This window comes from Nilaparvata lugens, chromosome 5 (genome assembly GCF_014356525.2).
Source record: "Nilaparvata lugens isolate BPH chromosome 5, ASM1435652v1, whole genome shotgun sequence".
Taxonomy (NCBI): Eukaryota; Metazoa; Arthropoda; class Insecta; order Hemiptera; family Delphacidae; genus Nilaparvata; species Nilaparvata lugens.
This window is the reverse complement of record NC_052508.1, coordinates 40,302,375-40,446,553: the sequence shown is the minus strand read 5'-3', so window position 1 is coordinate 40,446,553 and position 144,179 is coordinate 40,302,375. Positions and strand designations below refer to the sequence as shown.

General features: G+C 34.3%; 4 protein-coding genes across 4 annotated transcripts; 3 read left to right on the top strand and 1 right to left on the bottom strand.

Moving 5' to 3' along the window:
* The first annotated feature begins 2,738 nt into the window (after positions 1-2,738).
* On the top strand, positions 2,739-6,274 carry LOC120351365. The gene is made up of 2 exons (XM_039428360.1): positions 2,739-2,968; positions 3,506-6,274. Exons 1-2 carry the CDS (start codon positions 2,939-2,941, stop codon positions 5,411-5,413), a joined length of 1,938 nt encoding a protein of 645 aa, XP_039284294.1. The 5' UTR covers positions 2,739-2,938; the 3' UTR covers positions 5,414-6,274.
* A 5,883-nt stretch (positions 6,275-12,157) lies between these two features.
* LOC111053733 (putative uncharacterized protein DDB_G0271982) lies at positions 12,158-15,930 on the top strand. The gene is made up of 3 exons (XM_039429486.1): positions 12,158-12,412; positions 12,545-13,051; positions 15,280-15,930. Exons 1-3 carry the CDS (start codon positions 12,158-12,160, stop codon positions 15,928-15,930), a joined length of 1,413 nt encoding a protein of 470 aa, XP_039285420.1.
* A 19,962-nt stretch (positions 15,931-35,892) lies between these two features.
* LOC111053741 (ATP-binding cassette sub-family G member 4) lies at positions 35,893-82,275 on the top strand. The gene is made up of 11 exons (XM_039429485.1): positions 35,893-36,467; positions 62,566-62,705; positions 63,098-63,215; positions 63,834-64,023; positions 65,886-66,032; positions 66,908-66,998; positions 67,477-67,604; positions 71,548-71,716; positions 76,265-76,365; positions 77,577-77,732; positions 81,068-82,275. The coding sequence occupies exons 2-11, from the start codon at positions 62,579-62,581 to the stop codon at positions 81,410-81,412; spliced, it is 1,572 nt and encodes a 523-aa protein (XP_039285419.1). The 5' UTR covers positions 35,893-36,467; positions 62,566-62,578; the 3' UTR covers positions 81,413-82,275.
* Positions 82,276-96,326: 14,051 nt separating this feature from the next.
* On the bottom strand, positions 96,327-136,704 carry LOC111058575. Its single transcript, XM_039429484.1, has 15 exons — positions 136,444-136,704; positions 134,703-134,897; positions 131,418-131,530; positions 130,251-130,338; positions 125,965-126,150; positions 114,574-114,643; positions 114,028-114,067; positions 111,738-111,789; positions 110,726-110,795; positions 109,758-110,244; positions 106,008-106,068; positions 105,338-105,503; positions 104,523-104,714; positions 100,683-101,089; positions 96,327-97,203 (listed from the first exon to the last, which is right to left on the bottom strand). The coding sequence occupies exons 2-15, from the start codon at positions 134,875-134,877 to the stop codon at positions 97,025-97,027; spliced, it is 2,286 nt and encodes a 761-aa protein (XP_039285418.1). The 5' UTR covers positions 134,878-134,897; positions 136,444-136,704; the 3' UTR covers positions 96,327-97,024.
* Between the last annotated feature and the right edge of the window lie 7,475 nt (positions 136,705-144,179).

The following is a 144,179-nucleotide window of genomic DNA, read 5'->3' as shown; positions in this document are numbered from 1 at the left end:
AACGAGAGAAAGGAAATGAAAAGAGAGAAATAAATGAAAAATAGAGACTGAGAGAGAAACGAGGAAAGAATGAGAAAGAGGAAGAAGAAGACGAAGAAGAGGAAGAAGAAAAATGAAAAGGAAAAGAAGATGATGAAGAAAAAGTAGAAAAGAAAGAAGAAGAGGAAGTAGAGATGGAAGAAGATGGAGAAGAAGAATAATAAGTTGATGAAGCAAAGAAGAGAAACAAGATGGAGATGAAGAAGAGAAAGTAGAAAAAAAGAAGAAGAGAAAGGAGAAGAAGAAGAAGAAGAGTTTTGAAACAAAAATAATTATATTCTTCATTGTTTATTCAGAGCGAGAGTAATGGGTGGATAGGATAAAGAGGAAGATTAGATTGGATTCATTTATTTATGTATGTTACAATATTTACTGGCTTATACAGTAACTTACATTAAGTGGCGGTAATGCTAATTATTCAACGAATTTTACAAAGTATAGAAAATTAATCAATGAGAACAAAGATTAAATGCAATATTAGAATAACGATAATATAAAATTGTAAAGTAACTTCATAAATCGGCGGTGTTTCAATGAATAATTGTCGATTCTTGAAGAAGGATATAGAATAATATCCTTCCATCAACACACGACCGGATTGTGATGTAATAGAATAATATAACATGAGAATAATGTGATTTGAATCTTAGAATTATGGGATGACTGAAAAAGATGGATGATATTGAAATGAGTAATAGTGAATTCAACATTACATTAATGATTCAAAATAGATAAATGGAACAAACATAATAAGGTGGGATTTAATTAAGATTTTAGGAATTGATTGAGTAATAATGACAATATACAATACTAAAGAACAGAAAATGTTGAGATGAGATGATGAATATGTCGTACCTTTAGAGTAATAAGGCCATATCTCAAAAAAATTGAAAAATGAGTTATTTACATGACAAGAAAGCTCAGATTCAGTTCCATTCACTGTAATAAAGCCACATCTTGAAAACGGATAGATTGTCGTCAAAAAGCATTTTTCAAAAGACATTTGTTGCAAATAAGTCAGAACCATTGCTGTAATAATGCCATTTTAATGTTGATTTAGCTAGTTGTTTGCTTGGAAATCGGAAACTTGGTTTTGAATAATAGAGACACAACTATAGTTATGGCCATCGTTATCGTTGACATTTAGTCAACATGCATTTGTATGTTATAAGGCCTCATCTATAGTTTATGGCTTTATAAGCTTCGAGCCTCTCAGATGTTACATTGATAGAAGCCACAACTAGACATAGGGCCTTCTTACTTGCAACACTTTTGAACAGATGATATTCGTCGACGCCACATTTTGATATACAACCTTGTAGTTGGTAACAGTGTTGCTGTTTCACAGTTTGTACACAGTCAAATCGTTGGTATCTTGGTTCGTTGCTACGGTGTAACACGAGGACGCGTTTCTATCATTTAAATTATTTTTATTGAATTTTGTTTGGAGTGAAAAATGGAATCCGACAATGAAAAGGAGAATCCCCCAATTATATTCACTAGTAGATCTGGGAAAATAATGAACATGCTGAAACCTCTTATTCCATCAACCAAGGTAAGTCTAACCTATAGCCTACAAATCAATTTCCAGAAAGTGTTTTTATTAGCCAAAGTAGTTGAAAATTATTTCAGTTGTTAATAATTCTTTGTGATTATGTTTTATTTTTTCTAATAAACAGAAATAGTTTTGTCTGTAATAGATATCCATTTGGAATTTAGAGCTCAAAACTAGCCCAAATACTAAGTTATAGGCTACCGTATTTGTTCAAAACATGATCAAATTTGGTTTGGAATCTATTCTATTGGAACCATTATAAAAAAATACTGAATTACATGAGTAACTAAATTCATTGAGAATAGAGTATTTTTACTGTTAAACATATTGTAAAAGCAGGGCCGACGGAACACGTGGGTATAGTAGGTACATAGTACTTACTACCTACACCGAAAATCCGTGAGTAGGTAATTACCCACGCGAAATTTCGAGTGAAAAATCCTCATAAATTGATATTCTGATTTGAAAATTCGATTTTCATAATACCAACAATGTCTACAAGTGCTGAACGTACACAACTAAGCACAACTGAGTTGTCACTTGTCAACATCACTAACTTGATAGAGATAGTGTAGCCTATAGATTCGATTATTTCATTCTCGCTACATGTGATGGGCTATAAAAATATAGATGGGCTATTTAGAAAAAAATGAATTCATCACTTGAAATTCCAATTAAACATCAGTTTACGCACTAAACAATATAATAATTAAGTCGAACGAGACAGGCTTCCAGAACAATTCACGAAAAATGTGATTAAAGGCTAACTGCACAGTAGTGGTTAGAATCAAATTCCACATTGTATGCTGTAATAACAGAATATATTTAACTATTTCTGTTTAGAATTGACCAATATTTTTAAGAAGTGGCGAGTTCGACATTCAAGATTGTTAATGAGTAATAATATTATTAATAGTATAATCCATTGTACCATGTTGTAGGTACTACTATTTCCATCTTGAATAGATTTACTTCAGCTGACTATACCATAGAAGTTGACAAATTGAAATTATTTAGGTGTAGAAAGACCTGTGATCTGATACAAATTTTCCCAATGTATTCGAATTGTATTATTTATTGTTATAATAAACATTCAAATCAATTTTAGAATTATTCTCATCATTATGAAGTGAAAAATATAATAACAAGTATAAGTGTCCCAAATTCCAACTCAACATACAGTACTTTCAATTTGTTATGTCAAAGTTATAAGAAACTAGGTTTTTCTATTCCTTTTTCAATTACACAATAAAAAAACATTTTGTGCAGGTTCATGACAATGGATGCTTGAGCAGTACTGGGGAAATAGAGATTGTTGTCTTTCCAGAACCTGAAGGAGATCAAATGCACGAAATTGCCAACTGCACAGAAATGGTAAGAATCACTGAAATAAAAATCACTAGATTATTTACAAAATGTTATATTTATTGATTAAATTTTCCATTATAGTTAAGTGAAATGTTTGTCTTCTACTGATGCTTTCATGTACAATGTTATGCATGCCTTGAATAGGAAGATTGATTGCTAAAATTTCACATTTTTTGTTATTTATCTGTATGGAGAGGCAAATTCAACATTCAAGAAGAATGATAATGAGTAAGTCAATAATTGACTTACTTATTATTTTATTATCAATGGTATTGTTTCTCTTACCATAATTTATTGTATTGTATACTTTGCCAATTTCTTTAAATGAGATATAATTATTATTTTATTATGTCATGCTGTGATGAGAAAATATTACATCATAATAGTGTGTAAATTTTGGTGATGTAATACTGTATGTTGTAATGTGAAATCATTGGTATAAGATAATAATGTGGAGATTTTTTGTTAGTTTGGAACTTGAATGTTATATAATTACTATTTATTATGGGGTTTCTACTAAGCATATCTTTGTTTCATTTACAGAATGAAGAAGATGCAACCCTCGAAGAGTTTCTAAACTTTCCTTGTATGTCTAGTACACGAATAATCAACTTTGAAGACAATGAGAATTCTTCATCAGATGAGAAAGATTGCATCAAAGACAAGGATTATCTGCCATCAAACTCTGATGATTCTGAAAATGAAGTATCAGAGAATGAATTACATAATATTGGAGAAGAAATCGCCACAAACAATGATACTACGTCAATTCTTCCTGCTACTGGTATTGATAGACAAATAATGGAAGTGAATGTGGATGCAAGTGTAAGTGAAGCCAGCCAAACGGTCTCTGATTTTTCTAATACAACAATAATTGATGGAAGTGAAACCAGCCCACTGCCAACTAGGAAACGGAAGAGGAATGAATTAAAATGGAAGTCAGTCATCAAGAAAATTAAAGTTAACACTGGTCAGTCATACAAAACAAAATCGAACAAATGTGTACCAGCAAGGGCTGTGAAAGGAACCTGTAGTGTGAAGTGTCGCATAAAATGTCCAAGCAAAATTACAGCTGATCAACAAATAGATATCAACAAAGCGTATTGGGAACAAGGTGACCGTGACCGCCAGCATAACTTCATCATGATGTACACTGAAAAATTGGAACAAAAATCAAAGCTACTTAAATCGATCAGAAATCGTTCTAGCAACATCGCTTATTATCTTTCAACTAATAAGGTAAGAGTATGTAAGGATTTTTTTTTGAAAACACTTGATATTTCAGAGAAAGTAATTCGCAATTGCTACAAGAGAGTGGATGAGGCTTCAGGTGTACTGAAAAAATCAAAACAAGGCAAGCATACAAAACATTGCACAGAAGAAGAGCTAAAAGAAATGGTGAGAAAGCACATCAGTAGCTTTCCAAAAATTGAATTTCACTATTTGAGAGAAAAAACGAAGAGAGAATTTTTAGATGGTAGCTTGAATATCAGAGAGATGTATCGTCTATTCATTGAAAGCCTGAAAGAATCTGAAGCCAGCAAGAAAGTCTCGGAATCAATGTACCGGTATATTTTCAACAATGAATTTAATCTTTCTTTCTTCATGCCTAAAAAAGATTTATGTGCATTCTGTGAGAAATTCAAGAATGCAGACAGCGAAGACAAAATAAAGTTGAAAGAGAAATTTGAAGCACATGAGAAAAATAAAATATTAAGTAGGAAAGAAAAGGAAAATGATGTCAACAATTCTGACATTGATACAATTGTGTCATGCTTTGATTTACAGGCGGTACTCCCTGTCCCTTGTGGTGAGGTATCCGTGTTTTATTATAAAAGAAAGCTCAATTGCTACAACTTCACGATTTTCAGCATTGAAGAAAAACAGGGATATTGTAATTTTTGGTCAGAGAATATAGCACGTAGGGGTGTCAACGAAATAGCAATATTCGTTTATTCATATTTGAAAGACTACTGCCACAAAAAAAGAGTTATCTTCTACTCAGACAACTGTGCTGGGCAGAACAAAAACAAATCAATGGTTGCTCTGTATTGTTTTGCTTTAGCACATTTAGAAATTGAGGAGATAACACACAAGTTCCTTATCGTTGGGCATACACAGAATGAGGGTGACACGATGCACTCGGTAATAGAGAAGGAGAAAAAACGTATATTGAAATCTGGACCCATCTACGTTCCAGCTCAGTGGTGTGGGGTGATCAAATCAGCAAAAAAATCGGGGAAACCGTTTATTGTTAATGAACCAGACACTACTGACATTAAAGTCTTCAAAGATCTATCAAAACAATGTGGAAGTAACTGGGGAACAAACGAAGAGGGTGAGAAGGTTTGTTGGAATGAGATTAAAATCATTCATGTTAAAAAAGTGAACCTAACAAATTTTTTTATAAGACCGAATTTGATCAAGAAACTTATAAGGAGGTCAATTTGAGAAGAAGGCAAAGAGGAAGACAAGCATTGACACTTCGTCTGATGAATGCTTATAATGAAGCTCCGAAAATATCAACAGAAAAACATAAAGATCTGCTTGATCTATGCAAAAACATTGCAATAATTCCGTCTGTTCACCACAAATTTTTTGAACAGTGCTGTGCACCAGCTGAAAATACAGACGAGTTAATGAATAATGAAAATGATTATGATTATTAGATTATAAAACTAAATAATAAATGTCATTCTAAATAAACAGTCATTATTATTAATTCACCCCCATTCTCATGTTTTTAATTTTATAATATTCATGACAATCATTCTATGTTACACAGACGTTTTGTTTTTCTCAGTGAATGAAGCTCACAAATTAGTCTGAGACTGACTTATGCGTGATTAGGATGTAGATTGATAAGGTTTCAAGTAATTTCAGATCCACTGGAAATTTATTATAGAGCAGATAACAGGGTTAAAAAGCTGTTAGCCAAACGAAGCAAAAATCTATCACTTTTCAATTTATAGATACACAATTTTTCAAATAATATCTAAAATCCAATATTTATTTCATCAGTACTTATTTCTGCTATAGTTATTCAAAATACTGGTTACAAACTATTGTAGATTCTTGAGTGCTTTTGGAAAAAATTGTGTATCTTTTTTCCATCTATCAGAATAAATAACTGTGTGAGGATTGATACCAATATTTTTTTATAATAATTATTCGACATTCTCTCTTTCTAATTCACTTTGGAAATATGCTTAAACATTGCTAGATATCTATATAAGAGTGTAAAATATCACAATCGATCTAGGATGATGAAAAGTATTTTATAATAAGGATAGAAACTTTCAAATTGCTCTCCTGAAAAAATTAGATTTTCGAGATATGCCCTTATTACTCTCAAGGTAAGATGGATGAATGAATGGAATGAAGAATGGAAAGGAAGAGTAATTATTAGAATATTTGTCATTCAGTGCTCTAGGGTTGGACAGACTCAGTCATTTTCTCTACAAGATATTTTTTCAAGGACAAGATAGAGCCCACTCAGCTCTCAATGCATCTAATAGAGTTGGGAAGTTGTCACGGTCTAGCTCCATGGAGGGGGCACAAAAATGGATAATTATGAACTTGGAGTCATTAAACAAAAAACCAGGATTATAATCCTGAAACATGAGTACTGTTTCTCAGTATTTAATGCCTCACCTTGTCTCGGCATGTGTCACATATTGCTCTGTGGAGGGGCATGAATGTGCACTAAAAGAATAACAATAACTAGAGTAATTGAATTAAAAAACCAAATAAACAGTTGGAAAATTTGAGGTTATGAATCTGTACTTCATAGTTGTAGGTGAGGATGGCTGACCTTCGTTTTGTTGGGGTATGGACGTCACTGAATTCTGAGGGTCCAGGCAGAGTGAACAGTGTATAGATAAAATTGGTTTGAAAAAGCAATTTGCTAAATTGATAGGTTGGCGGTCTATAATTAAGGTAGCCGAAGTAGGGACTGTGAATTTCCAAGTTAGTGCTGTAGGTGGGAATGTAATGGATTAAAATCGAATCTAATTCAGTAATAAAATGCAGTTCAGTTTGAATCTGCCTACTATGATCAATGCTGTCGCTAGGATCAGACAGGGATATAAATTTCTGAGTGAATTCCTTCTCCAAATAATAACCAATATACTTAGGTTCTAGTACCTGTGTTACAGTTGGAAGAGATATTAGACCGCACAAGACAACAGACAAAATAGCAAATCCATGCGAACCGGGCCTCTGATAAATACTATAGGTTATATGATTGCAAAATGCCGAACCAAAATAGTAAATACTTCGAGTACCGAGTTTAATTCTGATGTTGTCTATGCGATCTTCTACCTCTCCTTGTGGCGTTAATTGTTTGTGAATGCTGGATCCAATACACCTCGATGCGGTAGGTTGATGGCAGTTGATTTTTATTTGATTTGGTAGGATATCTTTAATAAAATGTTTTATTATTTGATATGAATATCGACTACCATCTACCACCAGAAGAAATAATGTTCTAGTTATAAGTAGGACACTCAATAATATCTGACTACTGCAAAACAGGTCATGTCCTGCACGATCGATATGTGTCAGTCGAGAAAGAAAGAATTTGGAGGTGTAATGAAATAAATTCAGAGCGGTGAAAAGATAATATAAATATATTCTGGAAAAGATTCTCAGACAGCAAAAGATTGAATAGATAGATGAACAGATTTTACAAAATATAATTTCCAACTGATAAGGAGTGAATATTAAATGATAGCAAATTTGAATCTTCAAATGATATATACTGTATGAAAATTTAATAATTTCTAATTGATTGAAATGAGATGGGTGATAGCCCTTGGAAAGGGTCATAAAACATACAAATTAAAGTAGGCTAATACAAAATTATAATTCAAAAATAGAATAAATAAATAGATAAACATTTTTTCAGGGTGGGGTTTTGCCTCAGGGAATAGACCTTTCGGCTAAGTACAGCATGAATATTAAAATTTACCTATTACAATAAAAATCATTTATGATAACTCAATACCCTTAAATCTAGTCATGACTTTTCCCAAATTGACGAATTTATACTCTGTATAATTTTCGTAGATCAGCGGGGATCCCTTTTTATATTTTCGAATAACTTACATAGACTTTTGTTTCCGTTTTTGTATTTGAAGTATATTTGGCTGTAGAATATATCTATCCAGCTGGATCCTTCACACGTGGCGAAAAACGTCAAACAGACCTCACTATCATAGTTTTAGGGTTCATTTTACATGAAATCGCAAAAATTAATATCACAGATTACTACAGGAACTTTATTACAACTTTTAAAACAGAAAAGAACGAAGATTGAATTACATTAAAACAGGAATTAAAGCTTTTAAACAATTAAGTATGTGGACCAGGTCTGTATCCCACTGGTGATTTCCGAAAAATGGCCTCGAGTCCTTTTCTTCTAATTTTCACCTGAGTTTCTTCTTAGGAATTAATCTCGTCAAATTAACATACTAATTTGGGATTGGTCAGATTCTGTGACGCAACCGATACCCTAAATGAAGTGTATCCAACTTTGAAGCTTTCGAATGAGTAAATAAAATTCCTTATTGTAAGTTGTTCTAAATTATTATTAAGTTCCATAAAAATATAAAAATAAATAATATAAATTCATCTATCACAATATACATTTGTTAAATAACTTCAAGAGTAGCCAATGATTTGTAGAACATAGATGTAATTTCATAACATAAAGTAGAAGTATAAAAGCATATAACAATCAACATGCTTGTAATGATAATAATCATAATAATAAATAAATAGGCTATATCTCTTTTGTTTACATAGTTTTTTATGTGCTAGAATGTCGATCCCCAATAATCATATATAAGCTAACTTGTATTTCGTATCTATGATAAATATAGCTTCATGACAGCTCATAAATGAATATTTCGGCCCATTTGGCATAGAAATTATAGTATAAAAAGTGAAAGAATTAATATTATATAGCTGTTGCAAGCAATTATTAATCAAACTGCCTTCTCAATTGGCTATTTGTTGACAAGTTAGCTTTGGTCTGTTTAGGGTTATGTATTGATCCAATCCTAACCTTCAAATATTGAATTACTGATCAAAACAATAAACATCACAAACACATATGGTTTTTCCAGTTAATAATTTTCTGAAAGACATATAATTACTGATTTATTAGTTTCAGTCTTTAAAGGGTTAGATCACTGTCATTTATCTGCCTTAGATAAGATTGTGGTTCTTTTTCAGTGATGGAATTTATTTTGCTCATATAACAGCCTATAAATAATTCAAGGGCTGTACAATCCTTTGGTACATCACAATCTATACACTGTTCACTCTGCCTGGACCCTCTGAATTCAGTGACTTCCATACCCCAACAAAACAAAGGTCATTCAACCTCTCCTAAAACTAGGAAGTACATATTCATAACCTCGAATTTTCCAACTGTTTATTTGGGTTTTTAATTCAATTACTCTAGTTATTGTTATTCTTCCAGTGCACATTCATGCCCCTCCACGAGGCAATATGTGACACATGCCGACACAAGGTGAGGCATTAAATACTGAGAAAGAGTACTCATGGTTCAGGATTATAATCTTGGTTTTTGTTCAATGACTCCAAGTTCATAATCATCCATTTTTGTGTCCCCTCCATGGAGCTAGACCGTGACACATGGCACTCAACTGTGTTAGCCTCTGATGAGACCCTGAAACCGATCTCCTGGTGACAAATGATTTTGTCGGAGAAGGCTTAGTTGTTGAAATTGTGCTGGGCCCTGAGGTCTGTGGATTTTTTATCTGATCAATAATGTTATCCTAATTCTAGTGGTTTGAGGGTCTTTGAATTAGAAACATAGATATGCGGTTGACTGACTGCTCTTATAATAATGAGAATAATATAGAAAATATTACAAAATACATCTTTACATGGGTAATCTATTAATCAATCTGTCTTTAAGAGACCGAATACACATGTATTTAAGAGACCAAATACATCACGTCTTTAAGAGACCAAATACTCATGTCTTTAAGAGACCAAATACAATATGTCTTTGAGAGACCAAATTCACGGGGCACATCTGATATTGTAGTGGGGGTATCAAGTACTTATCTAAGATCTGTCGTCCTCAAGTCCAGTGTCCAAAGGGTGATCGATGAGGATGAAGGGTGATGGCCTCCAGGCATCAGGCTAGTGGCGTTAGATCAAAGATCGTCTTTCAGCCCTGCATGGCAAGGTCGGATGTCCGATATCACCGGCCATCTCGGTCGGTGAATTTGTAAGCCCTCATTTGACAGCAAGGCATATTTACAGCATGATCCTCGAATGAGTATTCAATAGTACACACACACACACAAGAAAAAACCTGCAACACAAGTCACAACTACTTAGTAATGATAGAATAAATAACATACTAAATATTGCATTCAATGAATGATTCCTCAAGAAATCATCTAATGAATACAATACATACAATTTAAATCAAATATGAAATTAGAGGAATATTATACGTTTTAATCTATTGTAGAATTTGAAATCTATAATGAATGGGATTATGAAAAGAAATTACTAGTTGAAAGAATGATGAACAGTTACAGAGTTACAGTTGATGTACAACCAGTGAGTATTTCAAACTTTACTCATGATTACAAAAGGTTAGAGATATAAATGACTCTACTTATAGAATAAAGAATAGGAAGATACTCCATTTAGTATCACTTCCTTCTACATAAGTATATTGTCATACATCTCCAATGTAAGACTACAAAATTAAGTAAAATATTTGAAAATAATTGAAAAATTAATTGAATAATTGTTAAATCAGGGGTTGTTACCTGATACATCAAAATGAAGACAATACAAAAATACTATAAAATTTTCATTACTCACCCTTAAATGGGTTTTCGACTGTCACTAATCCATAGCCTACAATAATAATAAAGTGCAGCAGTCAACCGCTCTGAATGGAAATTGAATATGCCATCAATAATTTAATAAAAAGACTAGCAATTTCAAAACTGATGGGATGAATGATTCCCAATAATATAATTTTAGTCTCCAGGAGAGAATAAAAAACTGTCTAGGAAAGACATTATTGAATCAGGTCAATAAATAATAATTAAGCTCAGAAAACATGTCTGTACTCTACAGAATATAAAAGCGGTCTGTTGTTCAGGTCTCCAAGTCGACCAAATCAGGATCAAAAATAGGTATCAGGGCTGGCAATGTTATGCATTAAAAAATACCAAATTACAAAGGACGTGGTGGGGACGACAATAATTTCCATTAATAGAACGGGAAAGGAATAAAACTAACAAGGACAGAATACAGGAAAATTCCCTCAGTCAAAGTAGAAGACTCAGCGATATAATGGACGTTCAACTGATTTTTTATGATGATTTTGCATCTACAACAATTCTAAGTACTCTAGGAAAACGTTGGAAAACAATAGAGGAAATATTAGAATTTAATTATGTAATGTGCGGAATGACATCATGAAACTACTCCAATACCATGAGAAAATCACAACGTTAACTCAGCACTCTAATAAAATTTTATCTTTGAAAAGTTATAATTTCGAAAAAAAAATAAATTTCGGCACAACCCCTAGGCTTGTACAGCTACACCATTAGTTTATATGATCATTTTAGTGTCATGAAATTTCTTGAAACTTTGTATCAAAAGCAACTTGTCAAATTTAGTCTGAAAATTCATCATTGCAATCCTAGTCAAGTAAGAGTGACACAGAATCTTTATTATTGATAAGGTGTGCCCTGCATGATCAATGTAGGTAAGAGATTTGTCAGCTAGTGATGAATTTTCAAGGGAGAGAAAGAATGGACTTGAAATTGAACAGATCAATTTTGTATGTGGAATAAACCACATGAAAGCTATAAAACAAGAAGGTTTTGTATCCTTTCTCATAGTGAATCATCATATTTTTTACCTTAGATGTTATTTTCTATTGTTAACGTTTTTATTTGTTTTTTATGTATCTTACCTCAAACAATTGAAGGTCAGCATGCACTGAATCATTATCTAGTCATCTCGTGGCATCAATCACTGTGTTAAATATTTGTTGTTCACTTATCACATCACTCAGGTAATTTTCATATCATTTTGAAACCTATCAGCACCAATACACTCATCTGCCCCCATACTACCAAACTTCTATAATATTATCAGTGGATTTATTGCTTCACCATGGAAGACTCCAACCAAAACTTGGATGTCTCATACCCGGTCGCACTACCCTCAGGACCAAGCGCACAGACAGATGCGGAAACAGTTGACGCCACTCCATCCAGCACTCCCACTCAAGTGGACGATGAGGCAGAGACTCCAAGGAGTTGCGAGCCTGGCAGCATATCCTCCGTGGGCATACCAATAACCTGGGGCAGCATTTGTCCACCCAGATCGAGCTCCGGGATGTACCGACCACCTCACCTCCACACGCCGGTCCTTCAATACCTGCAACTGAAGGAAAGGCGTTACTCGAGGACACTAGCAGACCTATATCGATTGCATTGGCAAATAGCACCCTTGCTACAACTGAGCAGATGATGATTGAGTTCGACGAAACTGTGGAAGAGGGACCGAGAAGAACAGAAGGAGAGGGAGCGCAAGCAGCAGGAAGAGAGGGACAGGAATAGAGAAGAACAGAAGGAGAGGGAGCGCAAGCAGCAGGAAGAGAGGGACAGGGACAGAGAGAAGCAGAGGAAGAACGAGCGCAAGTGGCAAGAAGAGTTCAGGCAAATGATTGCTCATATCGAGAACAACACTACAACCATCATAAGAATCACTGACATGATTGATCAGAAAATGTTGGAACAAACTGAAGCAATTAATGATGTGATCGTGAAATTGGACCAATTCTCTGACAAACTCAACACCAGAATGAAAGAGACATCCCAGATCATGGAGCCAGCAAACAAATACTGTGCAAGCATGGAGGATCAACCTACCCAGGATGTCCATGTTGGAGCCAACCTGGATCTCGCCGAACACCAAGGGGAGCCGGAGGACGCCATCCACCAACTCAAGGGACAGCCCAAACCGCCGACGGCCAGCACCACCAATCCACTGAAGACAGCCCCTGTAACGGACAAAACCAGCAAACATCATAACCTGTCACACAACCACAACAATAGAAGACAAATAAAAAACCACAGAAAATCAAGACAACAATTAAGTAGGAAGGAAATTCAAAAAATAAGAAGACTATTTAGAAAGATTTACCAACACTACAATCAAGCTAATATGAAGTCCATTACCCTCCATCCAATCACCACCCAGAAAAGAAGCAGGAAATCAGTTTAAAGAAACTGCAAACATTCAGGAGATTCTACAGTCATCCATGTTATATCAGATTAAACCAAGCCCAATCTACACCACCATGCAGGAAATAAGAATGATTTCTGAAAAAATCTACCACCATTCCTGTCATATATGATTAAAATCAGGCACATTCCACACCCACATGCAGGATAGGAAAACAGTATCCAGAAAAATCTACAATCTCAGTAAACATGTTAAGTTTGAAAACATCCAACTTTATGTCACCAGTCGGAAAGGAGGAATCATGTTTGGAAGAACCCACAATCACTACCAGCATGTGCAATGGAAGCCCGCTAAATTAACTACAACATTCCAGGGAAAACAGCTTATTACTGGAAGGATTCATCCCCATCACTGACATACCAGATTCAAACAATTAATAAATAACAGGACGGTCAAAAATCAACATAGATTCTCGCTCAAAATTATAGGAAATAATACAGGAATGAGGGACAGCAGACGAGATCTTCAAATTCAAATTCACTAAATAATAGCAAAGCTTCATATTTCAACAATATTATATGCAGTGGGTTTCATCTTAGCACTTGAGATTGTCTCTGATAACAACAACATAGTAACATAACCTAGACACTTCTCATCTTATCATTATTGGAATGTCAATGAAGCCAGCATTTATTCAAAATTTATCATCATCATAATACTACATGAAAGATCTTCAATCAAGACAACTTTAAAAGATATCCAGCTTTACTGAAGAATCTGAATATCGCATAACATCAACAAATAAATCACTGACTGGAACACATCTACTTACCTCTAGGAATCAGCGTCTAAACGTCTGCAACATGTCCAGAAACCATCAGCGAGACAGCACCATCAACAGCAAACAACCTGCAACAACAGAGAAGTAACAATAAAATAACAATAGCCATAAAAAATATCTTCAATTCCCTAGTCATAGTAAAGTGTGTTGTAATCTATTCACCAATAGCCCACATAGCACCTAGCCTAGTTCATGTACTCAGCTCAACCAGTTACAGTTGAGGTTATAAATATATTCAATGAATATTTGAAGTATTACAGACGAATTATAAGTATCATATAAATTCACCAACTAAATGGAATTAAAATGTCGATGGAATATCAACCAGGAAGATCCAGTTTACAGTATTAACCTAGTCAACCTAAATGGAGTGTGTAGCAACAACAAATATAAACAAGGAACAGAGGATAAACAAATGCTAGTGATTAGAAATGTCAACAACGCCAATTCAGCTAGAGATGATAACAAATATAAACAATTTTTTATATCCGTAATACTCACCTAGTTAATATTTAGTAAATTGACCACAATGAGGCGACATAAAGTTTCAACTCAAATCGAGATGGATCCCCATGGACATCTTGTCACAGGCCTGAAAAATGAAATTATTATTAAAAATAAGGCTTGATAAATTTGTCCAATTTAAAATCCATACATGGATTATATAAATAATATTGGATGAAATGTCATGAATATTTGAAAAAAACATGAAATACTTTCGAGAATATAGAAATCGGTAATCAGCTGTGAGCTGGAAACACCAATTATAAGTACCAACCTCACAAGGCCAAAATTATATTTATCAGTGTTCGAGTGTATAATTGTATTTCTAAATGTGAGTTATATATGAAAAACCAGTAAGAGAAAAAAACAAAAATAACTTTATGTTTATTTATAATATCTGTCTTATATTATTGCATGAAAAAAGAATGGGATATCGACCCATTGCAATTTTGATTCACATTTTCATCAGACATATTATTGAATCACACTTTTGTATTTCTTCATTTGAACAAGTTTTCTACACTGTTTCAATTTTTGATCCTCATCCATTAGTAATCATTCACATAACCTATATGGTCATATCACTGCATGGTCGTTTCACTGCACTTGCATCATTATATCATCCCACCATATCATGGAAAAGCCGCACACCATCCTGGAGACCACATCGGTGACATCAAGGATGGAGGAATTCGCGTAGAAGAAACGCCCATGTGCCGCCATCCCAGAAGTTCAGACACCCGCATCTCATGCCACAGAACCACCGCCGCCGACTGGAGAGCATACACCCGAGCATCATGCATCAATACTGTTGTCCTCTGTAGACATCATCCTGGGAGCAATAAGAGAAAATTCTCCAATAATGCAAGAATTCAAGGAAGAAACTGGAAAAGCTTTGGAGAGGCTGGATCAAAAGGTGAAGGGAGCAGCAGAGGATATCAGGATGGTAGCACAGCAAATCGAGGAGAAATGTCATACAATAAAAATCAGTATTGGACCAGTGATTGAGCGTCTGGATGAGCCCACAATTGACACTCACAACCAACTGGACCAGGTATCCCAGGAGGAATGCAAGAGGACGACAAAAATGGAGGATGATGAACATGCCATAGAGGAACCCATACATGCAGAGATGGTCATGCTTGAGGAGGAGGTCATTGAGGTAACAGAAGAACATTTCACAAAGATGAGTGACCAACCTACCCAGGATATCAAGCTTGGAGTCGACCCACACTGCACCAAATGCCAGGAGGAGCCCGAGGACGCCATCCATCATGTGGAGGGACAGCCTGAACCACTGCGTGCAGATCACCAGGAGTCTAAGGACATTGCCCACCAAGTTGAAGAGTAGCCCAGACCATCGAACACCCACACCGCCCATTCACTGAGGACAGCACCTGCAACAGATAAACCCAGTATTCATGAAGATCATCCACAAAACAATAGAAGAAAAACAAAAACCCACAACAAATCAAAATCACAACCAAAAGTAAAAACCTATAAATCAAAACAACAAACAAGCAAGATCACAGTACATCAGAGAAGAAAACCATCCAATAGAGTTTATTTACACCGCCATCATATTAGGCTCAAACTGAACATCAAACTTCTCCCCACCACACAGGAAAGAAGAGTGATTCTCAAAGGGACTTACAACCACTGCAGTCATGTCAAGTTAAAATCAAGCAGACTCTACACCAGCATGCAGAAAAGTGAAACACCATTTGGAAAAATCCACAGACATTACCAGCATGTCAGGTTCAAGAATATCAAACTACATGTCACTGGACGACAAAGAGGAAATACATTTGAAGGAATTGATCTACATCACAGGCACGTTCGTTTTTAAGCCAAAATTAATTAAATGGGCAGCCACAAATTGGAATTTGAATCAGAATTAAACTTCTAATATATTGAAACTCAAATCTAGATGGGAGCTTCTTGAAGAAGAAATCTAACTCAATTGAAAACTACATTCATGGACTACATCAATTATCAAACTTTTCATAATCGCAGCCTACACATTATATCACATCTTTGCGGGCTGGTACTTTCTGCAGCCTAATGGATCAAGACAACCTAACTTCGCCACATATCAGCTAATAAGAAAAAAATCATCAAACCAACATCAACTTGAAGAATTTATTATCAACTTTAAATCAACTAAATAAACTTATCTGAAGACAACTTCAAAATTTACCAACCCGACTTATTCATCTGCCTCAAGCTACAATCACCATGCTTCCAACAGCCTACATCAGCCCAGACACCTGCGAAATAGAAATAAAAATACATTATCAAAGGGAAATATATCAACATATCAGAAGAAATTGAATAATCAAGAATGAATAAACTGGAATGATAGAGGAAGTATGAAAAATAAAAACAAATGTATTCATTAAATTCAATGAAGTAACCTCAAAAATATGAAGTCAAAATGTAAAATTATAAAAGTCATAGCCTCCTTAATAGTTCTTCACCAACTGATGTGTGTGTGATCACAAAATCAATATTGTACAATACGACAATAGTAGGATAAGAATGGGAAGTTGCAATTCAAATCAGCTGTTTTGTCCCCCCCCCACTCCTCCACAGTGTCACAAACTTTTTGGTTTTCTCCTGAATAACAAACAAGAGTGACTGTATTGTATAACAAACAAGAGTGTTAGTAACATATAATAATAATATCAACAAGAACGATTTATATTATAAACATGAACACTATAGAGTGTGTTAGTGACATACAAGTCACAAATTTGATTTGACAAACACATACACTACCTTCAAAAACACTATGATTTTCTTCTGAATAACAAAACAAAGAGTATCAGTGTTGTTAGTAACATACAATAATAACAATAATAAGTGAAAGATTTATATATAAAAACATGAATACACACACTATGAAGTCTTAGTGGTGGCATACAAGCCACAATATAAGGTTGATGATGATGTTGATGATGGTGAGGAGAACCATAGTAGTATTTCACTATTAATAATTATGTACCTTTCAAAAGAAATGACGAGAAGTAAAATGACACACTGTTTGACTTTACAATTGTTTCAACACATGTAAAATCACTTTTTTGTACTGTCAATTCTATTTCAAACTATAGTCTGTTGATATTCATTTTGAATATGAATTTAACACAATAAGTTCCACAATTTTCTTGTTGAACACAAGCTGATACAATTGCAGTATCTGCATGTCTTATTCTCATGCACTGTTGATCAATATTGTAGCTTATTTCGATGGCATTAACATTCAACCTAATAATTTTTGATATCATCTGTAGCACACACATCAAATAAAATTATTGCTACTACAAGTTGTTTTCTCTTAGGGTTAAGGAGAGGAGGATGTGGAGGTAGAGGAAGAAGAAGATGCAACAGGCAAATTCTCATTTGTTAAAAGTGGAATTTTATAGTGTCCTGAAGCTAATGTACTAATTTTATCACTACAGATATACCTTTTTTCATCTTGACAACTAAGCGCCTTTCTATTTTGACAAATTGTCATTACTTCATGGTTTTTTGATCTAATTAAATTCTGTCTTCTGTACACCTCTCTACCTTCAAATAGACAATTTAAATAGTCTTGAAATGAAATGTATTGATTAGACTTTGGATGTTTAGCTGGTAATTTTACGTGACAATATACATTGTTTTACCCCTCTAGCTTTTTTAATTAGTCCTACTTCACGTTCAATCTCTAATCTATCTTCTGTTTCTTTATCAAAATGTTGCTGTTGTTGACCAATAATTTCATTATACAATCTACATGCCCATAGTTTTGACCATAAACCAAGAAACTGATAAGGAGCTTTAGAAGCAAATTCATCTTTCATCTCACCAACAACCATACGGTTATGTGTAGAATAACCTGGGTGATCTACAGGATAATTCAATGTGTCTAGCCAATATTTTAAATCTTCATTTGTGCTTATGTCACAATAGAAATCCCTTGTTTTTATCAGGTAGAATAGACTATCAGTATCCTGATACAAGAGTTTGGCACGGGGACCATATATCTTTTCAATTACATCATAATGGAATGAATACATTACTGTTTTACTCAAATCTAAAATCAAAAAACCAATGTAAATAGGGTTGTTTAGCAAAATATTCTCTCTATGTAGAGTTATACCACATATGTTCTTCCCAAAAATCAATCAATCTTTGAACGAGGGGTGAGCAATATATTTCAATAGCGGTTTCTCATTATTAATCAACTTTAAATCAATTTGTTTCCATAAATTCATACAAGATCGACCAAAAATTACATTGTTTAGTAATTTGTGGAAATCTTTTTGAAATTTATTCTCAGACTGTTGTCTTTGCTGTGTGTTCAAACTTATGTATGGTTCTAGGAATTTGCTTTGTTCAAAAGAAATGCCTCTATGAATGTTTGTCAATTATTTCAATCCGTGTTCTATTGCTTGTTTCAACAGTAGATAGTGGCATACATGATTTGTAAGTGAGGTTATGAGTCGAGTCTGATTGGATGGGTAAACTTTTTGATTTCTTGCCAGAAGAGGGAAATCATTGTGCATGTTGTTTAATTCTACCGGATATTCAATGTCGACTTCCAAAACATAGCCTACTGTTTGGTCCTCACTCCAATTTTTCATGTTGGCAACAGCATTGTCTATTTCAAGTCGACTCATCCAAGCAAAATTTTGTCTCAGCAAATTTTGAGACATTGATACCCCGTATAAATTATTGATGTCTAAAACAGCTAGAAAACTGTTGGGTTTTTCGGTATTGTAAGGTGCTCCAGTATAGTGATTCTTTGCAACTGCATGTCTGTGAACACGTGTAACTATTCTGCCCCTGATAGAGGATTGGAAAAATGCGTACATCGAGTAATCTGTCAAAAGTTCCAACTTAATTTTAGTATATTTAAGCATAGCATCAAAAGAAAAGCCAGGCAGTGTAAAATAGTGAGCTGGGTCAAGTTTGAAAATTTCAAGACTAATGTTGTGAAAAGATTCCATTATGTCAGCTGGGAGTAGGACGTCTGTTTTCAAATATAAGTCACTGTATTGACCAAGTGTGTGACAATTGAAGTGTTTCCAAAACTTCTGTGCATGCTGATAATCACAAAGAGAACTGTAAAATTCTTCTATAGGTGGTAAACTTTCCTCGTTCATTTTAGCCCAAGAATCACAATATTCATATGGGAAAATTCCTTTACATGATACAAGAGGTAAATGTTGATGTTCGAAGTGTTTCGATGTGTGTTCGAGAATACAAGCTATTTGCTCAATAAAAAAATCGGCTGATAGTTGCAGTAATAGTAGTTTTAATTTTTCTGCTCAAAATTTTCAAGTTTATTTCAATATTATTGAAACTTTCGGATTGTTTTGTGTTATTTCTGGCTCTTATCAACCCTTCAAAATTCAAAATTTATCAGTCATATATCGAATACGTATTCTCTGAGTGTTAATCTTTGGTGAAAACAGAAATTTTAAACTTAACCTCATTTTGGACTATTTATGTGCCAGAATCAAGGACGTGAAGAAGTTTTGGGCAATGGCCTGTTTCTCTTTCCAAATATCGTATTTGTGACTGTTCTAATAAATCAATAAATAAATAAATAGTTGGTGTAAGGCCAGCTGGTTGTAGTAGGTTGGAGGTTAATGAATCCAAACTATCAGGTAGAAATTTGAACGAATCAAGAAATCTGAGATGGAGTCGATTGGACAATTATTGTATAGTAAATGATATATACTTTTCACTTGTCTGAGGAATTACTCTTAATTTATGAAAATTATTACTACAAACAGAACCGAGTGCAGAGACAATTAGGTGGGTATCATAAGATGCTGAATTGTGTAGAAATACTGTGATGTATGTTTGACGTCGTCTTTGTAAGTTATATGCATTGCAAAGAGCAGTCCTGTAGTATCCAGTGAGATGACAATGATCATAAACTTTATCGTTTTCAAAAGGCTTTTCACATGCATCGCAAAATTTTGAATCAGAATGCATTTGCTCTTGTTCTCTAGTTAATGGAAACATGCCAATATGATGTTCATCTATCGACTCTATGATCTGGGTAGCATATTCAGTTAAAGTGGTTAGAAAATGTATGACTGCATTTTCACCTCTATAGAGTATAGGATGCAATGGTATTTTCTGTGATAGTGGCGAACTGTCCAGTATTTGTGTTTCATCTCTAACAAAATACAAACAGTAGGACATTACAACATGATTATGTTTAGTGTTTGTTGCTCGATTCCCTCTCTTTAACCTCCTCCCTGCAGTGCTATCGATTTCACCCGGTGCCTCGGCTTCTCCATTATCACCACCATCATCATCATCATCATCATAATCATCGTCATCAGACTCTGAGTTTGGTGGTGGTGGTTGTTTAATGAGAAGACATTCAAAATCAGCATAACAGCTTAGGGGTAGTTTATACTCTCTCAATGGGTTTTTAAATTCTAAAACTGGTGGTGTTCCATCCTCTTGCATTTTAGGCATAGAAATTCTTGTAACTTTTTGTTGAGAACAATATTCTTCGTGTTCTTTCATTTGTCTTTCTCCATCTTGACTATTGGTATAATGAGTGAAACATCGTCGGCAGATTATTATTTTTCCATGATGTTTAGTTAGTTGTTTCCTAATAAGTTTTTCAAAATACACAATTAAACAATAGTGAGTTTTGGTTTCTACTTCACATGTAGCTACATCAACAACATCAGTTGTTCCCTCATCCCCATGACTCCCGCCCTCCTCCTCATCGTTGTCCGCTTTTTCAACAAGCAGTAATAAATCAAAGTGGTCTTGTCTAGTTGTTTTGCTAATTTGACGCAGATAAATTAGATTTTTATCATCAATTCTGTATACATTAACAGAAACTGTCAGGTTATTCTTTTCGAATCTATCTAGTTGACAAATTGGGGTTGGAAAATCAATGTTATTGAAATTATATAGTTGATTGTTCTCGTTTAACAAACGATAATAACAATTATCAACACAATATTTACAACTACCTCCAATGTGTCGCGCTAGTATAGCATACATAAAACATTTAGAATCTGTTTGATTTTGTGGTTTCATGATACAATTTTTTTTAGACATTATACTCTTGGGTAGCTTAATATATGAAGACCCCTCTTGATCTTTCAATGGTCTGTATCTATTAATTCTCAGCATCAATCCGTCAATATTTCGTAATGACCAACCACTGGATTTACCTTGATAATTTGTCTCTTCTATGAGTAAATTAAAGAATGAATCGCGAATCTGTTTTGGTAGATTGTCTAGTGATGTTACAATGAAATTGATTGTTTTAAAAGCCACATCGTCTAACTCAACAATTGCTTTACTGTCTTTATTGATTCTCTGATATATAGATTCCACAACAATATTGAACTTTAAAGCCCCGCTTGCATGAAACTTGTGAGCCAATAGACTGTAAATATAATTCTTTAAACCATTAAACATTGGGTTATAGTCTATAAATGGTTCGTGACCAGATTCACTATGTGCAAAATTATTATAATAATAAGTTTTTAGACAACCTCTAAATTCATTTTCTAATAAACTAAAAGGATTATATCTATCTGTTTTGTCCTTTAATTTCCCCGCTTCACTAACACCTGGCTGCAGCAGTGGACTTTTTTCTTCTTCTGCAGTTTGCGCCAATTGTTTCCTTTTAATAGGAGCCATATTTGTAGTTACTACTACAATTACCCACAGTAGAAAAATAGAAAAACATAATACAGCAACAATATTTACATTCAAAGTAACAATAAAATAAAAAGGTTTTATTTTAATTTTTCCATTGTGATGATGATGTACACTCGCTTTGGTATATTTTAATATTAAATGTTCTACCATATGGTTGAACAGACATCAAATAACCAGTCATGTTGATTTTATTCTTTTTTTTGTCAAATTTGAACATTTTCTCATTGAAGTAGCATTCTGGTGAAACGTATGACTTGTTGAGGCCATCAACTTCAAGTTTCACTAAAATTCTATCACCATGTTGTGTTTTCAAATGTGCAGCACTAATCATAGGATAGTTTTGATCTGGTATCAGTTCTTGTAAGCTTGTAAATTTATAAGAAGCTGTTTCCGCTGAAATTGCTTTGACTAATTCTTCATCTGACATCTGAAAGTCATGGTATTTATTCAGTACAAAATAGTTCATTACACAATGATAATGTTTGATCTTGAACTTGATCTTCCTTTGAACAATAGATTTTTCCTATGTCTGTGAGTAAATTTTGATAGCAGTCACCTAAAATTCGTTCATTTGTTGTGGGTGTGCTTCTTGGAAAAAGACCAGACCACCAATTATAATTCACAAACGACAGTGAATTTAGTGTGTATTTATGAGTGATATATGAGTCCAAGTGGTACAATCGAAAAGTTAATTTTATACAATTGCAATACCAGATTTCACCATCCATGGCTAGAATATGTTCGAAAGAACATGGAGGTATGTGCAACAATCTGAATGGGAGATACCAACCATTACTAGCAATCCTTCTAGCATTATTCAATGCTAAACTGTAAGATGAATAGGTTATTTTCATATTTCTAACTGAATTACACAAACTTTCCATATCTTTTCGTAATTCGACACAGGTCCATCATTCATTTGGTGTCATTATTATTTTCTTTTACACTAGAAAAAAAAATGCTATGATAATATTTACTCTTGGTATTTTTCATGTTAGTGTGTGTGTGTGTGTGTGTGTGTGTGTGTGTGTGTGTGTGTGTGTGTGTGTGTGTGTGTGTGTGTGTGTGTATGTGTGTGTGTGTGTTTGTTATCATTATTAGTGTCCACTACCTATAGTAGTGAAAATACATTAGGTTTCTCATAATATAATCAAAAGTATACTCTTTGGGGTTTCTGTCAAATGAACGATATCTCTCTGGGTTAATTTCTCTCAAAATGAATGGATTGATATATCTACTCTTATTTTGAAATTTAAACATATGCGATGTAATGTCAAAGAAATCCTGACAACGACATTTGTACATTACTAAAGTATTTATGGGACATAGACACTGATGCTCTAAACATGATGGTAGATGAAAATCTTTTGTTAAATCTATACACTGTTATTTATCAAATGAGATGTAATCGGCATCTTCTTCTCCTACTTCTTGAAAGTCAAGATTTCGCAGATACAATGCTGTAACATCTTCACACGTCAAGTGTTCAGCTGCAATCATGTTCATTAGGTCTTTAATATCAAGTCTTTTGCATATAGCATACAATTTAGAAATAATGCCATTGCTGCTGCTAGATGTACGTTGTAATTCACGATTTTCACCATATTCCAAAATCTGAGATTGCATTGATTTGGGTATGCTGCTCAAATCTGCTCCATAGAAAATTGCATTTATGCTAGCCTCTTTGGATAAAGTTAGTAAAGAGAGTGGTGATTTTAGCTCATTTAAACCCATATCTTTTTTTAATATGTTTGGCATGTGTCTTCTCTTAGAGGAGAACATCTGCAAAACAGAAAAAAACAAAATATGTTTGTATGTGTGTGTCTCTCTCAATATAAAAAAGGGGTTGTTTTTTTTTAAATTTTTTTACTTTGAAATCATTTTAATGAGAAAGAAGAAGAAGAAGAAGATACAAAATAATATGATATAGTAGTAGAGTTGTGAAACATACCTTTGAAGAATTTTTGTTAACAACAATTGTTATTCTCGATCAATAATAATGAGTGCACACACAAAAAGGCTGCTGGCAGCTGCTGGTAAGTGATTGCTTTCAATGGAGTAGTTGTTTAGAGAGTGAGAAGTGTTCTGTTCGAGTTTTCAGGCAGCAACAAACATTCTGGTCAAATTGAAACTGTTTTTATGATGTTTACAAACAGGAGAAAGTGCAGGGTGGAGGTAAGTCTCAACAGAAGTGCGGGGCGAGGGAGGAGGGATAATGATGATAATAATAGGGGTAGTATAGATGCTTCTTGTTATCAGCAAAAATTAACAGAACTGTAACGGAATCAACATCTGTCAAAAGTTGAATTCACAGCTGAGTGAATATTTATTGCGTGCACTGCATATGCATTATTGCGATTGCTATCATTATGTTGTGTGTGAAAACAAGACGAGTGGTGGCTATATAAAAAAGTGTTGTCTGTCATGTTTTTTTTTTTTTGCTTGCATTCGTTTGTTGTGTCTCGATTACGTTTGTTGCAAAAATCATTGTGTGTGTGTTTTTTTTTTCGCGTGTTAATGGATTCTCAGCAATCGCCAGAAACAACAGCAGCATCAACCTTCACGTAAGTATAATGGAATTATCAAAAACAAAAAAATATTTTATCTAATTATTGATTGTGAAATTAATTTACGTTTTTACAGTTTAACAAACTGAAAATATTTGTGAAAAAGTAGCAGCAGCAGCAAACAATTACATTGCCAAGCTTAAATAAAGTTGTAAATTACTGGAAATTTCAACAAATATATTCACTAAACTGCAATCTGATCCATCATTAGTGAACAGAGTATACTTGGACAGTAAATTATTACTTGAAATATTAACCAATATAATACACTAAACTGCAGTCTGATTCATCGTTAGTAGATAGAAAATATTTAGACAGCAAAAATCACTTGTAATATCAACAAATATATTCAATAAACTACAGTCTGATTTAATTACCAAGGAAGTGTTTGAGAGTGAATTACTTACAATATCTGTTACATTGGAAGACTCTTGATTTATCAATGATAAATATATGCTTATTTTTACTTTCTAAAATGGTAGAAAAGTAAAAGGTGGATAACAAGAAAAAAAAACTCTGTTTTTCATGTTTTTTTCTCGAAAACGGTTTTTCGATCAAATTTATACTTAAATAGTCATTGATAAGCTCTATCAACTGACACAAGTCCCATATCTGTGAAAATTTCAGGAGCTTCGTCCCATCTATGCAAAGTTTGATTTTAGGTCCTCAATTATCAGTCTTCAGATACAATTCAAACAAAAAAAATCAAGTGGAAAGGATTGAACATGAACAAATCTCCATAACTAATGTTCAATAACATTTTTTTCACCTAAAAAATGAAAATAAGCTCGAAATTCGAGAAAATGTTATTATTCAATTGTAAACTGTTGATTCTATTAAATCTTTCAATGTCTTCAGCATTATTGTCCTGCCACCAACTGATTCAGATCTTTGAATAGTAGACTTGAGATGCACGTGAACACTGATCAATTTTTATAATGGTCGGACTGGCTGAATGGCTGAATGGTTGGACTCTGCTCGTAAACTCAAAGTAATCCAGGCTAACTCACTTCATGAATCATTTAAGGATGGAAGAGTCTACATAAATGAACACCTCACCGTCGATAATAAAATTCTTCTTGGGATAGCCAGGAGTTATGTAAAACAAAAGAAACTGGCGTTTGCATGGGTTCGAGACGGAAAAGTATTCATCAGAAAAACTTGCGATGGCCCTATTAGAAAAATACTGGATACAGCAGACCTGGACAAGTGGACTCATTGATTAAACAGTAAGCTGAGGAGAACTCTTATATAAAATACATATAATCTATATATATATATTTTTTCTCTATATCCTATGGAACTCTTCTACAGAAAGGACTACAAAAACCAACTCATTTTTATTTTTTTTATTCCTGTCAAGCGGAGATCAAAGTTGCTCTCTCTCATTATTTTGTTTTTCTTTCTGAAATTTCTCGCATAGTGAACTTATAGTTTATGTATACGGTTTTTTCTCAACAATATAATTATTATTTATCTAATTTTCAGTCAATGGTTTGTTTAATTTTTGTAATTAAGTAAGCAATGTAATTTTTTGCTCCAAAGTGGATGGTTATTCATTTATTTTTATTTTTTCTTCCACAATATTGTAATGGATTAATTGAGCAAGGAAATTGCAGGATGACATAATTTTCCTTCCATTTTATCTATTATTATGCACAGTTGATTATAAAAATTGATTTATAAAATCGTTGGGAACTAGGCTATTTTAAACGCGTGAAATATCATTCATATTACTACATATTAATTTAAAGACAAATATATAACTCTAACTACATTGTTGAAATTACGCGAATCAGTGAAACCTCAAACTTGATGCTTGATTTGTTTGTGCAATGAATGTCTGTATAGTTTAGATTTTAAACGGTACTAGCGAATACAAGCTATGAACGTTCTAGATGATTTAACTTATTTTAGGCATGTTAGTTGTAATGTATTCGATGATTGTTGTGTGTATGGTGATTTCCTAAGAGTGAATGAGTTGAATGGTTTTAGTATATTACACATGGATATAAGAAGTTACAATAAAAACCACGAAGAATTTTTGATTTTCCTTGATAGTATAGCTTTCAAATTTGATGTTCTCGTGCTGACCGAGACATGGATGTGTGAGGATGATTATGTAAATTGTTTGGATGGATATTTGGCATATCAAACTACTACTAAATACAACCAAAACGATGGTATAATAGTATATGTAAATTCGGAGTTGTCTTCATCGTGTAATGAGGTGGAAGTTGGGGGACTGCGTTGTCTCAACTTGAAGTGCGATGAAGAAAACCAATGCTATAATTTACTTTGTGTTTATCGCTGTCATGATGTTGACATGGCCGGTTTTATCGATGGATTGGAAGAAAGATACAATCGTACTGATGATAATAATAATAATAATAATAATAATAATAATAATAATAATAAGATAGAGGTAATTGTCGGTAACATCAACTGTGATATTTTCAATGAACAAACTAGCAGCCTAAGGCACAGGTATCTTGACGTGCTTTATGAAGCCGGCTTTGCTTGCTGCATTGATTCTCCAACTAGGGAAACTCCTTTTTCTTCTTCATGTATAGATCATTTATTTGTTACACACCCAGATACTAATTCTCTTTTTCCAGCAGTATTTAAGTCTGATATCACGGATCACTACGCAATAGGCATCACCATAAAGCATAATAAAAATAACAATAGCTCTCATATTCAAAACAACAAATTCAAGAAAATTGATAATGAAAAATTCTTTAAACTTCTGGCCGAACACAGTCATGGGATGAAGTAATCTCTTCACAGGATCCTAATTTTTGTTCTGAGAAGTTCATGGAGCTTATAGCTCTGCTCCATCAGACCTGCTCTACAACTATAAATAGATGTAATAATAGTAATAAATTTGAAAAATTAAATTCATGGATCTCAAATGGGCTTATCAGATCCATAGAAAAAAGAAATAGATTAAGCAGATTAATTAAAAGTCAGCCCTTCAACCCCAATCTCATTCAGCAATTGAATGTATTGCAGTATGTTGAGTAAATTGTTAAAAAAACCAAAAAAGAATATTTCAAAAGGAAACTATTAGATTCAAAAAATAACCCCAAACATTTTTGGAAAACAATAAACGAGATATCAGGGTCTAGCAACAAAACTGCTTCTTTTCCTATTCATGATTACACAAAATGTAACAATAGCGACAACAATCCCAAGTCTGCGGTAGATATAGCAAATGAATTTAACATTTACTTTTCTAATGTTGGAGCCAGGCTAGCTGATGAGATTAAGCAAAGAAACCAGAGACTTAGAGCTCCAGTCCGCCCTGTCTGTCCTCCTGTCCAGCAATTCATCTTAAGAGAAGTGTCAAAGCAGGAGGTTAGACAGTGTGTGGCGGAAATGCGCGGAGGTTCTGCTCCTGGCTGCGATGATGTATCGGGTTATTTGTCGAAAAATGGCATAAATTTTATTACTATTCCACTTTGTCATATTATTAACTGTAGTTTCAATTCAGGTATTTTCCCCAATATTTTCAAATTGGCTAAGGTTATTCCTCTATACAAGTCAGGTGATAAGGGAGATAAAAATAATTACCGTCCAATATCTTTACTGAGTGTATTTTCAAAAGTTATTGAAAAATGCTACAAAAACCAACTGTCTCAATATTTAAAAATGAACAAATTATTATCTGATTGCCAGTTTGGATTCAGGAACGACTGCAACTCTTCCAACTGCTTCTATCAACTAAGTGACTACTTGAGAAAAGGCATTAATAATAACAAATATATTCTTTTGCTGTTTGTTGACCTGGCAAAGGCTTTCGATTCTATCGATCGCGCAATATTGCTTAATAAATTGAAAAATTTTGGGATAATTGGCGCTTCTCATGATTGGATCGGAAGCTACTTGTCGGGTCGCAAACAAATGGTAAACATAAATAGTCCATTCAGTTATAGTAACAATAGTGGTAACAATGAAATTAATAGCAATAATATAAATAACAACAATACAAATTCTGTCAATAGTGAGGTGCGAAGTATCGATTTTGGGGTTGTCCAAGGAAGCACACTTGGGCCAATCTTATTCCTTATATACATCAATGACATTATCAAATCTGATATATCGGGTAGAATGCTACTGTTTGCTGATGACACTGCAGTCTATTTTGAGGCAGACAGCTGGATGGAAGTCTACAAGAAGGAATCCAGAGACTTAATTACACTCAAAAATTGGTTTGACGACAACATTCTTAGTATGAATGCGAAGAAGACCAAAATTCTTCCAATATTCCTTCATAGAAACCGTGCCCCTCCGGATAATTTACTGCTAAAACTACATTCTTGTGGTCAGGTGTGTAATGATAACTGTGATTGCCAGGTGATTGAATCGGTCAACGAGTTCAAATACCTGGGTATAATCATTGATAATAATTTATCTTGGCATCCACACATTTTCTACTTGAAAAAAAAATTACGGAAATTGATTTTTGTTTTTTCAAAACTGAAGGGCATTCTTAACACGAAGGAATTGAGGGCAGTGTATCACGCACTTGTGCAGTCAATCCTTACATATGGAATTATTGTCTGGGGAGGTGCGTGTGATACTAAGATTGCAGAACTTTCAGTGACTCAGAAAGCTATTATCAAAGCCGGACTGGGCCTGGAAAGAACATATTCTTCCGAACGTTTATTTGTTTATTTTAATGTTCTAACTATTAAGAAGCTTTATGTTAAATTTGTCTTAATGTATGCGTTCAAGAATAAAATAAACTTAAATATTCTAGCTCAACAAGAACATAGGACAAGAAGCGGACTAGTTCTGCATCCCAATTTAGAGAGAAATTCGCGAGCTGTTTGCGACAGAAATGTCTCTTATGTAATTAATATGATTCTACGGAATGCTCCCCCCCCATATAAGTCATCCTGGTTCTTGTACTGTACTAAAATACAAGAAAGTGCTACATGAATGGTTGGCATCTTTAAATGACTATCAGTGTGGTAGATTGATCAAATCAATGTATGTGTAACGCCTTCGAATTTATTCACTCATGTGTGTGCGTAGTGTGTGTGTGTGTGTGTGTGTGTGTGTGTGTGTGTGTGTTTCCCTTCCTGTGCGAATGTTGATAGTTGAGCTCGAATATTAAAATTAAATAAGTATTTTTATCTTTTATTTGAATAGTTTTGATATTGTATTATTCAATACTATTAAATATTGGTAGCTATCTGTAATAGACTAGTAATATTACTTCTCTGTATCATAGATAAGTTATCTGCATAAATTGAATTTCAATATACTTATGCGAACTCTTACTCACGAACAGACCGACAGGTCCATGTGAGTACAGTTTCTATTATTTTGTGTCTTTGTGTGTCTTTGTATCTTTGTGTCTTTTGTGTCTTTGTTTGGTGAATTTTTTGAACTAGTGTTTTTAAATAGTGAAGGAAGCCGAACTGTCAAGGCATACAAGATGCACTCAAATCAAGAGACTTTTTCATTTGGGTTAAGTTTTATCAGTTTCATCCCCATTTTCCCCGTCATGTGTCGTTCTGAGGTCGGTTCACGATTGGTCTGCTGCTTCCATGATGCCTCTCACTGACACATCAGCTCACTCGCCCTCAAGTAGGTATGATTATTTCAATAATAGTAATAATGGCGCAGGTATGTTTCTAGCAAATAAGCTCCACTCTTCCAAAAAACTTTTCAAGGCTGCTCACCTTAACATCCAATCACTCAGCTGCCACATTGATGAACTCAGAGCAATCTTCTGTTTTCAGAACTACAATATAATTGGAATTTCCAAATCATTTTTGAAGCCTGGTATTTCATCAAATTTTGTTGCATTACCTGGATATAATCTACTCCAGAATGATAGATTAAATAAAGCTTGTGGGAGTGTAGCAATTTATGTGAAAGATGGTATCAAAACAAAAGTTTCAATCACATCTAAACAAGAGTATTGTTCCAGACCAGAGTTTATGCTACTTGATCTACTATGCTATTATCCTTATCTAGTACTGATAAATTACTCGTTGGTATCTGTTATCGCCCACCAAAAATAGGTCATTTTACAGATTTCGAAAATGCCTTGCTTTCTCTTATGATAATCTTGACACTTTCTAGCATTTGTCTCCTTTGGGAGAGGTATAAAAATTGACTTCAGCCATTCAGTGGGCATCATACCAGTTTTGTAAATCTGATTATATAAATGTGAGTATTTTCACATTATCATCTTCAATGAGTTTGAGAATTTCTCCAGGGAGTTCGTCTGGACCTACAGCCCTTCCACTTTTGATGTTTTTTTATGGCAACTTCTACTTCACTTTTTAATATATCTGGTCCAGAGTCCTCACTATCATCACAGCAGAGGAGCTCCCTTTCGTCATTAAAAAGTTCCTGTATGTATACTTCCCATGACTTCAATTGATCTTTCACATCTAGAATTATCTTCCCATTATCATCAGTTAAATAGTATCTGCATTTATTTTGCATTCCAGTGAACTGTTTTATTTTCTTATACATGTTATGAGAGTCATTTAAGCGTTCTAGGTTTTCTATTAAATCACATTTTTGTTTTAACCATGCCTCCTTCCCTTTTCTAGATTTGTATCGAATTTCGTTATGTATTCTCTTGTATCTTTGCTTGTCACCAGTTTTGAATTTCCGACGATCTTCCATAAGATTGAGTATATCCTCTGTCATCCACTGCTTGCTCCTATGTGTCCTTTCGCAGTTGAGATAATTCCTACTTGCTTGTAGTAAAGCCGTCTTAAATTCCCTCCATATTGTTTCAGGCTCGACCACTCCACATACCTTATCATCTATAGATTCCAGCTTTCCATTGATTTCCTGACAAAGTCTTGATTTGAGGTTGACATTTTTGAGCTTCGTGGTGTCTATCTTAATGTGTGTATTTAATGGCTTTGTTTTTTTCAATCCAACTTTCATCTCTGCCACCAAAAGATTGTGATCGGAGTGAACATCAGCACCAGGATATGTCGTTAGCACTTTTAATTGCATTTCTATACCTCTGGTTAATCATAATATAGTCAATCTTGTTCCGAATAATTCTCTCTTCTGAGTCCTGAAGTGATTTCCAAGTATAAAGTCGTCTTTTGGGTATTTCGAAAAGGGTATTTGTGACAACCATATTGTTCTCCTGGCAAAATTGAAGAAGGCGATCTCCTCTCTCATTTCGTTCTCCCAGTCCAAAACGACCAATCCATTGGTTATGTTGACCGCCCCCAATCTTTGCATTCAGGTCACCCATGACTACAGTAACATCTTGATGTTTTATAACCTCCATCACACTATGTAGATCTTCATAGAACTTTTCTATTATCTCATCCTCTTTTTCTGCAGTTGGAGCATAGACTTGGATCAGATTCATTGCGCCAACGTCCAAATTCAACTGAAGAAGCATTACTCTGTCTGACAATGGTAAAAAGTTTCTAACTGCCTTCTTGATGGATTGGTCAATAATTACACCTTTGAGGTTTGAGCTTTCTGAACTACCTGAGTAATAAACAGTCTTATCCGTTCAATCTAATAGTATCTATAAGGATGAAAAAATTAACATTTTGTTAATAAATTTGGTATGTAAACGCAGCTTCAGAGTCTACCGATTCACTGATCAAAACTTCTTCCAATCAATTTGTATTGATATTCACTTGGAACTGTCAGCATTCCTCATGAATAGCGTCAATGCTTCCCATTCAACCGAAGCTGATTACAAGTGAATCTTCATAAAAATATATATTGGGTTACAGTACGCATCACTTGCTATCGAATTCATCTAGAATATAAGTCAGGAGAAATGTATACTTGCGTCTATAGATAAGGTAAGCAAATTATCACCGTCACAAGACGTTATATTTAAGTTGTGCTGATTTCATGATTTCATGAAAAGCAAAGTACCGTGAATCATATATTTACCTCATGCAAAGACATTAATAATTGGTTTCTGTGTGCAGGAATGAGTCTATACTCCACAGGAATCATATTCAAAACGGTTATAATCATTTTCTCCATTTTCATGGTGAATTATTCATTTCAGTGAATCATCATGAGGATACTCATCACCCTACAACGCCAACGCCACAACAACAAAACGTATATTGAATTGAACATGTTTTATACAACCGAATGCAATCTACAATCGAACAACAATATTGACTATTTTAGAAATTTTAGTCACTGTATTCATCTTTTGTGTGATTCATGTTCAATACAATAAAGGTACGAAAATTAAATCCAGTGCTTTATCAAAAAATGAATTGACCTAGTTTTTCATGTCGTCCAAAGGTTACACGTTTTCATTCCTATATTTACTTGATTCATATTATCGAATTGGCTGAACATCGTGAGAAAAATCTGTGAATTTTATCACAATTCAACTTTGAACTCGTGAGTGTTTGTCAAATTAGCTTTGTTGAATAAAACACGAGTGCGTCAATACGTAAACGACCTGGTTCCGGGTTAGAAAGCTGTGTGCTATTGATTCACTTGAATAAACAAAGAATTCCAATAATATGCTGGTATCATAGAGTGTGTGGGTTTGTTTTTCTGCTAATGGAAATAATTGCTGTAAAAGGACTTTGCAATTCTGGTGGGCGTAATCATACAAGATAATTGATGATAGATTAGTACATTTGGCTTGAAAATGTTCAGAGAATGTATCAACAGCGACAGGAACTTATTGATGAATGGAGACGAAAACTGCGAAAAAGAAGAGGTTGATGAATGAGGAAAATGATTTGGAAAAACGTTCCCTAGATTTCCACATTTTGACTCATAAAAGTATTGTCCATAACCTTCGCAGTGACTGGGGGACATGCCAAGCACCCCAACAAATACCCCCTTGATAATGTTACAGTCACCGTACTGTTTTGTTAGGCGACCCACCATTGGTTCTTTCCCGTGTTCACGACCCACAAACACATCCAACCAAACAGATAAAAAATTCAATTAGATTCGATGAAGTCATTCTCCAAGAGAGCACGATTATTCAAATAATTTCAGACAACATATCCCTCCATTGAGTCATTGAAATCTGGAATCTTTTTTAATGTTTCTGGTTCGATAAAACTGCTAATCGCTCACCCTGATGAAAATCACATTCCATTATTCCAATTATTCTACTCAGATCATCATGTTTAGCAAGTTGATACTTATATTAGTGATCAATATTATTTCATTTCATTAAAGCTCATTTTTCATTTCATCTCATGATGACTACGAATTTTTTGAACTAGCCTACTCTTTTCCAAAGCGGAATCGGTGATGTATAATGGGTCTCTTTGATGGATAATATTTAACTTTTTTGTATAATATCATCTATCTCACGAAACATATCCAAAATTGTAACAATGAATGTTTGAATTCATTGACCGGAGTCTTTGTGTCTCGAATATTTGTAAATTGATAACAGAGCATGAGTGAGAGTGAACAAAGAATCGGCCAAGATAAGGAGTCAGGAAGTGCTCAGCTTGTAGACATTCGAAACTATTATTATTCAATGTCAGTGACATGATTGGAACAAATTATCACAACTTCTAATTCGCCTGTCCATTGATCATGTCAGCAATCCATCACTCCTTCCAGTTTATCACCAATTACTATCCTATTTAGAGGTGCACTCATGAATAAAATAATAATATGAAAATACTATATATTTCACCAATATCCATTGTTTGATGTACAAGTAAGAATCTTGAATGATTATTGGAAAGCGGGTGCTGGAATGGGGTCGAATTCATTCCAGTAACCTACTCATCTCTGTATAATAATAATGAAATAATGTGTTTTATAATAAATTCTATCTGTGCGATGTAAGAAATATAACATTGATATAGAGGAAAAAAAATGATGTGGCGCTCTCACACAACTTTTCTTTCCGTTATGAAAATTGATCACCTGACGCTAGGGTTCACGCGCATCTCAAGTCTACTATTCAAAGATCTGAGCCAGCTGGTGACAGGACAATAACGCTGGAGAAACACGAGGTCTGCTATCTCTACATAGTGGATAATTAATAGAATCGACATTTGCCAACAGTTTGTAAATTCAAACAACCATAGAGAGAACATTTGCGAGTGGATGTAGATATCATTGGATATAGAATAGAACAGAGATAATTCTATTCGTCAGTTCAGAATTATATGTGGAGGGTATAAGAATATCTATTTCTCACTTTTCAGGATTATCTATGATACACGTTTACTGAGAGAGAATTTGTCATAAAACCATAATAAAACAAAATTAGGCTCTTTATATTATCGATAAAAGCGCTCACACACCAGAATAAGATGATTCATCAAAATATAATTTTCGTGGAGGGTCACAGAAATGTTTATTACTAGCCGACAGGCTCGCTTCGCTCGCCTTATAAGTCTGGACCCCCGGCTAGATCTTCCAGAAATAGGATCATTAGGCTAACTTCGCTCACCAGCATTTTTTTATTTTCCGTCAAAAAGTGGAAAGAGATTTTCAGGCTTGATTCAATCACCACTTCTCTTTGAATTATGTCGTGCAGGATTGCGAAAAATTATATTTTTATCAGAATTTATGAATATTTGGTTATTCATCGATTATAGAGACTTGGTTAGGATATAGGCGAGTTTCGTAAGCGAGAAAGTTTCAGAAAAGAATATGGATTATTGTTTTATTTGTACCTTTCTTTCTAAGAATAACTGACTTTTGGAGAATGTTGACAATATTGTTCTGATGAACAGGAATTGAAAAATACAAGAAGTTGTACGTCCTTGGACGACGGTAATTTTACTCATTACAATAGCATTATTATTGTTCTAACATCAAACTCCAAAAAACCTTCACAGATGACCAAATCCGATCTGATTCTTGTTCATTAGTTTATCAAATAATAATAATAATATTGATAACCTACAGCCTAGAGCCTAGAGGCTACACCGATCAATTGAACTTTGTAACAGAAGGTTAGTCTCTCTCAGCAAATAAACCGGGTGGATAGGAGTATTGTGAATGCGCGTGCACATAGTTTGGCTCACAATGAAATGAATACGATAAACACATACATAGTTTACACACATGAATCGTAAACACATACATCGATTGGTTGTTGATGGTGGAGGTAAAACTGGACCGAATGATTTGAAGGTGTATCAGGGGATCAAACAACATCGAAAGACGACAAAGAGAGACAGACCTACTGAGAGCTGAGAGGTTGTTGCTGCATTCATTGAGTAGCTGAGCGCCGTTGAACAGCTCAGAGGTCACAAGTCACTCAGTGGCTCAGTGCTAATCCTTGCAATGCAAGAGATCAGTCGTGTTTGGATCTATCAAGCGGATGGTAGTTAGTAGTCTAGTCTGTAGACTCGTGCGCGCATGTCTCTCGTCAACAGATACTTCCATAAATCAGTTTAAATTTTTTCTCCAATTTATGACTGCCACGTTTCACCAACTATCCACTAACAATTTGTTGATCTCTGCGTTTATTGTGAAGCGCGTGTGCATTCGCGAAAACAAAACACACAACAATAATTCAGAACATTACAAATTGACTCCATTGTTCTTTTTATTTGTTAACTTCAGTTAGTGTGTTTTTGTTATTGTTTACCTGAGCTTCTGTTCTTATTTCATCGCTCGCTCGCCAAGTTTCAAGGTAAGTAGCCTAAAGCGATTTCACGATAAGTTTATAGTGGAGTGGAATCTGTTATATTCATAACGGTTTCAAATGTTAAAATTTGTGTATCAAAATGATATTATTACTTGGGTTGCGTGCATGTAGAAAATGTATTGTTAGTGGAAACCTTTCAAGTTATTGGTTCTTTGTATGAAAAGTGAGTACAAAACATGATTGACAAACATTATATCTACAATTTCAACTTGATTAATTTAACAAGAAAAATAAAAATTATTTCATTGTCATCACAGCTCAATTAGAATAGCAAGTGATCATCGATTCCAGTAAGCAAAAATTCTTAGTGAACAATATATATTGAAATTATTGATGATACCTAAATAATTGAAAATACGTAAACAACATTCGGACAGAAGCTCTGGAAGTTTATAACTTTTTTACGGCTTATTACTCGATGGATAGAGACCATCCTATTCTGTAATGAGAGGCTTATTACTTAAAGGGAGCTTCTCCCTCTCCAGACTCCTCTCATCAATTATTAAGGATGACACCATACATAATAAGCTCTGTATTTCTGATTCTGATATAGGATTAAGACCGAATTAGGACTTACAAAGCTGTTGTTTGTTTGTAGTTGAATGAATAAACAAGTAATCCCACCTTATATTGAGCACCACAGATCATTTATTGTATTCCATGGGACATTATTGGAGGGAACATTCAAGATTCAATTTTCTCTTGCAGTCATTCATTCTTTTTTTTACAAGAGAGAAAAACTAAGGATACTCCATGTACTATTTCTCTCCCAAATTTAGATTACATTTTGAAAGTTCGAAATTGGTTTATGATTTCACTTTTCTGAAATTTAGTCCATTTTTACTTAAAAACAACAAACACTATGAATTTCAAATTTTGACGATTGGAAAACTAGATAAATCACAAAAATATTGCACTCTAATCATATCGCAAAGCCAAGTAAATATAAGCTACACATACTTTCTCTCTAGAATAAAGAATCAATGCTCAAATATTTTTTATAGACCAATAGAAATAGAAATTATAGGTCTATAGAATTTTTATTAATAGAAATGAGGATAAATGAAAACAATCTTTGAATGGATTATTCTTTTCCCCTTCTTATTGACTGAGAACTTTCGAAAATAGTTTTAGTTTTATGAAGATGAGCTCTCTAGGTATTATCTACAGATGAAATAATAAATTATCTTAGATGATCCGAGCAAAACTTTATATTGTTATACTTTGTACCATCTATCATGAACAACAATTTTGATTCGAACTCATCAAAGATGCAAGTTAATCCTCCATATTAAAATAAGTACTCGATATTAGTCAATCACTGCCAGTGTCACAACATTTTCTCATGAGTCATTCACGCAATTGCGTTTCAGTCGTAGTTGATATCTTTCATGAGTGAAGGGGAAGAAATACGCAAGTGAAATGTTATTGATAGTTTCACTGTTGTTGACTATCAACTTTTATAGTGGTGGAATAATAATGGAGAAGTTCCTTATAGATTGATTACATCCTACATGGTCAATAGAATGGCTATCTGTTCCAGTCCTATTCACTGATGGCAGAAACAATTATTTTTATCTATTAAATTTCCCTGTTTTTCAATAATCTATCAAACAGTAACTCGATTGTACCAATATTATACTTTTTTACGTAATAATTTCCTCTCCTAGATTTATTTATAGCATTTTCCCTATTAGATCCTTGGGTCTTCAGATACTCATAATTGGGATGCTCACAATCAGCTCCAGAACGTGAAGCATAATAATAATTTATTATAATATCAAGCAGCATCCTATCTTTGTTTAAAGGAAATGAGAAAGGTTGCAGCTAGTTTATCAGGAACAAAGCGTATGAAATTTAGAGAAAATACACTCCACTGTTGCTTAAATGACCTTTCCACTGCAATAGATTGCATGAATTCATATTTCATCACTTTGTAGCGTCTTATCTTGCTGATTTCATCCCATTAGTGGCAAAATCATTCAGCCACAATGCCATTCCCTTGAAAAGTCATAATAGATAATAGTTCTGTAAGAAACGAATTGAATATTTTTCTGCATTGTGACCCATGAAGGAATTCATGCATAATTATTCAATAATTGTTCCTAACAACCAATCGGAGCTAATTAATCAAAAGATTGAAATCATTCTTTATTCTGTGAGCTTAATAAATTAAGTTATGATTATTATTAGTGAGTTACATGTGTATGATGGGACCGTTCAACTTCCACGAGAAACAATTTCTGATTGAAAGTAATATTTCAATTCCATTTTCCATGTTCATTTCAAAGATCTCAATATTACATTTGTTGTAGTTACTACATTGGGCCCGTTCTGTGTAGGTTACGTGGAATGTGGTAAATTGTCCGATTCACAATTTACCAAGTAAAAAGTTCCACGTTCCATGGGAGGAATTTTGACAGATTCTGATCCAGAATCCTGTTCCAGTTCCAGCTTTCTGCCCCACAGTCGAAGTGTGATAAATTGTCTGACCTGGTACAGTTCCAACTATCTGAGCTCTCATTGGTCGATTATTATAGTTTGTTCACCATAGCATAGAATACATAACCAACAATTGAACAATATGATGTTTGATAAGAATTCATTAAATGAATTTTTCTCGATAGAAAATTTGAGAGTAATGGAATAAAAGAATTTTACACTTTTCTAGACGGTAGGTTTGTAAAACAGCCTTTCTTCATTCACGCAGCTACTAAACGACACATTTTAGTGTAAATCAACGTTATATGTGCGCGCCAAAAGCATGAACCAATGATTTTGAAATGGCGTTCCATGGGAACATTTTGCACTAGTCACGTGATGGAACAATTCACGATTGGAGCTGGAACAATTCACTGTACACAGAACTTACACTTTAATCCATCTGTTCATTTCAAAGATCTTAACATTACAATTTCTCTTGATTGGACAATCATACACCTCTTCTCTTTCACAGTAGGTACTCAAACAAATTTAACCTTGAATCAGCAAGTTGTTTTACAATAAACAGGCGCCTCCTGTATCTCAGTAGAGATTGTTCTAATAAGGCAAATAAGCTATGTGCAAGGAATTTATAATGAAGATGAAGCTGAACTGTCACGTACTGACTTAACGGTGTGAAACCCCAGCACAACTAACATTTCCTCGTGCACCAACTCACTTGTAACTAAGTTACTATCCCCATTGTTTGTATATGGCGTCTAGAGATATCCGCTTCCCATGTCTCTCCGGTTTTCTTAGATGTGCAAGAAAAGACGGCAGCCTCTTCTATCTGTAGCCGATTAAAATGGGTTTATTCGAGAGACTGTGTATTCATGAGTTCAGTTATTTGGAGATATGATGATGTTTAGAGGAATGTTCTCTCTTAGAATCTAAGAAGATCATATAGTAATAGTATTATGATGTTAGCCAACATGGCTCAGAATACATAGTTTATGAAAACACCCTCAAAATAGTATTTTTGTCTTTTCCCAGTTCTCTTAATAATAACTTGTACTATATTACGATTTGAATTACTGTCATGAACAACAATATTATCATGAATGTCATGAATTAACCCCATGCTGATATATCATTCTCCTATGGATTAATTGTATTGGTTTCGAGTTAACAGCCTAAAACTGAGAGAAGAAAACAAAATGTTGAAAGCTTCATTTTCCATCTGTGTAGTCAAGGAAATCATAGCCTAGGATCTTCATAACCTGAGAAATGGAAGAAAAAGTTTGTTTTTCCGACAGTTGAGATACGCAAGCGGTTCATATAGGTAATTGGCTGAATAAGAAAGTTAGTCAGCGATGCATTACAGAACATTTTTAGATTATATCACTATACTTAATCACTTCAACTATCCTTGTAATTGTTGGCAGAGAAGACATTTTACATTTCTCTCAACTCCAATTATCATTCCGGTCATTGGATAGAATAATTTTGAGAATGATTATATTACATAGAAAACAGTGTCACATGTTCTCATTCAGTCTCTCGTATCAAACAAATGGAGCAGGTGTAAACGGTGGAGCCAATCTCCTCCAATTATCATTTCATAATTTGGTTGAAAGTAACATGCCACTTTCACAAACCAAGTTATGGTTATTCCACTTGCAATGAAACATAAGTTCATTATACCACCACATAGGTAGTATTTTTCCACTACTACGATAAAAAGCTACCTAATTCTTGTTCATTCATTTAATATAGGCTACTTATTTGTGTTCACTGGTAGGCTGGAAAGATTGTTTCACTCTACTCCTAATACCGTATTCGAGTAGAATTTTTATCATTCAATAATAGTCACAACTGAAGTTGTGAAAATATCATTTTCCAATAACAGACTCATCTGATAGAAAAATGAATGAAAATTGGATCTGATGATAATGATTTCAATGAGGATGAATAATCAGAACTGAATTATTTACTCAACTTTTCTCACAATAAACTGTATAAGCTCTCTATCGTCTATCATCGCAATGTTAAAATAAACATGTTGTCCTGAACAAGTGAAAATTTCTTTGAACAAGCAATACATTGCTCAATTTCGTTTCGTCTAATTTCAGTACAAATAATAATTCAGGTTCAATTCACGTTCAATTTTATTCTACATTTTCTCAAGTGTGCGGAATTTCCAGTTTGAGCTGAATGGTTAAAGAACAAAATTACTGAGAGACATAATGATAAATTACTGGGTTGCCTGTAATCATAACTTAGTACTCATTGGAGATAGAGAGTTCCGAATGATCTCATTTTTTTCAAAAATTTATAATCTAAAAAAAGGCGAGAGCAAATTTTTCTGTCCGATTACGAGATTTGGCTGAAATAGCTGAAAACTGGAAAATGAGCCGAAAATACGAGGTTTTTGGGCCACTCTGTATCTAGCAAAAGGAAATTTTTCATGAAGAAATTGGTTATGGACTTCTCTCATGTACCCAAATAATATTTGAAAGAATCAGAACTACAATATATGCATGCACCAATGTATATGGTGACTGGACTATAGGTGACAAAGTTCAAGATAAGGTTAGAATTTCACGTGTACAATTTTTATAGAATTTTGGTCCAAAATAAACATTTAAACTATAAATTTTGAATTTAGATGGCTTAAATTGATAAATTAATTAGAAATATTCCACTCAATTACCACTTTTAACGAATAATGTTGAGTTATTTGAGAAAATTTGGAACTATTCAAGAAACACAAACTCGTAAACACTATTGATAACAGATTCCTTCAAAAATTTTATCTGCTAGGCATAGAGAAAGCTTTGTGGATTGGATTGATGCTTTATTAGGATTGGAGCTGGAGTCAAGGAAGTCAAGTTAGTGTTCAAGGCTATTGATATCTCCTCTAACATTGTCCATAGTCGAAGCTATTGAACTATTGCAATGCATATCATCAAAACACTAGTGGAGATTATAAACATTCTTTGTGGCAATACGAAATATATCATCGAATATACCTAATGATATGCCTTTATTGACACGTTTTAAATTTTGAAATGCTCAGATAACTCTATCTATATTGAAGAAGTACAGTAGTATCACTGTTTTCAGAAACAGGTTCAAAGACTCGTATTAAGAACACCAATATGAGTCAAACTAGTGCTGTTACATGGCAATCGGTCGAGCAATTTGGAATATTTGGCTGATGCTAACTGTAAAACTAGTTAGCAGGTATGATATCACGCGTATCTGAGTTGTAATTTTTGTTCCAAGAATCCGATTACTTTTTCTCATTACGCCAAGTTTTGTCTTTTCACACAATTTCTCATGCTTTTTGTGAGTTCTTATCACAATCTATTGAGGCACCAACTTCAATATCAAGTTGTCAAGATTGCCAATTAAATTATAAACAATCATAACTTATTCGATTGATTTTGGTTGACTGTTTAAAATAATGACGTGTGATGACTTGTGAAAACACAAAATTCACTGATTTAATCTCGAATAGTTCAATCAGATTTTCGTGTACATTATGCATATTTTTAGGGGCACTTACGTGAACTGTAGAGAATGCTGAATTTTGATCAAATGATATATAATCAGAGATTAGAAAATCTTCTTTCTCCGTGTGTAACGTAACTTTTCCAAAATGAAAGTGCTGCAGAAAGAACAGACAACTTGAATTTCAGATCGTTTTAAATGGCAACCTGTTTCAAGGCTATTCATTCAATAAGTGTTGGAGAGCTTTACTCACAGCTGAAATTCGGTTGAACGCATTTAAGCTACAATCTAATTGGAGTATTGCAAAACTCTATTCACAATTTTGATATGCAATATTCAAGACCGGTCCTGCTATTTAATGTGCAAGATTCTGTTATAGTGCTGCTATAATGCTCCTCCTATCCATCTTGTGGAATTTGCAACGAATCCATCGATATTGATTCGATCGAGTAATTTGACACGTTTGGGTGATTATTTCGGCTACGATTTCTCATTCTAATTTTTTTATAGACGTTACAGTAACTTCAGGGCATTTTATCTGTTGTGATTTTTTGAATCGACATTTTCATGTCGGATGAATGCCATCTCATAGTTGTTTTGATTCTTACTTGAAGTTACTGTGTAATATAATTTCTTGGATTGGTCGAGTATTGGCCGCAATTCAATGTATAGAACGATAGACTTGAAGAGGGATTATGATGATTATCCGTGCAGGCTAAACCATTTGATCGCAAATATGAGAAAAGCTTAGTGCTTTTGGTTTCTGGTTGGAACGTAGCCTGCTTGAAGACATTTCTTCTGAGAGTAGTCTGTAATACTCTCATGCATTATAAGTGACAAAACCACTACCCGGTGGTTCGGAGCCCACCTGACACTATGAGTCCACAAGTATCCCACCATCATATCTCCAATTACCGACGCTCAAGCCCAGTGCTGACATTCTCCTTGGCAATAATGTAAGTTTGAGTTTGGGACAGGCTAGCTTATATTAGTGGACTTACAGTAATAATATTGTAATCTATCATTTAGTAGAACAAAATTTTGGTTCCGTGATCATCTCGATCATCATTCCAATGAAATGATTTGTGAAAATTTGCAGGCTACTATGTGAATGAGAAAGTTCATTGATGATTGTTCAGAGCTAGCAGCTTGAGAGCTACCAGCTAATTACAACAAATTCTATTTTTTGCTGATTGCTGACTATGTCTAGAATCTCACAAATGATTATAAAAGTTGATGCTATGAATATTCATTATCCAAATCACTATTTTAAAGAATTCAAAGGTCACCTTTCAACGTGAATTCCAATTCTAACTTATTAGTAGGGTTTGAACCCTAGAGAAGAACTGGTGAGTAACTCTAATCATCCATCGAAGAAAAATGTTCAAGAGCTGGATCAATATACTCTATCAAACTTTGAAACCTCAAATTTCCAAAACAACGAATGAAACATAGATGAACAATAGGATATTGATCATTTTCGATTTAATGATGTTCATGAATTCATGTTTTTCCTTGATTTGATTCCAAATCAAGATACAGAATTGTTGATTAGTCATGAATATAATATTTTTTTTCAATTAACATCATTTGATTCTATCACCCATGAATAATGCCTATTATAAATTTGAAAATAGTCTCTCTGCAACGTAATGCAATATGACATTTCAAGGTAAGCCTAGGTTTCTCTGAACCACGCAGTGTCACTGCGTGATGCGGGATGAGCGATGACGTAATCACGAAAAAGTCTGCTGCAGCTATTGCTAGGAAAGTAGTGTTTTCTCTGACTTCACGCGCGCAACTCTGTGATTCCCGCCAATTCAGCAATGCGTGATCCCTGTACGCGACGCACTCAAGTCTGGGATCCCAGACATCAAAGCTTAGGTTTCTCTGAACCACGCAGCGTTATTGCGTGATCCGTCATCAGTGATACGCGGAAATCAAGCAATCATATAAAAAAGTGGGTGTTTTCTCTGGCACCAACCTCACAGCGCGCGATTATATTTTCAGTCAAAGACAACATAGATGTCTGACAAGTTGCTGTAGCTTTGATGTTGGACGAAGAGGATAATGAAGAAAATCTACTAATGAATTTTGTAAATGAAAACCCTTTGAACTTTTTATTGACAGGAAGAAGGCATCGAGAGGAAGAAGGGTTTCTTACAATTTTGATTTCCATGTATCCGTTGGATAATGAAACCAAGTTTAGGGAATATTTTAGGCTTTCAACATATGTTGTTTTATGAGGAACTATTCTGTGAATAGTAAACCTCGCGCAGTTATGAACCACAGCTTCCTCTAATACTAATACTGTCCATCAGTGTTAATTCTGTCCTGTCCTGTTGTGTGGGCGAGATATCGGTGTGAAAATGGCTAATGGCTGATTTGGTTGTTTGGGTTGGTGTATCAACAATGCTGTTGGATTCTATGCAACATTGGATTCCGTAGTTACAGTTGCATTATATAATAACCAGTGTCATATGCAGGAGGGAGATGGGGATGTATTGTGAAATTTGGGAAAAAATATGAGAAATTGAAAAATAGTGAATGAATCAATTTGAAGCTAAGCCTAATACTATGGTGTTGAAGTTTCTATAAAAATGTGAGCTGAAATTATAGTTTCCAATCTGAAATGAGTAGGCCTATTCAGGTTACTAAAACATCATTATTTTTTAAACAATTGAATTACTAAAATGCAATTCCATTCTTTTTGTTATTCAATAAAAAAATCATAGGTCTATGATATTTTCAAAGGGAAATCGACATAATAATTAGTCAACTTGAACAAAAAAAAACCTTGAACGAAATATTGAATGAGATGAAAATTCAGTGGATATCACGTAGAATCGCACTAATCTGAAGGTATATTATCAACATTTTTTGGAGGAGAGCCCCCGGACACACCTTTCGTGGGGGATATTCAATACCATCACGCCCCCCGGTGACCCCCAAAAGTTTAGGTTCTTCCTACGTCAATGCTATGATCCCCTGTGATCTTTTTCTGGATACGCCACTGTTAACAACACCTCTTATCACTAGAAGATTGTGGAATGGAGGAAGGTGGAATGGCGACTATTGGCAAATAACTACTGCGTGCCACGCAAAAGTCTGGGATCGCAGACTTGAGTGCGTCGCGCAGAGGGATCACGCATTGCTGAATTGGCGGGAATCACAGAGAGTTGCACGCGTGAAGACAGAGAAAACACATCCATAGCAATAGCTGCAGTAGACTTTCGCGTGATTACGTCATCGCAGAGAAACCTAGGCTTACGAATTTAGGCTTACTCGAAAAAAGATTTCGAATTTCACAGTTAAAGATAGTTAATTTTGGGAGGGAATTGCGTTTTCTCAATTTATTAATTCATTCTCAGCTGTCAAACGGTCATCATCAAATTATTTATAAAAAAATTATCTGTACTTCATTCTTCGAATGACTTGAAGTATCTTAGTTAACGAGTGAATGTGGATTTCACGTCCTGTGTATTGATTAGACGAGGTATCGTTTAGACAACCTGGTGTAATCGAACACCTAGAGTAATCGAAGCATTCCGTCTATTTTAGCCAAGGTGTACGCTTAGATCAGATCCTGGTTTCATTGGAAACCGGGTTAGTCTAATCTAAACTTGATTAGTCCAATCAAGCACCTGGAGTTATCAAACACCTGGTTTAAAAGAAATACACCTCCTCTTTTGCGTGGGTTCCTAGTAGTCCAGTCAATATAGACATAAAGAAGGGGGTGTGCTTGCAATTTATATTGTAGTTCTGATTTTTCAATATATTATTTGGGTACATATGAGAAGTCCAGAAACAATTTCTTCATGCAAAATTTCCTTGTGCTAGATACAGGGTGGCCGAAAACCTCGTATTTTCGGCTCATTTTCCAGTTTTCAGCTATTTCTGCCAAATCTCGTAATCGGAGAGAAGAATTTGCTCCCGCCTTTTTTCTAGATTATAGAATTCTGAATAAAATGAAACCATTCGGAACTCTCTATCTCCAATGACTACTGAGTTATGAATTTTCAAAAATGAGTAAAATTTGGAGAGAAAATCAATTTTGATGAAATTTAGTTTTTGATCAACAATATCTTCTGATTGTTACCATTTACATGTACAATTCAAAATCCCTCTGGGCGTATTTTTGTGCTTCACAATCTGAGATCAGGTAGAGCGCTCTATCTCATGAAGATTTCCAGGTTGCCTACACCTGACAACAATGCTCCTTGTATTGTGTAAAACACCTAATTTTCAGCTTCAACCATCATCACCAACTACATAGTCTTCACATTGATATTTCGCACAATGACATAAGTTCATGAGATTATGTTCTATGGGAATCACCCGTTGGATGCACTTCATTTCAGTATTTCCTAGTGGAGAGGCGCGCTTAAGGACACCTCAAGGATCTTTCAAACACTTATAACTTCTGACACAATGCTCAGATTTCATCGTACTACACTTCATTCTTCTCGGCTCGTCAAGATGGTCCAAAATCATGCATCATAAGTCAAATTCGGTCGAAAAGTGGAGAATTTATTGTTGAGTGTACTTAAGCCCATATTCCAATGCACAAAAAATGGATAATTTCTATATTCAAAGCTGCATGTCTTTTGAAATACTTCTGATAAAATTCCCAAATCCATTTTTCATTTGTAGGACGATCATATGTTAGGACGATCCAGTCGGGGGTCCAGACTAAACGTCTGGCTAAACGGATATGGTGAACGAAGCGAGCCTGACGGCTAGTAATATAATGTTCCCAGGAATAGCTCTGATTGAAGTAGCAGTGCCCAATCAATTTTTTCGCGATAAATGCATTTCAATATTCAACTTGGTGCCAACCTAACAAAGTCAACTCAACTCAATGCCAACCTGACAAAATTATTAATTTAGTTACAAGTTAACAACTGTTTCGAAGAGGAACTCTCTCTAGATTATAGTTCTATATCAACATATGGTATGGACATTTTTCAATTATAATTAAGAGAATAAGATGAATATACATGCTAAAAGACGAACTTTAATCCCTTTAAAACCACCCTTAGTGTTAAAATATTGCCAAAAGATCTGTTAGTGCGCCTCTAAAGTGCCAACTGAACATACCTGCCAAATTTGAACGTTTTTGGTCCGGTAGATTTTTAGTTCTGCGAGTGAGTGAGTGAGTGAGTCATTCAGTCAGTCAGTCAGTCAGTCAGTCAGTCAGTGAGTGCCATTTCGGTTTTATATACTAAGATATAGATTGGGGAACAATAACAAATAATATCTGATTAAACTATTTTTATGTTCCAAACATGTACACAATGAGAAACAGGCTGTGCAAAAGCTAAAAATGAACTTCATACTGGTGATATTTTTCAAAGTTTTTCGATTTGTATATTATCAAGTTATCAAAAAGTTTTCCCAGGAAAACATTTTTTCCCAATCATTATCTTTGAGACATGAGCGCCTAGAGTTTACATTTTTGGGACAGAACATTTCAAATTCGGTACGAGATAAATTCTTGAAATTCAAAGGATGAATTCTTCATGGTATTGTTGATTGAATGAAACAAAAAGTTCCTGAAAATATCAATTTTTAAGAAAGTTGTTCAATTTACTAAAAATGATCAAAAATAACGTTTTTGATTCATTTTTGGTAAATTGAATAACTTTCACAGAAAATGATATTTTCAGAATTTTTTTTTATATTTTCTTGTTTTATTCAATCAACAATACCATGAAGAGTTGATCGTTTCAATCTCTTGGATTTATCTCTTACCGAGTTTGAAATGTTCTGTCCCGAAAATTTTAACTTCAGGTGCTCATATCTCAAAAAGAAATGATCGGAAAAAATGTTTTCCTGAGAAAACTATTTCATTTTGATAGCTTGATAATATACAAATCCAAAAATTTTGAAAAATATCACCAGTAGAAAGTTTATTTTTAGCATTTGCATAGCCTTAAGGATTAAGATTCGGCTTAAGGCTTCGATTTGTATATCATCAAGCTATCGAAATGAAAAAGTTTTCTCAGGTAAACATTTTTTCTCCGATCATTACTTTTCGAGATTTATGAGCGCCCAAAGTTTAAATTTTTGGGACAGAACATTTCAAATTTGGTAAGAGGTAAATCCATGAGATTCAGAGGATAAATTCTCCAGGGTATTGTTGATTGAATAAAACAAAAAGTTTTTCAACAATTTATATTTCAAGACATTTTTTGTTTTATTCAATCAACAATACCCTGAAGGATTTATCCTCTGAATCTCATGGATTTACCTCTTATCGAATTTGAAATGTTCTGTCCAAAAAATTAAAACTTTGGGCGCTCATATCTCAAAAAGTAATGATCGATAAAAAATGTTTTCCTGAGAAAACTTTTTCATTTTGATAGCTTGATGATATAAAAATCGAAAAACTAGAAAGTTTATTTTTAGCCTCTGCACAGACATAGACTGCAAGAGAGAATAACTTGGCTTACTTGACTTTCTAAGTAATTAAAACTACAATTTCTGCAACACAAGTTTGTTAAACACACCTGTTTAATTAAGTAGAACTCGACTGACCTTTGCATGGAGAAATTCCTTCACCAATTCTTCAAGATCTAGGAGTTGAGCTATTTTATGTTCGCTAAACCACTCAGACCGCTCAGGAACCCATGTCCCTGGGACATTGTTGATCTTAGAAAAGTCATCATTAGCTCGAGTTCGGGAAAGCTTCTTATATAATTTTACTATTCACATTATTATGAATTTATCATTTATTTGTTTTTTTAAATTTGCCGCCCTCAAAACCTGCCGCCCTGGGCGGCCGCCCGGTCCGCCCACCCATTGGGCCGGCCCTGACTAGGAAATACTGAAATGAAGTGCATCTAACGGGTGATACTCATAGAACATAATCTTATGAAGTTGTCATTGTGCGAAATATGAATGTGAAGACTATGTAGTTGGTGATGATGGTTGAAGCTGAAAATTAGGTGTTTCTCACAATACAAGGAGCATTGTTATCAGGTGTAGGCTACCTGGAAATCTTCATGAGATAGAGCGCTCTACCTGATCTCAGATTGTGAGGCACAAAAATACGCCCAGAATGATTTTGAATTATACATGTAAATGGTAACAATCGGGAGATATTGTTGATCAAAAACTAAAATTCATCAAAATTGAATTTTTCTTCAAATTTCACTCATTTTTGAAAATTCATAACTCAGTAGTCATTGGAGATAGAGAGTTTTGAATGATCTCATTTTATTCAGAATTTTATAATTTAGAAAAAAGGCGTGAGCAAATTTTCCTGTCCGATTACGAGATTTGGCAGAAATAGCTGAAAACTGGAATATGAGCCGAAAATACGAAATTTTGGGCCACCCTGTTTCTAGCACAAGGAAATTTTGCATGAAGAAATTTGTTCTGGACTTCTCTTATGTACCCAAATAATATATTAAAAAATCAGAACTACAATATAAATTGCATGCACCAATGTATATAGTGACTGGACTATAATGAGTGAGAGAGATGATGATGAGTGATGACGACTACTTTTTAGGTAGATGGGACCCAAGGATATTGTATAAACTATATTATACTATTCTTGGATGGTACCGACAGCCTATCGTCTCCTCCAAAAGACCGTATCTATATTTCACTTCTATATCTATCTACTATCTACTATATTTCTACTTCTATAGATTTCTTATCTATATCGAATATTTCACTTCGTTTAATTATGAAAGAGCATTGTAAAATAAAGTTATATCTCAATACTTGAATCGAGAGAGAGTATCATGACTACAACTGGAGATGAAAATGGAAAGAACATCCAAAAATAGTTCTTGAACGGAAAATTCAACTGATATGATTACAAGAATCGTGTTTCAAGAGTGTTCATACTTGTCTAAACCCAAAAGCAATAGTGAGTACATTGCTCTCTCGTGCCAATAAATAAGTTGTCATTGAATAGAATAGAATAACTCATTATTATTATTATTATTATTATTATTATTATTATTATTATTATTATATTATTATTATTATTATTATGCATAGGTACCTATGCAGTACAATGGCATTACAATTCAAGCACACGAATGTTAGCAGTGAAATAGTGAGTTCTCGGTGATTAGCGTCTTGTGACTAATTCAAATCACAAATTACAGTACTTCTTTTCTCCATCAACTTGCCTGCACGCTAATGAATAGTAATTGCATGACACATCTCTTCTATCCAATGTTAATGTAGATTTGAGAACACTCTTCTGTCTATTATTTGGAATTTGGGCCACGCAGAGCAATCACTGTTCTTCAGCTGTCACGACTCTACTCAACGATAATTACAGCACAAACTAGCGATGTCTTATCTTCGTAAATTATACCTGATGGAGTGGTATATATATATACATGTTGTATGCATATAGGGCCTATAACAGGCCACTCTAGGAGTGAGATTTACTTCAGTCAGCATTTCTTATAGTTAACATCAATGCTTCTCATTGAACCAATGCTGGCAGAATGTAGTGAATCTCCCTAGAAAATGATCATTATAAAGATTATTTGAATGACCTTCGTTTTGAACTCAACGTTCAAGTTGAGTTGCAGATACAACGAGTAGGAAAGTGATGAGTAACTATCATGATTGAGTTTGTTATCTTCAGGCAAGAGTGATAACCTTTTTTGTATGATGTTGTTGTCCAATAGTTCTAATCTTGGCCTTATTTTATTGAGTCAGTCATAGAGATGGACGTCAGCCTGTAATATTCATTTCATAATCATTTCAATTCAGGAATGCCAGGAAAATATTTCCTTATCAACTATTTAGACTTTAAAAATAAAATTCTTACCGAATTTGAGTCCAACAAGATATGCGCTACATACAATAATATAAAATTTATTCAAACATGCTTACAGTTAGTTATAGCAATTGAAATTCTTCAGTTACTTGGGAATTTTCTTTATAAAAAAGTTAATTGAATCATCATTATATTGAATCAAGATAGCATAAATGGAGAAATATGTTAATGATACAATAGAAAAATGTGCCGACCATAAGATTCAATCGGAATCTGAAACAGGTTTTGGTCTCGTGAATTGTAGTGCTTTGTTGATATGCACACGTTATTGTGTGGTCATCTTAGTGAGTTTACCTTGATGTAAACCAGTTTGATAGGCAATTCAGCTTATCCACCTTATCCTATACAAAAGGTTCAGTTGATTCAACTGACGGAATTGATCTTTGGAATGATAATATGATAATATTATGTATTTCATTCGTGAGAATTAAAAAGTATTTCAATAGTAGAATTAAGTAGTGGAACGAGTCATAAAATGCGTCATAGTTGTAATATAGTAGTCTAGTGCAAGTAGATTATAGTTGTAATACTGTAGGCCCTTAGTATTGGAGAGAGGATAATAATACGAAAAACGTGATAGGATTGAATCCATGGAACAAAAATCAGAATGCTCTTCAAAATTATGAGAGCAGAATTATAATGCAATGTTGAAAATAATTTCCATCCACAAATCTATTTCAGTTCTCACTACCAGGAGTTGACTTCCTCAAGTTAATTCCCGCACCTACCCAAACTTTAGAAAAAAATTCAGCTTCTAAACCTTACCTATCCCCCTCAAAAAATTGGGAATCTCAATGGATGTGGTCAGTAGTCATTTTAAAAACACTGCTGACCTTTTTTCAGAACCTTGGAACTCGAGAATTTCAAGTACGCAATATGCGTCATCCTAATCGTCCCCCCTCCCCTGACAGCAGGTCAGAACCCTAGCTATTTCACATGAATCAACTACATTTCCATGGAAAAGTGATAAATTTATGAGTCATTCAAAGACATATCGTGTTTTTCCCTACTATAGACTCCAATCTATTATTGTTCTTAGTTTCAGAAAGCAATATTGCAATTAGAGACTCTGTTAATTGGCCATAGTCATTCATGAGAGCAGTTTTTGTTACTTTCTATTTGCTCAGTGATTTTATGTTATTCAGTTAGTGATAAGAGAATACAAACAAAGTGGAAACGTGCAAACGTGATTTCTATTCTCATGACTAAAAAGTATGAAGAAGTGCGTTTGTAGATACGCATTCATTTTATCAATCCTTATCAGTCCTATAGATCAAATGACCTTGACCCAAAATCATGTGTCAATCTTTGGAAGAAGGGCGTAGATCAGAAGATCATTGATGTAGCTGCTGTACTGTGGGACTTGCATAAGACGTTTTGCTAATCACAAAAGTACACAGACCAGACCAAAGTGACGAAATAATGGACTTGATTGTTGTCAGCACAGCAAGGTTGAGTTGTAAATTGAGCTGGAGGACTGGAAATTTCTCAACACTGCCAAGCGAACTTGTATTTTTGTTCAGCGCCCTCTTCTAGAAGTGAGCTTCAACTCTTATATCCAGGCAGGCACTCATTACCCAATTAGATATGATTGTTTGATTATTGATTATTGAATTTTAGACTAGTGACCCCCTGGCTTGGAGAACTCGCTCAATAGCTGTTGTATTGATCTTTGAAATCCGCAACTTGTAATAATACAGAGTTGGTGAAAATTATGGAGACAGCTTACTATTCCTTTCACAGGGATAATTTGACTGATTTCGATACAGAGATTGAATGAGAGATAAATGGTGAGAACCGCACATCGATATAATTATCAAAATCATTTCAAGGATATTAATCTTAATATTTATACTATCGTGAGGTTGATGGCGCTAAACTTTTCTAGCTCTGAAAGTCTGCAACGTTGCCAGATCTTTTTAAAACAACGTAATAATATAATCAATGAACAAAATATTCAATCTTATAATGGTCGTCAAGTGGTCGTTTTTCAGGAAACAGCCCCGTAATAATTTTTCTCGACGGTTCTATATGTATTTTGGGTCGCTGAATTCGAATCTGAAATTTGCTGACACGCCAGAGGGCGGCCTCACCCCCAAAACCCCAGAGAACCCCTAAAATTTCAAACTTTCTTCTATTTTTCCATTTAATCTCGAAAACTTCGAGTTTTTAGAGAAAAATCATAATTTACAGAACTGAAGATAATGAAATTTCCAATAAATTGAATAGTCGCGCAGGATTGTAGGATTCTAACATTTTTGGTTCTGGAGCTACGAATTTTCAAAAAAGGGGTATTTTTTGAGGGGTTTTCAAAATTATGCAAACCTACCATTTCTATCCTATACAACTATTTTTCCAGTATTGATAAGAAATCACACATCACGTAAAAGAAAAATTAATTCTGAACAGGAATCCTTGAGAATTTTCGAATTTAGTAGTGGGGGAAGGGGGAATACAACTAAAAAGAGAAAATTATGTCCTACAGCCAAAATACAAATATTTTATTATACTACCTTTTCACTACCTTCCTAACAAAAAAATACATATTTCGGCTGAAATCATCTCAACAGGGTGATTTTCTATGAGAATCACCTGTTAGAAACATTAAATCACAGTATTTCCTAGTGAGAGAGTACGTCATAGGGGTACGGCAAGGATAAAAACTTTAAACACTTATAACTTTTGACAGAATGATCAGATCTCCTTGTACTACAGCTCATTCTTCTCAGCTCGTCAAGGCGGTTCAAAATCATTTGTCATAACTGAAATTTGATGAAAATAAGAAAATTCTCTTCTAGTGTATTTTAGTCCATATTTAAATACACAGAAAAATGGCCAATTTCTATATTCGAAACTGTGTACCTCGGTAACCCAAAATGATAAAAATAGTACTTGGTATTGATTCAAAGAACAGAATCTCCTCTTTCATGTGAGGTTAATGAATTTTGTGAAAATATAATTGTAAAGTGGGATACGTTTGTTTCGAAAAATCAAGAAATTTGCTATATTTTCCACATTTTCACAGTCTCGACAGTTTTTCGATGATAAACAGTCATGCAAGATTGGTTCAAGACAACGTAGCTCATAGAACATTTAATTCTCTTTCATTTGAGACCAATCTCAAGTCTCTATCATGTATCTTACTCGTTTTAGAGACTCTTGAATAACAGTAAAATCACAGAAAAAAAGAGAAAATGAAAATAATCATTTTTCCAATTGGATGTAACATTTGTACGGTATTGGAATCAGAAAAACGGAGAAAAGAGGAGAAAATTCTCTACAAACTTGACTTCTTTTTGGATTTTTTATCTGAAGTATTTCACAAGATACGCAACTTTGAATATGTGATACTGTGAAAATGATAAACATATCACAAATTTCTCGCATATTCAAAGTTGCATATCGTGTGAAACACTTCAGAGAAAAATTCAAAAAGAAGTCAAGGTTGTGGAGAATTTTCTCCTCTTTTTGCTCCCATGAATCGTTTTTCTGATTTCAATACCGTTCAGAAGTTGAAACCAATTGAGAAATTGATTATTTTTATTTTTCATTTTTTCTGCGATTCCACTGTTATTCAAGAGTCTCTAAAACGAGTGAGATATATGATAGAAACTTGCGATTGGTCTCAAATGGAAGAGAATTATATGCTCCATAAGCTACAATGCCTTCAGCCCATCTTGCGTGAATGTTCATTATCGAAGAACTGTCGAGACTGTCAAAATGAGGAAAATATAGCGAATTTCTTGATTTTCTGAAACAAACGTATCTTACTTCACGATTATATTTTCACAAAATTCATTTACCTCACATGAGAGAGGAGATTTTGTTCTTAAAATCAAGACCAAGTACCATTTTTATCATTCCGGGTTACGCGAGATACACAGTTTTGAATATAGAAATTGGCCATTTTCTGTGTATTTAAATATGGACTAAAATACACTGGAAGAGGATTTTCTTATTTTCAGTTATGATATATGTTTTTAAACCGCCTTGAAGAGCTGAGAAGAATGAGCTTTAGTACAAGGAGATATGATCATTCTGTCAAGGGTTATAAGTGTCCAAAGTTTTTATCCTTGCCGTACCCCTATGACGTACTCCCTCACTAGGAAATACTGTAAATAAATGTTTCTAACAGGTGATTCTCATAGAAAATCACCCTCTTGAGATGATTTCAGCCGAAATATGTATTTTTTTGTTAGGAAGGCATTGGAAATGTATTATAAAAAATATTTGTATTTGGGCTGTAGGACATGATTTTCTCTTTCTAGTTGTATTCCCCCTTCCCCCACTACTAAATTCGAAAATTCTCAAGGATTCCCGTTCAGAATTAATTTTTCTTTTACGTGATGTGTGATTTCATATTAATACTGGAAAAATATTCTAGTTGTATAGGGTAGAAATGGTAGGTTTGCATAATTTTGAAAACCCCTTAAAAAATACCCTTTTTTTGAAAATTTCGTAGCTCCGGAACCAAAAATGGTAGAATCCTAAAATCCTGCGTGACCAATTAATTTATTGGAAATTCCATTATCTCCAATTTTGTTATGAATGATTTTTCTCCAAAAACTCGAAGTTTTCGAGATTTAATGGAAAAATAAAAAAAGGCCGAAATTTTATGGGTTTTGGGGGTGAAGCCTCCCTCTGACGTGTCAGCAAATTCCAGATTGGAATTCAGCGCCCCAAAATTCATATAGAACCGTAGAGAAAAATTCTTTCGGGGCTGTTTCCTGAAAAACGACCATTTGATTGGACGATAATCCAATTTTTGGATTATCGGGCCATTTACGATATTTCAATTAGTCCTCTGCATTTTATTTTTTATCCTGACTATGACAGTGCTTAGTGCCTGCCTCTTTAAGTCTGCATTCGAGGTTGCATTCCAGGGGACATTGAGTAATTTTCTAAAGCGGCAAATTACCATACATCTGAAAAAAAACCACAAGAATTGAGAGGGATAGTGGAAATGCCTCATTTCGAGCAGGTTGTTTTATTTGTTTAAAGAATTCCAAGGAAAGTGAAGGTTGAGAAACCTGTTCGCCACTTGATCTTGTAGTGCAACATAAGATGTTGCATTTTCGACGGTCCTTTCCATTCATTCCTTTCAAACATCAACATTAGTACAAGTTAGGTTATTGAACTGCATCTTTCTTGTGGAGCGACATTATTACCTTATTTCCTACCTTCCTTATTCAAACAACATTCATTCATCCATGCCGTTCAACTACCGTACTGAATAAATAAATAGTAATGATCGATTTTCATGTGCAATTTCAAGTCCTTCATGAGACTTGAACAAGTGTCCATCAAGGTTTTGACAACAAAATTGGTTTTGGACTACATTGACCAAATTACCTATTTATGATATTATTCATAGGTGCATTCACTTCACATAGTCTGTGAAAATTATGTGAAAGCAGAGTTAGAAATCTTTGTTATCGCCGTGACATTAACGGTAACGGTTTTCTGTGATCCTACTTATTCTCGTATATGTGATGTTATATCAATTATTATTATTGATTCTTTTCAGTTTATGATAATGATCAAATCTTTTTCAGATATATTTTTTCATGGAAACAATAATTACTGTATAACAATTGAATAATGAGAAATTCAAGATAATTAAGAAAAGTTTGAAAGCATAAAGATTAAAATCAGTTATTTGACAATGAAAATGAGTTTTGCCATAAAGTCTCTCTTCATTAACTCAACATCTGTCCAATTGGGCTGTATTATTGTTCCTCCATAGAGAATAGCAATGTCAATTAAGCTTTGACCCATGTCTTATCAAAATGAATAGAATTCAATCCCACTCAATGATTGTAGGCAGAATTACAAAAGCAATGATTACTTATTTCTGTTGAATAGACTTTGTAGAGCATAAATATAGTACCGTATTCATTGCCACTACTGATTATAGCTTCAATTCCGATCTTTTTGACGATTGAGTATGAAACAATCATTCATTGTTATCATTATACATTTTATTACCTCTGATTTTTCCATAAAAAATGCCACAGTTTATTCTGCATTTCAATATGAAGGGGATATTTAGTGGGCCTTGACCTTACATTAGCTACTAACCCTGCTCTCATGAATTAGCATTCTATTTAAACAGAATTCATTCAATATCACTTATTGAGTGTCATTTGAAACAATATATTAATGCAATATTGAAGCCATTATTCGAAATGAACAGTTACTGAGCACTAGAGGGTCATTTACCTCCTCCCATCCTTTCCGATTATATGAGATCGGAGGTTGTAAAAAATGTCTGTCGTAGAATAAAGGAATGTTGCTTATCCTATGTTAATAGTTGATAAAGAACCCAGAAAGGAATAGAAGGATGTTCTTATATTCTAGTAAAATTCCAGATAGAATATTATTTAGAAATGTGGCTTCGTGAACTTGTAGTGCACAAGTCCGAAAAAATTGACAATAGACTACGAATTTTGTGTCGCCAGAATATCCAAAATTTTAATTTTGTACAAGCACCGTTTAAAAAAAAACGGTGCTTCTACAGAATTTTTGGGGTACTCTGCCGACACAAAATTCATAGTTTATTGTCATTTTTTTGGACTTGTGCACTACAAGTTCACGGAGCTATGAAATGTTCTTGATTTTCTTGCCAACAAATCAAGCAATAATATTCTATCAATTTCCTTTGATCATCCAATAACTCTACCAATAGACAATTCCTTTCAATTCATATAATATCATATATTATGTTTTAGGCTACCAATGAACAATACTTCTCAAATCATTATAATGAGCTAGTCTATAATTATATTTTCCAACCTATTCCAAATCTCTCTTTCTCATTCTTTTTCCCTAACTTCTTCAATCTCTCTATCTCTCTCCAAAATCTCCCTTCCTCCCTCTTTTTCGGTTGAGTGGTTGAGTGGAGAGGGATCTTTCATAACATATTCTTCTCCAAGAAGCGATGGTTATCTGTTTAAATTCCGCTGATAACAATCTAATCATTCCTATTGTTCAAAACTAATGTTCAATATCAATACAATATCATTGTTATTCTAATTGCATCTCCTGCATAGTTATTCTTCATCTTCGAAGCGTTTTATCATTTCCCTACAATACTTTAAAAAATTTACTGAAGTAAGGTTTGAGTTATTTTCCCATCATTTGATAATGGCATCATATAGCCGAAACATTTCGTTAATAAATAAATTTATTTTTTATAAGGTTTGAGTGTGTGAGAGAGGAGTTCTCAAGTATGAGTTACTAATATATAGCTGCTTCTGAGAGCTACATTATACTCCATTATTGGTAACTATATGAATAGTGTGGAAGCCAGTATATTGTTGTAATCTATGTAAATGAATGAATCTGAATTATAATATTTGTTCCCATTCTATTTTTCACAATTATGAGTATCTATGAGTATATTTAAAATTCGTGATATTCATCAATTTCATTGTTTATTATTGTTGCAGGTGAGGCATCAATATGGAACTGGAAACAGAGCTGAGGTCAACCTCAGCGGGAACCTATTTCTCGAGGCATGCAGCTAGGGAGCCAGTCGAACTCAGCTTCGACAATCTCACCTACTCTGTTTCACAGGGTTTCCGAAAAGGTGAGCAGGTGGATTACAAATTAATAATCATATTTCAATCATAATTTTATCATCTGAACAAAAAATAATGAGCAGCTGCACTGCTAATGTATTCTCATCACCAAATACACAGTACAAAAAGGAACCGAAAGATATAAAGGAGCATAAGTGTGCTTCTCCTACAAATTCATGCAACCTTTCTACATAGCAATGCAATTAAGAAAAGTGTTCATTATTTTTTGTGACAGTTGAAACTATCCACACCAATAATTTTCAGTCATTTGATAATTATTATTAATGGACAAATAATATTATCATTCGTTTAATGATTATCAATCATTCCATTGTTATTATTTTCTCTGCTTCATTCATCCTATTAAATTCTATCAAACACCTTCAATATTATTCTAGGCTCAAAAACTATACTACACAACATTGGAGGCAGATTTGAATCAGGTCAAATAATTGCTATTATGGGACCTTCAGGAGCAGGAAAATCATCCCTACTGGATCTCCTATCAGGATACAGGTAAACAATATCAATATAAATATAAAAACTTACGGTAGCCTGTTGCAATTTGATAAATGAAATAATTGTAACTTGAGCTTGATATGTCTCTACCTATACTTGTTGGAAAATGGTCAAGTAGGTAGGCCTACTATATGCTAAACTCCAGGAATCATTGTATGTAATAATCCAAGTAAAATTTTGAGAATTTTTTACATGTGGTTAATTATCAATTGGAACGTGAATAATGAGAGTGATAATGATTAGTACATGAGAGGAGAGATGAACATTTACTTCTGGGAGAGGCGGTGATCCTATCAGGTGCTTTTCAATATCTAAGAGAGTAGTACCTATTAGTTGAATAATAATAATAGTACATATTCTCTTGTATTCAAGAGAAAAGTACCAATCAGGCACTTGTCACTCCATTACCGAAGATCATCACGTTCATTTGAGAATTGAATTGATAATTGAATGAATTAACCCAGTCTGAACTCTGAGACACGCAGTAAACCACATTCTTCTCAACTCATTATTGACGATTGACCATAAGAAGTCCAAGAAGCTTTAAATAAATGCTCTCAGTTTATTCTTTTATGGTTTTTCAATTTTCCTAGATTCTCTTCTTGATTTTCCAGGATATCTGGTGTGGCGGGATCTGTCTACGTGAATGATCGATTCCGAGATCTGGATGAATTTCGAAGACTGTCATGTTATTCCAAGTAGTGATGTCTGTGTATTAGAACTGCTGAATTGATAATGCATACTGAAAAAAGTCATGAATAGCTCAGACCAGCCTGGCGACTTTGATGCTTTTGAAACCAGAATCTTGTTTTATTTTTATTAAAGAATGATACGGAATGAAAACCATGTATCATAGTACAAAGCTTTGTATCATGAGTAAGATTGACAATCATGGCTTGTCGATTTTAGTTGCTGACCTAAATCCTCATTCCTCAGTCGTAGAACTATGGACCAAGCGCGAGCATTTGCCTTTTATGTCATATACCGTCGACACAAACTTATGAAATTTATGAAAAGCTTGATAGCTTGAATAGTGATCTGATATTTGTTACACGTTTTTATTCTAAGACATAATATGTCTTAGACTAATTTTTAATGTTTCTTCAATCGGCAGGAAAACTTTGGTTTTTCAAAGTTATCTTACTTCCTTATTTTGGGGTATTTCAGAAATCAAGATAAATAACCTACCAAATTTCCTACACGAATACAGTGTGAGTTGTATTATAATAGCTAGAGTACTTACGTACTGTATAGTACAGTACCTGTTCGTTTTTACCGTATAATTATATGATAATAGAAAGCTTTATTAAAAACAGCCATAACTTCCTTGTTTTCGGATATTTTCGAAAACGGGACTTACGCTTTAAAGAATTTGGGGTCGCTGAATCCAAATCCGAAATCAGAAATCTTCTATCTATATTTTTAAGGAAGTTAGACTTTGAGAAAAAAGTGATGAGTCATACTTTGTGGAAACGTCGGCACAGTTGTTAGATCTTGCCTCTGCTTGCCTCGAGGGGAAAAGACGTGACAAAACGAGGTTCCTGGATAGGAGTCACCATGTGAAAGACACGATTTGACTCAATGTACTTCGACAAAAAAACGAGAACACTGTTCAGTGTTCAAGTTGCACGTCTCCTATCGTGTGAAAGAGGCCATATAGTACCGTATTCATTGCCACTACTGATTATAGCTTCAATTCCGATCTTTTTGACGATTGAGTATGAAACAATCATTCATTGTTATCATTATACATTTTATTACCTCTGATTTTTCCATAAAAAATGCCACAGTTTATTCTGCATTTCAATATGAAGGGGATATTTAGTGGGCCTTGACCTTACATTAGCTACTAACCCTGCTCTCATGAATTAGCATTCTATTTAAACAGAATTCATTCAATATCACTTATTGAGTGTCATTTGAAACAATATATTAATGCAATATTGAAGCCATTATTCGAAATGAACAGTTACTGAGCACTAGAGGGTCATTTACCTCCTCCCATCCTTCCCGATTATATGAGATCGGAGGTTGTAAAAAATGTCTGTCGTAGAATAAAGGAATGTTGCTTATCCTATGTTAATAGTTGATGAAGAACCCAGAAAGGAATAGAAGGATGTTCTTATATTCTAGTAAAATTCCAGATAGAATATTATTTTGAAATGTGGCTTCGTGAACTTGTAGTGCACAAGTCCGAAAAAAATTGACAATAGACTACGAATTTTGTGTCGCCAGAATATCCAAAATTTTAATTTTGTACAAGCACCGTTTAAAAAAAAACGGTGCTTGTACAGAATTTTTGGGGTACTCTGCCGACACAAAATTCATAGTTTATTGTCAATTTTTTTGGACTTGTGCACTACAAGTTCACGGAGCTATGAAATGTTCTTGATTTTCTTGCCAACAAATCAAGCAATAATATTCTATCAATTTCCTTTGATCATCCAATAACTCTACCAATAGACAATTCCTTTCAATTCATATAATATCATATATTATGTTTTAGGCTACCAATGAACAATACTTCTCAAATCATTATAATGAGCTAGTCTATAATTATATTTTCCAACCTATTCCAAATCTCTCTTTCTCATTCTTTTTCCCTAACTTCTTCAATCTCTCTATCTCTCTCCAAAATCTCCCTTCCTCCCTCTTTTTCGGTTGAGTGGTTGAGTGGAGAGGGATCTTTCATAACATATTCTTCTCCAAGAAGCGATGGTTATCTGTTTAAATTCCGCTGATAACAATCTAATCATTCCTATTGTTCAAAACTAATGTTCAATATCAATACAATATCATTGTTATTCTAATTGCATCTCCTGCATAGTTATTCTTCATCTTCGAAGCGTTTTATCATTTCCCTACAATACTTTAAAAAATTTACTGAAGTAAGGTTTGAGTTATTTTCCCATCATTTGATAATGGCATCATATAGCCGAAACATGTCGTTAATAAATAAATTTATTTTTTATAAGGTTTGAGTGTGTGAGAGAGGAGTTCTCAAGTATGAGTTACTAATATATAGCTGCTTCTGAGAGCTACATTATACTCCATTATTGGTAACTATATGAATAGTGTGGAAGCCAGTATATTGTTGTAATCTATGTAAATGAATGAATCTGAATTATAATATTTGTTCCCATTCTATTTTTCACAATTATGAGTATCTATGAGTATATTTAAAATTCGTGATATTCATCAATTTCATTGTTTATTATTGTTGCAGGTGAGGCATCAATATGGAACTGGAAACAGAGCTGAGGTCAACCTCAGCGGGAACCTATTTCTCGAGGCATGCAGCTAGGGAGCCAGTCGAACTCAGCTTCGACAATCTCACCTACTCTGTTTCACAGGGTTTCCAAAAAGGTGAGCAGGTGGATTACAAATTAATAATCATATTTCAATCATAATTTTATCATCTGAACAAACAAATAATGAGCAGCTGCACTGCTAATGTATTCTCATCACCAAATACACAGTACAAAAAGGAACCGAAAGATATAAAGGAGCATAAGTGTGCTTCTCCTACAAATTCATGCAACCTTTCTACATAGCAATGCAATTAAGAAAAGTGTTCATTATTTTTTGTGACAGTTGAAACTATCCACACCAATAATTTTCAGTCATTTGATAATTATTATTAATGGACAAATAATATTATCATTCGTTTATTGATTATCAATCATTCCATTGTTATTATTTTCTCTGCTTCATTCATCCTATTAAATTCTATCAAACACCTTCAATATTATTTCTAGGCTCAAAAACTATACTACACAACATTGGAGGCAGATTTGAATCAGGTCAAATAATTGCTATTATGGGACCTTCAGGAGCAGGAAAATCATCCCTACTGGATCTCCTATCAGGATACAGGTAAACAATATCAATATAAATATAAAAACTTACGGTAGCCTGTTGCAATTTGATAAATGAAATAATTGTAACTTGAGCTTGATATGTCTCTACCTATACTTGTTGGAAAATGGTCAAGTAGGTAGGCCTACTATATGCTAAACTCCAGGAAATCATTGTATGTAATAATCCAAGTAAAATTTTGAGAATTTTTTACATGTGGTTAATTATCAATTGGAACGTGAATAATGAGAGTGATAATGATTAGTACATGAGAGGAGAGATGAACATTTACTTCTGGGAGAGGCGGTGATCCTATCAGGTGCTTTTCAATATCTAAGAGAGTAGTACCTATTAGTTGAATAATAATAATAGTACATATTCTCTTGTATTCAAGAGAAAAGTACCAATCAGGCACTTGTCACTCCATTACCGAAGATCATCACGTTCATTTGAGAATTGAATTGATAATTGAATGAATTAACCCAGTCTGAACTCTGAGACACGCAGTAAACCACATTCTTCTCAACTCATTATTGACGATTGACCATAAGAAGTCCAAGAAGCTTTAAATAAATGCTCTCAGTTTATTCTTTTATGGTTTTTCAATTTTCCTAGATTCTCTTCTTGATTTTCCAGGATATCTGGTGTGGCGGGATCTGTCTACGTGAATGATCGATTCCGAGATCTGGATGAATTTCGAAGACTGTCATGTTATATACAGCAGGACGATCGACTGCAACCTTTGCTGACTGTTGATGAGAACATGTGGGCAGCTGCTGATCTCAAATTGCCTTCAAGTGTCCCCACAAAAGAGAAAACAGCTATTGTGAGTATTATCATAGAATAAATTTTCTATTTTGTAATTTAATATTGTTATGAATACTGCAGTTTCTCTATGGCATTGAATGTTTAAAACACTTGGAGGTCATCTTTATAAACTATTCTCAAGAACTAACTATTGCAAGCACGTTCTGGTTGCCTTTTCTCTAATTGCCAATCAGAGAAGCCATAACCAACCGGAATTGCTGGATCATCTGATAGAATTGTTCTGATTGGAGTTAGAACAAGCTTCTCTAAGAATGCTCTGAAGAATAGTTCAAAAGTACGTCCTATAGAATCAATAAAGTGGAAAAAATTAAGTTAAAATTTACCGCTGCTAATAGATTTTTCACATAAATGCTTTAATGAGTTTTACCCATCAGTCTATGGATACGTGGGGTCCACGATATTACGGCAGTATTTGATTAACATTGGTGTTGCTGTCCTTATCTAGCGACAAAGCGAATAGCGCAATCCTCTGCTACCTCCGCAAAGTTGCCAGTTTTTCAACAATGTAGAAATATAATTGATTAAAAAAATATTTCATCTCAACTAAAATGTATTATTCAATAGATAAAAAATATATTCTCTTGACGAATAAAATATAATTTATTATTTTAAACAGGAATAATCTATTATCAGTTGAATATCATCACATCAAATTGAATATTACAACAGTTAAATATTACAAATATACTAGTATGAGCTATCCTCAATAGAAGGCAGTGACAAGGCCGAAAATCCGCAACGCTGTTATCCTATTTTTCTTCAATGCCATTATAACATGGACCTCACAATTGCAGATCATCAGAAAAAAAAACATTTCAACGTTCCAAGAGTGTTGTCAATAAGAGAGGTATCGTCCATGACCTTATCAGACTTCATAAATTATGTTGACTCCAGTAGTTTTATTCTTTTATCACATAACTTGGCCTTGGAATGTGTAAAAAAAACTTTTCTATATGTAGCCAAACAGTTTATCAAATATTAATTTCCAAGTTAACTTGAGTAGGTATACTTTAGACTGTGAATTGTATGCTGCAGTATCAGATAGATAACTTAATTACAACCAGGCTTCACTGTTGAGAATTCAATACTGAGCTTGAACAAATCCCTATGAACTATTGCTGTTTCATATTTGCATAATTCAATCTCACTAGTTTCGAATAGGTATTTACAATACTCTTTTGAAAAAATGCGTTGTCATAAGACAGTTTGTTCTGAAAAAAAACTCAAGACGTGTCAAATACTCATTTGAATAATGACTTATTTCAAGGTGATGCAGCATTTTTTTCTTTGTCTGAAGTTGCTTTGCTAGTTCTTCAATTACGTCCATTATTGTCTAATCAAAGAACCATTATGGGTATTATATCACTCTATGGAATTTTATACTTGAAACTTTCTACAAGTTACCACATTGTCACAACTACAATGAATAAGTTGATAATATTATAAGGAAAAATTATATCAATATGAACTTTATCATGATTTTTATTATTACAACATAACATTCTCTAATCCTTGATAGCTTTTCAATCATGTCTCATGAGCATTATTCCCTACTTCAAATGATTTCACATTACGTGAATTCTGACAAAACCGGTAGTTATTCCTATCTAATTTATTCACATACCTAAGACTCAGTAAATTATTTTCTATTATTCTGGATATTCGAAAATATACATACAATTTTATCCAGAACATTAATTGGATTACATAGAAAAAATTGGATTCATCTACAAAATATCCATGACGTACAGTATTAGAAATAGCCTCTAAAGCATAGATTGAAGAAGAATAAAACGAAATAGAAATTGAATATCAGTAAAACTACTGAAATTAGTCATTTTTTATTTACTGTGATTCCAGATAGACGAGATTTTAGAGACCTTGAAACTCTCAGGCTCTAAAAAGACCAGAGCCGGACAACTTTCTGGAGGACAGAAAAAAAGACTTTCAATCGCATTAGAACTAGTGAACAATCCATTGGTAATGTTTCTGGATGAGCCAACTACGTGAGTTGGGAAACTTTGATTTATTCACCATTTAGAATTTAATAATATTTTTTTTTTTGTAATAGAGTGATGATAGTCTGATTAGTATTTTCCATAGAATGAGGAAATAATTCCATTCTGATAGAATAAAATCACGAATGATTTTGAAGGCTATTAGATCACATTAATAATATTGTTTTTCATGCTCGTACTGTAATAATTTTAATAAGCTCATACTGGATATTGATAAGCTCATATATTGATACGATAAAACTAAATTTGAATAATATATTCGAGTTGTAATATTCCGAGTATCCGAGTTGTGAATCCTTGAATATTAATAATTCGTTCATAGTAACGCACTCCACAAATACCGTAATATGAGTTTCAAAATCTTAAGTTTATTATATCTCTACAAACTACACAGAGAAATTCCGATAAGAATCAGAAAAAGAACCAAGTAGGCTAATGATTGTGTCATTTTTTCTTTTCATCCAAAGGATTCTTATTGTAAACCAGTGTAAACATAGATCACAATGGAATTTGAACTTCAAATTCATGAGAGTAAAACTTTCCTCACATTTTATGATCGTGTGGATGGAAAATGATTTTGAATCACATTTTTATCCTCTATTGTACAGTGAGAAAGATCCAAAATATTCGTAGAACATAAGAATAGGAGAAATTTTGCATTTCGCATAGGTAATATTATTCAATATTCCATTAGAGTTGCATAAGAAATTCCTTGCTTGGAATAATCCCTTCTCAACTTAATTCAATTATTTACTTCATTAATACTCATCTGGCGGTTTGCAACTTACTTGGAAAAAAGAAGTGTTGGGCTTGTGCCTGTTCATTATTCCAATATTGTGATATTATTAATGAATGAATGTACAATTTTATTACCTAGTGGATGGAACACAGAACGGCAAATGCTATAAATGGTTCACGAATGGAGAAGTATTGAAATACAACAATAATGCTGCAGGTGAGGTCAGGTGAATAATAGATATTCACAAAATGAATAATGCTATTCATTCTATTTAAATAACTTGTTGCCTGTATTTTAATATAATAAGTTGAATTGACACATTTCTGCTTGAAATTTCAAGATTTTTTTATAAGGAAGTACAGCTATAAGGTCCTTCTAATTTTTGGTAGCCTATATGATAAAAAATAGTTTATCAATGCCATTTCAATGGATGCTGATGATTCATTCCTCCAATTAATATCAATCAACCCGAATAGGCTTTTCAAATTCATCATCAACATAACCAAATAAATATTAGTTGAAGATATTACATGTCTCTCACTTTTGTTATACAGAACCGTTTGTTATACAGATACGATTGTATAGTACATCAACGTATCATTCTAACTGTATGTAATACTAGGGTTCCAATTTTGTATGGAATCATCAATAATTAGTATCTCATTGATAACATTTTTTGCATAATTTTTTTCAGCTGATGTCACTTCTATGTCATGTCTACCCATTATGAAAAAATGTGGAGGCTCACTTCAGGTCACATCTCAATGGAATCAAATCAGTGTCCTTTTGAGAAGAGGATTCATCAAAATGAAAAGAGATCAGGTAATATTATTTTCCATGAAAATTCCTTCTCACATTAGTTACAAACGTATGTATCAGATTATAGCTTGGTTCAGAAAAAGTGATCGTTCATCGCAAATATAAGTAGACCTACCAATAACTATGAGTAGAAAAATACTCCTACTTCCACATTTCTACCAAATATAATCGATGGAAGAATAAATGAAGTACTATTTCAAATAGTAGTTTCCAGAAATCACACATGACGATAATCTTTCTCACAAAATACACACACATTCATCACAATATTTGTCAGTTAAATATTAGTAATATTCAGTTTTATTGCCCTATTTAATACCAGGCAATGACAGGTGTGATATCAGAGCTACATCATCATCATCATCGTCATGGATTAGGCTTTTTAAGTTATGTTCCGGCGTCCATCTCTTTCTCGGTCTACCAATACTTCTTCTGCCTATTGGCTTGTGGAGTAGGGCATTCAATGGGAAACGGTCTTCAGGCATTCAAAGGACATGATCTGACCACTTATTTCTATATGTTTTTATGAAAATCAACACTGGTTGGACATCACATTCTCTTCTTATATTTTCATTCCGAATCCGATCCTCTCTTGTGCATCCTTTGACTTGTCTAAGGAAACGCATCTCTGCTGACTGTATTCTTGATTCAAGCTTCCTTGTCAGCACCCATGCTTCACTTCCGTAAGTCAAAGTGGGTATCGCCATGGTTCTATAAAATTTGATCAAGGTGTTCTTCCGGGCTCTACCTTTAAGGGATCGAGTGATTGCTCCGCATACCAGGTTGAATTTTGATATCTTTTTTTGGACAACCTGGTCGTAATCATATGTGATGTCGCAGCCTGAATATTTTAAATTTGAAATCTGCTCCAGAATCCTGTCTCCTAATACTATTTTTGATCGTATCGGCCATTTGCCAATAAAAGCCATGACTTTCGTTTTGATTGCCGAAATTTTCATTTTAAAAAGTTCGCTTATTATGTTGAGGTTATGCATTGCAATTTGTAGCTTGTCCTCAGATTCCTGTATGATTACTGTGTCGTCCGCAAACATTAAATGGTTCATATAAGTGCGAGTAAGAGAATTACCCTTGTCAACGCATTGCTGCCACACATGCATAAGCTCATCAACATAAATATTGAAGAGGGCAGGTGAAATTGTGCATCCCTGTTTTACTCCTTTATTTGTCAGTATTTCTCTGGACAATTCCCCATTTTCCAATGTTATTCTTATGGAAGTATTGTGATATAATGCTTTTATGCTACTGATTAAATGTTTGGGGTATCCATTTGTCATCATGATGTTCCAGAGTAGCTCTCTATCAACATTATCAAATGCTTTCTCCCAGTCTACAAAAGCCATGTGGGTTTCACAATTATGCTCTCTGCGCTTCTCAATTATCATCTTCAATGTGAACACCGCATCAATACAAGATCTTCCTTTTCTGAAACCCATCTGATTCTCCTGTAACAAAGATTCTGTTATACTTTGCAATCTCTTAGCAAGGAGTGAAGCATATAATTTGTATGTTGTATCTAACAGACTTATTCCTCTGTAATTTCCTAGGTTTGATCTATCTCCTTTCTTAAAAATAGAGACTACTTTTGACACCATCCATTCTTGTGGTACTGCATGGGTTTTCCAGCAGGTATTGAATAAATGCAAGAGGCGGAAGTGGAGCATCAATCCTCCATATTTTAAAAGCTCCATATTTATCCCATTGATGCCTGCAGCTTTCCGGTTTTTAGATGCCTTGAGGGCATCTTGCAGCTCTGTCATGTCAAGTTGGTCTACATGACAAAAAATACAATCTGAAGGAATAGTTTGTTCCCGTCCTGCAGTGTCATCAAACCATAACTTTTTGTAATGGTCAATCCATTCACTCTCCACCACACAACTTATATTTACTAGCTCTCTATTCGATTTCTGCATCATCCTCATGAACTTATAGGCCAGTTCCTGTCTGCCATGTATATCTTCTTCCACAGTACTAATATATCTTTCCCATGATTCCTGCTGTGCCGTTCTTATTACTTGTTTTGCAACGTTCCTGGCTCTATTATACAATATTTTATTTCCATCAGAAGGATTACTCAAATATATCTTATATAATCGTTGTTTTCCTTTTACAACTTTTTCAGTTTCCTCGTTCCATATTCTTGATCCCCTCTTCCTGTAGATTCGTTTCTTTGTACCTAGAGCTTCTGCGGCACTCAATTTTATAGCTGTTGATATATTCTTCCATTCCATTTCTATATTCTCTGTGGTTGGTATTGTTGCTAGCCGGCTCATCAGATGACGTTGGTAGAGATCCTGTATGCTTTCATCGCTCAATAGAGATACCTTGAATGTTTCGTCCTTCAAGTTCTGGTTCTGAAAACAGCCCTACTTCTTTTTCCATCGTTTATACAGATCTATTTTGGCTATGAGTAGATAATGGTCTGTGTAGAGATCTTGTCCTCTCAAAACTCTAACGTCTCTGACTTGAGCTGCCAACCTTTGATTAACAATGACATAGTCTATGATTGACCTGCTACTTTTTGCACTCCATGTGAACTTATGTATATCCTTTCTGCGGAAAAAGGTATTGGTGACTTTCAGCTGATTGAAGGTAACAAAATTTCTCAATCGCTCTCCATTGTTGTTGAGAGTTTCCTCACCAAAAGTACCTATGCATTTTTGCACTGGATGCTTCCCAATTCTTCCATTCAAGTCACCAAGCAAGATAATGTCATCGTTTGCATTTATATTGTCAACTACTTTCTGCAATTGTTTGTAGAAGTTTTCCGATTCCTTCTTTTTCTCTGCATTATTCGACTCCTCCGGTGCATAACCTGCTATGATTGTGAAGTTTCCTCTTTCATGCCTTATTCTCACAGTCATTAATCTTGCATTTATGAAAGAATAGTCTCTCATTTTAGATTCCAAGGATTTATCGATGAAAATGGCTACTCCCTTACTGGCTCTTTGGTTCATGTCAACCCCGCTATATAGCATGACATAATCCTCTCTATAGCAGCTACCTGTCAACTTCTTTTTTGTTTCTGTGATGGCGGCTATTTTTATATTATTCTCCTTTATCAAGCGAGCCAGTTCTATTTCTTTATTTGTTAAACCCCTAACATTCCAAGTGGCAATCTTTACAGTATCCGTTATCCATTTCCTATATTTTTTTGGTTTTCCGTTAACAATCCGATTATTCCAGTCCTGATCCGAGGCTTTATTTTGACGCTTGTCAGTAATAGAGATGTCCCCAGGCCGCGGTACGAACGCTGCGCTGGGCTAGCTTGATGATGGGGACGCCATCTTGCTGCTTCCAAGCCTGCAGGATTTGTTCTCATAGGGTTAACTCCCCCAGGTTCATCCGCCTCTTCCGCCGCTTGGAAGTGTTATCTACCTACGCCTTCAGAGCCGTTGACCGTTTGTTTTGTTCCGTTTCAGTTCACTACAATCCTATCTTTCATATCGGATTGAGTTATTCAGTCGCACCAACGTGGAGGCGCACATCCTAGGGTAATGTAAGTTATTATTTGAAAGATATCCTCCTGCCGGGACAAAGCGGCCTATCAGAGCTACCTCTAATATTATTATAGATGTGATAATATTCCATTGAAATAGATTCATTTCTAAATCTTACAAGTAGCACAATGTCCTGATAGTAGGATATACTAGCATCTAGCATAGCTGACAATTCTTGATGTGTGGAGGATGTAAAAATTTCATCATGAGAAAAATTTCAACAGCACTATTACATAATATTATTATTCTTGAGGGATGGAGAATGAGTTTCAAACTGGTTTTTTCATTCAGTTAGTAGGTTACAATCAACAGGCTTTAAACCCAACTCGCTAGAAGTGTAAATTTTGATTGAAATCTCTATTTTCTATAGATTGTGGATGAACCTGTAGTCCAATGTTATAGTAACATCTTATTTTCATCGTTTTCAGACTCTAACTCACATGCGGTTCATGGTGAACGTACTGACTGGGATGATGTTGGGAGCGCTGTTTTTTCAAACTGGCAATAAAGGGGAGAGAGTTTTGGATAACTTTAATTTGCTTTTCTCAATCCTCATACACCACACAATGACAACCAAAGTCCTCACTATTTTGACATGTGAGTATGAAAATGGGGAAAACTTTAACTGCTAATATAGTTCCTGTGATGGTTCCTCACAAATTTATCACAAAGATTCATTTTTTTTTTGTGAGAAGTTCCATGTGAGAAGTTTGTGAATAAATGCATGCATACGGTACCTTTTTTACTTTCCTTGCCCTACTAACATAGGTAAGGAAAGTATTGCTTTCCAAAAAAAATTATGGTACCCCAATTTTTAGTTTTCTATACGTTTCAAGGTCCCCTGAGTTCAAAAAAATGAGTCTGTGAACACGATAACTCCATTCCTAATTAACCGATTGACTTGAAATTTTAAACTTAAGGTCCTTATACCATGAGGACCCGACAATAAGAAATTCAATTCAAGATGGCGGAAAAAATGGCTGATAATTACTAAAAAACCATGTTTTTCACGGTTTTCTCGAAAACGGCTCTAACGATTTTCTTCAAATTTATACTATATGGATAGCTACTTATAAGCCCTATCAACTGACATGAGTCTCATCTCTGAGGAAATTGCAGGAGTTCCGTAATATTCTTGAGAAAATGGCGGATAATTACTAAAAAACCATGTTTTTCACGATTTTCTCGAAAACGGCTCTAATGATTTCCTCCAAATTCATACCATGGATAGCTATTTATAAGCCCTATCACCTGACATGTTCTCATTTCTGAGAAAATTGCAGGAGCTCCGTAATATTCTTGAGAAAAATGGCGGATGATTACTAAAAAAACATGTTTTTCACGGTTTTCTCGAAAACGGCTCCAACGATTTTCTTCAAATTCATACCATGGATAGCTATTTATAAGCCCTATCAACTAACATGAGTCTCATTTCTCAGAAAATTGCAGGAGCTCCATAATATCCTTGAGAAAAATGGCGGATACTTACTAAATAACCATGTTCTTCATGATTTTCTCAAAAATGACTTGACTGATTTATTTCAAATTCATACCCTGTATAGTTATTTATCAGCTCTATCAACTGACATGAGTCTTTTTCCTTGGAAACTGATGGGGTCCACCGTCCACCCGTTCCTTGAGGAATGGACTTTGTTATCTCCTTATCGTGCATGAGGTAGGTAGGTATGAAGTCCAGTCACTACCTATATACATTATTGCAGGAAATTTATATTGTAGTTCTGATTTTTCAATATATTATTTGGGTACATGAGAGAAGTCAAGAACAAATTTCTTCATGCAAAATTTTCTTGTGCTATGTTGGCCCAAAAACCTCGTATTTTCGGCTCATTTTCCAGTTTTTAGCTATTTATGCCAAATCTCGAAATCAGACAGAAAATTTTGCTCTTGCCTTTTTTCTAGAATATGAGATTCTGAATAAAATAAGATCATTCGGAACTCTCCACCCTCAATGAGTACTGAGATATGATTTTTCAAAAGAGTGAAATTTGAAGGAAAAATCAATTTTGATGAATTATAGTTTTTGATCAACAATATCTTCCGATTGTTACTATTTAGATGTATAATTCAAAATCCCTCTGGGCGTATTTTTGTACTTTACAATCTGAGATCAGGTAGAGCGTTCTATCTCATATAGATTTCCAGGTACACCTGACAACAATGCTCCTTGTATTGTGGAAAACACCTAATTTTCAGCTTCATTCATCATCACCAACTACATAGTCTTCACATTCATATTTCGTACAATGTCATAAGTTCAAAAGATAATATGTTCTATGAGAAACACCCGATAGATGCATTTCATTTCAGTATTTCCTAGTGGAGAGGCGCGCTTAAGGACACCTCAAGGATCAAAATTTCAAACACTTATAACTTCTGACACAATGCTCAGATTTCATCGTGCTATATTTCATTCTTCTCGGCTCGACAAGGCGGTCCAAAATCATGCATCATAAGTCTAATTCGGTCGAAAAGTGGAAGATTTATTGTTGAGTGTACTTAAGCCCATATTCCAATACACAAAAAATGGCCAATTCCTATATTCAAAGCTGCATATCTTTTGAAATACTTCTGATAAAATTTCCAAATCTAGTGAGGATGTGAAAATTGTCCTCCTCTACTCTCTCAAATAAATAATACTTCCAATTCCAATACCATTCGGAAGTTACAGAAGATTTCAAAAATGGCGATTTCAGTTTTTACATTTTTCCCGTGATTTTACTGTTGATCAAGAGTTTCTAAAACGAGTCTGATACCTGGGTACATCATAGAAACTCCCGATTGAATCCAAATTGTAGATCAATTCATCCTCTACGAGCTGAGTTGTCTAAAATCCATCTTGAATCACTTTTCCCTATCATAGTACTGCCAAAACCGTTAATATGATGAAAATATCTACAATTTCCGGATTTTTTTCAACAATCAAATCTCACTCTATAAAAATATTTTTCCATAGATCGTTCACAGCAGGTTAAAGAGGAAATTATATTGTACATTTCAAGATCAAGTAATGATTTTTATAATAAGGGGTTTCCGAGATACATAGCTTTAAATATAGAAATTGGCCATTTTTTGTGTATTGGAATATGGGCTTTAGTACACTAAACAATAATTTTTCCACTTTTCGACCGAATTTGACTTAAGATGCATGATTTTGTACCGCCTTGACGAGCCGAGAAGAATGAAGTGTAGTAAGGGTTGGGAGGTCTATCCTTCCTATCTCAGTACCTTGCCAAAGCGTTTCTTGGCTATGAATAAATGATATATAATGAAATACTAAAATATTTCATTCCAATTATGGGGATAATATTATTGTATCATTAGAAATATTGAAAATGGCATCAATGTCCAAAACATGTTATGATTAAATATTCAAAAAGGGTACTGAGATTTCCATTTTTCTTTCTATTTCTATAAAAAGTAGCCCTATACAGAAAAGAGATAAATTATTTTCTTCATCTGATCTAGAGTAACCATATTATGGTAAGATTCACATCAATGTGACAGCATTGTTTGAAAGGGAAGCATTGATGCTATTAATGAGGAATACTGACAGTCAACGAACTGTTAATTATACATATTCTCCAATATTTTTATCGAAAGCTACTTTATATTTTCTTTGGTGAAACAATCAATGTTTGGGAATAATTGATTCATGGGAAAAGCGCTTTACTTCTATGCAAGATATTTTCACATTAGGAAAAGCAACAACAGCTATTTGGCCGTTTCAATAAATAAACCCTTTCTTTCGCCTAAGTTAAATTTTGGCCGAATTTCCTTATTCTTCACAAGTAGAATCCACAACGGAAACTTCTGAAGTTTTCAAAATACCCCTCTAAGCAATTTTCGTGATATGTCGGATATACAAACAAAATTAGTCTTCATAGAATAGGATCAATTGATAGAAGCAACTCCCGTCTTAAAAGTTTGTTTCATGGAAAATAAAAATTATCTATACTCCCAGGAATTATAGCACTGATTGAAGCAGCAGTGCCCAATAAATTTGTTCTCGATAAATGCATTTTAATTGATTCTTTAACTTGGTGCCAACCTAATGAAATAGTCTCAACTTAATATAATGCCAACCTGACAAAATTATTAATTGGTCGCCAGTTATCAACTGTTTCGAATAGGTACTCCTCTCTAGATTATAGTTCTATAGTAACATACGATATGGACATTTCAATTATAATTAAGAGATTGGGAGAAGAAGAATATACATGCTAAAAGACGAACTTTAAACCCTTAAAAACCATCCTTAGAGTTGAAAATATCGCCAAAAGATTTCTTAGTGAGCACCTAGGACGTATGAGGAAGCTATATTCTGAGTTTCGTTGAAATCCATCCATTAGTTTTCCAGAAATCGTGATCAGTGAGATAAGAATTTTATAAGTATAGAAGATATACAGTAGTCTGATCGTAGTTTCAAATATTTTGCCGCCAATCGTCATTATGTTATCCCTCTAAATAATTCTCGTTTAAGAATGAGGCTCACAGTTCAATGAGTAAGGAAAATTGTGTGAGTGTACCACACCAGATTTTTACTTTTGCTTATAATGTTCACAAATTAATAGCCCATTAGGAAGTTTAAATTCTCAAATTCCTGTTGCACTCTTCTACTCCGCATTTGAACTACAAATCTACATGAATAATACCCTGATTATAAGCTTATGTATAAATTATTATTTCATTTTAAAGAAACAACGAATTTGTTCTTGTTGTTAATCAAACTAGGAGTATTCAATAGGATTTTGTTAATGATGCTTATAATATACAAGCGAGTTTTCTACGAGTTTTACTTTTTCTAGTGGTCATTTTCATTTTCATTGAATAGATGATAATCATTCTCATTATATTATATCATCTATATTCATGTATTAATTATTATTTCATTTGGAAGAAACAATGAATTTGGTATTGTTGTTGAGAAAATTAGGAGTATTCAATAGAGCTTTTTCAATTATTATGTTCATAATAATACAAGCAAGTTAATACTTATGCTGGTGGTCATTTTCATTTTCATTGAATAGTTAATATCAATTCTTATTATATTATATTATCGTGTATTTTGTGTGAGAGAAGAAATAAATTTGATTGATTTGATGTTGAATGTTCTTCTTTTTTCAGTTCCGATGGAAATGTCTATATTGAACAAGGAATACTTCAATAGATGGTATTCATTGAAGTCATACTACATAGCTACGAATATCCTCGATATACCAGTGCTAGTGCGTATATTTTGTGTTTTTTTTTTTAATTTCGCTACTTCCAATACTTAAATTGGAATAATTTTACTATTATTGGCGTATACCAATCAATTATAGGAAAAATGGCCTACATTTTTCATTAAGGCTGTTCTGTTTATTTTTTGCATTATTTAAATTGGATAATATTTTTCAATATAATTGTTAAGATCATTAAAAGAGTGAGAGAAAGTGGAACTGAAATTTTTAAGTGGTCTAAAAGCGAGTTATGAGTTGTCGAAGTGCTAACTTTCCAGATTCTGTTTTCTTTCCAGATCATAGACGGTTTCGACTATATTATTAGAACTTCTCTTGAAAATTCAAAACATGTATCTTTTCAAACTAAAACATTTTATTCCCTATCGTTCATAAATAGAAAATTAACGTTTTTGTAAATTCGATAAATTGTTTATTCTGGCATCAATCGCGAAAAACGCATATTACAACAAAGCCAATGATATACTGAATGTTTAAAAAAAATACTCCAATGGAAAATTCGAAACCATTTATGATCTGGAAAACGGAGTTTAGCACTTCAACAACCTATAACTCGCTTATTAGACCACTTAAAAATTTCAGTTGCCACTTTTTCTCACTCTTATAATGATCTCAACAATTATATTGGAAAAGATTATCCAATAATTTAAATAGAAATAAAAAGGTGTACCGATCAGCCTTAAAAGAGTTGAATGCGAGTATATTGTAGTGTTAGTGATTAAGAAAAATAATGAGAGAGTCTGTGAATGGAGAACAAGTGTTTTACGTAGAAATTGAATATCATAAAGAAGCTCTCCACTATTCATTAAATTCTTCAAAGAATGGAAAAAATTCATTCAAAGATAGTAAAATCTCTCATCCCTCTTTACCAAATGTCAAACGTCAACAAGAAAATTTGGTTTCATTGCAGTTTCAAATCGAATCATAATTTTTCCACTTTGCATCACAAAGACATATAGAATTACATGAATTCAATTCTCTATACAATTCATTAATTCAAACAGAAAATAATATGACTGTGTTTGACTTAAATGCTGCCTTTTTGATGAGAAATTCACTAGCATTAACCCTGACCCCATTTGAACAAGACAGGAGTAGCCTATATCAGAACTGAAACGTATTAGAGACAATACGGACAAAACTGCTCATTTTGTTTTACTCTAAAAACTACTGAAATGATTTTGTTCTATTCGTTGCAGACTGTTTGTGCGATCACATTCTCAGCAATAATCTACGCAATGAGTGGTCAGCCATTGGATTGGACCAGATTCAGCATGTTCACTGGCATCAGTCTGTTGGTGGTTTATATTTCGCAAAGTCTCGGTTTCATGGTTGGATCAATATTTAATGTGGTGGTAAGTTTTTTACGATACATGGTTCATCAGAATACTTTGATCTATTTAAAAATGAAAAATTCGTTGAAATTACGTGCCAAAGGAAGTCACCATTATGCTTTTATGCTTTAAGTTCAGCAAATCATCAATCATTTAAGATTAAATGTTCATTCTACTGACACATTCATCCTTAGACAATGGCGCCGACTTTGGGCTTTGGGGAGACAAATACATTCTATATGATAATCCAGTACACACAATATTTTCAATCAACAATCGTTACATTCTAGAGACTAATTCGTATTCAAAACTCAACCCATTTATATGAGCATATGTGATTGAAACAAATAAATGCATTTATTTATAATCCCCTCTACAGAAATAATCAATTACTGCTGGATTAGTTATGAACATCCATATAGAAACACATATTGGAAAGCTCTCTTTGATGAAGGAGGCAAACATCTTCATGATAATATTATTTACTAGCAGGGCACCCGTTCTTCGCTAAGGGAATTGAAAAATAAAATTATTTTTGTGTAACATTTATATAATCTAAATCCTACCAAAATTGTTATAATCGTTTTTAAGATTACGCCACAACTTGGCATGAAAATAATTGGGTCAAATCATTCAAATAATTTATTAATTGATGTGTTGGAAGTGCTCTGTAGGAGAGTAGTCTGATTGCAGCGAATTTTGTAGGATATGGGGCGGGGCTTAAGAGTCGCCCTCGACTTTATTAATTGGCAATTAATATTTCCCGTTGACAGTTATCAAATTATTAGCAATGATCATGTTATTTTTGTTTTTGCAATTGAAGATTGAATTCCAAATTAGGTTGACTCGGAATTTGATCACTCTGGTATCCATGGATCTCTTGCTTATTCTGGAATTTTTGGCATAGCCTGTCGCTTACTTTTCGTTTCACTCATCCAAGAGTGTAAAAGCAGCCAATCCACTGATTCTTTCTTCCATGGAAGTCCATTCATACATAAGAGTCCATTCATAATAGTATAACATTTATTGTGGCTGATTTCACATGTCCTAAACTCCACAATCATGAATATTAAAGTGGGATCATTTTAATGTGAATTTGCATAAACCTGAATAGAGTTTATTCAATCGCTTTGATTATTGACTACCATTATATGATTTCTTTCTTAGATCTTAGCTTGAAACCGAAAGCTTAGGGATGAAAATTTGGATGTAAACTAACATGTAACTCAATTTAATTTCTATCTGAATTGACAACTTTCGAATTTACTTGTGATCTCAATAGGTAATTTACAATATCAATAGGTTTGTCTTGTGTCATGATAACATCATGAAAGGAAAAAGGAGCAGCTGATGGGATATTATGTTTTTTTCGATTTAGTTTTCAGCTGATTTTGAAACATGAAAATATCAGGCCCAGTAGCACAAAAGCATGTTCAATTTCAATCAGGATTGAATTTCATGAGAATTGATCAGAGCAGGGTTTTTTTTGATAAAAGGCTTCTCTAATTGGTTCTCATGGTATTTAATCCGGATTATGAATTAACAGACAGTGCAACTGTCTCTCTCAAGGCCATGGCTGCGTACAAACATAGAGCAACAGAGGAACCAATACAACAGAAGCTGAAGAAATTAGTCGCATTTCTATCACCTCACAATGAACATTACATTCAACTACCATATGTTTGGAGAGATCGATTTTAAATTTCTTTTGCTATCGGTCACTTTCTGGACCTATTCTTCCAGATGTTCCATGAATAGGTACTGCAATGTTTTAAAATAAGGTCGCCAAATTTGGAAACTCAACTACAGCTATTATAATGTTTTTTATTTGCTCACACTTTCTTACGTTTTCAACAGAATATGGAAAACTTTTTTCTGATCAGCTGCTATTTGAGGGACCAATAATCCTTTCTCGTGGTAGTTCAACGAATTATCCCAGAGTTGAGACCTGCTCCAAAATAATGTTTTTGTTGCAAGCACAATATATTCCTGATTTAATCAAAATCGTTAGAGCCGTTTTCTGAGATCCGTCCGACATAGATACATATATCCACAAACACACATATTCAAACAAATTGCTCTCTTAGTATATTTATTGACTTCAATGATTATGATTTCATTCAATGAGAGCTCATTTCACATAATAATAACAGCTGGCATCAAAAGCAGAAATGTCAAACATGATTGAAATCGAAACAGTAGCAATCATCAACATTATTTTCTTCATCTGATCTAAAGTAACCAGATTATGGTAAGATTCACATCAATGTGTCAGCATTGTTTGAAAGGGGAGCATTGATGCTATTAATGAGGAATACTGACAGCCAACGAACTGTTATACATATTCTCCAATATTTTTATCGAAAGCTAGCTTATATTTTCTTTGGTAAAACAATCAATGTTTGGGAATAATTGATTCATGGGAAAAGCGCTTTACTTCTATGCAAGATATTTCCACATTAGGAAATGCAACAACAGCTATTTGGCCGTTTCGATAAATAACCCCTTTCTTTCGCCCAAGTTAAATTTTGGCCGGATTTCCTCATTCTTCACAAACAGATTCCACAACGGACACTTCTGAAGTTTTTAAAATACCCCTCTAAGCAGTTTTCGTTATATTATGTCGGATATACAAACAAAATTAGTCTTGATAGAATTGGATCAATTGATAGGAGCAGCTCCCGTCATAAAAGGTTGTTTTATGAAAAATAAAAATCATCTATACTCCCAGGAATTATAGCTCTGATTGAAGCAGCAGTGCCCAATAAATTTGTTCTCGATAAATGCATTTTAATTAATTCTTCTACTTGGTGCCAACCTAATGAAATAATCTCAACTTAATGCCAACCTGACAAAATTATTAATTGGTCGCCAGTTATCAACTGTTTCGAATAGGTACTCTCTCTAGATTATAGTTCTATAGTAACATAATGATAAGGACATTTCAATTATAATTAAGAGATTGGGAGAAGAAGAATATACATGCTGAAAGACGAACTTCAAACCCTTAAAAACCACCCTTAGAGTTGAAATATCGCCAAAAGATTTCTTAGTGAGCACCTAGGACGTATAAGAAAGCTATATTCTAAGTTTTGTTGCAATCCATCCAGTAGTTTTCCAGAAATCGTGATCAGTGAGTCAGTTAGTTAGTGAGATAAGAATATTAAAAGTATAGACTCTAAAACTCTTTTCTCCTTGCAATAATATTATGAGTGCCATGTCGTTCTGCAGTATTCAAGAATCTTCATATTCAAAGGCACTTTAGTAGCCCACCAGCACATTCTACTTACCGTACTGAAAATGAAGTTTTTGCTTGAAGTTCAGTTCTCTTCTAATTCTACGTTATATTTTTCCAGAATGGAACTTTTGTTGGACCAACAATGCTCGTTCCCATGATGATGTTCTCTGGATTTGGAGTTTCGCTGAGGGATATTCCAGGATACATGAAATGGGGAACAAATCTCAGTTATCTGCGTTACAGTCTTGAAGGCTATGTGGCAGCTATCTACGGTTTGAACAGACCAATTCTGCCCTGCACAAGCTATTACTGCCATTACAAATACCCGAAAAAGTTCATGTCGGAAGTTGCTATGAATGGAGATCAGTTCTGGTTGGATGTTTATGCTCTTCTTTTCACTTTATTCTTGACAAGGGTAGCTGCTTACATTCTTCTCAGATGGAGAATAAGGGCGATGAGATAGAACCTTCATGACACACATTAAATCATTAAAATCTTTACATTGCATATTGTACATAACCAACAAATAATATTATATTTTTATATTTCGAAGAGCTACTTGTATCTGTAAATAATGAAGACTGAGTTGAAAAGTTGGAAAAATAGGTTCTCTAGGTTGATATTGAGCCAAAGAAAATTAATGTTATTCCAACAAAAATGACAAATAAATTTATAATGTTAAGATAAGCTGTTGATATAGTGATTTCAATAAGGAACTTGGCTGGAATAGCCTATTGCCAATATTTTTATTCTAGTTCTATCTTTATTTGATAGGTTGTTAAAAATATATCTTTCAAAGGTTCTAAAAATATTGATGAAATATTCACAGTAGTGAATGTTACAGATTTCTATGTATTTGATAGCATTCATCGATAAATAAATGCATAGTATAATTTTAAGCGTGAATAATTGAAAAATTTCTCCAATGAATTTACAAATTCCAACGTTTAAAAATTCTGCTCGACATCATCTCCAACTTTTTCTATATTTTGATTGTTTATTTATGGAAAAGGAAATTGTTTCTGAAAACTTGAAAAAACTTCCATCCTTCCATATGTTTTGAAAAAATTATGAAGATGTGTGATATTGTCCAAGATTTTTATAACGAGAAATTAAAAAAGGGAAGTTGAGAGAGCAAGAGTAGAAAAATGTTATTCTTGGTCAAAAATGAAAAGTAATTATTCCATCTTACTACAAAAATATTCAATAATATTGTGCTTTGCTTCTTTTTGATTCGTCAAGAAGAACAAGATGCATTAATAATAATCAAACCACTTTACCAGTTACATGTGTTACCAAAAATCATTACATTAAAGTTAAGTTACCTTCAATTCTATATCCAGAAAGGTGCTCTCCCTAGATGAAAATGTTAACCTATAACTTATACGTTATTGGATGGGGAAACGGGAAGAAGAATATACCTGCTACATATGAGCCGAACTACACCTATCTGCACCGAATTTTTCCAAATTCATATCCTGGATGGTCATTGCATAAGCTCTATCAACTGGCATGAGTTTCCTTCCCAGGAGACTAGCAGGTGGTCCTTGAAAAAATGAAACTTGTAACTTCCTTCTCATACATGGCAGACAAAGCCTAGAACACTAGACTTTTGGTCGAGGAAATCTCAGCTGCTTAGGAAATGCTTCAGCTGTTTAGGAGAAATTTGAAAACAATCAAATTTCACATCTTCCGTTCCCGATCTCAGGAACAATAGTCCGGGTGCAAATGTCATGAATAAGGCACTCCGTGGTCATTTTTCGGTAACAGCAGTGAGGGATGTCTCAATTCATTCGTTAGGTCTAGCATGATAAGGATCGTGATGATGATAAATCGAAATCACAGGCAAACACCTCGGAACAAGATGGCCGCAAAAATGTTCAGGGTTTTGCTATATCACTTTTATATCAATAATCGTTGAAGATATTTGACGTTTTTCTAGGCGAAAATATTTTAAACATCTCCCTCTGCAATTTTTGTCCCATAAAATTTCTCTAAAACGCATATTTTTTTAGTTATAACCTTCAAAATCCCAAAAACCGTTTTTTCTATTTTTTCCACATTTCATTCTATTATGGCTTTTTTCGTGCAAGAGATACGAAGAAATTTTGGATCTGTGAAATTTAGAGTGTTTTTTTCAAATTTGGAACGATATATCTTCATGTGCTGTACATCAAGAAATGAGTTCTCCAGCGCCCTCCAAAGAAAACCATGCACGGTTTCTGGTGCGTTTTCCCATATGCATGAGGTAACAAGCTAGAACTATAAAATCGATTTTTTCATTACTACTTCAAGATAGAAAATTGAAAATGGTCTCAATCTCTTCGTTACAACAACCCGAATAAGAATATTGATGGTGGAAACAACAAAAATATTCGACATCATTCAAAAATTCAAGATGGCGGTCATTATTGACAGAAATTTTTATATCGCTTGCTATTTAGTTATTGTGAGAGATCGGGAATATTTCACTTTCCACCCTGAAAATGTATTCGCAGTAGATATACACTAGTGTTATTGATACAGTGTTTCAGAATATTTGCAAAGCTTTAAAATGACATCTGATTGGAGGCTGTGAGTCCATATTCCACGGCTGGAGCATCATCGAAAAAAGAGAGGAAAGTAGTGTTTTCAGCGGAAAACACGCTTTTTCCACCATAATGCCAATCCCAACAATTGGAAAACCGTGTAACACATCACTCCTTGAAGTTGCAGACTTGGGAATGGTATCAATCTCCTCATAATAATGTGTAGAAAGAGATTATCTATGATGGCAATCTCAAAAATGTTTGTCATGATGGAAAAACAAGATGGCGACAAAATATGTCTATTTTCAAGAAATCGTCTGTAATTCTAATAATGTCGAGGATATCGGATCAATTCAGCCATCTGGAAGCTCCAAAATAATCATACTACAATATCCTAAAGATTTATCTATTTCCAACAACTTTTACTATAGTGAATATAACTTCAAACTCATGAAATCTATATGAAAATATTAGGTCCAGTTGCACAAAAGCCTGTTTGATTTCAACCATGATTAAATTTCATAAGAACTAATCAGAGCTGTTTTTCTTGTGTTGTTTTTTTGGAAAAAGGCTTTTTCGATTGGTTCTCGTGGTATTCAGTCCGGATTAGAAGTTAACAGACTTTTGTGCAACTGCTGGGTGTAGTCTCTAGGCCATGGTTGCGTACAAACAAAAATCAATACAAAGGAACCAATACAAGGGAACCAATACAAAAGAACCAATACAAAGGAACCAATACAAAGAAACCAATACAAAGGAACCAATACAAAGGAGCCAATATGAAGGAATCAATACAAAGGAACCAATACAAAGGAATCAATACAAAGGAGCCAATACAAAGGAGCCAATACGAAGGAATCAATACAAAGGAACCAATACAAAGGAACCAATACAAAGGAACCAATACAAAGGAACCAATACAAAGGAACCAATACAAAGTAATCAATACAACAGAAGCTGATCAGCTTCTATTTAAAGAACCAAAAATCCCTCTATATAAGCATTTTCAAATTGAACCCCTGAACATTCCTTTGGCTGAGGGAGTATTCGATACCCTCCAGGAAAAATGAGACTCCTGAAGTTCTTGATAAGTTGGTGCCAGCATCTTGCCAAAGCTCTTGACCTATTCTAAACAATGTACTACAGCTTTGGAAACTGTATGCCTAATGCAATTTCTTCCTGTGACATGTTTGATATGCATTTAGCCTGTTTTACCAGAGATGGGTGAAATTCCAGGCAGAAATGTGGGTCAAGAGGATGAGTTGAGGGTGGCCGGGTGCCATAGAGGCAATTCGGGGACCCCTCCCTCAGCGGAAAAACCTACAATAAAGGCCAGGAGTGGAACTCACGAAGGTCACGAGTTTGCAGGTAGAGAGACCAAACCTCACCACTGCTCATAGGAAGGGGCGGCGAAACTTCTTGGGAGAGGTGAAGCTTTTTGATTACAGGAAGCTTTTCATCCTGCACAGTTTCGGAGGGGCAAAAAGAAAAAAAAACCAAAATACTAGAAATGAGTGAGACTTTAGGCATAAATGTGAGTCAGGAGACTGATTCGAGGGTGGCCAGACGCCCTAGAGGCAATTAAGGGGCCACTCCCTCATTGGAAGGACCTACAAAAAGGACAGGAGTAGAACTCACATAGGTCACGAGGACCAAACAGTCTGAAGAGACTGCAGAGCATATCACACTGGATTGTGAGAGACTGGTGGCAAGGAGAAGGGCTCTGTTTGGCTGCAAGCAACCAGGTGATGAATGTGATGTTAGTATTAGAAGAGAATCCTGGATCTTGTAGAGGACACAAGTATTGGTTTTCCCAACTTACCTACTTGGGACACACAATAAGTTCCAGTTGATGTGTGGGGTCTTTGAACCCTTGAATCCTTGAATCTGTGCCTTTAAACTTAGTTATAACATAGCCTGTTTTACAAATGGAAATTTATAGCATGTCGGTTTTTAAGGTGAAAAGCACAGGCCTGTGATTTATTGGGATTTGGCTTGAGAGAATTATTCCCGAAGATCACTCCTAGCTCACCCAATGCTTGTTCAAGTTTATTCTCAACCTCTTCAAAAATTGACCCTGCACACCAACTGCAGTATTGTCCACATAGAAACTGCATTTGTTCAGATGCTAATGAATTAATAATTATTATTAAACAGAAAGCCAAATTTGAATGCTGTGAACTCCTCAGAAGACTTTTACTGCAGCAAATATCGACTACAGCTAGTGTAAACAGCTAGAAGGATATTCGATGAAAGCTACTATCCAAATTGCCAGCCCAGAAATCGAACCCGGTACCTCCTATTGGAGGTAGTCAGGTATGCTTTTAACAAATCTTCTGGATGGCAGTGCTCATTTTGCACACAGTCATAGCGACCAGATGAGAATTGATGAGAAAATGCATTTTTGATTCCCGGATCGGCAAATAATGTTTGGATAGTAGCTCTCATCGAACTTCTCTAGCTGTCCACACTGTCTTCAGGGTGGTCTACAGCATTCATGACTAAAAATTCTTCTTCAATAATAATTGCTTGAGAGTTCTGGCAATACTGAATTCAGTATTAATCAGATTTATTATTACAAAACTAAGAATTAAGAAGTGAATCAGTTGATATTGTAAGTTATGACCAGGACAGGGTGATTGATGGTTCTGGAACAAGTAGTCACTAGTCAGCTAACTTGGAATTGAGAGTCAGTTCTTGTAGGAAATCAAATACCCTCTTTATATTAGTTTTTGTTTTCAATTCTATCTTCTATTAGTGAGCTTCCAATTTGTAATTGTAATTTTTCAAATTCAAATTCAAATTTATTCACACTCATAAATACATATACAGAAACCAAATAGGGTCTAGCTTGACAAATACAACAATAATCCATCTAAAATTTAATAATAGATTGTAATAGTATATAATATAATATAATAATATATAATATAATATTAATGTGAACAATAACTGCTCACAAAGTGCTCCATGAAGCATTTGTCCGTGAGCAGGAGTTGAGGTTTAATCGGATATAGGAGGAGAAAAAAGCCTACACACACACACACACACACACACACACACACACACACACACACACACACACACACACACACACACACACACATTCAATCACCATCATCAAGTAATTTTATTGATTGAATGTAGCATTTCCTCTCTCTAAATATACTTATATTATGAAATGTAGTTCAAACTGCGAAAAAATGGGAGGAAGAATCACCAGTATAATTTTTTTCAACATAATTCATGACAAGAGAGGGAAAAAATGAAAAATAAAAGATGAGACATAAAAGTGATAAATAAAATAATGTTTGCAGATCAAAGCTCAAAGCAAAGGTTAAACTTTAAAGGATACAGAAGTAACTACAGTAAAAAGGCCATACTTCACTTATATTCATATTCAATAAAGGATTAGATATTAGCACCATGTGTTTCTCAGCTTACTACTTTGAAAAAGTTTTCTACTTCTAATGGTGAATGAAGCCATAGCCAACTCTTCGTTTGTTTTAGGAATTTATTGAGATTCTGTAGCTTTCTAATCTCATCTGGGAGAATATTAAAGAATTTAGGTCCAAGGAATAAAAAGCATCTCTGGAAGGTAGTGCTGTTTGGTTTGGGGAATCTGATTAGCATCCTTGTAGTTTGCCTAGTTATCTGCTGATTTTGTTCAAGATTCCCCATTTGATTCCTATCCCCACTCATTTCATAAAACAAAGATAAAACTTCCAGTACATACATGTATCTGAAAGGTAGAATTCCAAAAAACCTGAATATTTGGAAAGTATGCGTTCGTCTATTAGCTCCAAACATTATTCTAACAATTGATTTTTTAGGACTATAAGATTTTTAAAATGAGACATGAAGGTAGATGCATAACATGAGACTCCGTATTCCAGCCTACTATTGAAAAAAGAAAAATACATTACACAAAGAATATTTACAGGGAAGAATTGACACAGTTGATAGAAAGTCCTAACCAAGTATAAGAGGTACCCTTTTACTTTATTCACATGCAAATCCCAATTTAGACTTTGATCCAATATTAGCCCAAGATATTTAATAGAGTCAGATTGTTGAATCACCTCACAGTCACAACTCACAGGTCTGCAACCAGACTGATGATACCTTACAGGATCAGTGAAACTAAATGGTGATGATAATGAAAAGTTTATATAGGAAGTCTTGCTCGCATTTAGTGCTAGTTTGTTACAGTTGAACCAGCATCGCAAATTCAAATTCAAATTCAAATTCAAATTTATTTCTCAAAAAACATACACAATTATAATAATCTAATATTATAACATATAAAAATAATACAAGAAAAATACTATTAAATATATAAAATGATCCCAAAACTGCAGTATATTATTTTTTTATGTCCATCTATGTTTAAGGAGTAGCCTACAAGGTAAAACCTGTGCGTAGACCTAAGTTGCAGTAATATATTCAATCAATATAAACTAAGAAATTGAACCAAAAAGAACAAAGATTAGTGGAACTTACACACAAATATAAGTTTGTAGATTAAATTAGATAAAAGTTAGTAAAACACAATAATTATTATTCTATGATAAAAAAAAAAAAACAAAACATAAAAACAAGAAACAGTTGGTGCTTAGAAGATTTTTTCTTCAGTTTTATTTGATCTTATCCATTCCTCAATCTCGCAATTTAGTTTTTTGCTCCGGCTTGTATTGGCAACAAAATGAGTAGGAACAAGATTTATTATCCTCTGTGATAAGTAAGTGAATTGTCTTCTACATACATTCAAATCCATCCTCTCTTGATGGAATGTTTCTCTAATAGGACGTAAATTTAAATTCAAGTTTCTTTCACGAAGAAGAAATTTATTTTTATTCTTCTTAATATATATTATCAAATTTTTTATGTACAGCTGTCGAACAGTTAGTACTTTGAATTCATTGAAAAGATCGCTTGTAGGATAAAGTCTGGGTTTGCCTAGAATTGTTTTAATAATATATTTTTGAATTATGAAAAGTTTTCCAAAATGAGTGTTCAAGGCTCCACCCCAAGCTCTTATTCCATATTGTAAGACAGCTTGTGCATAAGAGAAGTAGATTAAACGGGCTATTTTCAAGTTATTTAGTTCTCTAATTTGATGAAATTTATATATTAGAAATTTTATTTTTAAACACATGCTGTTTATATGAATATTCCATCTCAGATATGGATCCAACAGTATTCCCAGGTATTTCACTCGGTCCTTTTTTCGAATTTCAGGACAAAAGCAGTGATTTGTTGATTGTTGACAATTGCAGTTTACTTGGTGTATTTTAATACTTTCTATTTCATGAGGTTGTGTTTGGGCATTGGGTGAGAAAGTCATGAATACGCTTTTAGAAGCATTTAAAGTAAGCAGATGTTCATCGAGCCAAGATTGTGCTACTCTTAGACCATTTTCTGCGCTAAGGCGCACGTCCTCCCAGGAATTGCCAGTGAAAGTGAGAGCGGTATCATCAGCAAAGGATACGATTGAGCAGTTCCCAATGTCAACTTTAAGAAAATCATTAATATAAATTTGGAAAAGTATTGGTGATAAAACAGTGCCTTGAGGCAGACCATATTCAGTAAGTTTTTTATTACTTGATAAAGTATTCAGCGTGAGTAGTTGATACCGTTCAGTTAGATAACTATTGGAAAGTTTGAGAGGTGAGCCTCTGATTCCAAGGTGTTCCATCTTCTCTAATAATCTTGACTGGGATACAGTGTCAAAAGCCTTTGCCAAGTCTAAGAAAGTTGTTAAAGTTTTCTTTTTACTGTTGAAGTTTTCAATTATTCTTTCCAAAAAGTCGGATATTGTATCTTCTGTTGATATGCCACTCTTAAATCCATACTGATTTCTGTTGATAATTCTATGTTTATTCAAATAACTTACTAGTCTCTTCTTTATAATTTTCTTCATTATTTTAGCTAAATTATTTATTAAACTTATTGGGCGATAATTTGAGGGGTTTGATTTATCACCTGATTTATGAAGAGGAACAACTTTAGCAACTTTAAATAGTTTAGGAAAATAACCTACCAAAAAACATTTATTTATTATCATTTTAAGAGGCTCTACAATATAGGAAGCTATTTTTTTCAGACAGGCAGAACTCAAATTGTCTACTCCTGGAGAAGAGTTACTTCTGAGAGAATTGATTGTGTCTATTATTTCATCATTGTTTGTATCAGCCAAATAAAATGAATTGAATGAGGGGATTGACGAATCGGCATGAGTACGTTGTCTAGGGCTGTTATTTATTATTTTATTAGCATATAATTGACCTACATGCGTGAAATGGTGGTTTAGAACTTCGGGATCTATATTGGGTATTTTTTTATCTCGTTTTATATTCAATAGATCATTGATACACTCCCATGTCTTTTTCGAATTGCCTCTGCTTTGGAGTAGTATATTATTATAGTAGTCATACTTCGATTTTTTTATCATGTTGTTTAATGTGTTTCTGTAGTTTTTATATAGTGATTTGAGAAAGTTGTTTTGAGGCTGTTTTTTCAATTTCTGATGCATTTTATCTCGTTTTCTTATTGACGTTATTAATCCTGCAGTTATCCAAGGCTTGAGAGGCTTTAGTTTGTGTGGTACAATTTTTATTTGGGTTGCATTTCCAATCTCAGTGGATAATGCATCAACGAATAATTCAACAGCATTTTCAATATTCAAATCAAGTTGTGATGCAACCTCGGACCAATTGTACTTCTTAAGATTATTTATCAAATCATGGTAGTTTATAGATTTTCTAGTGTTAACACTTGGTTCAGTTCTACCAGTATTTTCTCCAAGACCAATGTTTATACAAGTCAGATAGTGGTCAGTAATACTTGTTTTCATTATTGATCCAATAATAGACTCACAAACATCATTTGTTTTTCTGTAAAATATGTGATCAATACATGATTGGGATCCGTTTATTTCTCGAGTAGGTTTATTAATGTAAGATTTAAAACCATTTGATGACAAAAGATTGAAATATTCATTAACAAAGTTTGTGTTACTGTTTATATCTATGTTTGTATCACCGATGATTATTATGTTTTGACTATTTTCATGTTTCAAGTAATCAATGCAATCATTCAGACTATTGAGAAAAATTTGCAAATTAGAAGAAGGTGAACGGTAAATAGTAACTATTGTGAATTTAATATTTTCATCAGGTATACTGACACTCAGTATTAGAGAATTACATTCGAGTAGAAGAAAATTTATGTTTTCAACATTAAATGTGTTCCTAGTAAAAATACAAACTCCATCGCATTTATTCAGTCTACCTGGTACACTATGAATTGAATAATCATTCAAACTGTGATTAATTGTGCTATCGTTAATCCAAGTTTCACTAAGTGCTATAAAATCAAATTTAGTATCACAATTCCCTAGAATATATGCTAAGTTATCAAAGTTTTTATTCATACTTCTTATATTCATGTGACAAATATTCACAAATCTACATGGCTCAGTGGTATAATTTTGCGGTTTGAAATTAAAAATATCATCTACTTGAATTGTATTGTATGACTCAACTGAGATTTCATTATCAAAATTATTTATTAAATCATTCGTCATATTTATAGAGTAAAAATAAATTTATCACAATAAGGTAAAAGGCTCCAAAAACTAATCTGTTAAACAGTAGTGAAAAATGAGAGTCAATTGTTTTTGATTTGTGATGAGCCAGCAAAATGTTACGGTTTACGTATTTCTGTTTGAATGACACAATTTCGAGTTGGCTCTTAATAAGTGTAGTGATATAAAAGGTTTTTGAACTCTGCTCTAAATACAATATTTTATTGGCCATAGTCTGTTTTATCTATTAAACTTTGAATTGCTCTAATATAGCAGGGACAAGTTGTATCATTTACTAGATGTTTATCAATCCTTTTTAATGTTCTTGCAATTGGCACATATAGGCGCCTGTGATTTGTTAGGGCAAGTTTTGTATTCGTGATCCTCTTGAGCAAATTTCAAGCATTTGAAGCAACGAGTTACTGATGTGTAATCTTTGACTCGACAAGAGGTCCAATCTACATAAATTCGTCCCTTATTAATTATTTCTCGTCGAATATCAGGAGAACATTCGATTACCCAATGGGTGTACTCTCTCTCTCTTTCTTACCTACTTTAAATAATGGGTTGAATTCTTTATCAAATTTTTCTTTATTTATTGTGTTTGAGAAATTCCTGTTGAATATTTCTATACTTAAATCACTCTGGCTCAATTCTTTAGATACATTATATATAATTACTCTAGGTTTTTTCAACGAAGGAGTACTAATTTCTAAATCTTTATCATTAATTAGTTTGTTTCCTAGAACTTTTACCTTGTCCTCGGATGGGTCCATCACCAATAACACTCCACCTCCACGTACATTTACCGCTTTTTTTATTTTCAGTGATTTTTCTTTCGGAATAGTTTTTTTTAAAGTTTCTCTGACTTTTGCACTGCTTTCACTATCACTTCCTGTTACCACTGCAGGCTTCACTATCACGATGTTCTTCTTCTCGGTTATCTTGCGCACTAATTTTTTTCCAGTCAATTGTTGCTGCTGTTGCTGCTGCTGTTTATTTATTTTAATTGGAACTTGCACTACTTCTGCAAATGATCTTGTAGCAGTAGTAGTGGGTGGCTGTCCTCTCTTGAAGTCCGATGAGAGCTGGTTTATGCTTTTTTCCAATGTGTCCAGTCTGCATAGAACTTCGTTCTTTTCTTTCTCCTGGGTTTTTTTCCTCGTTTCAACTCTGGTTATGATCAATGCCAGCTTGTTGCACAGAGCACTGTATTGATCAAAATCCACTCGAGATAGCTTTTTTTTCAAATGTCTCACTGCCCCATTTAATGAGCTCGGAGTAAAGATCGTGAAGAGTTCCTAAGTCTTCCAGTAAACTCTGGTCCATGATTCTGCTCGCATTTTGATCCTCCATGTTGATGAAGCTGCATCTCTCCGAATATTCATCATCCTCCTCAAACTCAGGAGCTAGAAGAGGCGGCAATTTCACCGGTCCCGAACTATCCATAATTGAAGTTTTTTATGGAGATACACTTCATAACACTACGAATACTTTTCAACTGTTATAGTTTAAAGACAATAATTTTATTATTGCTGACGGCTAGAATACTGTTTGCTAATTCTACAGTAAGACTACGCTGGCACTACGATGTCTACTCTACCGCGTTCGGCTGACGACTGAGAAATTTGATCAAATCAAACAAATCCAGCTGCATCATTTCATGCAGTTCTTCTTCATTTTTAGCAGAATACGCTAGGGCTGTGTCATCGGCAAAAGATGTAATTGATCCAAAAAATGTGTGGGAAAACAAATCATTTATGTAGACTAAAAACAATATAGGGCCCAAAACGGATCCTTGTGGAACGCTGTATTTAACTGTTGTCAGCTCACTATCACAACCCAAAATAGACACATACTGCTTTCTATCCATCAAGTATGATTTTAACCACATGTTGGTAACACCATGGACACCAGCAGCATGAAGCTGATTCAACAAGGTGCTGTGTTCAACTGTGTCAAAAGCCCTTTGTATGTCCAAGAATAGACCAGATGTTCTATTTTTATGTGGTGTGTTGATGCTGTGATAAATATCTGACATAAACTTATATAATGCCTGTTCTGTGTTCAAGCCCTCCTGAAATCCGAATTGGTTTCTATTAAAATAGTTCACTTTATTGAAAAAGCTCATCAATATTTTCTTAAAAAGTTTCTCTAGAATTTTTGAGAACACTGAAAGCAGTGAGATGGGTCTATAATTTGAAATTTCTCTATTCGATCCACTCTTGAAAATAGGTATTACCTTAGCTGTTTTTAGATTTGATGGGAAATGGCCATTCAAAAAGCTGGCAGAGAAAATGTGACAAAGAACAGGAACAATAGCATAAGCTATAGATTTTATAAAACTGGAGGAAATATTATCAGGACCTGGAGATTTTCCATTTTTACTTTCCTTGCCCTATAAAAAAAATTAAAGTACCCCAATTTCAAGTTTTCTATACGTTTCAAGGTCCCCTGAGTCCAAAAACATGATTTTTGGGTGTTGGTCTGTGTGTGTGTATGTGTGTGTGTGTATGTGTGTGTGTGTATGTGTGTGTGTGTGTGTATGTGTGTATGTCTGTGAACACGATAACTCCATTCCTAATTAACCAATCGACTTGAAATTTTAAACTTAAGGTCCTTATACCATAAGGATCCGACAATAAGAAATTGAATAAAATTCAATTCAAGATGGCGGAAAAAATGGCGGATAATTACTAAAAAACCATGTTTTTCACGTTTTTCTCGAAAACGGCTCTAACGATTTTCTCCAAATTTATGCCATGGATATCAATTTATAAGCCCTATCAACTGACATGAGTCTTATTTCTGGGAAAATTCCAGGAGCTCCGTAATATTGTTGAGAAAAATGGCGGATAATGACTAAAAACCCATGTTTTTCACGATTTTCTCAAAAATTACTTGACCGATTTTTTTCAAATTCATACCCTGTATAGGAATTTATCAGCTCTATCAACTGGCATAAGTCTTTTTCCTGGAAAACTTATGGGGGGTCCACTCCATCCTTGAGAAATGGACTTTGTAACCTCCTTCTCGTGCATGAGGTAGGTAGGTAGAGCAGTTTATAAAAAGAACACAGTCATAGTCGAGATATTTCATCTGTAGAACAGCTGTTTTGACGACTTCTGAAAAAATCCACGAATTTCACAATTCACACAAAGGAAAAAGTACTCTGGAAACAATTATATATACACATATAAAGTAGTCTGATCGTAGTTGCAAATATTTTGCCGCCAATCGTCATTATATTATTCCCCTAAATTATTCTCATCTAAGAATGAGGCTTACAGTTCAATGAGCAAGGAAAGTTGTGTGCGTGTACCACACCAGATTTTTCAATTTATTTATTTCAGTTAGTAGTTCTTGATAGCTAATAGGATTTAAGAAAATGAATTTTGGATAAAATCACTTTTAAATTTTCTATCATAATTTTCTCTCATGGATTCATCTGGGTCATGTATTGAAGAAACTATTTCATCAGATATATTTATGAAGTATTCATTGAATTTGTTAGCCAGAACGTTTCCATCTGTTATTAGATTATCTACACAATGCAGATGGATCGACTTTCGTTTGGAAACTGATTTACTGCAATGATTATTTATAATTTCCCATTGTTTTTTACAGGAAAGGTATTCAAGTTGGAATAAAATTTAAACTTTTGATTTTTTATTAATTTATTGATGTTTTTTTTGCAGCCAAGTACTTAGCTTTTAATCTCTCATTTTGAGGAGATTTTCTATGCGCTTTATAGAGTTTATCTCTATGCTTAATTGCTAGGCAGAGCCCATCTGTCATTCACGGTTTCAGACGCTTAACATTTTTGACAAGCCTCTGGCTTGAACGAGTGCACTGCTTTATATACGCCAGCAGACTATCCATGAACACAGAAAACTTATCATCAACACTGTCGCAAGCATATAAGTCAGACCAATCATGCTCCATCAACAAGTCCGTCAATTTTTTCACGTCGATGATATCTCTAACTATGGGAGTAGCATGACCGGTCCGGTCTCCACACACAGACAATGGAGCCGATATAGCTCTATGATCAGTAATCAGCGATTCAATGACTGAACTCTGAATTATTTTCCTGATAAACTTGGATTTATGAAAGATGTGATCAATGCAGCTTGAACTAAGGTTTGTTACACGAGTATCTACATCTATCAGTGATTGGTAGCCATTGAAATGCATGATTTCCATGTAATCAAAAGCCCCAGCACTACTCAAGTCATTTATATTAATGTTAATGTCTCCAAGAATCATTGAGTCACCTTCATATCCTAGATTCTCCAGAAAATGGCTCAAACTATTCAGGAAAACATCTAATCCAACAGAGTGCCATCTGTACAAACTCAATAATCGAAATTTGAAGTCAGATTTTTTCAGAGTGAGTAAAATAGAATCGGCTCCATCAATCCGTGATTCATCTCGCGAACAAGCAAAACCTCTGCTAGACGAAACAAATATCATGATACCTGATGCTCTACTTATATCACTGCCAGTGGAGTAATTATCATATCCATCAATAATATAAGGGTTCGCATCATTTATCGATTGGAACCATGTTTCTGATAGGACAATTATATCAGTCTTCACTTTCCAACAGTTTATATACAGTAAAAAGGAATCAAAGTTTCTGTTCAGACTACGAATATTTTGATGCAAAATTGTAATATTATCACCGCATGTTAGAAAACACGAGTTAACCCTGGTGATATCCTCCACTAATTCACATGCATTAATCATTTAGAATTTTATTTCCAACCAATATATTATGGAGAAGGTAATGCTCAATGCTAAAATGTAATACGGAATCAATTATAATGGCACACATTCGTACAACATTCATGTTAATTATATCTAAGGTTCTCTCTCCATAAACTCTCAGCTCCAATATATTTCACCTCTTGTAGTGAGCTTTCAATCTGTAATTGAAATTTATTATATCAGAGGCTTTGTTCTCACAAACCCTTAATTGAAGAGGCCTACTAATAAGACGCAACAAAATTACAGAAGTTTTATTTATTTTCAATCTATTCCAAAGAAATAATAGATATAAACTAAAAGAGCTATACTAAATTTGTACAATGGAGGAGTTATAGTAATTTCACCTCAATATAGACATATATTCCATTTTCATTGATAGATTATCAGTCTATTTTCTACTCTTGAAAACAGATAATCCTTATTCTATTCATAATATGTAGCCTACCATGAATTCATCAAATTGTACAGGAATATTATTTTTCTACAACTGCGCATAAAAAAAGAATTTACATACTCAATTCTCCTCGTAAAACAGCTTATTTCTGAGGAGAATCTACTTTCTCGCTCGCTAACCATCCACGCATGCATGCGCAGTAAATTCTCTTTACGCTCGCAAATCATTCGCGCATGCGCAGAAGAGTTTATTTAGGCTCGCCAATCAGCTGATGGTAAACAGCTCGCCAAAAGGTCAGATCTTAACCTGAAAAGTCGGTAATTGTAACTCTGCCGATATAAGTAATTTAACAGGTTTGGGCAGTTGTAGAAAAATTTTTGTATGTAATTCGTGTGTAATGATTCTTTATCGCTCTTGCAAAATTATCACACTCTGCTTCGCGTCACATGATAACTGTTTTGCCCAAGCGATAAAGTTGCGCATTACGCTCTTAATACATGAATAGCTATTTCAAACATAGTTCCTATATGGCATTTCAGAGTTTATTGAACATCTTTGCAAAAAATCTTCTTCAGTACATTTATAGTGAATTTGCAATAGCACGTTGACTTGACTTGAATTGATATTCATATACAAGTTCATGTCTCAATATAACACATAGTCCAATGTGGTCAATGTGAGAGAAAAGAAAACAATGTGATTTGATAAGTCTCCCATAATTAACTGATAATCTCGTTGAAAATAATGAATAGCATTATGTGTTCAATGTCAACATTGAGTTTTGAGAGTTTGTCATGTTTGTTGTATTTTGTGAACTCTTGGTATAAGACGAATAGGGTATCCACCTTCCAGTTCAAGCATCAGTCCTGGTTTGAACCTCATGTCATCAAGCTTCAAATCACATTCCACATCGAATCTTCTGAGAATATGGCTCATCATTATCTTGATTGACATGATCCCGTATTTTGAACCTGAAATATTATAAAGCATATATATAATTTTAAAGGAAGTTCAGAACAGCTGCATTGGAAAGAACTAATGAGTAGAATATACCTATCTTATCAACATAAGAGTTGCTCTTAGAATTGCTGAAAAAATAGTCATTTTCCTTACAGTGATCATTCATCAAATATCTTCTATTCAAGTAGGTAACTTAGCGTGTGTATCCACTCCCAATCAGCATGTTTTATGTCCATAGACTGCTACTGTTTTTCAGTGAGCACATGGGAGAAGAAAAACTATAATGTGAAGTAAAGTTTGAGAGGAATTTATTGAACCAGCCAATACTGATAGTCCAGTCAATATAGACATAAAAAAGGGGGTGTGCTTGCAATTTATATTGTAGTTCTGATTTTTCAATATATTATTTGGGTATATAAGAGAAGTCCATAATTATCCAATTTCTTCATGCAAAATTTCCTTGTGCTAGATACAGAATGGCCCAAAAACCTCGTATTTTCGGCTGATTTTCCAGTTTTCAGCTTTTCTACCAAATTGCGTAACCGGACAGAAAAATTTCATTTTGCCTTTTTTAGATTATAAAATTCTGAATAGAAAGAGATCATTTGGAACTATCTATCTCCAATGAGTACTGAGTTATGATTTTTCAAAAATGAAAAACAATTTTCCATTTATCGACCTAATTTGACTTATGATGCATGATTTTGGACCACCTTAACGAGCCAAGAAGAATGAAGTGTAGTACGATGAAATCTGAGAATTTGGTCAAAAGTTATAAGTGTTTGAAATTTTGATCCTTGAGGTGTCCTTAAGCGCGCCTCTCCACTAGGAAATACTGAAATGAATTGTATCTGACGGGTGATTCTCATAGAACATGATCTCATGAACTTATGTCATTGTGCGAAATATCAATGTGAGGACAATGCAGTTGGTGATGATGGTTGAAGCTGGAAATTAGGTGTCTTTCACAATACAAGGAGCATTGTTGTCAGGTGTACCTGGAAATCTACATGATATAGAGCTCTCTAAATGATCTCAGATTGTAGAGCTAAAAATACGCCCACAGGGATTTTGAATTATTCATCTAAATGGTAACAATTGGAAGTTATTGTTGATAAAAACTGTCACGTTATTTTATTCAATAATGGGTTGCCCTGCTTGGCTGCAGTCGATAGAGCATAAGTAGTAAATTATATAACCCTTGTTGTGATTCTTAGAATATATATTATACCAATTTCTTACTGGCTCGCCCAGGAGCTCCCGCAATTCTCTGCTCTTGCCGGTTACTGACGTCGGCTTCTCCAACAGTTCACAATATTTCTGTGACTGATTTGTCGAAATCCGCAAGTATAGATGCGAGAACTTGCACTGCTACAACTTAATACTATAAGTTTGAGACTCTTCTGGTCGAATTTAATTATATTGGGTAATTTATGTAAACATCTGGAACGTATTATTTCCAAAGATTTGACTATGAAAGCTGTATATTGCCATCTTAACCAACTTATTCGGTGAAGAATAAAGTCGGATGGTAATCTTATTAATATTCCAATACTGGCAACTAGATAAATAAAATTGAGATTGATCATGCATTGAAGTAGGGAAACAAATAAAGGATACACCATAAAAATTTATATACGTATATTACACAAAAAAAATCAACGAATAAATAAATATAGATATGTATAGAGCAGCATGCAAAAACAATAAAAATAAGAACAAATTATATATCAAAAAGAAATTATTGCTAATAAAATTAATAATTGAGTGAGCATGTATATATATATATGTATATTACAATATTAAATTTAAATATTTCTTTCCTCTGTGCATCCTTAGACATGTAAATCTGATATAGTTCTTGATTAATAGAATACGTTTTGTCCTTTTTAAGACTTGCACAAGTTTTATATCAATTTCAATATTTATACAACCTATCGACGAACTAGCTTTTATATTTTTGTTCCACTCGAAGCACTAAGGGCGCCCTAAATTCATATATTTCGATAATTTTCACTCACGTGCTGAAATTCCCAAGATGATTGTGGCAATCCGAATTTCCTGTTGTCCTGGATTTTCTGGTGGCCGAAGTCGTCTTCTCCAAGGGAATAAATAAATATCTAAATGACTTACGCTTTGATACAGCATCACAAAGTCTTATAAAAAATTAATTAATGAATTTAAACTTTGAATCTTTCTAACATACAACTTAACAAAAGGGACTCGTGCTCTATAAAATTTGGTGGCGTTCCATGGTGGCGTCTGGCAAGCAAGTGGGCTCTGATCTACCCCTATTATCTACAATCATACTTCCGACTCCCAAATTTGCATATATTTAAATATTCAGTTACTACGCCATTATAAAAATCAAATAGTTCATGCCAATCTGTTAGGTTATTACATATAGGTGATACATTTTATAATTACTCGGATTACATCCAATACATGAACTGAGTAGTGATAACTTATAAATTCTTATCATTATATAAATATCTATGGTTATATTTGAATCGGCTCGTTATTGCCGCCCATCAACTACTGCAATTTGATTGGTTCATCCAAAATTCATAAATGTATCCATGCGCCTACTGAATATACATTATTCCTCAATATTTTTATTTATTTTATGTGTTTTGTACATGCTCATTACATATAATAAATTTTTATGAACTTTTTAAGTTGTTTTTCCATTTACAATAAGTTGCCATGTGGTTACCAAATCCTCTAGTTGAATGCTATTTGTTTACAACAAAAATTTGCCAAAGGTGTCTGGCTAAATATCAAATTACACGGCTTGATCGATTATTAAGTTGCCGACCAGTAGGTATTATAGCCTAACCTCAAAATTCCAATATTTTATATAATATAATAAATAGCAAATAAAATTCCTTTCTATTTGGCTGTTCTAATTTCAGCCAGGATACCCGTTATTATCTAAACTTTCACTTGTTGCTATCACAACTGGCAATAATAGAGTGGCTGTTTGCTCGAGATCTATCAAATCCTTTCAATTAGCGATTTTGCTTGCTTATCAAATTTAATTTATTACAAAACTGAAATTCATGAAAATTTATTTTTTTCTTTAAATTTCACTCATTTTTGAAAACTCATAACTCAGTACTCATTGAGGGTGGAGAGTTACGAATGATCTCATTTTATTCAGAATTTCATAATCTAAGAAAGGCAAGTGCAAATTTTCCTGTTCGATTACGAGATTTGGCAGAAATAGCTGAAACCTGGAAAATCAGCCGAAAATACGAGATTTTTGGGCCATCCTGTATCTAGCACAAGGAAATTTTGCATGAAGAAATTGGTTCTGGACTTCTCTTATGTATCCAAATAATATATTAAAAAATCAGAACTATAATATAAGTTCCATGCACCAATGTATATAGTGACTGGACTACGAGTAGGTTATGAATTTAAAGAATTCAAGTCTTCCCCTCTCATAAGTCCATTGATAATAAATGTATTCTATGTATAAACTTGCCTGGGCAGCTTCTTGGTCCATAGCTGAAAGGTATGTAGCTATACTTTGGACGTTTGCTTATATTCTCTAGAAGAAAATGTTCAGGATAGAAATCATTGGGATGTGTCCAAAATCGTGGATCTCTATGCACATTGTAGTAGCACAAGTATAAGCTGGCTCCTGCTGGTAGGGTGCAATCATCTGGAAATATGGAAAATCTCACAAGTAACTTCATGATTATAAAAATAACCCACTTGTATCTTGTAAAAAGTGATAGAATAATAATTAAAGTAAGCTTAAAAATATTTGATTCTATAAATGAATCGTTTATCTCTAAGATGATATTATTAGGTAAAATCAGCAGGTACCAGAAAGTGCAGAATTTATTGTTCATGAGTGGAGAAATATTAGTGAAGTTAATTTGAAATTATTGTATTCATCCAGTTGTAATACAACCATATATGTTGAGACTTGGAGATGGAACTCTGAGAAAGACACAGTAATATTGGTAAAAGTATGCAACAACGCAATATTATTTTACCTCAAATATTAGTTCTATGATAAGAAGGTGAAGGCCAAGAAGTTAGAATAATGAAGTTTACTATTGATTTGGTCCCATCCAAATTTCATCATCTTCTACTATCCATAGTCTGTTTCAAAATTATTTATTGGAAGAGCAAGTAGTGTCTCTCTCTATCTGATTAAGAAAAGTTGAAAAGTGTCCCCCAGTGGGTGGGGTGGTAGAATTGTACCCACAGTACCCCTGTTTGTTCGGAAGAGGCGACTAGAAAGGAACCCCTCTCCAAAGCCATTCTTCCTCATCCCTTCTTGTTCTTCTTCCACATGCTTTGGACTAAATGGAATGGTACCTTTCCATTGACTTAGCTTTGTGCCATTCTCTATCAGTGTGTGACTACGGGACGGCGGGGGTGGCTTGCCTCAGCCACCCAGTTGGTTGCGCACTACATTCTTTCCTCTATAATTCCTGGCTTGCCTGGGTCAAATTCTCCTTCTATATTATTTTCGAATTTTCTCTTCCATCATTTTTCAATAAAAGCGTCTGTACCCAGATTGGGCGGCTTCAAACAGCGTCTGTATCCACACTGGGTGATATTCATGAGAAGATTTTTCCTTTCCCAACAACTTACGTGGTCAACGGTCCTGAAGGCAGAAGATGACATAGTCGCAATGGCAGAGCGTAAGAGCCAAAATGGTCCTCCTGAAGGGGATTCTGGCATTGGGCGTTAACAACCTAGCACAGGTAAACAACTAACGATTGAAAATATGAGGTAAAAATTATCCCGGGTGGCAATCCACACCTCTTCAAGAGGAAGCCTTCAGTCGGATACGGGGGAAGGTAGTGATACTCAGGATATTGGAAACCGATTTACAGGTTTTAGTTGGATGGATCAATAAAAAATGTACAAGAAGGGTCGGAGAATATTATTGGTGGGAACGTGGAATGTGCAAGGATGGGCAAATAAGGCACTGGAAGTCACACAAAAATTCCATAGAATGAACTTGGACGTACTAGCGAACTTGGTGACTAGCGAGATGAAGAAGAAGGGACGTGGTTGTGAGCAGGTGGAAGGGACATTGCTGTTCTAAAGGGGGTGGATAAGGACCAGAAAGCCAAAGCTGAAGTAGGTATACTTATTGGAGAGTAATTGAAGAGTTTTATAAAATCTTGGAAACCAGTTAATGAAAGAATTATTGAAGTTGAGCTAGTTTGTATAGTGGAGAAATAATCATTCTGGGAGTTTATGGTCCAACCAACAACAGTCAAGTGCAAGACAAAAAAAAAGTTTTTTGAATGTTTGAGGGTCAATGTGGAAGAAATAAAGGGTCGAAAGGAAATCATATTGGCAGGTGATCTCAATGGCAGAACTGGTAGAAGGATTGGAGATACAGTTGTGGGTGGTTTTGGAGAGGATAAATGATAGTCTAGTGGTGAGAATTGATTGAGCTATGTGGACTGCAGAGTTTGAGAGTACTTGATGGGTTCTATGGGTATGAAGAGATCCACAAATTCACATGGACACAAGAGACTCGGGGTCTCCAATCAATTATTGATCATATAATGATGAGGCAACAAACAACAATACTGGTGAAAGATGTCCATGTGTAAAGGGGTCTAGAATATGGGTCTGATCTCAGGATGGTTATAGCAAAACTGGAGTTTCCCTGAAATGGCAACAGAAGGGAAAAGAAGCAAGAAGGCTAAGAAAGGGGTACTCCCAAGGTGAAATTGAGAAAATATCACCTTTAACTACTCTAGGAGGAAAGTATACAAGCACTTTATCAGAGTAGGCTGAAGGAAGAATACATCGTGGCGGGGCTCCAAATAAATCTAGACAAGACAGAATACTTGCAAACAAATAGTGCAGTCATGCAGAATCTCAAAGTAGACGATGACGTTGAAATTAAAGGCACGGATAAATTTAAATACTTGTGTTATACTATTATGCAAAACAGGGGTACAGATAAAGGAATAAGTGTTAGGGTTAATTTGTAATAGGTATTAATTTGTTAGGGCAAACAAGAAGTTGTATAAGACAACTGCATCCCATTATCTGGTGTAACAGTATCCACAGAAAGACCAAACAGATGATATTCCATACAATAGTCAGAAGCATAATGACATATGGTGTAGAAGTATGGGAGATGAACAAGGGAAGTAGGGGTAAGATTCTGGCTGTGGAGATGAAGTATTCGAGAATGTGCTGCGGGGTCACCAGGTTGGATAGAGTATGGTGTCACGATGTATATCGTGAGGGAAATTGTGAGGGATTTAGTGAGGGAAATTGACTTTAGAGCTAGTTTGAAAGACGCTCGGTAATCTCATCATAAGATCTCGTTGAACAACAATCAAGACAGCCACTGAGCTACTGCTCAACTATGCTGCGCATCCTTACCACCTCCCACTCGGCTGCCGAGGGAGGCTCGCCGAGAGGCAGTAAAGATCAGTCTAGTATGGATGGTCAGTCGAGAACTAGTGAAGGAAGCAGCGAGCGGCTACTGAGTGAGTACAACTCGTGACCAGAGTATACTCCAACTCCTCTGACTACTTCGAATTGTGTCTTCCCTTAACTGGTGTTAATAGAAGACGCTGGAAGCTCCAAGATACAACACACGCAGCAGGTGAGTATTGTGCGACCACTTCAGCAACTTTCAGCAGCCACCTTGCCTGTTTCGACCTGTTTTGACTAAAACCTGACTAAACCCAGGGACATCACGGAGAGGACCAGGAACGGTAAGAGGACCTCGAGTAGAGCTTGGGAACGCCTTTCTCGACCCCGAGACAATATCCTGGCTGCAGGAAATAGCCGGTGCCCGAGGTTAGGGACCTGGTGATCAGCAGTGACGCCTGGTGCAAGGGCTGTCCTACCTTGCTAGTTCCAACTGGAGAAGCAAGAGGGCCTCGAGTAAGGCTTGGAAACGCCTTTCTCGACCCCGAGACACCGATCCTGGCAGCAGGAAATAGCCGGTACCCGAGGTTAGGGACCCGGTGACCAGCAGTGACGCCCAGTGCAAGGGCTCTCCTACCTTGCTAGTTCCAACTGGAAAAGCAAGAGGACCTCGAGTAAGGCTTGGGAACGCCTTTCTCGACTCCGAAACACCGATCCTGGCAGCAGGAAATAGCCGGTACCCGAGGTTAGGGACCCGGTGCCAACAGTGACGCCCGGTGCAAGGGCTCTCCTACCTTGCTAGTTCCAACTGGAAAAGCAAGAGGACCTCGAGTAAGGCTTGGAAACACCTTCCTCGACCCCGAGACACCGATCCTGGCAGCAGGAAATAGCCAGTACCCGAGGTTAGGAACCCGGTGACCAGCAGTGACGCCCGGTGCAAGGGTTCTTCTACCTTGCTCGTTCCAACTGGAAAAGCAAAAGCACCTCGAGTAAGGCTTGGGAACACCTTTCTCGACCCCGAGACACCGATCTTGGCCACAGGAAACGACCGGTACCCGAGGTGAGGGACCCGGTGACCAGCCGCGACGCCCAGTTCCGAGGCTCTTCTACCTTGCTAGTTCCAACTAGAATAGCAAGAGGACACCTAGTGACAATCGGGAGCGTTTCTCCCATACCAGAGACTATACTCACAGAAGAAACCAGATCGTTTCTACTCCTCTCACTTCTCGCCCAACCCTGTTAGGCAGTGCGAAAGCATGGCCCCTCTTTCCTAAAAGAGGGAATCACTTCAGCAAAGTACTCAAGACCCTGTTCCAACCCCCGACTCGAACGAGGATGATTGACAAACACCACACCAAGCCTCCGGTTCCCTGCTGCGGCCCACCCCAGACGCCGACTGAGTCTAGCCGGCCCAGAGCGATACTGGGAATTCTGGTAGAAGAAGGTGTGGGCAAAATCTTCTCAGAATGCAATGAGGGAATTAGGAACAGAATGAAAGTTCAATCGGATATAATGGAGTTCATTGAGGACAAGAGACTGGTATGTAATGGGCACGCGAGAAGAGCTAGTGCAAGTAAGTAGATTGCGATTGTGACGGATTGGAGACCACTGGGTAGAAGGAAGCGAGAGAGGCCACGGCGATCTTGACGAGACGACGTGGACGACGCCATGGAGGCTAGAAATCTCACAGATGGTGAGTGGAATGACCGAAAAACATGGAAAATCCGACTAAAAGAAGGAAGGCGGTGATTCACCGTAAAATCCTACAATGTATGTGTATGTGTAGAAAAAGTGTATTTTCTCACCCCTATGATAACATCTAATGCTTCCTTTGCGCATTCTAGATCATTGGCGCCCTTTTTATTTTCTGATGCCTCTATCACGTAATCAATGTATAATTTGAGATTGGGATTCTTCATATTATCCTCGAAATCTGGAAGAAATTAAAAACAATGTTATTATCTATCATGATCTTAATGAAAACATTGGGAATATGGAATTCTAAGTTCTGAGATGTGAATTCTGAGATACTAATGAAAGTTCAACTCCTGAAATTCTTGAGAATCAGTTCATTAAATAAATTATTTGGCACCATCCAAGACTGAATTCAATAGCAATTATAACCCCAATATTTCTATAGAGATATCTTTGCGATATCCTACAGTTTTCCATATCAAACAAAAGTGAATCAACGTTAAATTCAAAGAGCAAGAATCCATACTTTTTTTTAACATATTGAAACAATATTTACTATGAATACCGGTACATAAGAACAATGAAATGCATCATGACAATATATATCAAACTTGTTTTTTCTGATTGCACTCATAGTTCATTCCGCTGATAATGTTCAAATAATAGGAAAATCGTTAGGAAATAGGATTTGTTAGATTGAATAATAGGAAAATTTATCTATTTGATTCGATATCCTCCGTACCTTCTTCATTGTCCTGCATTTCCGATCTCTTCAAATTTTCGGTTCTCCTCTTCTTTATAACCTATGAAAAGAATAAATTTGTTTTTATCATTAATGCTCATATATTGAGAGTGGATAAGAATACTCTATTTTCTAAATTTCAAAGACTCCGTCTATTTTGAAGATATTCACAAAATCTTTCTTTACAAAAAGTACAGTATTGTTTATATTGGTTCAGAGATTTGGGAACTTTCATAATTACTGGTTCAAAAATCAAATCGAATAACCGGTATGGACTACTTACACAACTTTCCTTGTCGTGAAAATATTTTTCATGCAGCAGTAACTTCTTGATAAGCAATTTATTCTTGGCTTACGGTAGTAGGCCAAGAGCAAGGATGGCAGTAGGAATTGGGAGAATAGTTCACCTACCTCATGGAGAGATTATTATTCATTCACTTATTATTATAATCTCCCAAATAGAACACTGTAGTCACCAAATAATGTCTAAATGCTTGATATACTGTGATCTGTGAATAGAATATTCCTCTGTATGTATGGATTTCAGATAAGGTTGAAGAGCTGCGATCCTGCATGCATCGGATAATTTTGGTAATGGTCAGTCGGTTTTGAGGGGGATTCATATTATTTATTGGTTTATATCATTCATATGTTTCTTGTATTGTATTGATGCTGTGACAATAAAAAAGAGAAGTGAGATCGAGCTTCTTGTCAGTATTATGGCTCCCAGGATATATAAAATATCCCACATGTTTATACAACAGTGGAAATTTGAACAAATAGCGGCTAGAAATGCTCAATCAAACTGATGCAAATTTTTCAATACATTTTTTATTCCCAAATCAGGTATATGTAAAATTAATCACAAAAGCACTTCTCATTCGCTGCTGGAAGACTAAATCAGTAATCATTGGGAATGGATAGAAAGTATGCAAGTATTATTAAATCTACATCAGCTAATGTTGTCTAGGAAGATGACAAGTTTTTAAAAACAAATTTTATTCACCGAATCGTCGGACATAACCCTGACGATCAGAGTTGAAGAACGAAAACGGACTAAGCACGGCGTGCAGGCCGCTAATTGGTTTTATTGAATACTAATGCTGACTAAGCTCACTACTACTAGCACACCTATAACTCCTCCACCCCAAAATTTTTCATCGTCCTCGATGATTGGACTCAAAATTCATAATTTGGGTATAGCATACACCAAAGTTGGCGGTTGTTGTGGAGTAGTTGACAATGATATATTTCTAGGCTTCGAAGCATGATTACGATATAAAAAGACTATAAAAACCAATACAAAAATAGAAAAAACAACTAACAAATACATTATATTCTCGCTACCATAATCGTTAAACAAAGATAAATCATTAAGATTATAATTCGGTTTCTCAAAGGTTGACATGTTCCTCATATGATCTAGTTCTTCTATCAATAAAATCTTATCAGGAATATTGGTAAATTTAAATGATTTAGACATTTTGAAAGTAGAAGTAAGACGTTGGTCTTTCATTACATCTCCATTATCTAAATGAATAAGAAATTATTTTGAAGGATTTATTTTATCATTAATAATTTTGATATGTGATTGACCATATCCATAGATACAATTACATAATTCATCATACTTCATAAAAGGAATAGGTTCAGAAATATAATTACGTTGACAATTGGTCAATTCATTATTTTCCAAGACATCCTCAATACAAAGATCATTGATTCTACGCATTGTTCGACAAAAGAGGCGTTGAGGTCATGTAGACATTGGTCTCGTACCACTAAGCCTGATTCAGCTGAAGAAATTAATTTCTCACTGACATTTATTGTATAAAAATGATTATCAAGGAATACAGGATAAATGATGAGACGATAGATATCAAGCTTCTCATGGGAACGGAAATAAAATATGTAATAAAATTCTCAGAGATTGAGAGATAGTACAATGAACTGTGCTTAATTTCTACAGCGTTTCAATATTCTCACTAGCAATTTTTCCTCTCTGGGAAAGTGTGATATTTACAAAGTCAGATTTATGGATAATCCAATAATAAATTCTCGAATTGGAACAAAATTCCATACTATATAATAATGTATTTACTTTGATCTCCATTAACTCTAGATTCAAATTGATTAAAGATCCTAGTTAAAATTTGATTCAATACAGTTGCTTGTGAATGAGTCACATTCTTAATCAAATCATTATTACTATTAGTCCTATTCAAATCGAAATAAAAGTTATCAACTAAATGATTATCCACAACAATATTCTTCTTCTCATTTTCAATAAGGATCTTTTCATTCTCTTCTAATAATTGATAATTTGATCATAATTCTTTTTATCATCTGCATCTAAATTACCAGTAAACCAGGAGATAGCTTTTCCTAATCCATTAAACAGTCCTCTCTTTTTACGAGATGAAGGATACGAAGGAAACAATGAAATTAATTTTTCGAAAAAATTGTCACGCATTTTCATGAAGGGAATCATAAGTTTTTTCAATGATGGTGATACATTTTGCAACTTGTTAATAGAATCTGATAAATCCTTAATTTCTATCTTAATGCTACTTATATTAGAATAATGTAAGTATGTCAATGTCTCGTTTATGTACATATGTCGTTCAATTTGTACTGGTATGAGTCCGGCTGTGTTAGTCAAGTCCACTAGCTCGTACGCTTGTACCAGGGGTTGGTAATGGAGGATTAGAGCCAGAAGCAGTATTATCTGTAACAATACGTTTCTTTTTCACTTTCCTATTTCGTTTCAATCTATTGGGATGAAGTTTCAAAGCTCTTTTCTTAGATATATACGTATATTTTCACCTTTTTTTTTTTTTTTGCTTCAAATTATTTTGGGAGATATTTCTTGTTCTGAATACTTTTCACATATCTTACGTCATCTGAATAATTTGGGGGTTCTTCACGATTTTTGTTAAGTTTCTCTGTTCTCTTTTCTTTCTCTTGATCAGTTTTCTTTTTGATGATATCACGGAAAGTTTCCAGCTCTTGGAAATATCTGTCAGCTAATTCTTCAGTAATTTGCACTGGAGTTTTATCCAAAGTATTGAAATGTTTGGATTTGCCGAAAGTTTATTCTAGTGGGGTCATTTGGTGAGTCGAATTCAAAGAGTTGTTGTATGTGATAATAGCAAGGTCTAGTATCTGTTTAAAAGATGCTTGTGGAATTTCAGTTCCAATTCCAGTGAGCAATTCAACCAGAGTGGAATGCGCACGTTCTATCGAACCTTGGCTATCAGGATGTCCAGATGAAGCATAATGGGGTGTTATCTCATATAATGCTAAAAATTGTCTCACAAGAGCATTATCAAATTCCTTTCCTCCATCCATACACATTGTGTCGGGGATTGGATATTTTGAAATGTAATCTTTCAGCACTTTCGTTATGGCAGGGCCATTATCAATCACAAAAGCTTGGAAGAATTTAGAAAATAAGTCAATCGTGGTCATCACTTTATGGGACTCGAACGAAAATACGTCCACTTGAATTTTCTCGAAAGGTCGCATTGGGGTAGGAGTTACTTGATACTGAATTTTCACATAATTCGTTACATGACTATGCATATTGGGCCAATAGTAATTACGTCTCAATTTCAAATAGTTTTCGTTTATTCCATGATGGAATGTTTTACCTCCATGATAAGATGAAACGAGTTCTTCCTGTTCTTTCACATCGGTTACATCTGATAATTTCATCTTATAGATTTTGAATTTCGTAGTTTGACTTGCCTCTTTCAGTTTTTCAATCAAGGAATAGAGAATGCTTTCCGCAATGGGCTTGAAATTCTTGTTAGGACTTTCGGAAACAATACCGTAGGTGAGATCTGGTTGGAAATGAGTTTTAATACCGTAGGTGAGATCTGGTTGGAAATGAGTTTTAATGTCACTTGTACAGTATCCAGTTAGTAGAGTTTCTACCACTTCAAGAAATGATATGAGTTCAATTGGATTTCCGTCATAATCGGGGATTAGATCGAGATCACCCTTAGGTAATGGTTTTGAAATAGTCGGTACCTGTGCTGCAGATGCTTGTTTCTCTGGCTGCAGGGATGCCACTACTGCTGCGTTATTCATGTTGTCTTCGGCAGGAGATGGTGTTGGTGGCTGTAGTTGAACGTCTTCATCTTCTTCTCCTTCTGCTTCCTCAAGCAATTTCCTGAGTGAGGGTCGGTGGTTCAACCTCAAGGAATCTGGATGACAGGAGTTGAATGAACGTCTGCCAGCCAGGATTAAGTTGATGATGATACCACTTCACTTTTATAGCACATTACTTCACAAAACTTCCGATCACGGATTCAAGTAGGAATGAGTGTTAAGAATTAAAATTCACTGAAAAACCTGAAATTTTGATCGCGAATTTTCCTCCACCGTCCCTGATCGGGCGCCAGCTAATGTTGTCTAAGAAGATGACAAGTTTTTAAAAACAAATTTTATTCACCGAATCATCGGACATAACCCTGACATTCAGAGTTGAAGAACGAAAATGGACTAAGCACGGCGTGCAGGCCGCTAATTGGTTTTATTGAATACTAATGCTGACTAAGCTCACTACTACTAGCACACCTATAACTATCGTAGTAGATATCCCGCAAGTTGGTTTTTCAAGAAGTGCGAGATTTCATAATGATACAATAAGACCTGAATATAGGTTTAGATGATGGAAAAAAAGTGAATTGATAATAATGTATGATGCTTACATGGTCAAATCGTCGGGAAATGTTACATCAGGATTACTTTGAAGCTCCATATGTGTTCCAAATGCAGTGCCTAGGGGAAAAAATAATAATTAATGAACTGGAAATTTCATCACTTTTTTCTGGACTCAACATGGAACCGAGAATTCATTCCAGATTTGTCCTGAAGGAATAATTTAAAAAGGCTATGAATGAATGTTTTAAATAATTTTAAAAGGTACTCAGATTTATATTTTTATTTTACTTCTAAATAAGATCATGATGCACTGTTACACATTTATTCATATATCTATATGCAACTCATAAATAATTACACTGGTACATATAATTTTGATTCATATAAATAAAAATATAAATTTCAGTACCCTTCTTAAATCATTTCGTCACATGTGTTGGTTATATAATGCCATTATAAGTATAATTATAATTGATAAAGGAATTATATTATAGCCAAAACATGTCCTGATGAAATAATTTAAAAAGGTTTCAAATAATTCGAAAAGGTACTCAGATCCATATTTGTATTTATATTCGAAGACAATATGATGTATATTATGATTGTATAATAATGTGTAAGGGTGGGCAGGAAAAATAATTGTTGGTCGCTTTCTATTACACTACGCCTCACCTCAAGCATATAGGCAAAAGGTGATACATGAAAACTTTTCCGGATATTACAAAAAGGGTGATATAAGTTACAGGTTCACTGCCTCAGAATTTACAATATATACATTTGCTGCATTAGATAATATCTCGTGCCGAGGAGATATTATGTTATATCACGCTACATTACATTATAATGTACAGAAAGATTTGTGCGTAAATAGCGTTCTTCAAAGGGAATATTCTTAGAGATTACGAATAGAATAGAATCAACCCTATCCAACTTGATCCCTTGTAAAATAGTTGTGAAAGGAACTAATCATTAATGTTCAATTATTTCCTCAGAATACCTCAAAAGAGCCTCACAGGGGAAGTACTGACAAGGGCGTCTTTTCAATCAAATGGCAGTTACATGACGTCATCACATTGTCTTTCGTCTCATCAATAAATACTCGTCGTATTGGCTGAAATAATATTATACCATTCAAACGCTATTGGAATCAAAATATATACAAGGAGACGTGGAAAGGTGAAACCTGAAGTAAAAAATCTGGTGTGGTGCACTCACACAACTTTCCTTGCCATTATGAAAATTGATCACCTGACGCTAGTGTTCACGCGCATCTCAAGTCTACTATTCAAATTCAAAGATCTGAGCCAGCTGATGACAGGACAATAACGCTGGAGACATACGAGGTCTGCTATCTCTTCATAGTGAAACATTTAATAGAATCAACAGTTGCCAAGTTTGCAATTGGATAATCACATCTTCTCGAATTTTGAGCCTATTTTCAATTTTAGGTGAGAATGTTACATAATAATTGTAGAGATTTTTCTGCTCGAATTTTCTTGTTTGAATTGTATCTGAAGCCTGATAGTTGGGAATCTAAAATCAAATTTTTCATAGATGGAGCGAAGCTCTTGAAATTTTTACAGATATAGGACTTTTGGCAGTTGATCGAGCTCATTAATGACTACTCTAGGTAGGAACTTGATCGAGAAAAAAACGAAATTAATTTTTCGAAAAAATTGTCACGCATTTTCATGAAGGGAATCATAAGTTTTTTCAATGATGGTGATACATTTTGCAACTTGTTAATAGAATCTGATAAATCCTTAATTTCTATCTTAATGCTACTTATATTAGAATAATGTAAGTATGTCAATGTCTCGTTTATGTACATATGTCGTTCAATTTGTACTGGTATGAGTCCGGCTGTGTTAGTCAAGTCCACTAGCTCGTACGCTTGTACCAGGGGTTGGTAATGGAGGATTAGAGCCAGAAGCAGTATTATCTGTAACAATACGTTTCTTTTTCACTTTCCTATTTCGTTTCAATCTATTGGGATGAAGTTTCAAAGCTCTTTTCTTAGATATATACGTATATTTTCACCTTTTTTTTTTTTTTTGCTTCAAATTATTTTGGGAGATATTTCTTGTTCTGAATACTTTTCACATATCTTACGTCATCTGAATAATTTGGGGGTTCTTCACGATTTTTGTTAAGTTTCTCTGTTCTCTTTTCTTTCTCTTGATCAGTTTTCTTTTTGATGATATCACGGAAAGTTTCCAGCTCTTGGAAATATCTGTCAGCTAATTCTTCAGTAATTTGCACTGGAGTTTTATCCAAAGTATTGAAATGTTTGGATTTGCCGAAAGTTTATTCTAGTGGGGTCATTTGGTGAGTCGAATTCAAAGAGTTGTTGTATGTGATAATAGCAAGGTCTAGTATCTGTTTAAAAGATGCTTGTGGAATTTCAGTTCCAATTCCAGTGAGCAATTCAACCAGAGTGGAATGCGCACGTTCTATCGAACCTTGGCTATCAGGATGTCCAGATGAAGCATAATGGGGTGTTATCTCATATAATGCTAAAAATTGTCTCACAAGAGCATTATCAAATTCCTTTCCTCCATCCATACACATTGTGTCGGGGATTGGATATTTTGAAATGTAATCTTTCAGCACTTTCGTTATGGCAGGGCCATTATCAATCACAAAAGCTTGGAAGAATTTAGAAAATAAGTCAATCGTGGTCATCACTTTATGGGACTCGAACGAAAATACGTCCACTTGAATTTTCTCGAAAGGTCGCATTGGGGTAGGAGTTACTTGATACTGAATTTTCACATAATTCGTTACATGACTATGCATATTGGGCCAATAGTAATTACGTCTCAATTTCAAATAGTTTTCGTTTATTCCATGATGGAATGTTTTACCTCCATGATAAGATGAAACGAGTTCTTCCTGTTCTTTCACATCGGTTACATCTGATAATTTCATCTTATAGATTTTGAATTTCGTAGTTTGACTTGCCTCTTTCAGTTTTTCAATCAAGGAATAGAGAATGCTTTCCGCAATGGGCTTGAAATTCTTGTTAGGACTTTCGGAAACAATACCGTAGGTGAGATCTGGTTGGAAATGAGTTTTAATGTCACTTGTACAGTATCCAGTTAGTAGAGTTTCTACCACTTCAAGAAATGATATGAGTTCAATTGGATTTCCGTCATAATCGGGGATTAGATCGAGATCACCCTTAGGTAATGGTTTTGAAATAGTCGGTACCTGTGCTGCAGATGCTTGTTTCTCTGGCTGCAGGGATGCCACTACTGCTGCGTTATTCATGTTGTCTTCGGCAGGAGATGGTGTTGGTGGCTGTAGTTGAACGTCTTCATCTTCTTCTCCTTCTGCTTCCTCAAGCAATTTCCTGAGTGAGGGTCGGTGGTTCAACCTCAAGGAATCTGGATGACAGGAGTTGAATGAACGTCTGCCAGCCAGGATTAAGTTGATGATGATACCACTTCACTTTTATAGCACATTACTTCACAAAACTTCCGATCACGGATTCAAGTAGGAATGAGTGTTAAGAATTAAAATTCACTGAAAAACCTGAAATTTTGATCGCGAATTTTCCTCCACCGTCCCTGATCGGGCGCCAGCTAATGTTGTCTAAGAAGATGACAAGTTTTTAAAAACAAATTTTATTCACCGAATCATCGGACATAACCCTGACATTCAGAGTTGAAGAACGAAAATGGACTAAGCACGGCGTGCAGGCCGCTAATTGGTTTTATTGAATACTAATGCTGACTAAGCTCACTACTACTAGCACACCTATAACTATCGTAGTAGATATCCCGCAAGTTGGTTTTTCAAGAAGTGCGAGATTTCATAATGATACAATAAGACCTGAATATAGGTTTAGATGATGGAAAAAAGTGAATTGATAATAATGTATGATGCTTACATGGTCAAATCGTCGGGAAATGTTACATCAGGATTACTTTGAAGCTCCATATGTGTTCCAAATGCAGTGCCTAGGGGAAAAATAATAATTAATGAACTGGAAATTTCATCACTTTTTTCTGGACTCAACATGGAACCGAGAATTCATTCCAGATTTGTCCTGAAGGAATAATTTAAAAAGGCTATGAATGAATGTTTTAAATAATTTTAAAAGGTACTCAGATTTATATTTTTATTTTACTTCTAAATAAGATCATGATGCACTGTTACACATTTATTCATATATCTATATGCAACTCATAAATAATTACACTGGTACATATAATTTTGATTCATATAAATAAAAATATAAATTTCAGTACCCTTCTTAAATCATTTCGTCACATGTGTTGGTTATATAATGCCATTATAAGTATAATTATAATTGATAAAGGAATTATATTATAGCCAAAACATGTCCTGATGAAATAATTTAAAAAGGTTTCAAATAATTCGAAAAGGTACTCAGATCCATATTTGTATTTATATTCGAAGACAATATGATGTATATTATGATTGTATAATAATGTGTAAGGGTGGGCAGGAAAAATAATTGTTGGTCGCTTTCTATTACACTACGCCTCACCTCAAGCATATAGGCAAAAGGTGATACATGAAAACTTTTCCGGATATTACAAAAAGGGTGATATAAGTTACAGGTTCACTGCCTCAGAATTTACAATATATACATTTGCTGCATTAGATAATATCTCGTGCCGAGGAGATATTATGTTATATCACGCTACATTACATTATAATGTACAGAAAGATTTGTGCGTAAATAGCGTTCTTCAAAGGGAATATTCTTAGAGATTACGAATAGAATAGAATCAACCCTATCCAACTTGATCCCTTGTAAAATAGTTGTGAAAGGAACTAATCATTAATGTTCAATTATTTCCTCAGAATACCTCAAAAGAGCCTCACAGGGGAAGTACTGACAAGGGCGTCTTTTCAATCAAATGGCAGTTACATGACGTCATCACATTGTCTTTCGTCTCATCAATAAATACTCGTCGTATTGGCTGAAATAAATATTATACCATTCAAACGCTATTGGAATCAAAATATATACAAGGAGACGTGGAAAGGTGAAACCTGAAGTAAAAAATCTGGTGTGGTGCACTCACACAACTTTCCTTGCCATTATGAAAATTGATCACCTGACGCTAGTGTTCACGCGCATCTCAAGTCTACTATTCAAATTCAAAGATCTGAGCCAGCTGATGACAGGACAATAACGCTGGAGACATACGAGGTCTGCTATCTCTTCATAGTGAAACATTTAATAGAATCAACAGTTGCCAAGTTTGCAATTGGATAATCACATCTTCTCGAATTTTGAGCCTATTTTCAATTTTAGGTGAGAATGTTACATAATAATTGTAGAGATTTTTCTGCTCGAATTTTCTTGTTTGAATTGTATCTGAAGCCTGATAGTTGGGAATCTAAAATCAAATTTTTCATAGATGGAGCGAAGCTCTTGAAATTTTTACAGATATAGGACTTTTGGCAGTTGATCGAGCTCATTAATGACTACTCTAGGTAGGAACTTGATCGAGAAAAAAAACGAAAACCCCTGTTTTTGACAACATTTTCGCCATTTTAGCCGCCATCTTGAATTGCATTCGATCGAAACGAAGCCATTTTATTTGAAAGTGAGTTTGTGGGGTGTCCAATATTGGCACTATGATCCCTAGCTAGCAAATAAATTTGCAAAAAATTAAGGCCATCTGGCTCGCAAATATACAGGGGTTCTGACCACAGCTTTTTGTTACACAATGAATGAATAAGTTCATGCTTAAATAAATTATATAATAGACCGTAAGAATTTCAATAAAATGAATCTTAATAAATACTAATGTAATAATGAATAAATTTATTTTTTATGTGAGCTCTGTACACTCTTGTTTTTCATATTTTTTAGATACCAATAAATATTCAAAGTAGCATAATAATCACCGCCTTTCAATTTGTAAGGTATTGGTTCATTAGGACTTTGTTTTCTGGTTAGCAAATTGTAGATGTCCATTGTCATGTTTTGTTTAGGCTTACAATATTTCTCCAAAACTTCAAGAATTGATGTAACCGTTTCAATGTCGTTCTCCCCTGATAATGTGTTGTACAATTTAAGTCCATCAGGTCCCAGTAAGTTTTTCAATCTCGCTACTTGTATTTCTCGAGATTTCTTTACAGTCTCGGTAGCAGTCGAATAAATTGTTACTTCTTCTTTGAAGTTGGCAAAATTATTTGCGATAATCCCATGTATAACTAGCATACCTGGTTTGTTGAATTCCATTTTCAATATTGAGCTATCACTTCTCACTTGAACACTTAATAATTCAATTATTCTTGTTTTATTTTATTTTCGACTGCGCCATGTTAGATAACATCTCCCTCTTTAAGACTATATTAGTCGTATATTATCCTATATTCCCCTTTTTATTTCTCGTATATGAATCGTGTTTCTTCTCTGAACACCGCCATTATTGTTTCTAACCAGGAATGAACGTGGTTGTGGTAATTTCTCAATTATTCTTCCTTCTTCCCATTCTTTGTTATGAATATTATGCATATATATCTCCTCTCCAACTACAAAATCTTCGGTGTTTTTAGATACATTACGATCATAGTGAAGTTTTTGAATCGATTGATTCTTTGCCATCTTGTCGATTATCTCATTAGGTACAATTTTTGGATTCAATGCGTAATGTGGTATAGGAATCTTGGTTCTTATAATATGTCTGCTATTAAGAAGCTGTGAAGGTGTATATCCCAATCCAGCTACGGGAGCATTACGATAATTTGGTAAATACAATTCCAAATCTTGCTTGTTTGCAGCTGCCTTTTTAAACATCGTTTTGAAAATTCCAACTGCCTTTTCTGCTAATCCATTTGATTTTGAATGATATGGACTTGATGTGGTAATTTTGAATCCCCAATTCTCTGCAAATTTATGCATTTCTCTGCTATTAAATGGCATGTTATCTGCTATTAGTGTTTGAGGTATTCCAAATCTGCTGAATGTTTCCTTAAATTTTTTAATCACGGTGAAGCTGCTTTTGCTATTGATTGGGTATGCTTCAATCCATCTCGAATAATAATCAATTACAATTAAGTAGTTCAATCTATTGACTTCTGCAATGTCCGCTGCAATTTTACAAAACGGTTTATCTGGAATGTCGTGATTGATCAGTGGCTCTTTAGTTTTTGATTTTTTAAACCTTTGACAAATATGTTACATGATAATATCAAATTGCGTTTATCTGAATATATACCTGGCCAATAGTAGAACTGATCAACAAGAGAATTAATCTTCGAACTGCCAAGATGAGTTTCATGTAAGCGACTCATTATAAAATTCCGGAGTTTTAGAGGTACAATTAACCTTGATCCAAAATACAATAAACCATTACTCAGTTGCAAGTCATTTCTTATTCTGTAGGAGTGTTTCACATCACCGGTTATTGCGTTCATGTCAGGCCATCCTTCATGCAGATATGATACAACGTCTCTTAGATTTCCATCTTCTTTGGTTTTTTCTATAAATTCTTTTAGCTTAGGTTCACTTATTTTCACATCTGTAGATCACAGCGTGTGGATAAAGTCTTTCATTGATTGGTCCTCTTTGGTCGTAGTTTTGATGCCTGTACGGGACAAATAACCTGCAATGAACATATATTTTCCGGGTAAATATTTCACTTCCAAAGTATAATTATTAAGCTTCAGTTTGAGCCTCTTCAGTCGGTTTTTCAAAATTCTATCCATTGGCTTGGACATTACTGACACCAAAAATAGGTGATCAGTAAAAATAGTGACAGAGTCATGGCCATAGACGTAGTTGTGTAGTTTGTTCATGGCAAAGCAAATGGCTAGCATTTCTTTTTCCACTTGAGCATAGGATTCTTCAGTTGCTGTTATTGATCTTGATCCAAAGTACAATGGTTTCCCTTCTTGAAGCATACAAAAGCCAAGTGATTCCTTTGATGCATCACATTGTATTTCAATTGGGCTCTTTGAGTTGAATTCTCTTAATACTTGAGGACTGCATATAGCCTGTTTTAATCTCTGGTAAGCTTGACTGTGAGTTTCGTTCCATTCCCATAAAGTATCTCCCCTCAGAAGTTTTCTCATGGGTGATATTAACTCTGACATATTTGGAATAAAATGTCTTAAGTAGTGTACCATTCCCAACATACATACATGTAGATCTTTTTTATTCTTTGGATTTTCAAGTTTCTGTATTTTATTATACATATTTTATTTGAGGCACGCAATACTGAAATTTTTTGAAGTTGAATTTTACATTAAATTTCTTTGCTCTCTCTAAAACTTTAGTCAGTAGCCTATCATATCATTTTCTTCTGTTGAATTACTAGCAATGCAGAGGTCATCAAAGTAAAGTGAGATGCCTTCAATATCTCCGAAGTATTTGTGCACTAACCTCTGAAACAGTTCAGGCAAGCACAACAAACCAAATGGTGCTCGTAAAAATCTGTATGTTCCAAATCCTGTGCTAAATGGACACAGCTTACTGGATTCCTCATCAAGTGCAATATGATAGAATGCATCTTTAATATCTAATACAGTGAACACCTTCTTGTGTGACAATTTTGGTGCTAGTTCTTCCACTGTTGGAATGAGATAACGTTCCCTGATTATATATTTAATCAAACCTTTCTCCAACATATGATACTTATACAATTACAAAAAATAAAATATATCCATTTCATAATAGTTGGATGGTCGGTCAGCTGATTGCTCAAGCAATGAATCAAATCAATTGTCGGCTGATCTCAGATCATGTGACCAACTAAATTATAATAATTATTCCAACCTCGATACATATAGATATTTCTGGATCTCCCAATAAACAAATTAAGTTATTTTACTATTTTATTTCTGCCAAATAATTCAAACCAGTGCATAATTATATCTTTTCATTGCTCTCTTATCGCTTTATCAATAGTAGCCCTACTTCTACTTCTTATCAAGAAGAAGACTCAATTTTATTAGAATGTTACCTTGACTAGGCTGACTGTTTTTCCAGTTCTCTAATTCTATTCAAGATGGTTTGATTTTCTGAATAATTTTATTGTGTGTCAAACATGATGTCACATACTTTCGCCCTCTGAGTTCTGATACAAAATAATGGGATGGAAATATTTAGTTTCACAATTCTAGTGGTTTTGGATCGGAAATCATATAAATTAGAAAGCCTGCTAATAAAAGTTAATGAGAAAAATGTCGCCTAGAAGTTCAACTAGACAAACAATAATGAGTAAATTCAACTCAAATGAATACGCCATATATTGGCTAACCTCCTATTACATACAATATTTCAATTCAAATAATCTACTCCTCAACGGATAAACATAATAACATTATTTTAAACAGTTCTCCACCCTCAATGACAAGCTCTCCTATGTGGCAACATACTGCTCAAGTATTTTAAAGTTGGCGCAAACACATTGCCAACCTAATGACACAATAATTCTCAGGCTTGTGAAATCATCATTTTGTCCATTGCAACTTTTGAAACATGATTTATATATTCAAACTTTTCCATCCTAATTAATCTGGGGCTTTATTTTTATACAATAAATGAAATATCCTTAGCATCTAGTCTTTGGTCTTTTACCCTCAAGAGATTCTTGGTTGTCATAGCATAATGATAGCTTGGCTTAATATAGTTCAATAAACAATTCAGTTATATTGCTTGGCAGATAGTTTCACTTTTTCAATAACAAATATAGAATAATGATATAATATCCATAGTATCTATATATATAGGAGCGAAATGGCACTCTATCACTGACTGACTGAATCACTCACTCACTCTCTCACTCTCTTGCAGAACTAAAATTCTACTGGACCAAAAGCACATAAATTTGGTAGGTATGTTCAGTTGGCCCTTTAGAGGTGCACTAAGGAATCTTTTGGCGATATTTTAACTCTAAGGGTGGTTTTTAAGGGTTTAATGTTCGTCTTCTAGCATGTATATTCTTCTTATTCCAATATCTTAAAATTATAATTGTTATAATTTGAATTAAAATGTGCATACCATATGTTAATATAGAACTATAATCTAGAGAGTACCTCTTTGATCAGGGTACCTCTTTGAACAGTTGTTCTGGTAACTAAATTAAAAATTTTGTCAGGTTGGCATTAAGTTGAGTTGACTTTGTTAGGTTGACACCAAGTTTAAGATTGAAATGCATTTATCCAGGACCTCATAAATACCAATTTATCCAGTACCTCCTAAATACCTATTTAGGAGATCCTGATTTATTGCGGAAAAATTGATTGGGTACTGCTACTACAATCAGAGCTATTCCTTGGAATATTATATTACTAGCTGTCAGGCTTGCTTTGCTCACCATATCCATTTAGCCAGACGTTTAGTCTGGACCCCCGAGTGGATCGTCCTAACATATGATAAGAATATGACATAACATTTCAAATTTGGTAGGTGTGTTCAGTTGGCTCTTTAGAGGCGCAATAAGAACAAATTTGGAAAAGTTTCCAAAGATACGCCCAAAATCTGTGTTTTTTAACATTTTCTCAGCTTTATCGAGAACAAATAAACAGAAAATGTTCAAATCTACTACAGAAGCTCAGCTGGGGTGCAATAATGTTGTGTTAGAAGGAATTTGGAATAATGCCAAAGATACGCCCAAAATCTGCATTTTCCAGCGTTTTTTTTTTTTTTTTTTTGTATATCCTGTATTTTTTTATGCAGTTATTGAAGCATTCTTCTAAGAATGGCAAATATTTAACCCAACTTTGATGTTTTTCAGAGCAGTCCACCCTCATGAACCCGCACAATCTCCGACATTCTACCGGATTTGAGCTGGGACTGTATGCAGAAGTTCGAGACAATTTGATGTCAGCCAGGTCAAGTATTCTCTTCCACTGTTTACTACAGAAATATGAAGTATTAACCAATAGAATGCGTTTAGGCTTTCCTACTTGGGATGTCCATTTATTTACTACACAATTGGCTAAGGCTTCTCCTGTTAGTTTGCCGATTGGAAAGAACATGGTGTATTTTGAGAATATACATGTCAATACAAATATATACTTTTTTCCATATTGTGTCATAGGTAGAGGGCCGTAAATGTCTGCTGACACTAATTCCAATGAAGCGGTTGGCAGGATCAGTATCATTTCTCCTCTGACTTGATAACTCAGATGCTTTGTTCTCTGGCATAGGTTGCATGCTCTTAACACTTCTGCTACTTTTTTGTGCATGCCTTTAAAATAACATTCTTCTTTCAGTGTACATACCGTCTTTCTCACACCAAAATGACCAATTCTTTCATGTGTATCTTTAATTACTTATCAACTATCTGTATTGAGATAATAATTTGCCAGTTGTAGCTTTTTAGTGTAGTATGGTGAAAAAGGAATCCTCGGTACTGTATATACTGCCTCAAATAATCTGGTGATTCAGATAATCGGTTTTCCAGTAACTCTAGTATCTGTGATAGCTTAGGGTCTTCCTTTCTAACATCCCGAATCCTCCTAGGTGTCAGTGTATTTTTGTAAACTCTAGGATGAATATTCTCCATATATGGCCTTCCCTCATCCATCATTACATTAATAATACATCCTTTAATCGATATTACAGCCATTCTAACAATCATAATACAGTAAATCAAACTATTTATTATACTCTCCACAACATAACCTCTCAACAAGTGACAATCATATATTCTCGTTTTCAATAAACAACTCATTCTTTCTTTCAATTTTACTGCACACATTCCATCTTCCCGTAATTTCCTACAATTTTTTCCTTTATCACAATCTAGGCCCAAATACATTATTAATTTTCCATTGATTTTAATCATGTTCCTTTTATTTGTCCTATCACTGTAGTCATAACGGTAAGCTGCTTTTTTGTACCACATGTGTTTTGGGTGCATGTTGGTCGCATTTCTCCATACATCTTGGTGCCAGTCCCCTTCCTTATATACTGCCTCCCTCCAACTGTCATCTGGTTCCTTGATATTCTTCTTGCAGTGTTTGAACCTGGCATAGGAACGATATCCTCTCTTGTGGGGCTTTCCTCGTTGCTTACTCCTATGGGCCTTCCTGTGTTGGATCCTATATTCCCATCTGGCATTGTCCTGATGGTCACACGCTCTGCTTTCCTCAGTGGCGGTTTGCTCTTTGGCTGTAGTGTGCCACGGGTGGATCCAACAATGCTTAGGCATAGGTGAGGCATGTGGCTGCTTAAACCTGGGGTGCTGTTTGGAGGTTGAATGTTGGTGCACAGGCTCAGTGAAAGGATGCAGTACATCATTTTTTTATTTTATTATTGGCAACTCCTTAATTATATCTGTGTAAGTGTTGTGAGTTGTTTTTGGTAGTGGGATGGTTGCCAGTGGTAGATCTTCGAGAGGTAATAGTAGACTTAATATGGGTTGCTTTTTATGGGCTGGTTTTGACGCATGTTTGGTTTCTTTATTTGGTGGTGGGTTGTTGCAGTGGTGGATTTGTTCTGGTTGTTTGTTTTGGGTTATTTTTGTTGCATGTGCTACTGTATATGAGGTATTTACTCTATTGTGATTTTGATTATTTTCATCCTTTCTCCTGAAACTTCCATCTCATTTATTATTTCCATTCAAGCGATATCTACCATCATGATAGGCTCCTTTATCATGATGTTTACCATTTTGATACAGAAATCTATTTCTAGAATTATTATCAACTGTCTGACCTCTGTTGGTATTCTCGGCATATTCAGCATTTTGTGCCTTTGCTCTGACATGTGCTACATGATTCTCACTATTGTTATTTTGTCTGAAATTATTGTTATTTTGTTGAGAAGGATTGAAGTTTCTTGCTTGATCATTTATGTAATTTGGCTTGGAAGTAATTGATTGAATGCAGTGCAAATGTTCTATTAGTTCTTTGCAACTGGTAATAGATGATACAGCCAGAGTCATGCGGACACGGAAAGGAAGTTTTTTAAATAATATGTTGGCCAGTTGCAAAGTCGGCTAGAGAATCGTCCAACTGAGAGTTTCTATACATTAAACTTGTTACAAATTCAGTATAAGCTTGTCCGCTTTTATTATCATAATGCATGAAATAATCTCTGATAGTGCATCCAACTGCTTATGCGTGCTCCAATACTGTTGTAGAAACTGGGAAAGGAAGTCGTCCAGGCTCTTAAGGTCCTGCACCCAGCTGTGGGAGAACATTAGCGGCTCACTGAGTAGAAGACTGGCAAGCGGAAGCGCCATACCAACCAAGGGGTAGGTATCAACTCCTGAACCGCCCTCATCTGATCCATGAACGGTCTGGGTTGCATGTGTTGGTTTGAATTATCAAATCTCCCTAGGCTTTGAAAAAGCTAAGTCCCGCTTATAAGTTTGGTTGGTGTATAATGCATTCGGCTGGCTGGAATATTCCCTGCACTAATAAATTCTCTGAAATATTTGTTCTGTGGTGATTTGTGATATCTCCAACAGTTTTCGTGATATACGCTCTTAAAAGTGTAAAATGGTTGAAATAACAGCTTTTGATCCTATTTTTGATGTTTCAGGGCCTACAACTCTCCAACAATGCATCATAAAAATGAATGCTCACTGTAGAATTGGAGAACTTTGTTTTCTCTCCAATTTGATTTATTATTTCACTACTTAATGTTTTCCTTCTATTGTTGTAGCAGATTCAATGTGGGGGGTGAAATTTTCAACTCTGCAACAAGTTTCAACTTAGCAGTTCCACACCTTCAATAGACGAGCTGGAGATGCGTATTTCTGCTATGTTTACCTCCCAAATAGTCTTAATTAAGCTACAAAATCAGAAATTGTGTACCAGTTGTTCCAAACTCAAATTTCATTGTCAAGTGATCAATTGTTACAAAATTAAAATTTCGCCCCCACATTGAATCTGCTATAACAATAGAAGGAAAACATTAAGTAGTAGAATAATAAATCGAATTGAAGAGAAAACAAAGTTCTACAGTGAGCATCCATTTTTACGATGCATTGTTGAAGAGTTGTAGGCCCTGAAACATCAAAAAATAGGATCAAAAGCTTTTATTTTAACCATTTTACACTTTTAAGAGCGTATATCTCGAAAACTCTTGGAGATATCACAAATCACCAAGAAACAAATATTTTAGAGAATTTATTAAGCTTCATTTCTAAATAGTTGTTCATGTCGGTTGAGCGCATTTTTCTCAAGATATGAGCCTGTAAGCAAAACATTGAAAAATGCAACATTTAAACCACCCTCATCACTTTAGCACAAGGGGACTTTGGATATGTTCACCCTCTAACTGGCCTCAACAAAGCTGCAAAGTCAAAAATTGTATTCAAAACATTCTCTCCAAATTCCTTTGTCAATTGGTCTATTTTTGCATAACTGAAGATCTCACACTCAACACTGAAGCTGCTTAAACTTGTGAAATTATACATCAAATTGAAGAGAATTCCATGCTCTATAAGCTTATGATCATCATGGACTTTTCCCATCGATATTCAAAAAGTTATAAGACCAAAAAAGTGCAAAAAATTGAAGGAAAATGTGTTTTTTCAAAAATTTCACATATTTTAGAACGGATATCTAAAGAGATATAGAAAAGATGGAATTGAATAGAGAATGCATTTATTCAAATGCTTGTTAATATATAATTATTATTCAACGAAAATCCTAGATAAATGCTGTAAATCACCCCGAAGACTTCTGCTACTGCAGACATTGACAACTGGGTTAACAGCTAGATGGAAATTCGATGAGAACTACTATCCAAAAATTAGTTGCCAGCCCGGGAATGAGCGCTGCTATCCAGAGATTGTCAGTTTGGTGTAAGGGTAAGCATTCCTGACTGGCAATTGGGAGGTACCGGGTTCGATTCCCGAGCTGGCAACTAATTTTTGGATAGTAGTTCTCATCGAATTTCCATCTAGCTGTTAATCCTGTTGTCAATGTCTGCAGTAGCAGAAGTCTTCGGGGTGATTTACAGCATTTATTTAGGATTTCCGTTAAATAATAATCAAATAATAGGAAAATTTGTGAGATTAATATTGTAGGGAATTATGCAAGCTCCAATTTCTTATAGAATAGTCATGTCTGTAAAATACATAGTTATCGAGTTATATGCGAGAAACCAAAAAGCAAGCACAGTCGGTAGGGGTGGGGACTTTCGATATGTTCACCTCCTCACTACCCTTGAAAGAGCTGCGGGGTCAAAAATTGTCTTCCAAACTTTTCCCTCTATAACACTTCGTTGACTGGGCTAATGGTGATAGGGCAAGGAAAGTAAAAATGCAATAATTATCTAATGATATATTAGAGTTTTAAAGAAGAATTCTATCGATAAGCTACTCACGACAGATGCTATCCAGCGTACAGCGCATCAGTGGTACAGCTACGTTGAATGTTTCTTGGGGTGATTTTTGTGATAAATAATTGGTGAGTTTCTTTCCCTGTTCATTGAACACATCGACGTATTTCTCCATTAAATTTGAATGGAACATCTTGATGGCCACTCTTCTGTACTTTCTCCAGATCTCTCCTGAAATGATAAGGAGTTCTAAAATCAGAATCAAGGTTTCCCATCTATGAAAATTATTGTGGGAAGATATCTATTTTCCCATTACAAGAAACGTTAAAAGGACAATTCCATGATAATAATAATAATAATAAAATGCCTTTATTCATGACAAATAATTACAAGAAGAACGGATTACAAAATAAATGACAGTTTCAGTGTTAATAATAAGTGTGCAGCTCTGTTTCTTGATATATCTAGAGCATATGATGCTATTGATAAAAACATGCTTCTAAAAAAACGTGATTTATCAGGAGTAAGAGGAATTGCTTATGATTGGTTAAGATGCTACCTATCTAATAGGAGTCAAAGGGTCAGAATTAACGATACGTTGAGTGAACCCGGGGACATTACCATAGGTATTCCTCAAGGATCAGTGTTATCAATCAGTGTTATCAGTGTTATTCCTGGTCTTTATTAACGATTTGACAGATGGTGACTTACAGGGAAAGATTACATCTTTTGCAGACGATACAGTTATATTTTTTTTATTCGGCCAAAAAAAATCAAGAACTTAAAAATAAATTAGAAATGGATCTTAAGCACCTTAGGTGGTGGTTTTGCGAAAATAAATCAACTATCAACACAGACAAATCTAATATAATACAATTTAATCTTCAAAACACGGATCAGGAGTTAACTAGTATTTACTTCCATAAATTAGATTGTGCGCAACAGGTGAATAATATATTGTGTAACTGTGAAACAATAAAACAAGCACGTACAGTTAAGTATCTGGGCCTCATATTGGATAGTAGGCTCACTTGGTCAGATCATGTACAGAAGATAAAAAATGAGTTATTTGTATACATAAGGAAGTTCTATTATCTCAGACAGTTATGTCCAAAAGAAGTATTGTTACAAATTATAGCATGCAATTATTGGTTCTAGAATAAATTATGGAATAATATGCTATGGGAGTGCATACAATGTGCATATTAAAGGTTGATTCACACATATGGGACTGTGCTGCGTTGCGTTTGCGATGGGACTGCGGCCAGTCGATTCTAGATGGATTCGCCAAAACGGTCTCTCCATTAGAAATGCATGGCTACAGCCTACAGTCATTCACACATGGGGGACTGTGCTGGTACCGTACTGCGTTGGTGTTGCGACTGTGTCATTTGAGAGCTCTTTCAAAGAGCTCTTCAAGGCCACGGTCTCATGTCCTGTGGGTCGCCGAAGCGGCTTCGGCTGTTTCCGTACAGCCTCGGGCATGCTCGGAAATGCTTCATCACCAACAATCACGTAGGGATAGGCTTCCACTGAATTTGGTAATTGTCTAGGACCTGGAATATTTGGCGATCTTCATCCAAACGTTTACCGAGAATTGATTTTGATAGAATTCCACCATCACTAGATTTTCCATAACCACCAATATCAATTATCACGAATTTATAGTTTGCGTCAACCAAACTATAAATTACGCTAATATAACGCTAATTATACAACCGAAAATGTCTTTTCATAGTTGTAGTAGAGTGACAGTGACCCACTATTTTTTGGAGCTTGAATTTCAATATGCTTCCCATCAATTGCACTTATACAATTGGGGAACTGCCATATTGAACCAAACTTCTCAGCTATTTTTCCCAGCATTTCCTCTGTTGATTCTGGCATTTCTTTATCAACCATACACTTTCATATAGCTTCCAATGTTTGAAAAATAATAGAGTTCACTGTCGAAGGAGCCAATCAGCTGAAGCTGATAGACAGTTGCGAATTGCCTGAACCCAGGTATTTTAATTTTAATATCAATGCCAACCTTTCTTCTGGAGAAACTGGCTACCTCCACCTCGAGTGCTGTTTTGTTATATCATTCTCAAGTATTTTCAAAATGTTCTCGAACTTCGGTAAACTCATACGAAAATACTTGGAAAATTTCACTGGGTCGCTTTTAAGACGCGAAAATATTGTGTGGAATTCTCCGTCTCCATCTCTTGCTTTCCACAGCTGGTGTACCCAATATTTTGGCCTCTTTGTATCTTCTTCTTCTTCTTGTAATACAATAAACGCATCAACCGCTATAATGACATCCTCTTCGTCGGAATCCATCTCTGTGACTGAAGTAATGAAGTGATTGCAGTGGAATGACGTAATACAGAGCAAAACAGCAACAGCACGGCCGCAGCACAGTTCCCTGTGTGTGAATGATAGCGACCCAACACGACCGCAGTCCCATCGCAAACGCAACGCAGCACAGTACCAGCACAGTCCCATATGTCTGAATCAACCTTAAACCTGTGATTACTGGTCAGAAACATATATTAGAAATAATTTGTAATAAACCTAAACAATATAGTTCAATGATGCTCTTCAGAGAACTATCAATATTATCAGTGAGACATTCTTTTCTATTCAAATCATTGCTGGATTTAGCTGAAAATAATTTCGATATTCAACAGATGAGAGAAAGAATAAACCTCAGGAATTCACAGGACATTAACCTCCCAAAACCAAGATTAGAACATTCCAGACGACACTTCAAATACATAGCTATAAAAATATTCAATTCACTTCCAGTAACAACAAGGAAAATAACGTCACGTCAGTTATTTAGAAAAGAAATCAAGAAATTCATTTTACAACTAGACAACCCGAATGATTTTTTACTAAATTAATATAGGTCTAAATTTAGTATAATTTACACATTACACGACATGAACACTGCAACAATCAAAGATCATTGAACTCACAAATTCCGTCCGGTATGCGTAAACAGTAAGACAGTATCAAATTTCAATCACTGTCTTTTTCTTCAAAACGCATTCATTTATGGTCTAATTACATCAGCACTTTGAAAAAAAAACGAAACGTTAACTATGAATAAAACTGGACTAAATATGAAAAAAACAGCAACCACTCCGTACATAGTTTTAAGTTTTGTGTAAGTGTATGTAAGTGTGTGTGTGTGTGTGTGTGTGTGTGTGTGTGTGTGTGTGTGTGTGTGTGTGTGTGTGTGTGTGTGTGTGTGTGTGTGTTTGTGCGCATGTGTGAATGTGTGTGCGTATGAATGTGTGCGCATATGTGAATGTATTTGCGTATGAATGTGTGCAAGAATGATTATAAATATTGACATATTGATTTATTTCAATATAATACCATATTCAATTATCATGTTCTTCATGTTATAATATTTAAATTTGTATATAAATATTTTATTATATAATTATATTCAAGTGTCCCCACACAGGGTAGCCTATAGGGAACACATATTAGAAATTAGGAAACAATATTGTATTTGATTTTTGATGCTTTATTGAATTGCATTCAAAAATCAAAAACTTGGCTACATGACTACTTTTGTTTCCTCTATGGTAAGCTGTACTCACGTACGATCGTCCTGAATAAATACCATTACACAAACCATTCACTCATGATGTAAAAAAGAAGACCTAAAACAGAATGATTTTGTAAATAACTGAAAAACACAGAGCTAAAACTTTCTGTAGCCAACAACAGCAAGTCAGGCCTGCCAACCCCATGATAACAATGTTTGGAATAAAAATAGAGCAAAAGGTTATGAATATAATAAAAAGTGCATATATATTTGTACACGTCACTTCGAGAGTATAAGTCATGAATAATAATGAAAGAACTTGAAGTATGAATATATTCCACTTCAGGAGAAATGTTATGCAAAATTATCAAATCTTGTATAGTATTAAAATAAGTTATGGGGAGAAATGAATCTTCCTCAAACTATGAGATAGAATTCCACTATAACGTGTTCACTATAAGAATAGAGAAAATTGATTAGAATGATAATAAACTTGAATTTTATATTAGAGGATTGAACGATTTTTGAGTTTAAACGGAGAATTTATATCGCTGAACCAACTAAGACGATTATGGTTAACTATTACAGAATATCAAAATTTGTTGTGTCTCAAATTCATTGAAACGAAATTAAATACTGATTAATTTTTGGCAACAAACAAGGAGAATGTAGATGTCGAAAGTTATTCTTTCTAAGCTCATATGTACAAATCATAATATTGCCCATAAAATCATTATAATAATCATAATTGAATCCATCTTAGCAATTGCATTGGATTTCTTACCGGACGTGGTGAAAGCTCCGGCTGAACGTTCTTGGAAAAAGCTGAATAACGGCCCTTTATCAATTATTTTAGCGTTCGAAAACAATACCTGCAGAAAATGCAAATTAAGGTACTGCAGTTATTGATATGGTAATGGAATTTCTTAAAAACACTGAAGAAAGTTTCAAAAAAATGACATGGTAACAATGAACTAATTTATTGAATATAAAAATGAATTGTTCCATTCAATATAACTCGCAAAACAATATTCATGTCAACAGCTTTTAACATAGGGAAGCCGGTGGAATAATCCTTATGAAATAATTTAACCTCAAGGTACTTAAATTTGTAAAATTTAAACTATTGTAAATTCATTCTGAGAACTGAAATGTTACAATTACATTAATTATTGTTAGTTATTCATTCAAATATTGATTTCAGTTTTTTTTAATCATATAGTACACCGTGATTCAAACAGAATACCACAACTTTGAAAATCTGTATTTCATCAAGGAAACATAATAGAAACTTGGGTTGAAGATCAAAATGGAGAGTAATAAAATAAGTTTTTTCCACTAGAAAACAAGTTCAAAAATGTTCAATGTGACCCCCTCCAGACACTCGAGTGATATCAATACGATACTCGAACTCGTTGCACACCCTCAGTAGCATATCGGGCGTAACAGTTTGTGTAGCTGCTGTTATTTCTTGTTTGAGTTCCTCAATGTTAGCTGGTAGAGGCGGTCGATACACCTTATCTTTAACGTACCCCCATAGAAAAAAATCGCAGGGGGTGAGGTCAGGGCCTCTTGGAGGCCAGTGATGAAGTGCTTTGTCTCGAGCTGCTTGGCGGCCGATCCATTGCCTCGGATAATTTTCATTCAAATAGGCACGGACAGATGAGTGTCAATGGGGTGGTGTTCCAAATAAGGAACTAAAAAAAACTTTAGAGCTTCCTCGAATCGATGACAGATAGTGCTCCACTCTCCGTTTATTTTTTGCAGAGCTATCGATTTTCAAAGTTGTGGTATTCTTTTTGAATCACGGTGTAATTTGAAAAAAAATATGGATGAGAAATTATTCCTAGAGAGAAATTAATAGGCTAGAAACAGATCTCAAAAATTTCAATTGGAATGTAATGAGTGTTAGTAAATTTAACTATCAATGACAAAATAATAGTATAACAACCTCAAAATCCTTTGGCTCATTTATCCCAATAACCAGCTCGTTCCCAAGCCATAATCGGAAGGGTTTTTGCTGTCTGTAAGCGTTGCCTATCTCTCCTATTCTTTCTATAAACTCTGAAAAATAATTTATGAACAAGTATATTTTTAAGTGACAAAATCAAAAAAGAAAAATAGGAAGTAGAATTGTTAAAGTCGGAATAATCCTTTGGACCTTTTATCCTTGGAAGAAGACGACGACAAAAGATAGAATGATTCCTCAGGATCAATCAATCAATCATTTATTCATTTCCAAAACATACATGAAAAAGTCAAAAACTAAAAACTAACTTAAAGCTAAAGAGAAATTAGTGACTGTATAAAATTCATTTTTCTACAGTAAACTCGTTTATACTGTAGCATGCTAAATCCATCAAATATGCTCTCAGCAATTCCTTAAATTTTGATCTATCAGGTTCATGTCTTATGCAACCTGGGAGACAACCAATAAATTTTATTCCCATGTACGTTGGACTTTGTTTATATTTTTCCTTATTGTGTTTCTTTATTGTAAAATTATTTTTATTTCTTGTGTTGTAATTATGTATATATCTACTTGCCGTGGGAATCTAGATTCGTTAGTTTTTATATATAATATTTTCCTATAAATGTACAGGCTGTACACCGTCATGAACTTTAACTTACTGAAGAATGGCTTGCATGATCGCTCTCTATCAAGATTTAGAATTATTATTATTGCTTCTTTTTGTGATAGGAGTATTTTATTTAAGTTTGAGATGCTTGTTCCTCCATATATTTCAACTCCATATGAAATGTGGGAGTGGATCATTGCAAAGTACACTGCTTTTAACATTTCTAAGTTCGAAATTTTTGCTAGTCGTCTCAGCGCGAAAATTCCTGAGCTTATTTTTTTACATATTTTTTGAATGTGAACGGACAAACTAAGTGTGTTTTCAAGATATAGACCAAAAAATTTGATTTCTTCCTTATTATTTACGGAATTAAGTTGTTTTACCTCTGAATTTCTACAAGTAAAATGGAGGAACTTTGTTTTTTTATCATTAAGTAGCAGATGTCTATGATTTAGGTTCTTTTTAGTTAATGATATAGAATTGTTACATTCAATTTCTGTTGTGTTCCAGTCCTTATCAGCAATGCACATACTTATATTGTCAGCGTATGAGCATAATTTACTAATTTTAACTAAATCGCACATATATTTAGGCAACCCCCCTAAGTAGCACAGAAACAAAAATGGACCTAACACCGATCCTTGTGGTACAGAATAGTTATTACACTTTAAGTTTGATCCAATATTGTACTGATTTTTATTGCTTGTATACTTTATAATATTTACATACTGTTGCCGTCCTTCTAGATATGACTTGATCCAGCTAAGCTCTTTACCTCTAATTCCGTAATTTTGAAGTTCATTTAATAATAATTTATGATTCACACTGTCAAATGCTTTGGTTAAATCCAGGAATGCTCCTACAGTATTTAATCCCTCATCTAAGTTTTCTAAAATGTTTTCTATGAACTCTATCAAAGCAGTAATGATTGACCTGTTTTTTCTATAGCCATGTTGTTCTTTGTCAAGTATACCATTGGTTTCAAAATAATCAATTAACTGAACTAGTACACACTTTTCAAATATTTTAGATAGGGCAGGTTGGATGGCCAAAGGTCTGTAGTTGAGAGGATCAGATGGATCTCCTTTCTCATATGCTGGTATTACTTTTGATATTTTTAATTCGTTTGGGTACACTCCAGTTATAATTGAGGCATTGATTACGTGCAAAAGAGGTTTGATGAGTGATGACTTAGCATCCTTGATTATTTTTATTCGTATGTCATCATAGCCGGCTGACCACTTTGGTTTTATCGAATCTATTATTTTACTTAAGTCCTTCTCTTCAATTGTATTACATCTAAATGATAATTTTGTAACTTTTTCATTTTTCTCATCTGTTACGTCACTTTTGGTTAGATAAGGGATGACATGAGTGTCAACCATCCCTACAAAATCATTGTTTAGCATGTTTGAAATTTTATACGGATCATCTATGTCTATACCATTCTCTTTAAGTAGGCTACAATATTTTTAATAACTGTCTTGTCCTTTTTGTTTGTTGTTTCATTGTTAACTATTTGCCACATTGTTCTGTTTATATTTGTTGATTTTTTTATTTTTGAGTCAATATAATCCTTTTTTTTAGAGGATAATTCTTTTTAGATGCTTTTTATGTGCTTTTATAGTTTTCTTCAAGTTTATGGATCTTAGATCATTTCTTCAAAGCGATAATAATTTTGATAAGTGTTTTATCGATGAAATTGATTGCTATGAAGCTTCAACACCGATTTCCAAGACATCTCTTATATAGCTCCTGATTGGAACTGTGTGAATGATGGGCCTACAGCTCGTTTTCTAAGAAATGACCAGATTATATTAACAAGACATCAATCAAAAAGTATATAAAACTGAAAATAATAGTCCATTCCATGTGGATTTACGTCATCCTATGAATGCTATGTCATACATGCAATCAAACTTTGTATTCTCAACAATAATGAAAATAATACTGGCATAATGAATAATATCGAGTTTGTTGAGTAACTATTACTTGAAGCCTCATCTGCTCTCTACGTACTGGGCAATGATTGCTCTTTCTCTTTACTTACCTTCTCATATGATCACTAGTCCATAAAAATGCATTCTCATTGAAGCTGATTTTTCTTGTCTTTTTCTTCTTAGAATCAATTTTTTCTCCTGATCGAGAAAATAAGTGAGTTCCATGTCATGATATTATTTTGTAATAGTGATTAATTTGAATTGTTAAATGTTCAAATTGCCAATGACTCCGATGAAGTAAATCACAAAAATAGCCAGCAGGAATAATCATGAAATTATGATATGGTGATAAGCCTTCTAATATAGTTTAGATGATAAATCATCTTCAATTATCAGATATTTTTGTGCAATTATTCCAAATAAAAAAAATATGGGTGAGTTTTAATTGTCTTATATTTCTTGAGAAGCTGAAACGATAGCTCGTGAGTTGTCCAGGCCACCGTCGCTGCTATGGGTTTTTTATAAATTATTTACAGAATTTTGAATGGTGCTCATACATTTATGAATTCATTCAAATTCGAATGATAATTATTATTGAATTCATAATCATTGTACGCGTAGAACTAAACTCTATTAGAGTGCGTTTTTCTTACTGAACATTCTTTTGCTGAGACAGCAGCCGCGTACTATATTATTGTTATGATAGAACATCTTTACCTGTATGAGTTGTTCCCATAAAATAGAAAAGATTTCCAACTATTGGCAAACATCTTGGTCCGGGCAGTTGAGAGGCCAGCTCTTCCATATGTCTCCTTTTCTTCTTGTAATTAATGAAGAAGGCTATGAGGGATATCAATGTTGTGATTATGAGGTATTCCAATACAATTCCCATCTCTCTGTCAGAGCTGAAAACTGGAAAACAATAAACACTTTGGAATTGATGTACCGGTACTGAAAATGACGGTTGTATTATCTACATATCATGAGAATAGAAAAACAGAATCATTTCACAATAGAATTTGATTTGAGTTCAATGGGGACATAAATGAATAAATGAGTTTTCCAAATAATCGTGATGCATCATCCAAGCTTAGGCCTACATTTGGTTTAATCGTGCTGATTTTCTTATCATATCATTACATAGTGCTCACTTTTTTTTCAAGTTCTTGACAAGCCATTTATCTCTGGTTTTTTGTATTCAAATAAATTAAGAATCAATTATTATGGAATTTTCTGATGAATTTTATAGTGGAGAGATTTTAAAAACAGAAAAATCAAAACATTTCTCATAAATCAGCTTGCACGCGAACTTCCATTTTTGATATAATCAAATCAAATCGAATTTTATTCATATCAAATACAAGAAGATTCAGATAAAAGATAATGAAATAAATGAATAGGCTCCCCACTTGGATGACAGGTCCGTGCGCGGGGAGGAGTCGCATAGAAAACAATATTTATTTCATAATAATTATGTAGCAATAACATAGCTAGCTAGCTTGATAGGAATGAATCTGGAGACAGGTGCGATATTATTTCAATTTGAATATTTATTTTACGTGTTTATTATAAGTATTCAATTCACTGCGAAAAATCTTTAATCGATGCAATGAAAATATTTCCTTCTCTTGCATGGGTCTCTTGTTAAACATCCAATTATTGGAGCTCTTAAGAATGATTGAAGCTATTTATAATAAATTGCTATTCGCTGAATAATGCGTTTTATCAGCTGGTATATGAGATTTAATACTCCATAAACTCTCACACAATGCTGAAGAATTACGCAGCTGCCCTAACACATAATATGAGAACTTTTCAATCAAGGTAACTAGGCTGACTAGTCCAGTGATGGAGTTATCATATGGTTGAATCTCTCCATTAAAGGATGATATATAACAGCATTGCGCAATGGGAAAACTTGTATGGGTTTAAGCTCATCGAAACAATGAAAATTGCTCAAGATAAAAAAAACGTTTCTCCAGTTATTGGATTATGAATTTACCAGCATTAACTGCTATTTAATGAGAAGTCCTCAAATCTGAACATATTTTCCTGAAGTTATGGATGATTGGGAATGATGAATTCATTGAAAAAGTCGAATAATACAAGAACTTTTTTTCGGCTTGAGTGGATGAAAATAATATTGAGCTCAACAAATAAACCTCCTAATGCCAAGGAGAATATTCAAGGAGTCGCTCAAGTTGAAAATAATAATATACTGGCAGAAAACCTTCTGGAGTTCACTGTAAAATGTATTTATCTCCATAAAATATTCAAAAATAACTCATAACTTGAAAATATCGCCTAGAGAAATAACAGTAAAACAGTGTCAAAAAATCTCATAGCAGGTTTATATATAATACTATATTTTTCTAATACCTAAGATTTCAAAACAAATCTCTTATTCCAAAAAACAATCAGTACCTAAGTGTTTAATCGTGAAAAATGATTCACTTACTCTTCCTCTGTGAAGATGTTGAAGTTCACAAACGAAAATTATTGTCCTACTCTTTAAGCTAATTCCAAGTTAGGAGAGAATCACGAAAATCTCGGAATCTTTCTTCCACTTAGATCTTGTTCTTATGATTTGAGACATCAAGTTCAATTCACTAGGTATGACACCGTTCTTAACACTTCACTCACAATGATCACTTATTATTCAGAAGGAACAGCGAGTATTGAGAAAGTTGTACAAAGATTGATTACGAGGTTGAAGTTTGTTCTTATATGATTGAGTGTTGATCTTCATCTATCCCCCTCCCACGGAGGTCTCGACTTGGAATTTCAACTGGTTCATGCATTCGCGTAAAAATAGTAATTCATCCATATCAACACAACATACCTGCAAATCAATCGTAAAGTCATCCTGATCCACACATCCTTCCTATTATGTTGAGTTTTTTATATTTCATAGGTATTACTACATAATACATGGCTATAACATAGGACATAGGATCTATCATTCACACAAATGTAGGATAGAGATTTTCATCAAGGATAGATATTCTACTGTAATATTCAATATTGGTCTATACTGCAGATAATATAGATCATGATAATTAGGCTGATGCCGAGGCAAAAATTTGAAGATCCAACAATCTTCAATAATAATAATTGTCTTCAAATAATCATCCTCGAATTTAGTAATTTTATTATCAGAGAATATTCACTCTATGGAAACAAACCTTTTAATTCGTAGTTAATGTGTGAGTTACTGGTAGCCTATAAGTACGGCAATGAAAGTTGTAGGTGGTTATTAACAGAATTACTGATAGTCCTAAACCTGAAAAGAGGATTGGATTCTTAATTTATTCTCTTGCACTACTATTGAGAATGCCTGGCCCATCCACTTCCTTAGATTAATTCGAAATGAGTGGAAGGGTAATTCCCAAATTGCAGAAGGTACGGTACGGTACGTTTCCTATCATTAAAGGATAAACAAAAACGGTTTCCAGCTTTCTGATTCTCTAAGACCTTGAGACTATGCGTTATAATTCTACATAATTTGCTTCTCATTATCTTTATTTTTAAGATTGTATCTCATTCTCAAAACTAAGCCCTTTTTTACATGAAAAGGAACCATATAGCATCGTTGATACACTGCACTGGAAAAGTACCACACAAGTATTGGAGATAGCAGAACTTCATCATGCTTCCGATTAGGTACCTAAGAAAATAAATAAAAATATAAATCTGAGTACCCTTCCTAAAATTATTTAGTCACGATATGTTTCAGCTATATCATGCCAGTATTAAGTGATTGGGAAAATAAATGAAAAAATTAATAATTATCACTTGATAATAGCATTATAATATAGCCGAAACATGTCGTGACTAAACAGTTTTAAAAAGGTTACTCAGATTTCTATCTGTATAAGTCACTGCACTTTAGTTGGTAAGTAGGCCTATACATCCATTCTTTCTATTCATTGGCTAATTTAGAATATATTTTTTTGGTGGGGGGGCCGAGGTAAATGTAAGGTTAAGTGATTCTAAGTGAACACCCCATGATACTTTATATCAGTTTTGCTGTTCATATTCAGAAGGTAATTTGCGGTGAAAGCCCTTTTTACGTTACCGAGATCACGCTTCTTTACTGTTGACATTTAAATCATAAGAAGTATATTTCTAAAAATACCATTCTGGCATGAACTTCATCCCACTCTCCTCACCTATACGAGAACGGATATAATTATCACTGTCTACCACGGTGATGCCTTCGCACATGATTCATTAAAAATCTAGATTACTGTACTGTTTTTTCTTTATATTTATTTCGGGGGAGCCCGACCCCTGGGCCCCCCTTTATATTCGCCCCTGATTCTATTAATTTTTTTCAGTATTTTTTGATTTGTATGTATTATCAGTTTTTTGTATGTATTGTGATTTTAAAAGTATAAAAATTAGCTTTACCCTAATGTAAGAATACTGTGTGTTCTGAATGGAGGAAGAATAGATTCTTCTTAGTAAGCACGTTCATTTATTATATAATTTTAATAGACTGTTCTCCGGTTAACCCTTTGTGTTAATACCCGGTTTCGGGTTAAAGAGGTTCTACTGTATGAGACTATACAGTTCGAGATTGCTAACACCTTTTTGAATTTTTTTATTTATCCCATTTGGCATCCATCCATATCATACTCACCTCGCCAATACCCACGCAAAAGACGTAAATTGTTGGGGGAATCATTATAGAGAGCTATAGATAATTTATAGAACATTATGAAAAATAATATTCTAGTATTAGCAATACTTCTTACATCATATTTATGTTTATATTGATACCTATATCTAGTGCTTTACTAAATCAATAAAGAATGCAATATTGTTTCAGTAGCTTGGAACCAATACCAATTGATACAGGCTATTTTGATAAAATTAATTCTCAAGGAATGAGTATTTTTCTAGTTGATATAAACATTTTTTATCGAAATCATTCCACAAACTCTATCCAACAATGAATTGTTGAGCATATAAAAATTATCTTCACCTTAATGTAAGAATACTGTGTGTTCTGAATGGAGGAAGAATAGATTCTTCCTCCATTACGAGTATTTTCTATTATAAAAATACTATAATCAATTTCAAAAGGATATTGCTCGCTTTTTTCGTGAATGAATTGATTGGAGCTTCAAGAAGATCATAGCCTATTCTTGGCTGCATTGCTTTGTGTGAGTTGTTGTTTATGTTGTGCAAACACATTAATCATCTACCCAGTTTTCAACCTCAGTGAGCTGAATTTTTCCGCTCACTCAGATTGTCAATATTGAGTCTTTAGGATGACAATGATGACCTTTGTTTATTCAATAATTACCAGTCTTTATTCAAAACTGGGATGTAGTATGTCAATACCTTTTGTCTTGAATTTGCAGTTTGCAAAAATAATCTCTGAGTGTCTTGCTGCCGTGTTATGTTATGACGCAGAGCTCTGCGTTAAAACGATTTTATGAAAAGTATGGTACATCCAAGCTATTGAATATAGCACAGTGTAGAGAATCACATCATTGAAAAATTATTCTTATTATTATTTCATATTTATTCCATTAAAATTACAATTTTTTTCACAAATCAAAGCTGATTATGAACTGGGTCGTTCAATTCCTTTATTTAATCTATATATATATAGCACATAACAGAAGACACTTTAAAGTTTGTAATATAAATTAAAACAGGAGACACGATATAAATAGATTGAAAACACTTAAAAACTCACATTAGAAATTAGGGGAAATTTTCGGAGACTGAGTCTCCTTTCTCAACCGAGCAGACTGCAGTTGGTTTTGAATCCCAAAACTAACATTAGGATTCAAAACTAACTGCAGTCTGCTCGGTTGAGAAAGGAGACTCAGTCTCCGAAAATTTCCCCCCATTTCTAATGTAAGTTTTTAAGTGTTTTCAATCTATTTATTTCGTGTCTCCTGTTTTAATATATATATGTATATATATATATAGTGTGGATTCTTTTGAGTAAGTCTCAGAAAAGGAGAGAATTAACTGTAAAAATTATTATTACCCTTATAAAATAGAAGGTTTGCCAAACAAACAGTTAGTACCCCAGCGATAAGGCTCACTTATCAACAGCTGAGTATAAGATAAGAGTACCGTTTTGTACTACACATCTTTTCAATTATTTAATAAAAATTATAATAATTATTTTGCCAATTAAGTACAAATCATTTATGAATTGCTCATTGAACTTTTGGAGGTTACACTTTTGTTTACAATTGATCAGATGTTTTGTAACAGCTCAGACACAGCTGACTGACTCAATAATTATTATCAATTTTTTTTTTTTTTTTTTTTTTTTTAAGATTACGTCCTAAAGACTCCAGTCATGGAGTATAAGACAAGTCATGTTATCACATAATAATTCTAACACTAAGTAGTTCAACCTAGTTTAGGTTTGAAAGGAATTCTTGTACACTATAAAAAGCTCTATCAACTAAATATTTTTTAATTTGTTTTTTGAAAATCGTCAAATCATCATTACTTTTCAAGATTTGAGGTAGCTTGTTATAAAATTTCCTACCAATATAATCTGGTTTTTGTTCAAATAACCTACTATTGTGACCCATTATATGATAATCTGCTCTGTTTCGCGTATTATACTCATGAACATCTGAATTCTGGATCACACCACTCGTTTTCACATGCATTACAACTTCATATACATACAAAGATGGCACAGTTAATAGACCAAGCTTTTTAAATAAAGGCCTACAAGAGTCTAACCTATTCACTTTCTCTATACATCTGAGTGCCTTCTTTTGAATCTTAAACACCCTGTCCATATTTTGTTGAGATGAATTACCCCATACTAAAATAGCATACCTAATATGAGATAGAATAAGTCCATGGTAAGCAGTTAACAGTAGTTTTTTATCATTCAGCCTAGCAAGCTGCCGCAGGACAAATACCCCAGATGATATCTTATTACATATCCTCTCAATGTAAGGATGCCATGTTAATTTCCTGTCCAATAAAATTCCCAAGAATGCTACTTTCTTTTCTTGGTCTAATTCATTTTCCTCTACAAACACATTTATTTCTCTATCCTCTACTGAATTATATTTACTTTTGAATTGTAGGAATTGACATTTCTTACTATTTATTGTTAATTGCCTTTGCTTCAAGAATTGGACAATTGACTGTACTCCAGTAAAAGCATTTATTTCTAGACTATCTAATAAATAATTGTTAAAGATAAGCGATGTGTCATCAGCAAACAACAGAGCTCTGTGATCTTTTAACTCTTTTGGTAATTGGTTCACATACAACAGAAACAGTAAGGGACCCAGAATTGAGCCTTAAGGTACTCCAGCCTGGACCTCCAGTTTTTGAGATTTAATTTTTACTATTTCATTCCCATCCACCTTGGTAAGCTCAACACACTGGTTTCTACCTATGAGATATGATTCAAACCATTTTAGTTCTATACCATTCACACCTACAGTTTTTAGTATTTCCAATAATATTCTATGGTTCACACAATCAAAAGCTTTGGATAAATCAAGAAATATTGCAGCTGCCTTCTCACCTGAATCTATTATATCTATTAGTCTTTCAACAAGGGATACAATGTCATGCCAGGTTTTGATGCAAGCTATAATATTATTTCTTAAATTAAGAACTATTGAAAAAGGATGAAGAATTTCAATAAAAAAATAATGTAGGCCTATTATTGTTAAAATTATTTATTACTCATGAAATTACATTATAATGTTGAATGTTGTAGTAACGAACAAGGTCATAGCATGAATATTGTATCACTGATAAGAGCAGCAAAATTAATTATTATAACAGTTTCGAATATAATAAGAATTTTTTAGAAATATTAAATTATGAATTATTGTTTCAACTGAGTCACATGGTGAATGAATCTCTTTGGCAAGTCTAAGCCAATCATGTCATAGAAATGGCACCAAAAAGGATGATCGTTTGAAAGCATCATATATTAATCTGTTATCAGCCAGCAAACTTGCCTTATCATATATGCTAGTGCATGTACACTGTATAGGGGAACTTTATTTAGAGAATTAAGCAATTTACAGAATTATACAAATTAAGTTATTAATGTAATCAAAGGAACAATATTTTACTGCTTGCCACTGACGTCATGCCTACGTCATAATCATTTTACCAATGGCGAATTTTCATAAAAATTGATTACACAGAGATTCCAAGAAAAAGGTTCTAGCCAAAAGCCGAGAAGAAGGCAAGACACTTCCCTTTTAAAATCCTCACCATTAAGACCTTGTTAAAAAGTTACCAAAGACCTATTAGTGAAATTTTATTCAATTTTTGTATTTTTTATCTGTGAGCCAAAATCCAAGGCAAATTCATCTATTATTTCATAAAATTATTCATCAATTGATTGTTCTATGAATTCGAATTTAATTATTCCCCAATTTAATTGGTGAAGGAAATATTCAATTAAAATTCCACACGTGCTAAGACCGAAGCCTAGACCAGCCACCGATCATACAAAAATTTGATTTAAAGGAACCACGACCACCAAGAGGATTCAAGTGAGTTATTTTATGTTTGGGGCCCCAATCTTCGCTTTGAAAAAACATAGTGCAGAAAAAATAAAATTTTCTTCGTTAAATTAATGGCCATGCCAACAAGCGCTTCTAATCATTAATATCCTAGATTTTATCTGGTATAGATTTTTATAAGAACTTGTAGTTGATTGACTATTCTCCACTGCCAGAACCACGACCTTGAGTAATTCTAAAAATCTTTTATAATTTGTTTTCTTTATTTTTAAAAAAACGTTAAATTTGTCAATTATAAAGTCTGTTGGATCATGCATGGTATCACGCCAGCACAAGCAAATTTCTAGTTATTTTGTCGATGTTAAACTATTTTCAATCTGTAATCCAAGCTTTAAATCTGCACTGTCAAATTATATATTTTATTATATTATATTTCCACTTTGTCAATTCGTCTTCTGAGTTCGATTATTTCTTAAGCCTGTCAATTATTGTGTCTGACACGTTCTATATTATCAAGAACCGATCAAGTACAATCATTGGAATAATTGATTCAACCTGGATATTGGAACAGATCTAAGTGGATTATAGTGTGTGGGGTCAGATCAGGATTATCTATTCTCTGTCCTTACCTGCTTATATATCAGCTTTTGTCTGTGACCAACTTCGGCTTGGGAGCGAATTTTTCGACTGTATGGCAGATGCAGCTGGGGATAATACAATTTCCTACAATAGAGCATAAAGCCCGACAAGACTCTGTTTTCGAAGTATATTCCGAATGATCTCTGATCCTTAGTACCCTATCTTAATCCTTCAGAAATTATTAGTGGCGCAGTCCCATAGATTATCTACTTCGGGGTTTTTGCTCAACCTGTATGATTTTGTATGCTGTTGCATCACAGGTAATAATTTTAAGATCACCGTACTCAGTGTTTAGCAACTGCTACACTACATCTTAAATTTTATCATTATACAATCAGTCATAAGAAGAATCAAGGGTGAGCGAGTGTTCATGCCTCCCACAATTCAGACGATTGTATCAAATCTTGTAGTGACTCAGTCAGTCTGGTGTTTGCTTAGCGTCCACGGACACATTTTTAAATTCCTAAACCCGATACTGGGGACTCAGTACAAGATTCGTTATAGGTGTGTCGACTTAATCTTGGCGGCAATAGTAATTCCGCAAGAAGAGCTTCACATATATATATATAAAGCTATTATAAAAGCTATATATAAAAGCTTATTAAAGCTATAAGAAGAGCTTTATATATTTATATATATATAAGCGAAATGGCACTCACTCACTGACTGACTCACTCACTCACAGAACTAAAAATCTACTGGACCAAAAACGTTCAAATTTTGTAGGTATGTTCAGTTGGCCCTTTAGAGGCGCACTAAGAACGGATTTGAAAACATTTCCAAAGATACGCCCAAAATCTGCATTTTTTCCAGCGTTTTTTCAGCTTTATTGAGAACAAATGAACAGAAAATGATCAAATTTAGTACAGAAGCTGAGCTAGGGTGTAATAATATTTTCTTAGAAGGAATTCGAAATAATGCCAAAAATCTGTGTTTCTCCAGTTTTTTTTTGCACTTTCTCAGCTTTATCGAGAACAAATGAACAGAAAATGTTTGTTTATATTCACTAAAAAACACAGCTGGGGTGTAATAGTGTTGTATTAGAAGGAATTTGAAA

Coding starts and splice junctions, on each gene's coding strand:
- LOC120351365 (XM_039428360.1), top strand. CDS start 2,939: ATGCACGAAATTGCCAACTGCACAGAAATG. Junction 2,969..3,505: donor TTGCCAACTGCACAGAAATG/GTAAGAATCACT, acceptor TTTCATTTACAG/AATGAAGAAGATGCAACCCT.
- LOC111053733 (XM_039429486.1), top strand. CDS start 12,158: ATGGAAGACTCCAACCAAAACTTGGATGTCTCATACCCGGTCGCACTA. Junction 12,413..12,544: donor CACCTCACCTCCACACGCCG/GTCCTTCAATAC, acceptor AAACTGTGGAAG/AGGGACCGAGAAGAACAGAA. Junction 13,052..15,279: donor ATCCACTGAAGACAGCCCCT/GTAACGGACAAA, acceptor GAATTCGCGTAG/AAGAAACGCCCATGTGCCGC.
- LOC111053741 (XM_039429485.1), top strand. CDS start 62,579: ATGGAACTGGAAACAGAGCTGAGGTCAACCTCAGCGGGAACCTATTTC. Junction 64,024..65,885: donor CAAAAGAGAAAACAGCTATT/GTGAGTATTATC, acceptor CTGTGATTCCAG/ATAGACGAGATTTTAGAGAC. Junction 67,605..71,547: donor TCAAAATGAAAAGAGATCAG/GTAATATTATTT, acceptor CATCGTTTTCAG/ACTCTAACTCACATGCGGTT.
- LOC111058575 (XM_039429484.1), bottom strand. CDS start 134,877: ATGGGAATTGTATTGGAATACCTCATAATCACAACATTGATATCCCTC. Junction 111,790..114,027: donor CGACCCTCACTCAGGAAATT/GCTTGAGGAAGC, acceptor ATATTATTTCAG/CCAATACGACGAGTATTTAT. Junction 110,245..110,725: donor TTTCCCGACGATTTGACCAT/GTAAGCATCATA, acceptor CCTGGCTGGCAG/ACGTTCATTCAACTCCTGTC.